The 144,179-nt window shown below is 45.1% G+C and overlaps 1 protein-coding gene and 1 long non-coding RNA gene across 2 annotated transcripts; both read right to left on the bottom strand.

The window, feature by feature from the left end:
• Positions 1-29,050: 29,050 nt before the first annotated feature.
• Positions 29,051-103,037, bottom strand: LOC147722994 (uncharacterized). The gene is made up of 3 exons (XM_086965393.1): positions 102,918-103,037; positions 87,476-87,597; positions 29,051-30,245 (listed from the first exon to the last, which is right to left on the bottom strand). The coding sequence occupies exons 2-3, from the start codon at positions 87,586-87,588 to the stop codon at positions 29,654-29,656; spliced, it is 705 nt and encodes a 234-aa protein (XP_086821519.1). The 5' UTR covers positions 87,589-87,597; positions 102,918-103,037; the 3' UTR covers positions 29,051-29,653.
• On the bottom strand, positions 66,590-79,644 carry LOC147722995 (uncharacterized). Its single transcript, XR_015310051.1, has 2 exons — positions 74,926-79,644; positions 66,590-69,231 (listed from the first exon to the last, which is right to left on the bottom strand). It is a non-coding gene; the product is annotated as an uncharacterized LOC147722995 (long non-coding RNA).
• Positions 103,038-144,179: the final 41,142 nt, after the last annotated feature.

Below are 144,179 nucleotides of genomic sequence, written 5' to 3'. Positions count from 1 at the left end.
GAGAGACAAGAGGAGGCCAAAACAAAGGAGGAAATGAAGGAAAGGGGGCAAGGTAGACCCCTTCTGACCCCCTAGGATTGATGAGGGGATATTATAGAGCCACGCTGGGCCCAAAAAAAAAAAAAAAAAAAAATTCCGTTTTTTTCGCCGTAGAGACGCGTCTTGGTACGCGAACCGGGCAGCTAACCGGGAAGCTAACCGGCAGTGTAACGGGAGTCTGATGAGTAGCTGATTGGCTGTCAACATTGTAAACAGTTCGGAGCGGCCGCCATCTTGTCTCTCGGTAGGATCGAGAGACAAGAGGAGGCCAAAACAAAGGGGGAAATGAAGGAAAGGGGCAAGGTAGACCCCTTCTGACCCCCTAGGATTGATGAGGGGATATTATAGAGCCACGCTGGGCCCAAAAAAAAAATTCCAATTTTTTCGCCGTAGAGACGCGTCTTGGTACGCGAACCGGGCAGCTAACCGGCAGTGTAACGGGAGTCTGAGGAGAAGCTGATTGGCTGTTATCATTGTAAACAGTCTGGAGCGGCCGCCATCTTGTCTCTCTGTGGGATCGAGAGACAAGAGGTGGAAAAAAGGTGTAAATGAATGAAAGGGGTAAGGCAGACCCCTCCTGAACCCCTAGGATTGATGAGGGGGCTATTAAAGTTCCCTGGGGGGTGAAAAAAAAAATGTGATTTTTCGCGGTAAAGGTGCTTCCTGGTACGTTAACCGGGCAGCTAACCGGCAGCGTAACGGGAGTCCGACATATTGTGTTTTTTGAACGTTTGTGATATGTGCACGTGTGGATTTTGTCTAATTAAGGTTAAAAAAATATATATATATCTTTAAGCGTGTTTTGGCGCGCTTACGTTTTGGGTTTGGTTTGCGCTGCAGAGACGATACGTCACGGTTATGCGATGCATCATGAGGCGTCTCACGGGCTACGTGATACGTCACTTAATAAAGAATATATTTTACAGCTATAGATATTAGCTTTTAAAAAACCAATGAAATTCACAGAAAAAACCATAGGTTATAGACCATATATAGTTAGGAATTTGCATTTACAAAACCTTGAAAATTCACTGAAAAAACCATAGGTTATAGACCATATATAGTTAGGGATTAGCATTTAAAAAACCTTATTTTATTTGCACAAAACCATTGAAATTCCATATATAGTTAGTTGCACTAACTATATATCGCGGACCCGCAATCCACTGCTAATGATGTCACATATTACATCATTCATGACATGGTCAGTGACATCACTGATGACATCACTGATGACATCTCAAATGACATCACTGATGACATCACTGATGACATCTCAAATGACATCACTGATGACATCACTGACATCTCATTTGACATTACTGATTACATCACTGATGATATCATTTATGTGATAATACATCTTCAGACTCTAATATAACCTTAGATACACTCAGTGTAAACAGGCACTCACAGACTCACAGACTGTCACACATCCATGGAGTTACTCACACACCTAGTCAGTCATGCAAAGAATCAATCAATCACACCTCCATTTCCTCAACTATACAGTTATACACACCTTACTTATTCAAACATATACTAACACATATTTACTCTCTTATACAATCCTTGATACAAGTTCACAATGATTCATACAGCCACTCTCACATTCACTGGCTCTTATGTTCAGTTATTTATATATGTCAACTCTCACATGGAGTGTGTTTTACATATGTACTTACTTTGACATGTAGAACTGAGATATCCATTCACTCACCAATATACTCATGCACACAGTCAACTGTCCATACAGCTGTTTCTACATGCACTTTTGAAGCCATACACCTAGGGAATCAACTGCTCACACATCTATGCACAGAGTTATACACCTCCCAGCCACCCACACACATACTCAGTCTCCCATACAAATACTTGGGCAACCATTCAATAACCCATATAGTTACTGATATAGCTACTGATTTAAACATGCAGCAGTTTACAGAAGAACATAAATAATGATTGCCAAATTAAGACACTTTAATCACTAACCCATGCACTCAGTGAGACACATTTAATCATACTCTCATACAGTCAGTCATGCACCTACTAAATCCTTCATCCAGACACTTATACATCCACTCATTCTTCAATATGTAAGACATATTTTAACTTTACAGAAACATACAGTCACTGGGTGTTGTCATCAGTGATGTCATCAGTGATGTCATTTGAGATGTCATCAGTGATGTCATCAGTGATGTCACTGACCATGTCATGAATGATGTAATATGTGACATCATTAGTAGTGGATTGCGGGTCCGCGATATATAGTTAGTGCAACTAACTATATATGGAATTTCAATGGTTTTGTGCAAATAAAATAAGGTTTTTTAAATGCTAATCCCTAACTATATATGGTCTATAACCTATGGTTTTTTCAGTGAATTTTCAAGGTTTTGTAAATGCAAATTCCTAACTATATATGGTCTATAACCTATGGTTTTTTCTGTGAATACATATATATATATATATATATATAAAAAAAAAAACTAAAAACTAATTCCACCCTAGTCCCTTTAAATACCCCAGCACCCTTAAACACTAACCCATCCTGACCCTAAAAATACCCCTGTACCCCAAAACCCAAAACAACCCCTGAACCCTAAAAATACACCTGTACCCCAAAACACAAAACAACCCCTGAACCCTAAAAATACACCTGTACCCCAAAACCCAAAACAACCCCTTAACCCCAAAAATACCCCTGTACCCCAAAACCCAAAACAATCCCTGAACCCTAAAAATACCCCTGTACCCCAAAACCCAAACCTACCCCTGAACCCTAAAAATACCCCTGTACCCCAAAACCCAAAACAACCCCTGAGCCCTAAAAATACCCCTGTACCCCAAAACCCAAAACAACCCCTGAACCCTAAAAATACCCCTGTACCCCAAAACCCAAAACAACCCCTGAACCCCCAAAAAAACTCCTGTACCCCAAAACCCAAAACAATCCCTGAACCCTAAAAATACCCCTGTACCCCAAAACCCAAAACAACCCCTGAACTCTAAAAATACCCCTGTACCCCAAAACCCAAACCTACCCGTGAACCCTAAAAATACCCCTGTACCCCAAAACCCAAAACAACCCCTGAACCCTAAAAATACCCTTGTACCCCAAAACCCAAAACAACCTCTGAACCCTAAACATACCCCTGTACCCCAAAACCCAAAACAACCGCTGAACTCTAAAAATACCCCTGTACCCCAAAACAACCCCTGAACCCTAAAAATACCCCTGTACCCCAAAACCCAAAACATCCCCTGAACCCTAAAAATACCCCTGTACCCCAAAACCCCAAACAACCTCTGAACCCTAAAAATACCCCTGTACCCCAAAACCCAAAACAACCCCTGAACCCTAAAAATACACCTATACCCCAACACCCAAAACAACCCCTGAACCCTAAAAATACCCCTGTACCCCAAAACCCAAAACAACCCCAGAACCCTAAAAATACCCCTGTACCCCAAAACCCAAAACATCCCCTGAACCCTAAAAATACCCCTGTACCCCAAAACGCAAACCTACCCCTGAACCCTAAAAATACCCCTGTACCCCAAAACGCAAACCTACCCCTGAACCCTAAAAATACCCCTGTACCCCAAAACGCAAACCTACCCCTGAGCCCTAAAAATACCCCTGTACCCCTTAACCCTTAAATACCCCTGCACCCCATAACCCAAACCCACCCTTAAAATACCCCTGAACCCAAAAAAACCCATATACTTACCTTACAACTTACCTTAAAACATATACTTTTACCAATCATGCTTTTACAAGGATTTTTGTCATAAAAGCATGCGAGATAAAAGCATATAATATATAAAGGCATGCGGTATGAAAAAATGCGGAGTAAAGGTACCTGCGAACTAATGGTATGAGGAGTGAAAGTATGCGGAGTAAAAAATGCGGAGTGATGGTATTTTACCCTGTTTGTGTCATCCAGGGTCGTCGGCAGATCTGCTCTGAACAGGTTGAAGAGGAGGGGGGCCAGCATACATCCCTGCTTCACGCCCCTAGTTGTCATAATTTTCCACAAGAGATGTGTGCCGGACCCCAGCTTCACCCGGACCCAGGTGCGGGAGTGTAGTTGGATAATAGCCCCTAACAAAGACTCTGGAATCTCCCACTTCCTTAGTTTTTCCCATAGGAATCAAATGCTGCTTTGAAATCGACAAAGCAGCAAAACACTGACCTGGATGCTAAAAAAGCTTTGTCTACAATGGTTGATACTGCTAACAAATTAGTCCTGGTCCCTGAATTAGCAGTAAACCCTGTTTGATTCATCGGCATCAGGTTGTGGTCCTTTACCCATAGCCTCAAGTCCTCCAAAAGTAGGCCTGCATAGTGCTTGGCCTCAATGTCCAAAAGGGTGATGAGTCTATAGTTTTTGGGTGAGGCACGTGATCCTGATTTGTGAATTGGGTGGATGATAGCACCCCGCCATGAGTCCGGGATTGTAGCTGTTCGTAAAGCGTAGTTGAAGAGGTTTGTTAGCGTTCCAGACCAAAAGGCAGTGTCCGATTTAAACAGGCTCTGTGGCAATCCGTTAGGGCCTGGCGCGCCGTCAGCTCTTGCTTTTGTTGTAGCTTTGGCAACCCCTTCTTGTCTCACCTCAAGGACCTCATAGGCGGGGTGTGTGCACTCAGTGGGTGTACTCCGCTTGGTGCCAAGATCCGTGTCAGTCTCAGTTGGGGTGCTGCTTACTGTGAGCCCTGGCTGTTCAGGAGACTTAAAGTGGTCCGTTAGAAATAAAACCCAGTCTGATTCCTGGATGTTTGCGGATCCAAACATCGATGTGCTACCATTTGAGCGATTGATTAGGGCCCAAAATTTTCTAGAGTTTCTGCTCTTACTCTCGCACACCAGCGTACACCAGAATTGGTTATCGTGTAATTGTTTGTCTTTTCTAATAGCCAGTTTAAATGATTTTTGAGCAGTTTGGTAGAGCATTAAACGCTCTTTGTTCCCTGGGAATTTTGCCAGTGCCCGCAAGGCGTTGTTTCTAAGTTTTTTTAATGAATTGGTCAGTGGTGAAATTGTAAACTGACGGGCCTGAATTGCCCTTTGGGGTTGTGGTTTTGCAGGGAAAAGATTGGTCAGATGGGAACAGAGCGTCGACCATGTTGCGGTCGGAGAAGCCTCTTGCTTGATTCCATCACTTATAATGTTCATGCTTACATGCAGAATATTCGGGCTGATGTCTTCGCTCCACTTGAGGCACGTTAGGTTTTCCATGTATATTCCCCGCAAAGTTGGAGGGGCAGATTTGTGATTGACTGGACTTGTATTGAAGGATATGACCTGGGGCCTAAGGTCGCTTTCAGTTCGTGGATAAATGCGGACGTTAGCTAGACATTGGAGCAAGGTGGCGTTGCAGATGGAATAATCCAAGTAGGATTGCTTGGTGCCATTAGTCCAGGTCCAGTTTGGGGGAGTGTCACCTACCGACCTACCGTTAATAACAAGGTATCCTACGTTATAGAATCTCATCGCACAGAGTTCACCCAGCCCACATTGAGCTTGGTTGGGCGGTTTGGTTTGAATCATGAACTCAGTGATAGGAAATAAAAAAATTCCCTTGGAATAAATTGGTAATAAAGTCCCCCGTAATGATACAGTCTGACTTGGGGTGTTCCGAGGCTAACTCGTTCATGATTTCAGTTAGACGTACCAAATGATCTTTTTTTGTACGTGTACTAGGATTAATGTTCACGTTTAAGATAAAAAGTGGGCGGTGTTGCCGCCATGAGATAATTTTTGCCCCAAGTAGCCAGTCTTCCTCAAGGGGTAGTCGTGAAATTGGACCTTTTATGGTGTCTGATATATAAATTGACAGCCCACCTTTGGAATGTCCAAAGCGGCTGTCCCTAAGTGCCGGTTTCCATAACTCAATGAAGCCAATAACTGGACATCCTTGTGTAGCCCAAGTTTCCTGCAGAGCTATTACTGAGTGGACACACAGGAAGTCAAGAGTATCAGGATTAGTAATTTTTTGATGCAGGCCGCTTATATTCCAGGAACACGTTTGAAAGGTGGGATCCGCTTGTGGCTTGGATACAGTTGTAGTTACAGCTACTGGAAGGTTCGGCTTGCCCGGGCGTTTGAAGTTATGTCCCTCGGACTCTGATTCAAGGGGTCATTCTTTGCTTCTCGTTGACAGGATGGTTGGGAGCCATCCCCATAATTGACATTTGTCTTTATTAGGGACCGCTTTTGGCAAAGTTTTGTGATCTTCTTCCGGTCCTGACGCGTTTTTTAGTATCGAATACGGTTTTGGGTCGTCTTTCCGTCTTACAGTTCCAGATTTTTGAGATGTCGTTGGCTGATTTAGTAATGCAGTTGGGTAGCCTGGCGTGGAGTATTGATACACTCGAATGCCCCATTCCCTTAGTCTGGCCTTGTGGTCCAAGAACACACCTGCCCAACTGGCCGACTTGAGGGTCACCAGGATTACCTCCGACCGTTGGGCACCTCTTGGTGGAAGGAATTCGATAGATTCTATATCGTCCGAAACTAAACCTGCGAACCCCGGAATGCCTTCTACTAGTTTTAGTATATTTGCCCAGTTGAGAATATCCTGGCGTCCCTTCGAAGTATATTCCGGTGCCAGTAAAATGTGAAGGGATGATGGTTCCTTATTGGTTTCCGTGTGTGTTGGGCTTGGAGCCATCTCTTTCAATTTGCGATTTAACGGACCAACCTCCAATTCCTGCTCCACTTGTGTCTGGCGCGTCTGGGCTTCACCCGAGCACTGACGATTTATGGAGAGGGTTGTTTTTTTCGTTGTAGATTGTTTTTTTGGGGATCAGTCCTGTTATTATAGTGCCCCCTCGAGAAGCGGTTAAAGCTGGCACTGCTTTTAGTTTTGCTTGGGACTCTTTTAGCCTCGATGCACTTAGTTCCTTAGCGTTCGTACTTGACTTAGCTGAGGCAGTGCTGGGCTCGTCTACTACTGTTGGCACTGCTGGCTCATTTACCTCTTGTAAACTCTCCACAGTTGGTTGAGTAATATTTGCAGGTATGTCCCCTTTTGGGTTGATCACATTGGGGTTCCTAAGGGAGAAGGTACGGCTACCTTACTCAAAGGCTGTTTGTTTGCTGCTGTTGCAAAGAGGGGATAATATTCCAGGTGAACTGCTGTTGTTTTTGCCCTTGCTTTGTTTCTGTGCTTACGCTGGCGTTTACGCTCTCTCTTGCTGAGGTGGAATTCTGGAGCCGGCAGCACTTCCCGGTTAGGTGAGGCCAGGATTACTAGGCTGGCCGTGGACCCCATTGCTGAGTGATCCATGCGGGTGATACACCCACTTGGACTCCCGGCATTTTCAGATGTTACTTTGGCTGGGTCCGGTTGTGACTGACCAGGTTTTGGCTGTTTGCTCTGCTGTTTTGGACAGGGAGCCGGACGCACGCTTGGTTTGGCGCTATTGTTTGCGATGGATCTGAAGTTGGCTGGGTCTTGGGTCGTCGCTGGCCGATTTTGTGGTTGCGAGCGGGAGATTGTGTGTGAGTTATCTCCTTTCAGTGTCTTTACTTCATTTATAACACTAATTAGGAAGTCTGGAAGCGAGGAGAGTGAGTCAATTATTGGGGAACAGCAACAAACTGACTTTACAAGCATTGTTGAGGCTTGCGCTCCGAGTATTAGATTATTCAATTTATCAAGTTTGTTGTCAATTCCTGAAGTGAACAGCGCTAGGGTATTTAAGAGATCAACCTGCACATCCAGTTTGTCCGAGTGGTAGTTTAGTGCGTTGACTGTCTGCTGGAATGTTTGGAGGAGTTGCGGCCAAACACTAGTTACTGTAGGCTCTTCTTGATTAGATTTGGTATTTAACATATCTTTGATGGGGTTTTGAGTGTTTGTAAAGAAAAATGACAGGTCCGCTAGAAGTTGATTATTTGCATCGGCTTTTTTAAGCAACTTTTGAGGCGATGCCATTACTGGTAATGAGAATGCGATATCCTTGGGACTTAGCAGAGTCTGTGGCTCCTTGGGTGTACTCATGGTTTGAGACAGGTGGGACAGTTGAGAGGTGTTATTACTCGGATGGGAGCTTTGCCCATGAATTTAAGCAAGAGTTGACTGACCGTGTGAGATCATTGTGACTGCCTTCGCTGCGTCAGAATCTTGTCGGGAAGGTGTAGTCAGTGAGCCCAATTTGTGGATTTGACCTGTGATGGAACTCGGGCTGTCCCATGGACTTGGTGGAGCTAACTGTGGCGGGCTTATTCCTGGCTTGTCCACTGCTGTTAGTGAAACCAGCTGTCCCAGTTGCTGGTCCAGTTGAGGGTCAGGGTGGTGGATTAGAGGGTACGGTTTGGGGCTAGCATCCTCCTGCCATGCCAGAGTGGAATCGTTAAATGCTGAGCCGAAGATGTATACTCCCGCGGGTTTGGCTATCTTTTTAGGTTCAATCGGCCACTGTTGTGGGGATGGAGGCTGGGAAAAGAGTGTGTTGGTGACCGGATTCCAAGACAAAGATCCGCATTTGGATGCCTCCTGGGGCTGGGACTGGAATTGGGACTGGGACTGTGGGGAGGTGTTGGTCTTTGTTGGAATTGTTTTGAGTAGTCCAACATGTTCGCTGGTTTTAAAGCGGTTGTCATGTCCGTGCCCATACTCTTGCCTTTTAGATTTTTTTGGCTAGGATTACTAAAGCTGTTAGGGGAGAATATTCCCACAGTCGATATTTCCTGGCTAGCCCGGGTGGGCTTATGGGTTCCCAGGTGAGGCTCCCCGCCGGGTGCTAGCTGTTTCGATTTCCTCCGTTTTGTTGCCACCACAGGTTTCCTTACTTTCCCGGATCTTATAGCGTTTGACTGGTGCTAGCCAATTAGCTGTGACTGGTGCTGCCGGATTAACAGCCGGGCTGACTGGAGTGTCTGAAAAACCTGTGGTAGCGCTGATGTAACACAGCGTTGACTAATTGGCTGAGGCTTGTACTGCTGGGTCGACTGAAGTAGCTGAGGTAGCGCTGGTGTAACACAACCGGAACTGTCGAAATTCTCTAAAAACATTTTAGTGGTCTGTGCTGTCTTGTGCCTCCGAGGCTCTGCTGGCTTAGGTGGAACTTAATATTCTGCCACTCCTGAGTCCTGGCTGAGTCCTGGCTGAACGGCTGATTGACTGATGCTGTGGTACTGGTTTATAACACTTCAGACAGTGGTTCTGCAAAACGTCACGGCTCTTCGTCACTTTGTCGCAGCGGTGCCGTCCTATAGTGGCACCCCCCCGCTCTTTTGTTAGCCGACCCCAGTCCATGCGGCAGCCTGAACCTCGCACCACCCAGACCCAGACCCAGACCCAGACTGTAAGCCTGACTGTGAATCAGAGTCGATGACCCACCGCTATAATGACTTGTGGGGGCGAGTAGGGGGGTAGAGCCGACTCAGCGACTCAGTCAACTCAATGACTCAGCCGCTGCCAGGTCTATGGCCCTAAGCAGGAGCAAGGCTTGCTGTCGCTAATGGACCCAAGGGTGGGAGGCGGGGGGAGCAGCCCCAGAGCTGGAAGAGCAGCCGTGGCACCCGTGCGGCCAACCGGCTGAGCGAGCGGGCGAGGCAGCACAGGAGGGCAAAGACACCGACTGGCACAAGGGGACCGCTGAGGGCACACACGGGGGGTACCAGGAGTGTAACCCAGGAGTCCGGGGATGCTAAGGAACCAGGTGGCAATACGTGGTTCGAGGAGAAGGGGGGAGGGCAGACAAGGAGGCATGGTCTTACCAGCAAGGTGCTTCCCGCTACCCCTGTGGCACTGGAGACACACCACACGCTGCACGCCTCTCCACACCCACACTCTTTCCGGGACTTACCCGGACACTCCTGCCAAGTTACCGGTGAGCCAACAGCTATCACGGAAACCCTCTCCCAGCTCCCGGCTGCAGGACTCAGACCAAGAGAGCTGCAGGGCTCCCAGAGGGTTAAAACCCGCTAGGACCCCCGGTCGCTCCACAGCTCCCACGATCCTGCTGCACGGCCTCCGCTAAGCACCTCCCACCTGCCTCAGCGCGCACACCCTCCGCCTGACGACACGTCCGGGTGAGTGACTGCTGTTCCGTTAGTGGGACGCGGCCAGTAAGTGTCTGTAGCAATAACAAGTTAAATCACGGCCGTGTGCAGTTGAACACGTATGAATCGTATATTGAGGCTATACTTTGCCATGAGCCATATTTTAAAAAAAAACAGAAAAAATGGTACTGAGACCTTACCCTACCTTTCTTCCTGCGGTTTCCTCCTCTTTTCAACTGTTGCAGGATTTAATTATCCCGTTTTTTTCCTGTTCTGGCTTCTGAGAAGGGGGTTGCTTGTCATTGTTTGGTTCAAATTAGTCCTCTTACAATCTATTTACAAATAACTGCTTCATTTCAGAAAGAGGATTCTTTGTTTCTTATCTTTGTGCTGAATTATAAGGTTCATAGGTTTACAATTTCCACTCTTAGCAGGTGAGTTAAAACAGTGATTGCTTTGTCTTATCAAAAGGCAGGCTTTTCTCTTCTCTCGCAGGTTCAAGAGCATCCAACAAGGGCAGCACCTTCCTCATGGGCAGCCTTTTGAGGGGCTTCGCTAAAGGAAATTGGAGCAGCAAGCAGCTACTTTGTCTGATTATCGTACTTTCATTTCCCATTAAAAACTGGGGATCAGTGAGGTTTTCTCCTCTTCCTTTCGTTCAGCTGTACTTTCAGCAATAGAATGACGTTTTGTTTGTTTCTTTTTGAATTTGCTGTTCAAAATAAACACTATGGGCCTCATTTATGAGGCTGTGCGTCACTGTTACGCCACCGGTGCGTCACTTCTTGTGACGCACCAGTGGCGTAAAAAATGCGACTTGTTGCACCGTATTTACAAAGTGACTCATCTAGGTAGATGCCTCACTTTGTAAACCCCTGCACCACATTATACCTGCACCAGGTATAATGTATGCAAGGGGGGGTGTATTAACGCAAGGAAGGGTCATAGAAGTGACGCAGTGAAATCTATGAGATTTCACTGCGCCACTTTTAGGACGCCATTGCGTCAAAATCTTGCGCCTGCCTCACAGCAGGCGTAAGACTGACACAGGCCCTTTCACATGGAGCTTGCCCCATATGAAAGGACGCATTGCTGGAGTTGCGTCACTTTTGTGACACCCTCCAGCAATGCGTCACTTTTGCGCTTACAGATACGTCAGAAATACTGACGTATCTGTAACTCCTTGCTACATGATGCGTCATACATTAAATATGACGCATCAGGAATGTCGCAAGGAGTGCGCACTGAGAAGTGACGCATCGCTGCTTTCACGCAGCGATGCGTCATTTCTCATAAATGAGGCCCATATGTGTTGCATTTTTTCCCGCCTCTTACAATTCTTTTCATTATGGCTTTGGTGTATGTTCATGATGTGAGGACTGAGGCGACAAAGACGGATGAGGCGGGTAATGACTCGGTTAGTAACTGCTAATCTTCATTACCTTGAGTAATAGACCTCATTGCTACAGCCCTACATTCCTTTCCTCCCTGAGTGTAGGGATAAACAATGTAGCTTGTTTTAAGCTACAGCAACTAGCCTCACTGAAGCATTCAAAGGTGTCCTTAGCCACGGTCTAGGTTCTGATGTTTGAGCAATATTTTAAGTCTTGTCAGGAGTGGTCTACATTATGTTTATGAGGATGGGTAGATGAAAGTGAAAATATGTGCAATGTTTTTGCATGTTCAGTTTGTCCGAGCTGCTTTAAATGCACTAGCAGGGGACGTTCTCAAGTGATTTTATGGATAAAGAATGGGTTACCGGGGAGAGATGGCCGCTTACATCTGGATGCGCTTCAACTGGTATTTGAGTGAAAATATGGGTGTAGATGACTTCACATGCAGTGCAGTGAGGGGGAGGGTTAAGTATGTTGATGGGGAGTGGGAATTTACTCCTTTGCCATTTGTGGGTGTATGGGGTTCTTTCTTCCTGATTAGTTCTTTCTAAAGATAGGGACAAATAGTACTGTGCTTGGTCCATGTGCTGTCGTGCTAAAGGGGATTTGAACAAATCATAATTTAGAAGGCTGGTACAAGTATAGATGCATTTATTTGGTAGTAACGGACTTGAGGTCCTATGTGATGTGTATTTGATTCCCTGCATTGAGAGAGCGTGTGGTGCTCCTGAACTCTGTGCGGGCTGCTGTAAAATCGTGAAAACTGCTCCCAGGACTGAGAACTAACTTCTCGTGGCACCCGCTCTGCGGGTGCCGCTCGTGGAAGAACTTTGTGGAGGGCAGTGACTAAGACCCTTCTCTGACCCTGCGGGACTGCGAGGACCAGCTGTGGCAAGTTGGAATCTGCACAGCCCGCTGGCTCTTCCTGCCCCCACCTCACAGCGCATTGAAAGGAGTGAGCAAATTTCCTCCCTGTGGATTCCCTGCATTGAGAGAGCGTGTGGTGCTCCTGAACTCTGTGCCGGCTGCTGTAAAATCGTGAAAACTGCTTCCAGGACTGAGAACTAACTTCTCGTGGCACCCGCTCCGCGGGTGCTGCTCGTGGAAGAACTTTGTGGAGGGCAGTGACTAAGACCCTTCTCTGACCCTGCAGGACTGCGAGGACCAGCAGGCTGTGCAGATTCCAACTTGCCACAGCTGGTCCTCTTCCCGCCCCCACCTCACAGCGCGTTGAAAGGAGTGAGCGGATTTCCTCCCTGTGGATTCCCTGCATTGAGAGAGCGTGTGGTGCTCCTGAACTCTGTGCCGGCTGCTGTAAAATCGTGAAAACTGCTTCCAGGACTGAGAACCAACTTCTCGTGGCACCCGCTCCGCGGGTGCTGCTCGTGGAAGAACTTTGTGGAGGGCAGTGACTAAGACCCTTCTCTGACCCTGCGGGACTGCGAGGACCAGCGGGCTGTGCAGATTCCAACTTGCCACAGCTGGTCCTCTGCCCGCCCCCACCTCACAGCGCGTTGAAAGGAGTGAGCGGATTTCCTCCCTGTGGATTCCCTGCATTGAGAGAGCGTGTGGTGCTCCTGAACTCTGTGCGGGCTGCTGTAAAATCGTGAACACTGCTTCCAGGACTGAGAACTAACTTCTCGTGGCACCCGCTCCGCGGGTGCTGCTCGTGGAAGAACTTTGTGGAGGGCAGTGACTAAGACCCTTCTCTGACCCTGCAGGACTGCGAGGACCAGCAGGCTGTGCAGATTCCAACTTGCCACAGCTGGTCCTCTTCCCGCCCCCACCTCACAGCGTGTTGAAAGGAGTGAGCGGATTTCCTCCCGGTGGATTCCCTGCATTGAGAGAGCGTGTGGTGCTCCTGAACTCTGTGCGGGCTGCTGTAAAATTGTGAAAACTGCTCCCAGGACTGAGAACTAACTTCTCGTGGCACCCGCTCCGCGGGTGCCGCTTGTGGAAGAACTTTGTGGAGGGCAGTGACTAAGACCCTTCTCTGACCCTGCAGGACTGCGAGGACCAGAGGATTCCAACTTGCCACAGCTGGTCCTCTTTCCGCCCCCACCTCACAGCACGTTGAAAGGAGTGAGCGGGTTTCCTCCCTGTGGATTCCCTGCATTGAGAGAGCGTGTGGTGCTCCTGAACTCTGTGCGGGCTGCTGTAAAATCGTGAAAACTGCTCCCAGGACTGAGAACTAACTTCTCGTGGCACCCGCTCCGCGGGTGCCGCTCGTGGAAGAACTTTGTGGAGGGCAGTGACTAAGACCCTTCTCTGACCCTGCAAGACTGCGAGGACCAGCGGGGGGTGCGAATTCCAACTTGCCACAGCTGGTCCTCTTCCCGCCCCCACTTCTCTGACCTATTTGAGACAACGGGTCGCGCGCACGCGGGACTCGCGACGGTCGCAGCCCGGGGTGAAGCCCGGGCAAAGGGCGGGTCCGCTGAGGTCCTCAGAGGCCGGGAGAGCCCGGTCCGGGCCCCCCCTTTTCCGTGTGTGTTGGCAAACCTCACCGGCGTGTGAAAGCAGATTAAAGTTCCCCAGGTGATACATGTATAGCAAGCATTATCCTGCAGCTCATTGTTATTTATAAACCTCAGGTAACGGTTATTGCAACCATTTCATAAATGTTTGTGTTAGTGCATTCAGTGTGTTAGGTGGGGGGGAAAAGACCTCTCCGGTCCAATCTAATCCTAATATGATGGGTGGTAGTGAAAAATAGGCAACCTTGGATAAATATTTCAAAAAGACCTCAGTGGGAATGGAGAGAAATATTACATTAGCTGAACGACGGGCTCAAAGACGTTGTTCAATCGAACTAATAAAGAACAAGCGGTCCTCATTGGGCCCTTTACAACAGGCCCTGTCTCCACTACCCTCTACTGATTGTGAAAATGTTGGTAATGAAGTCTCGCAAACTAATAGTAACGGTATCCCACTACTCCTACAAAACTCTCCCTCACCGATAGTTACAACCAACGACCTCCTTATAGATCTTTTGTTTTCCCCTGAACTTATGACACAAGCGGCTGGGGGTTCGTCAGTATCACCACCTCCGGAGGTTAACACTGCTAACAGTGATATACAAGTCCCGTCAAACCCCAGGGACAAAGGACTTCCCTCTAAAAAAAGAAGGAAAGGAGGAAATAGACCCCGAATCTATAAATCAAATCATATTGATTGTACTAAATCAAAGAGTCTTACTTCCCCTATACCAGTGCCGCTTGTCCTGCCCTCCGAACTACCCCTCCCAATACTCGATCAATTAGGCACCAACCTAATGGGAAACATCGAAAAACTAATCAGATCGTTCATATTACCCCTGGTAGAGAGATTACAAAAAATAGGCCAACAACTGGGGAATCTGGAACAAGCATTAATCGACATTAAGGGAGGAATGAGGACTCCTGATACTCTTCCTGTAGCATTGACTATGAAGGAGGCCCCGTCAAATGCTATTGACCTATCAGCTACTAAATCTGTAAAGACCCCTACATTGGAAGTTCAAAACCTAACGCTAAGCAAAGTATTACAAATAACAGAAAAAACAGCGCTAGCGCAGGTGTACAAAAGGGTAAGCAAAACTCTCAAATTAGTGCTGATAAATTCACTGCCCATGAAGCTCCTCTAAGGTCTACCATCCCTAAGAGGCCAAACGTAGAGCTGCCTCCGGAAGCACTACCATTAGTGGTGGTGCTTACCGGAGTCCCGCCCTTGGAGGAAGGTCTAGATGGCAAAAAGAACATCAATGAAAATTATAACCAATTAAAGAATAAGGTAATTTTTTGGCTAAGGAAAAATCGATCACTTCCTCCACATGTTAACGGCGAAATCTTACATGTGAGGCGTCTACCTTGGCTAGGTCCTAGCACAAAAAATATTATGGGGGACATTGTTATAATAAACTTTAGAGGTCCTAGGGCAGTTACTCACATTCTTGATTAGTCTTCCCCAAATGGTACAAACGAAATCACAGCCCGAGATCTTATTTTTTTTATCCTAAAAACCTGGTCTTTCCGACTAACACTAAACATTTGATTAAATTTCAGGCAGATGAAATAAGATCTATATTTGATGAGGTAATACCCCACAATAGACCATATTCTGATATATCTACAGAGCATTCCAGATTTCTATCGTATCAGCAGGCAGTTCCATCTAGGCCTTTTTATCCTCATCAGGCAAATTGTCATTGATCCATCCCTCAGCATTTTACTGACCCGGTTAGGACCCGTTGGGATCATTGTGCCCTGCCATGGACTGGTTCTCACACATGGGAAGGGAGATATAATCACCTTCCGTTCGTGAGACCCTTCATGATTCCCACCCAGAACCGCTATGACACCCTGTCAGGCCTAGATGATAACGAGTGACTACATATCACCCCAACTTTATTAAACAGTTACAATTCTCATTTTCAGGGTAAGCCGATTACGGCGGTAAAATGTAATCTGAAGGAGGCCTATCGTAATGTGTCTACTGTTAAAATGGACCCCTTAAACAAAGTTCTGGATAATTGTGCCACGACGCCCGAGCCCAGCGGTAAAGTCCGGGTCCCCCTCATGCCATCTCAAGGGCAGATTGCGGTGATGGTCCCTCCCTTTGAAGATCTTAGTGTTAACACCCTATGTAGAACTGATCCCCCATATAATATCAATGATTATGGTTCACATTTCGAAGGGCTACATATTTTACAACATAATGCCCCTTCGTTGCCTCAAAAGCCAGCTGAACTCCAGATTACAAAGCTGCAAATTTCTACAAAGGTCCCAAAGTCGAGCACCTTGACCCTTTCAATTCTATTCTGGAATGTCGCAGGTCTGCAAACTAAAATTGAGCAACCTAATTGGTTAGAAACAGTTCAAAATCATACTGTAGTATGCTGCCAGGAAACATGGTCTGAAACCGAAATACAACTACAGGGTTACATACTGTATTTCTCGAGTGCCTGTCCTTCTCCTTCAGGCAGACTGAAGGGCGGCCTATCAGTTTATGTAGCTAACACCCTTCCACTTAAGAAAATCACAGTAATAGCATCTGAAGAGAACTATCAAATAGTTAAATTGTCAGCGGATCGGGCCCCACGTACTTACTGATAAACTTTTATAATAATATGTTACCCCCAGAACTGGTGAAAACTGTTAATAAGATAAGTGCCACCGCAGAGCAACAGCGGGATTATAGTCTTTTTCACCCAATTAAGTTAATCTGGGGAGGTGATTATAATACTCCCTTATGCAGTGAACATTCCAACTCTAAATGTGGTATCATGGATGAGGAGGGGAGCCCTTTAACTCACTTTGCTCATTCAAATGCTGGGAATGCTTTAAATAAGAAACTCTTTACGTTAGGACTGGGTTTTGCCAATGAGTTGGTTGTACCACCTATCAATTTCTCACCTACTTTCCATGGGAGGGGATGCAGCACCATAATCGATTTCATTTTGACTTCCAACCACATGAGGGATGATCTGCAATCATTCTGTACAGGAGATGACGTGAGCAGCGATCATTTCCCAAACAGCGTGATTATCAGAACACCGTTTGGACCCTCCCCAATTGACAATTTGGGCCTGCTGAATCAAAAAGCCCTAAACCTGAATAAAAATAACAGGTACTCGGTAAAATGGGCAAAAGTTGATCCAGACATTATCACACAAAAAGTTATTGCTAAATCTCTCCCTATGCTAGAAGTATGTCTAAATCCCTTTTCCATCGCGGAGGAAACTTTGAATAATTTCATTGACATAACCAAAGTGATCAGTAAGGAGCTCCTCCGTAAACAAAAACAGAATGTCCAACCAGAAAAAGGATGGTTTAACTCAGACTGTCGCAATACCCTATCTGCCCTAAAATTAGCCCTACACAAAACAAAGAGGGATCAAATAGAAATTAGCAGGTTGAGAAAACTCTATAACAAGGCGAAAAAAGATTGTAAAAAAGAGATGAAAAAAGAGCTCTGGGAGAAGCTCCATGAGAGCTGTAATAGGAAAGACAGCTTACAGTTTTGGAAAGTGGTTAACTCACCCTTCCTGAACATAGCTAAAAATGGCCCTAGCGTGGAAGTAGCGATTTCCGCAGAGGGATGGGTTTCCCACTTTTCTCAGATTTTTGAGGGCGACAATCCACATTACTGTAAAAACCCTTATCTATCGCCCTACCCCATCGAACTTTCCTTTAGTCACGAGGAAGTAATTAAGGCTTTGTCTTCCTCAAAATATGGCAAAGCACCTGGGCCGGATGGTGTGCCACTGGACATCTATACGCACACCCAGGAGCTCTGGTCACCGGTACTAACCAGAGTAATCGAAGCAGCGTTAAAAGGAGGCCTTATAAAAACTTGGTCTACCTCCATCCTGCTCCCTATCTTTAAGAAGGGAGACCGAAATAATCCAGCATGCTACAGGCCCATTTCCCTTCTGGATTCCCTTGGTAAAGTGGCAGGTCGCTTGATCCTGGAGAGATTGCAGGTCTGGTCCAAAGACAATAACATCATGACAGACCTGCAATATGGTTTCCAGGAGGGTTTGGGTACGGTGGAGCAGACTCTGAATCTCTCCCTTCTAATTGGAAAATATGTCCAGGCAAAGAAAGGCAACCTTCACCTGGTATATGTGGATTTGACCGCAGCCTTTGACTGTGTATCACACTCTAGGCTGTGGTCAATCCTGGCGGAAATGGGAGTGGACTCCCGTATAATATCTTTCTTATGTGAGCTGTACTCAGGCGCCTCGGCAAGGGTAAGATTTGGGGTAAATGGGGAGCTTACACATCCGTTTGGAGTAACTAAGGGAGTCAGACAAGGGTGTGTCCTGGCTCCTTTTCTATTTAACCTATATACAAATGGCCTTGAGAAGGCCATGTTAGAAGGGAGTCAGGACCTTCCAACAATCGCCCGTCGTCCGATTCCTGCGTTACTCTATGCCGATGACGCAGTAGTTATGGCCCGAACCCCAGTCCAACTCCAGATCCAATTAAATTCATACTGCAAATTCATGGCTTCGTTGGACTTAAAGGTCAACATAAAGAAAACATTAGTCATGCACTTTGGGAAAAAGAGATCTAAGCATAAATCGATTTGTATTGATAATGCAAAGTTGGATTGTACCAAGACTTATTCCTATTTAGGTATACTTTTTGACAATACCTCCTCCTGGAAATCGGCCACTGAAAGTAGATATCTCCTATTCTTAAGAGCCTCCTCCGCATTGATTGCCTTCTCCCGTAAAATAGGTAAACCGCCCCCCAAAGAACTTCTGCAAATATACTACGCCAAATACCATAGCGCAGCTATATATGGCGCTGGGGTGTGGGGCTATGTACCTGTGGCCAATTTACAAAGGGTTGAGAACATCTTCATCCGCTATCTTCTGGCCATTCCCCAGTCCTCTCCAACCTATGCCTGTCACATGGAATTAGGCATGGATTACATCGCTGACCACATAAAAATCCAGCCACTACTATTGTGGCATCGCATTTGGACGACGGAGCAGTGCCACTTAACCCGTGCATTAATTGAAGACTGTCTGGTTTTAGATAATTGGTTGAACGTTCCATGGCTGCTATATGTACATAACTTCTTAAATGACCTGGGACTCTCTAAATATTTCAAAGACCCGGCAGTCTTAAATACTATTACTAGAAAGGCCCTACGATTGCTGTGCTTATCTCATCTGGGGGAAATCCGCTTGGATCAAGAATCCCACAAAGCCACAAACTGCCATATTTTAACCATCCAACGCTCTTTGGGCATCCAGCCGTATCTTACTTTCTATCTGACTACTTACGAGAAGTACCTGTTGACTCGGTTTAGACTTAACTTGTTTTTTTGTTTGGTCATATTTCCAGGGAGACAGGACTGGTCAATCCCCATCATCCAGTGTCCCTGTGACGGTACCTCTGAACAGTCAAATATACATGTACTACTGTTCTGTAAATATTATGATGTACCACACAAACGATGGATTATTCCTATCCTATCGTCCCTTGGTTTGAGAAGATGTCATCCTGCCTTTATGGCGTTACAATTCTTAGATACAGCATCAAATGCCAAATGTATAGCCATGTATTTAAAAACCTGTCTGAAAATCCGAGCCACTTATGGAGACTAACGGTAATTTTATAGAATAATTAGATCATTGTTGATCGACATGCTTGACTTTGTATTTTTAGCTGTTAGAACTATAGTACAGATGTAAGGCTTTATTATACGTGTGCTCACACACTTTGTTTAATACTATTTTTACTGTGTACTTATGATGTATATGAAATTGTATATATTGATTGCTGCTTTTATGATTTTATATTGTTCTAAAATCGAATAAAGCTTTCTACTACTACATGTGTATTTGAAACTATCTTACCTTTACTACTTTTATGATTATGCTTACAATTAATCAAGATTTAAAAAAAGGAAGTCGAGTTTGTGGAGGATAGTTTGTCATCACAAAGGAAATTCTTTGCATTGTGGCTGTGTTTGATTAAGGCTCGAGAGTTTGACAGTGCCGAGAAGTAGGCTGGCACTACAATTCCCATAATGCCCCAACCAGATCTCCTCTAATAGTATGTAGGCCTTAGATTACCTACAACTCTTTTTGATTCTTAAAGAAGAAGAAAAAAAAGTATGTTTCTCCTAAAGGAATCATACAATTCAAGTTTAGCCTAAAAAAAATCATGGCGATTGGTAAGGACAAAACGGAAACCTTGAGTAAGGATTGATAATTCTGAAGGACCATGTTCATACATAGACAAATTGACAATTGGAGGAGAGGCTGTTACTAAAAACCTGCTCCTGGTTTGCCTCTCTCCAGATTGATGGGGTCTCTGTTGAAAATATTGGCCCTGACCTCGCCCTATTCATCTCGATCTGCCCCGTTCTCAGCTTCTGACTAAAACAATAGGGGCTGGTTAAATCTGAAGCTAAGCAGATGCTACTGGGATTAGTTTCTTCATCGATATTTTTTTGCTTTTACTTCTTCTCACACAAGCCTACACATTGTATTTTGATCTTTTTCTAGTGTTTTATCCTTTACTTTTGATCTTTGGACTTTCACCTGCTTTGTCACGTACTCTTGGTCATTTGAGCACTATGGATTGTGTCCCCCTTTTATGAAGGTGTATTGTATATTTAAAGATTTAAATTGCTGACTGTGTCCTGTTTGTTTTACTTCCTTTCTTGTTGTTTTGTGTTCACATAAATTGGGTGTGACTGCATTTTGTGCCCTGATCAATATTACCGCTGGGCCGAAACATCGACTGTTATCCAATTGAGATGGACTGCCATAAGTTTACTAATTATCTATCTATTATAGATGTTTGAGTTCTTGAATTCAACTATTTGTTCAGTAGAATTGCTGAATCATAGGCAGTCATCTACTCTGTAAATATTTTATATCAATATCATATTATTGCTTTGCATTCTTTGTCTGTTGCGATTAAGGGCCATATGTATGAAGCAAATTCGCATACGCAAAGGCCAAAATTCGGAGAATTTCGGCCTTTGCGAATGCGAATTAGCAAAATGATATGTACTTAGTAAAATCTGGTGCATAATAAGGAATCGCAAAAATTGTGATTCTTTATTTTGCAATTGCATTTAAGGAATCGCAAATATTGCGATTCCTTAAATGCAATGTATGAAGCCAAAAAAAATCCCAAAATGCCCTTAAGGAATCGCAAATTACCACCAACTTCTAGTTGGTAAGTTGCGATTTCCTTGAAAAATGCACATTTGAGCATTTTTCAAAGTGCCATGTGACGCACATACATGCCCTTAGGGCATGTATGTGCCCCACATGTGCACCCATGCATATTTCAGGGGTGCAACAGGGTGTCCTTTAGACACCCCTGCACCCTTGAAATTATTCTCAATTTGCGATTAGCAAATTGCGAATCGCAAATTGAAAATAAATTCCCATTCCTTCCTATGGGCCAGGCGGCCCATAGCAATGAATGGGAAAGTATTCCTCAATTGCGAAATCGCAATTTGCGAATTCGCAATTAAGGAATATCACGAAATCGCAAAAAAATTGCGATTTTCTTGGTACATAACAATTAGCGATTCTGAAATAGCGATTTCTTAAAAATCGATATTACAGAATCGCTAATTGGTATCTTGATACATATGGCCCCATATCACATGTGGCAGATTTACTTTTGAGTTTGTGTTTGAAAAAATTGTGTGGCCAAAACATAGAATTGGTTGGGACAAATTAATAAGAATAGTAAGTGAGATTGTTGCTTGATGCATGTATTAGGCTTTTAGAATGTTTTATTTTCTATTGTTGATGTACATGTGTTATAATTCTATGAGGTAGCCTGACTCCATTGGGTCATTGCTTTCCTAAGTGAATCATAGTCAATTGCTAAAATGGTATTTTGAGCCATTGCTAGGTTTTCTGGAATGTATATGTCTTAGAATGTTCTTGGGGCCCTTCTACTTTCTACACTGCGTATTCTGCTGATTAGTCTTCTATGGTTAGGTATTGCTGGTAATTGTCCTATTAGTTCCACAGTATCTTGAGCTACACTATAATTTATTATAGTTCATGTTAGTGCAGGAGAACTAGCACAGACTGCCCTTAATTCGTGTGTGACATTTCTAATTTCAGTAATATTTGGAGGATGGTTGTGTTCTTTCAAAATTTTGACTATATTATTTATTTCTGTTGCTCTGTCATAAAATAGGGTATAGTACATTTATAATGCTTTCTTTCTGTGCTACTTTTTTTGTTTTTAAGTACAGACACATACTTATAAAGGGCTTTTCATTCAGGATTTTTCTTATGCAGCATTTCAGACTACTCATGATTTCTTTGATAGATCTAATTCCACTCTATATTAGTTTATTTTTAATTCTGGTCAGAAGACACTTGAATAAACAATGTGCATACCTCTGAATTTTTTTCAATTCACATAGGTCTTCTTTGCTCCCTTCACCACATCAATTTCACGTACAGTATTTAGTATACCTCTTCCTAACAAATAAAAAATCCTTGAGCTCCGCTTTCTCAGTGAGGCAGTTGTAGCACAAACGATTACTAGGTTCATAGTGCAAGGAGGTTACCCAATGATGAAGCATGCCAACCCTGGCGTGGGTGTGTTAAACCATCCTATGAAAGGCATACCCCATTACCATTATTTGTTTTTCCTTTCTGTTAGACCCAGGGTTCCAATTGTGTTGTGATTCTGTTTTGGGGATACAACCTGTGCTGGTCTTTTAACCCCCTTTCTTTCTGCTTTGCTTCTACCTGAATATTGCCTTCTCCACTAAACACCATTAGTGATCCCCCAACTCACTACTACAGATTGGTTCCTAAGGAGGGCTCCTTGCAGACATTAAGATTGAGCATTAGCTGAAAATCTGTGCCATCTGTTTGACTGTCTCAACCTGTATATTAGAGGCCAACTACTTTGGAAAGTGAGAAAGGAACTCTCCCTTATTTTCCGCTGCAAGCACATATTTGGGTACCAAAGGGGATGATGGACAGAGCGCTTGAGCAAATCAAATACTCACCCCAAGTCAACTGATCTGGGTTTAATCCATCATCATTCTTTAGCTCACCCCACCACCCCAGTTCAAACATGGCCATATGCAAATCAGTCTGGCCATGTGCCTCATGGGAACAGTCCAGCCCGAACTGCCAAGCCATCTCTACCCTGGACCAGAAAAAAGCATCCAGGGACCGGTTTAGGGTTCATACCCTCATCAGCCAGGCTATCTTTAATCCAGTGGCAGAGTGAGCAAGTGACTCTTGTCTAGGCATACCCTGCCAACTCAGGGCGAACAAAGCGATATCAAAGGGGATGATGGACGGAGCGCTTAAGCAAATCAAAGACTCAACCCCAGTCAACTGATCTGGGTTTACTCCATCATCATTCTTTAGTTCACTCTGCCACCCCAGTTCAGACATGGCCGCATGCAAATCAGTCTGACCCTGTGCCTCATGGGAACAGTCCAGCCCGAACTGCCAAGCCATGACTTCCCTGGACTGGAAACAAGCATCCTGGGACCGGTTTCGGGTTCATAACCATAATTAGCCCGGCTATCTTGAATCCAGTGGCAAAGTGAGCAAGGGACCCACGTCTGGGCATACCCTGCCAATTCAGGGAGAACAAAGTGATACCAAAGGGGATGATGGACTGAATATTGCCTTCCCCACTAGACACCATTAGTGATCCCCAGCTCACTACTACTGGTTGGTTCCTAAGGAGGGCTCCTTGCAGACATTAAGATTGAGCAGTAGCTGAAAATCTGTGTCATCTGTTTGACTGTCTCAATCTGCATATTAGAGGCCAACTACTTTGCACAGTGAGAAAGGAACCCTCCCTTATTTCCTGCTGCAAGAACACATTGGGTCAAGAGGTCATAGCCACTGGACAAGGGAAAAAGACAGTACATTGAAGGACATTCTCATCAAAGCCCCATGCCCACAGTCAGAAGGAGCCTCTTCGTTCTTGGGAGAGGACATTCCATCAGATCCCAAAGGGACAGATGCCCCAGTCACCCGCTCTTTCTGGAGGCTCTGTTCTCTTCCCCTTACAAGAAGATCCCCAGACCATTAAAAAGGATCCCTCTAATGATCTTGGCGAGGTGCACTGGGATATGGACAGCATGGGACACAGAGTCTTGTCACTTGAGGACCATGAATTGAGTTGTGATAAAGAAATTGAACAACTTCAGCAAGAGGTTCTCTGTATCCACACTCAACACTTTGACCGAGGCAAGCGCATGCAGAAAATTTGGAGAACAGGTCAAGGTCAATAACATCTGCCTTAAGCGGTCCCCTAGGGGCCTAGGGTTCTGGCATCATGCTGTTTGTTACTGAACGTTTTGCTCAATCTTGGTAGTCTCTCCAGAGTCTGTGATCAAACTGGATCAGACCCATAGAGTGGGCCAGGATACCTGCTTCGGCTCCTCAAGAGAACATTTTGACATGGGTGCATGAGTTAAAGAAATGCCACCTCCAGGTGGCATGAGATAAACATCCAATACAATTCTGTGGATCCAATCCAATGGTATACCAGAACCTTGCTGCCTCTACCCTACTGAAACACAGAGCCTTTTGCCCTGCAGCGGGGACAGAGTCTGGGTCACTCAGGAGTGACCAGGGCTCATTAGACTAATTCTCACTGATGTTGAGTGCTTCAGGTGCAAAGAAGGAGACATTGACTCTGCCGCCACGGGGACCAGGATTTGTTGAAGACAACCAAGAGCCAGATATCTGCTGTCCAAAGTAGGATGTCAAGTGCTGAGGGTTGGTGTCTGTCGGGAGCACCAACAAGCCTTGGCCTGGCAACCCACGAAGAAGGACAAAGAAGGTTACGGTCTGGCCCAGCAAGGACCAGAGGACTCACCACAGCAAGAGGAGTCAGGGCAGACCTGGAGCAACCAAGGGAGCCCAAGAAACTCAGGATTGTCCCTCAAGTGGACCAACAGGCTGAAGGCACATGAGTCATAAGGGGACCTCTAGCAGTTTCACAAAACCACAGCTAGTAGAACACAGAGTGCAAGGAGGCCAAAGTCCTTTGTTCGAAATGTGCACAAAGGTAGGCGTTATCAACAGCCCAATGAGCTTAGTCAGGGAATGCCAACAGGCATATGCAATTACAAAAGTGCAGAGTGCTCAGGGGTTCAGGTTATGCACTCCCCACAAGGGATACTGGCCTCAAACTCAGTGAGAAGGCAGCTTATCCTCAAGTAACTTAGGAACCCACCTCCTGTGTTGCTGGAGGCTTCAGAGTTCACAGGACCTCAGGATCAGCAGACCAGTCTGTTGCATTATGGTGCCTGCGGAGATACTTTAGTTGTCCTTGATGCTCCACAGGTTCTGCACAGAGCTTGTGTTATGCAGAGGTACAGACGATGCTTTGGACAAAGAGGAGTGACAAAGTCGGGCCCAGTCAAAGTCCAGGTAAGTCCAGAGTGTCCAGATGGTCGAAGCTCAGCAGTTTCTTGTTCAAAATCTTGTTCACACCGAATCTAGGGTCCTAGAGCCTGGTAAGCCCTTTTGTACTCATGGGTGAGGGTTGGACAGATTCAGGGGACCCTCCCAGGGGAGGTTCAGGACAGTGGGGAGGATACTCCCTTGTCCTTTGGCCAGTTTCACGCCAGAGCAGGAGTCAACGGCTCCCAGAACTGGTTTGAGGTAGACTATGCACAGGGATAGCAAATGTGCCCCTCGTGCAACCTTTTAGGCACTTTGGAAGGGCACCCACTCTGCTCCATTACACTAAATCCTGTCAGGGAATTGGTCACACCTCCCTGTGACAGGATGCCTAGTGTGCTGCCTTCCCTGCTCAAGCTTGGCTCAGTAGCAGGAGGGCAGAAATGTGTCTCTGGTCGAAAGCAATCAATTTGTGCTGTCCAAGTTAGAGAAGGTTGGTACCAGGAAGACCAGGGACCCCACGAAGCTTGCTTCTGAAGGGTTGAATCATACCTCCCGTGGAGGTATGATTCCAAGGTGTATGATATCAAACACGACATGGTTTGTTGAAGCCGTTTTCAAGAAAGAATTTTACACAGCATATAATGCACCTCTACCTATATGTCTGGCTGAGTAACTGACAACCCAGGAGAAGGGTTTCCAAAGGCTCATACAGGGGCACCCTCTCACGTAAAACCCAGCATCCTGCCTTCAGGAATCGTAAGGCCTGCTCTAGTGGTGACTTATAGGTTTTAAGTGTAGTGACCTATATATATATATAGTAAACCTATTTCTAAAGTAAGTGGTGCATGCACAATCTTACACAGGCTGCAATGGCAGACCTGTAGTTCCATTTTGGAAGGCCTCTCATGGATGGCATAATACATGCTTCAGCCCATGGGAGGCCTCTGGGGTAACTAAGCACCAAACAAAAAGTGGGGGCAACCATAAGCATATCCTACTCTCCTACAGTGCTATTTATCGCACCCAATAAAAAACATAACATATGGTATTGTTATTTATCATGTGCGAAAATAGCACCTGTACAAAAAAATTAGGGCCTTTGTCTGCTATAAAAATATTGGGGAAATATTGTGCTCAGAGGTTGGATTGGTGTAACATCGGGGGTACCAGTACTGCTAGTTAGTTTGGTGGTGTTTTGAGACATGTGACGAGACAATAAACATCAAATGAGCTTAGGTGGTGCTGGAACACTGCATCAATCGTACCATTTATCCTGCGATTAATATTTTCAGTTGATTGAGATGTAAAGAGGAGTGAACATCAATCAGATCAATTTACGGTGTAGCCCGTTTGGCCACACATTAAGAACAAGGAACCAGTAAGTAAAGTTAATGAGTTTTACTACAAATTTATGGCTAAACTAATGTACATAAATCTCAAGAATATATTGTGAAAATACGGGATTATCACTGACCATCCAAATTGTCGAACACAGTTTAGTCTTAATTGCATAAAACATACCAGAAATGCAATTTAGAAAAAGTGTAAGAGAATCTGATGATCCATGTAATAGTTTGGATTCTCCTGTCTATACATGAATAAACATAAACCCATCTAAACTAAAGAGAAATTCTAACTAATTTGAGGAAAGCAGGAAGGTGTCAACATGGCAGAGACTTCTGTAGAAGTTCTCCAATTCAAGGAATGCATAGCATAAAGCCACACAATGAAAATATAGCAGAGAGGTTGGTACCCCTCAGAGTCTAAAGGGAATCTAATCTCTTGGTGTACAGTGTGGGTTCTCATTAATCCACAGAATCTTCGAGAATTCCACGTCACCCACTCCAGTCACTTTCCATCTCCAAACAGTGGAAATTGGCATCATTACTCGATTTGCCCATTCTACGATTTGAACATCAGGATGTGCTTGGAGGTCTCTCTTCTCCTGATACAGCATATATAGGAAGGAGTCTTCTGTTAGTTCATTGGTGCCTCTTATTCTTGCCAAAAGTACTCCTCCTGAACATCACTATCTCTATCCCACAATATGCATTTCACTAGCTATGAGATCATGTAAACAAACCTGCAAAGGTAAAAAAATTGCAGCGCCAGCAAACTCTTCATGTTGAAGGTTAAACTTTAAAACGTAAATGCTTAAGGCCACTGGGTCAGCTAACACCGAAAAACAACCAATGTGTACTTTGAATAATTGATTATGGGCCACATGTATCAATATTGAAAATAGCAATTACCTAACCACTTTTCCTAATGTATGAAACTCCATAGGTTTCATTTAGCAATTCTAAGTGGGCCTCAAATCGACCTACCTCACAAATATTAAAGAGGTAGGTCACACTATGAAACCAATGGGGAATCGCTCAAATCACGGGAATGAAAGCCTGCTGGGGTCAGTAGACCATCATGTCTGTAACTGCATTTAAACAATGCAAGATTTTTTTTTAAATGCAGCCCATTTTTCTTAAAGGAAAACAGGGTTGCGTTTAAAAAAGAAAAATGAAAAGTTTTCTTTTAATTTTTTAGGAGCAGGCAGTGGTTTATGGGACCGCTTCCTGCTCTGACATTTTTTGGTGAACACCATTCACAAAGGGGAAGGGATCCCTTGAGGACCCCTTCCCATTTGCAAAGGATTACCATAAAATGCAAATGTTTTGCAACAGCATTTCGGGTTACAAAATATTCTTACATATCGCGCTATTCTGTATTAGGAAGGGACGCTCAAAACTCGTCCCTTCCTAACACCGAATCGCAAATCCTATTTGCGATTCAGTATAGGGTTACCGAATCACAACTAAGGTTTGGTATAGCTTTTTTCTGACTGCAAACGGTGCAAATCGGATCAATTGAGAGCAGAGAAAAGCCTTTTCCATAGGTGCACATATGATTACAGGATAACTGCAAAAAAATAATAGATGAGTACATGCAAAATGCAATTTCACTGAAAAAGCAGTATAACTCTAAAAGAGAATTTTAAGAGTGAAAGGAGCTATAAATCATAACAAATGAGAGCACAGCCTTGTATGAATCTCTAGTTTCTGCAGAGAATGCACAACAACAATATGTTCGGTACTTCACTTTTCATTGTTAAGTTTAAGACACACAGTAGCCTTTTTGAGCTAATGCATGTAAGTGTAGCTTTTCTGTGACATTTAGGGGTGGAGCTTAATAAGTGCATTTCCAGTGGCTTCAATCTAATCAACAGTAGCTACGTAACTGAAGAACAATACCATTCATTGGTTCAGGTTTCAGAAAAAGTCTTAGGGCCTCATTAGGATGCCGCCACCCTAGCGGTAAACGGAACCGTCCGCCTTAAGGGCGGGGGTCCCGGGGGAGCAAGTGCAGAGTCTCTGCACATAAAAAATAGATCTTTTTATGTGCACAGACTACAGACTACTAGAGATACTAGTCATAATCCCTTTGTGAATAGCAAACAGTGGTAAATCTACACAAATGTTTAAGTTTACTTTTGTGAATCCGGCCCTCATTTTAGACAGGAGGTCAAAGTTTGGACCTGAAGTCTAAGGTCCCAATTCACAAAAGAAAACTTAGGTCTAAGTTTACATTTGGTATTTGGGAGCAAGACTCTTTGCAGCATTTCTTGTTAAGAAACTCGTTCTACTTAATAGAAACATAAATAATGTGTGTGTGTAGGCACCTGGAAGTGACTGCTCATGATGTTAAAAACATAAATACACATTTCTGATATGCTAAATAACTTTTATTGGATTTGGAAAGCAAGTAAGAATGTTGGTCTCATACAGAGTCAGCAAGCATGGAAACTAGTTTTGCTAACACATTCATTATAGACTGAATCACTGCTAAAAACTGCATGCTGGTGGTGTACTTGAAAATCCGGCAGGAGCATATGAACTCTGATTTAGACATGAGCAAATTAAAATGAATCCTCATTGTTAATTCCTCCATGCACACCAACGTTTAGAAACTCAGGTAAAACAGTGAGAGATTTGCTCAAACTATTGATTATATGTTAAGTACTTCTTAGGCATGGGGAATACGGATGCTATGTGTTTGTATGCCTACTAATGTAGGGACACTTCCACCTCACATTCATGGTTTGCTGGATGCCCATGGTGATAATCTACCTCGTTATAAGAGACACATTGTAGACATACCACTGGCAAATGTATCACCAGTGGCAGAAATATCAGTGGAGGAGTTCCCACTTTTGATAGGAAAGGGATTTTCAACCAAACTAGAAATCAGGGACTCCCTATGTTAATGAAACTAGGAATAACTTCAAGCTGCAGAGAGAAGATAAGGCAGTACCAACCGCTCTCCTCAGGCTTGTGAGTAACCCCAAAGGCATTGGTCTTTACTCTCCTGCCCTTTTGCAAAACACTCAATACACTGCGGCTGGTTGCCACAGCGAAAGAAAGGCATCCGATTACTTATTTGCTTCCAGGCATTCCACACCTGGTCACGTGTGGGGCGACATTGATCTTTTGTATAAACGTACGTATAAGAGAAGGCTTTGTAATTGTTTTCTATGTTATCAAAGACATGTAAATACTGAACAAAGGCAAAAGGTCCCTCGGGTGTGAGACAATAATCCAGACAAGGCGAGAGCAGGCTGTGGAATAGGACACAGCTGTTGGGTTCTGCCTTCAGCAGGCGCTCAACAGGACTAGTTCCAGACTCGTCAGGCACCAGCAGCCGGTACTCAGCATGTATCCAGTCAGGCTTAATATAGACAGCTTTAGCAAAGACAATTCGATGGCCCTCATAAATATTTCCTTCCAATACTGCATCTCGCATGTCTTCTACTGAATCCTGGAGGAGCACGTTGGTCATCACGTTGTTGTCCAAGGTGTCGCATTCCGCTTTGGTCAATTTGATTGCGTAGGCGAACTGTTCACGAGTTATCCCCAAGCTGAAAATGCATAACAGACAGTGCTTAATTTGAGGAGGTGGTTGCTGGTGGGGTCCTAGGGCACTCATTTTTGGGGGAGGTGGTATCCACCAGCACTTATTTTTCCTTACCAGACATTCTCTGAATCAATAGAGGGAAAACACACAAATGGGATAGAAGAAGGAAGAGAAGACAGAAAAACCGTCAACAAAGAAGAAAGCAGGACCTTGCAAGAGTGAGATAAAGGGTCAGGGAGTGTCTGGCAATGGATTGAAGATGCATGAGGTAAATTCAAGACTACACAGACTTGGCAATGAGGCAGAGGCATTTACTAGCATTGACCCTGTCTTTTGAGCAGAGATTTGGACACTGGCACTCATTTTGTTACAAATCAAATATGAAAATAGAGATGGGTAAATATCTAGTCAAGATCATTGCTCATTGTGAATACAGAAGAATTGTTCAGATAAAAGAGAGTCTAATCACTAAGACAAAAATACACTTCAAGACCCCTAGTGATGAGAACAAAACTAACAAGACCAATTGCTTTGATTCTCCAAGCATGTTTTTCACAGTGTGCCCTAGTTCAGAGTAGTTACGTGGAAGGCAGATATTCATGATCATGATATTACACAAGTCAAAAAATGTGTTTTAATTTTCAAATTTCTCCATTCGCCTTTTTATTGGTTATGTCCCTTGTAGAAACAGGGGTGAACTTGGGTTTACATCGACGTGGCTACTGCTCAGTGTATCTGTTAGACCAGTTGCAAGTAATCTGACCTGATTTTATTAGGGTTTTATGAGTAAAAATACAGTATGCCGGCCAGCACTTGCTGCCAATGAGACACATCAAAGCAAGCAATATACCTGCCACAGCCCTCATAATTGTGTTACATAGTTCCGAGGTATTCAGGAGATTCAGGGTCAAGACTGTTTTGCATATGGCTGGGTTCAAACTGGAATGGAATGGTGAGCAAAAAATTATCTATTTAGGACCATATTTCTGTACTGGAATGAATGTTTGACATTGTTCAGCATTCTGGCCATTAATTGTTCTTTTTACAAAATATTAAGAACAGAACTCCCAACTTCCAATCCCAGAGCGGCAGAGCAACAATTAATGGCACAAACAGACAATATACAGTCTAGCTTTCGGGGACCGCCAGGTTGTATGTCGCAACCACAACAGTACACCTGGAGAATTAGGGTGATCAGCTCCTGCATATTCAATGCGCATCCGGCTAATATGGGGGGGGGGGAGAGCATGAACCTTCTAGACTGAATCTCCACTTAAGTGTATGAAAGCAATCCGGGGCACACTCACTGAGCCTGTCACACTTCGGGGAATCACAGCACAATGACTGTCTCGATGTGCCCCCCCCCAACCCACCAAAAAGAAAACGTTAGTGGCTGTTGGTAATGTCTGCTTTTGTTTTTTGCATTCATGGACATGGGGATGGACTCTGGCCAACACCGTATGTTCACTACCATGATGCTGATACATCCGCCTTCATGCCATGTCCACCAGCCCCTTTCATGTAGTCGGCGGACTGGGCTCTGATGACTTATAGCTGCAATGTTCCACCGAGTTCCAAGCATCTGCAGGCTCAGTGAAAAGATAGCTGGAGGGGTTCACCATAACCTTCAACTTGTAGGGAAACATCTGAGAATAGGTAAGATCAGCCGACTGCAGTTTCTTTTTCACTCCCAGGTATGAGGCTCTGCAGCCCTGGACAGCTAGGGTGTAATCCGCCACCCATGCAGGAGATGTGGGTCACCTGTAGTATTTCCTTTCAAAGAAGACATCCAGCAGAATAATTAAGTTGAAGGTTTATTCCATAAGAAAGAGCACATCCAAGTACTTCAGTGGCATAAGTTGTTTTCTTTTAAAGAATGCACGTCTTGTAACACCAATACAAACAGTAGGTGAATAATGCTCAGTTAAATCAGAAATTGCATTTTTGAAGATGTCAGTATCACCTTCTCTCTTCCGGTTTCTGCATCTGATTATAAACTCTCAAGCCTTCCGGACCTAAGCTATGTAAAAGCATACACATTTTGCGTTCAGGAGACAAGGATCCGATATTATCCTCCAAAGTGGCAAGGTAATTGAGAAAGTACTCTTTCCATTCAGACCATTTCATGACTGGTTCACCAGGTGATGTCAAAAACTCTTTATGTGTGCTAATGTTTATGTTGATACATGACGAAGATTTAGACGTGGAACTATTAGAAGGACTACTAGTAGAAGCAGGAGTAGTGTTGCTCATATTGCCAGTGAAGAAAAAAAATAAAAACAACTGAAGAAAGAACAACAGAAAAATGAAAATAAAATGGAATAAACTTACAATGCTGCTTCAAATTCTTAAGAACGCTGCAAAAACCATGAAATTGAAGAAGAAAAAAAAAAAAACTTGAAGAAGAACAAAGTACTGATGTGCTCGTATGTAGAAATTCAATTCAGCATTGAAATCGGATGAAAAATCCAAAACGGAAGTACGTGGGGTCACGCAGCTTGACCTTTGTTAATCCAATGAGAAACGTTTCTCCTTGCGTCTGCATCAAGCGTTAAGACACCGATGGTTGCTGATTATTATGGGTGTTGCTAGGATACGATACAATGATGAATGACGAATAACGATGCAAACGTATGACAATGCACGTTTATTTGCGTTGCAGGCACGAATGAGAAGCGTGAGCACCAGCTCTGCGCGCGTCAACAGCAACGGAATGAAACCAAAGATAAACAAATGTAAATTTGCGAGGAAGCGCGAGCGCCAAGTCTGCACGCGTCAACTTACAACAGCAACCAAATGAAATTGAAGGTAAACACAAGTCCACTGTAATGTCACGAAAGCGAGAAGAAAGATAAAAAATAATCTCTAAATGTACTCACGTATTAATCCACAAATCCAGAGATAGTTCAATGCTTTTTTTTTTAAATAAACGAATTTCAATTAAAAGAAAAATGTGTTGGCATCAATTGTAGTTCAAACCATAAAAATGTTCATGAAGAAGAAGAAAGCATGAATGGCAAGCGAAGAAATCCACTGAGGTCTGGTATCTGGCCTTGACCTGTTTTGTCATGGAGAGGGTGGAGTTGAGGATGACCCCTAGGTTGCGTGCATGGTCGGTGGGTGTAGGGGTCCTCCTAGTGCAGTCGGCCACCAGGAGTCGTCCCAGGCCGAGTTCAGCTTCAGTCGGATGTCTCTCATCCAGTCGGCGATGGCCTGCATTCCTTCGTGGAGGTTGGTTTTGGCGGTGTTGGGGTCTTTGGTGAGGGAGAGGATCATCTGGGTGTTGTCGGCGTAGGATATGATGTTGAGGTTGTGTTGTCATGCTACATGGGCGAGCGGTGCCATGTAGATGTTGAACAGCGTTGGTCTGAGGGATGAGCCATGGAGGACTCCGCAAATGATCTCGGTGGCTTAGGAGCGGAAGGGGGGAGGCGGATGCTCTGAGTTCTGCTGGAGAAGGAAGGAGGTGGTCCAGTCCAAGGCCTCCTCTTGGATTCTGACGTCGTGGAGGTGTGTACATAGTGTGTGTGGGCAGACTGTGTTGAAGACGGCTGACATATCAAGGAGGATGAGGGCCCCAGTTTCTCCATTGTCAAGCAGGGTCCTGATGTCGTCGGTGGTGGTGATGAGGGCAGTTTCGGTGCTGTGGTTGTTGAAGAACCCGGACTGGGATGGGTCCAGGATGTTGTTTTCTTCGAGGAAGCTGGTCAGCTATTTGTTGACTGCCTTTTCGATGACCTACGCCAGGAAGGGGAGCATGGAGATGGGTCGGAAGTCCTTGAGGTCCTTGGGGTTTGCCTTGGGTTTCTTGAGTAAGGCGTTGATCTCTTCGTGCTTTCAGCTCTTTGGGAAAGTGGCTGTCTCGAAGGAGATGTTGATAGTTTTCCGGAGGTGGGGTGTGATGGTGCTGCTGGCTTTGTTGAAGATGTGGTGTGGGCAGGGGTCTTCTGGGGATCCGGCATGGACCAAGTTCATGAACTTGATGGTGTCGTCGATGTTGATGTTGGTCCAGGCCAGCAAGCGGTTGGTGGTCGTGGAAGCGGGGGTCTCAGCTTTTGCTGGGGTGGTGACGGCGTTGAAGCTGTCATGGATGTCTGTGATCTTGCGATGGAAGAAGGTGGCCAACGAGTTGCACAGGTCTTGAGACAGTGGGATATTGTTGGTGTTGGAGCTGAAGTTGGAGAGTTCCTTCACAATGCTGAAGAGCTCTTTGCTGTTGTGTGCATTGTTGTCTAGGCGGTCTTTGAAGGAGGCCCTTTTGGCGGATCTGATGAGGTGGTGGTGTCTGCGGGTGGCGTTCTTGTGAGCTGTGTAGCTTTCCGGTGTTTGTTCGCGGGTCCAGTTCTTTTTGAGTTTTCAGCAGGTTTGCTTAGAGGTCTGGAGGTCTTCGGTGAACCAGCTGGCTCTCTTGCTGGTGTGGTTGTTGGGAGGTTTCTTGAGTGGGTCGAGGGTGTTGGCACAGTCGTCAATCCACTGTCTGAAGCTACGGGCTGCAGAGTCGGGTCGGTCGGGTCTGCGGGTGGGCTCTGGGCGAGGGCGGTGGTAAGCTGGTCCTTGGTGACCTTGCTCCAGTTGCGGTGAGGCATGTGTTGGGTGTGGTGGTGTGTGGAGGGTTTCTGGAAGGTGAAGTGGATGCAGCGGTGGTCGGTCCAGTGGAGTTCGGTGGTGTGGTTGAAGGAGACGTGGGTGCTTGCTGAGAAGATGGGGTCAAGTGTGTGGCCGGCAGAGTGGGTGGGTGTTGTGACAAGTTGTCTGAGTCAGAGGTTGGCGAGGTTGTCGATCAGGGTGGAGGAGTTGGAGTCGTTGTTTTTCTCGAGGTGGAAGTTCAGGTCCCTGAGGAGGATGTAGTCCGTGGAGGCGAGGGCATGTGTGCTGATGAAGTCAGAGATGGAGTCGCTGAACTACAGTTGGGGTCCAGGGAGTCTGTAGACGAGGGTGCCTCTGAGGGTGGTGTTGGGGTCGGTGTGGATGTGGAAGTGAAGGTGTTCGGCGGTGCTAAGGGTGCCGTCTTTGTTGGTTGAGACTTTGAGAGTGTTCTTGTGGACGATGGCAATTCTTCCTCCTACTCCGTTGGTGTGGTCCATGCGGGTGATCTTATAGCCTTCCGGATGGCTATGGCGATGTTGGGTGCCGAGGAGGGGTTCAGCCAGGTCTCTGTCAGGAAGGCGACTTCTGGGGCGTTGGTGTCAAGTAGGTCCCAGAGTTCGATGGCGAGTTTGCGGGTGGAGCGGGTGTTGAGCAGGATGCATCTGAGGAAGTTGGGTACTTCGGTGGGCGGGTTGGAGGGCCAAATGCTGGTGAACCTGCAGTTCCAGCAGGAGATGGGTCCTTGAGTGCGCTTCGGAGTGGCCAGGCCGCAGGTGTGTGATTGTCCGGCATTGAGTGTGTGGAAGGTGTTGGAGTCATAGCGGAGGCCGGCGGTATGGTGTTCGTGGGGGCCAGGGGTCCTGGCACTGGTTGCGGTCCAGGTGCTGACGGACGCAGACAGGCTTGCCTTGAGCACATCAGCGGTACGCCAGCGGCGCACCCGCTGCACGCATCCACTGCGTGCCAGCTGCTGTGCGGCCTCCATATGTGGGGCTGAGGGATGGAGGAGCAGCTGGGTAACAGGGGAAGGGTAACAGTGCTGGATATGGTCAGGGGCCTAGAAAATACAGAGGAGTAAGAAAGACAGTGGTTAATACAGCAGAACGGAATGCAGGCGAACGAAGTGGGGCACAACTAATGCAAGCAGCAGTGGTCTTAGGGCACACAGGGGCTCTGCGGGGAGTGACATGCCTGGTGACAGGGTCAAGGGTCACACTTTAACAGCCTTATAGTGTCAGGTGTGTGCCTCTGAAGTTCAAGCTCAGGCAGTAGGCACAGAAAAGAAAAGTTAAGTAACACGGCCCAAATGAGGATGAAGCAGATGCAGGAAAAACGGGCACAGAAATAAAACAAGTATCAGGCAGCTGAGGAATCACAATTAGCACAGTACAAGATCAAGGAAACCTTGGAGGCAGCAGCCTTGAACACAAAGGGCCGGGGGTTCCGCAGGCAGTGACGGCGAGCAGGAGCTGCGGGGAGAGTGCAGGCCTGTGACCGGAGTCAAGGTCTTACGAGCGCTCCCCCTCAGCGGTCACCTTGTGATTGATCTTTGAGAAAAGGACCAAAACAATTCATGATCATCTCAGAGATTTACATTTTTAGCTGGGCAATTCAGGGGCCATGATGCCTAGTATCTGATTCATTCCCACCAGGGTGATAAAATAATGCTTGATGGTCACGTAATAAATGATTATACTCCTGGTTGAATGCTTATTTATGGCTATTATGTAACGCAATGACTGAGTTAAAGACAGAAAGTATGGAAATCCTTCTACTTGGATAGTACATTCTACTGGTATAGGTTTTTTTAAATAGATGCTTACCGAAGGTGGTTTGAAGATGACTGGTAGTATATTAAGGGTTTCAGTTAGATTATGGCAGTCAGTCCACTGGTGCACCCGTGCAGTGGGGTGTGTACTCCTCTGACCTTGGACTGACTGCCACATTTAGGGATCTCCAACAGGAAAGCAGAGGTCTGTGCCATCAGTAGAGCCTCCCTTGTGTCACCTCCCCTGAAGGCACAGAAACTTTTCTGAATGTGTGCCATGTTTCTAGTGGTGGGTCAACAGCGTTTTGTTCTTCAGAAACAAACTCGGAAAGCAAGCGTTTGTTATTGAAAATCAAAACAGAAATATATTAAGCATCAGTGTTTTATCCTAGGTTTTGGGAGTCAATTATCTTGCTTCCTATTTGAGACAGCCATGCTTCCCATCACAGTTTCAAACATGAAAAATATATACTGAAACATCTGCCCCTAAAAAGGGTGAATGGTTCCAGGCACTTTGACTTATGACCCACTATTCAATTAAAGGCTACACAAGTCAACTGTGAAAGCATACCCGGAAAACTCTACCAGGAGCTGCTTCGCAGTCTCTATCTACTAACTTCTTACTGTCTGTCTAATAGCTTTTTTGACACACACAAAAATTGACAGGATGTCCTCACACACCTACCAGGTGTCATGCTTGGTCATTGGGCAACCCCACGCTCTACAAAAACGGGACTCCATTCTGGAGGCCCCTTGTCTAAGATCTGATGGATCTGGGATCCATAAAACAGGTTAAACACTAGTGTGGTAAACTGGTAGAAGTTTTACTTAGCGGAGCACCTGTTGGTATTAAAACTGGGCTTGGAGTGTAGGGGAACAAATGCCCCAAAACCACTAAAGTGTCGACTTGTTTCTGATCCTAAGAGTACACAGCTTTCATCAGGACATCCATGGGATCCTATTAAAGCATACACTATTTACATACACCTTTTGATCTAGAAAAAAACAATACATGCAACTTACATTGCTCCTAGGTCCTGTGGCCACCAGTAGGAAGATAGTGTAACAGGTATCTCCAGTAGACATAGACAGGCAAAATAAGACTTGAATGCCAAGTCCAACGTAAAGATAAAACTCAAGAAGCACATTTAGTGTCATTGCACACCACTCGTGCATTACACACACTGAAAATAAGGGTGTGGTATCACGCAGTGAAAAGTTTGAATATTATTCTAGCCCAAGCTAAAGGTCAGCTGAACCCCATGGAGAAAGGCCCAACAAATCCCTGCAATCACACTCTGAGTCGAAGTAGGGGATGGAAAACGTAGAGACAAGTGTAACATAATCCCCAGCTGAAAATTGATACCCAGTTAAACAGAGAGCCAGTTGTTAGCACTTCTATAGCCCCACTTACTACATCAAAGTGTGTTCCTCTCAGTTAGTCTAGTGTTCTGCCTCGCAACACAGAATTGCTCTCTTTCCATTGCCTATGAATACACTCATCATGGGCACATGAATTAACCTTTTTCAAACTGAAAACAACGTTGTCCCTCTGCGTGCCATGCGACAAGGTAATTATGTTCAACTCAGCATTAGCTGATATAATTCAGTATGTCATGCACAGAGTGCTGTCCAGAGTCAGATGAGCTTCATATGCCTACTCAGGGACAGGAAGCAGATGCCGCTGCTCATGGGAGGTGTAGTACTCTGTTGTGCTAGAGCACATATGATGATGCGGATATTTCTGTGAGCTGGGCCAGCGCTAGCCATGGGCAGCGTGGGCAGCTGCCCAGGGCCTTGCACTCAGCCCACCAGCATGGGGCCCTGCACCAGTTCAACACACCACCAGTCTTCTTGTACTTCTGCCGACGTAATTCAAAGAAAGAAAGGCATCTCTTTGCAATTGGGCCCATGTGAGGGTGGGGAGGGGGCCCCTTCCTGGGCCTCTTGGGGACTGTGTCTCAGTTGCAAAGAGACACATTTTGCAGGTTTGTCCTGTAGGCCTCCTGCTGGGCTGGCCATTCAGAGATGCTGCAGGACGCCCATTTTCAGCACTTAAGCGCCTCACAGGTTTAACTCTCAGCCCCCAAGCAATTCTCACACCTTCAACTCGAAATGGGCTGTAAAAGAGGTGCTTGGAGGTGGCTGAGAAGGGGAGCTGTGGCCCAGGAGAAGTCTGAACAAAGCAGCTTCTGGCACCCTGAATGCATCACCTATGTAAATTAGAGAGGACTCGCTCATTCCCTTTTGGCCCAGGGCCCCAAAATTCCTAGAACCGGCCATGTCTTGGCCGGTCCCTTGCTTCAGCTAATATAACTATGCTTCATGCATGGAGTGCTGCCCAAGGTCAGTTGAATTAAGTATGCCTCCTCCGAGACTGGAAGTAAAAGCTGGTACTCATATGTCCTGCATCTACCAAACTCTAAATGAGGTTACAATTCTCACAGATGTATGAAGGATTTCAGTGAGATGGGGATGTTGTAATTGTCTAATGTGACATCGTTCTTCTGGAGGACCATTGGTTGGCCAAGTTCTAGTTCTGAAAGAGTCTCAAAGGCTGCTGTGGAGATCTTTAATTTTACTGATGACACAGGAATATTGTGATTGGCTTTAGTAGCTTGTCTACTTTCACTGACTTTGCTAATAAAAAGTCTTCAGATATGTTACATAGATATTGGGTGGATAAGATCATGAAACAGGGAACTCGCAGATATGCTAACTTGTTTAATATATTAAATATTCTTTCCTGTTTGCTTGAGGTTGAGTTCATAGTTAATATAGGGAATATGCCTGTGATTTGCATTTTTGACATGGAGGTCCGTAGATCGTGTTTGGAAATGAATTTTTGAAGTGTGTAGTAGTTTCTGCACTATTCACTTCCTGGTTTTGCCTCTCCTTGGATTTGCAATGTCCTATAAAAATTAGATTGCCATTGTTCATGTCATGTTATGCTGTGGGTATTTGTAAAGCATGTTGTCACCCTGGAAGGTATTCTGGCACTATGCAAGTGCTGGGACCTAGTCTGCCTAGACCCTGGGTTTACTCGAATAGGCAAGTCTTCAGCCTCTTTCAGAAATGAAGAAGTGAGGAACAAGCTCTCATGGTATGAGGTAGGGTGTTCCATTCTTTAGGAGCCACCTATGAGAAGGCTCGACCTCCAGCTTAGTTCCTGTTTATGCATGGAATATGTGCTCGTAATAGTCCGGTGAAGTGGAGGTATCTGTGTGGTTAGTACAAGGTGATGTGACTGTTCAGGTAATGGGGCCAAGGTTGTGTAGTACCTTGAATGTATGTGTAAGGAGTTTGAAATTAGCTTGTTTTTGTATAGGAAGACAGTGGAGCTTCCTGAGGTATGGTGTGATGTGGGTTCTATATTGGAGGTTGTTAGGTATCAGGCTACTGTTGGGTTCTGGGTGGTTTGCAGCCTTCCAGCTAGTTGTTTGGGGACTCTGGAATAGAAGGAGTTTCCGTAGTCTAGTTTGTTGGTGATAAGTCTCTGAGGGACGTTCTTCCTGGTGCGATCAGGGAGCTACTTGAAGATCTTCTTTAACATCTTCGGGGTGTGGAAACAAGGTGCTGTGATGGCGTTGACTTGAGTCTTCATGTCCAGTTTGTTGTCTATGATGATACTGAGGTTCCTAGCATGAGAGCTGAGTGAGAATGTGGGTCCCAGTTTAGCCTGCCACCAGTTACAGTTGCAATGTAAGGTGCTGTTGCCAAAGATTACTACTTTTGTTTTGTTCAATGTTGAGCTTCAGACAGCGACTTTTGTCATGCATGTGGGAACTTGTTTCTTGTATTGGGAGTCTTTTTTGAGAGGGACAGTATCAGTTGCATGTTGTCGGCATAGACAAAGATGTTTGTGTTGTGAGCTTGGATGACGTTGCTTAGTGGGATCATGTAAACGTTGAAAAATGTGGGGCTGAAGAAAGTCTTGCAGGGCTCAACAGATCACATTGCAGGATTCTAAGGAGTACAGTGCCAGGCTGACAGCTTGTACTCTCTCAGTTAAGAAGGAGCAGATCCAGTGCAGGGTGGCTCTTTGGATGCCGATCTCCTGCAGGTGTCTAATGAGGATGTGAGATGGTCACAAAAGCTACTGGAAGATCCAAGAGGATGAGGTCCGCCTACTCTCCTCTGTCTAGGATAATGCAGATGTAATCTGTGGTGGCAATGCTGTGGTTGGGCCAGAAACTGGACTGAGTGGCATTGATCAACTGATGGTAATTGAGGTGGTCAGTAAGGCATTGGTTGATTAGGTTTGCCAAGATCTCCTTTGTGTTCTTTATTGAGTTGTTAAAGGATATACCTTACCAAGGCCTTGTTACCAATATGTGTAAAAGATAGTGACTAATGTAGAATGTAAGAGAAGTTGGGTAATTGCTTTTGAGGGCATTTATGTTCAATCTGGATGAGTTTCTATATATATTTTTATAGATGTTTTGGCATTCTGATTTTAGGATGTGTGTGTATCACAAAGCTGATCCTTATATGATTTGATCAGGTCAATGAGAGGAATATATAATTAGGGTTTAACACTATATTACTGAATATTAAGACATGTTTATTCGATGAAAAGAACCCAAAGATGTCACTGGAGGTTGATTTAATGTGGTTGGTAAAGAAATGCTACCTGGGTTTACTTATTCTTAAATTGCAGGTTTGTAGCTTTTTTTGTTATTAATCATAAACATATTTCTGACGCCATTCACATTCCGAGTTTCTCCATTTTAAGATTTGCAAGGTTTGTGAGAACCAGAGGGTTAGCTTTCCTCACTGTGTTGATTTTTTTCAGTTTTTAAGATGTTATATGCTATAGCTATGTGTTGTAATTCTTTTTTCTTTTGAGCATGCTCCATATCTGAAATAGCAGCCATGTTCAATTAGATCAGTTCAATTGAAGTATGGTTGTAAGAACTTGGGTAACTAGTTGAGGGCAGTTGAAACCCTACACAAGTAGGAACCACAATTCTTGTCAGGGTGACACACAAGCAAACTCCAAATTAACAAGTGTTCAACCCTCTGGTAGCTTGGCACAGGGCAGTCAGGCTTATCTTAGAGGCAATGAGTAAAACAATTGTGCAGCACTTCAAACAGGAAAGGGAAAACACAACACAAGATAAATCCTACACCAATTTAGAAAAATATAGTACATTTAAATCAATTAATCAAGGCCAAAATGTAAATTAAATTTGTGCAAAAAACACAAAGCGCCAACTGTGGCGATCTGGTTGCGCTAGACTGGGACAAAGTCACAATTTCTTGCCAAATGTGATGAAGCATAGGTCAGCTACATGGATCCAGTTGAGGCCACTGAACAAGAGTGATTTAAATCATGATTGCGAAGAGTTGCGGTTTGCCATGTCGAGCTTGATATGAGCAGCTGAGGTGATGTGAGATCTGGTTCAGAGATGTGTTGCGTGGAGTTGTGTGGCTGTGATACGAGGTCCCACATTGCCGTTGAGAAGGCCATCAATGAGGGACCTTATGATGTGAAGTTCCGCACACAGGATGGTTCCAAAGAAACTGTAGGCCTTACGATGCAGTGGCTTGACTTGTTGTCGAGGCTGCCATCGAAGAGAGGCTGCGATGTGAGGGCCTGTTTCAGGGATGTTTCGCGCAGTGGCAGTTCCAAGGGCTGCAGGCTGCAATGCACAGTGGAGGCAAAGCATTGGTTCCGCTCAGGGTTGTGCCATGGAGCAGAGGAGATGTGCAGTTCTGCAGGACCAGAGCTGGGCTGCTGAGCACCTTCAGGCCCACAAGGGTCCAGGACTGGGTTGGCACAACTTGGCATGGTTGGACTCACAGATGCTGAGTCAATCCTTGGCAGGGTTAGACACAAGCAAACCCCGGATTAACCATTGCCCAACCCCCTCATATCTTAACAGTGAGCACCCAGGCGGAACTTGGAGGCAATCTGTAAAGTATTTGTGGACCACTGCAAACAGTAAAACTGTGAAAACACTATACAAAAACAAGAACAAAACAACAAAAATCAAATTAGTAGAACTGGAATTCTAAATTTTTAGAGAATGAACAGTAAAATAGCACTTAAAGCACAAAGCACCAATTGCGGCTATCTGGTAACACTGTACCTGTCATAGTCAATAGTGCAGGCCAACCGAGTTACAGTCCCAGAACAGTCCTTCTGAAGTTTTACCTTCTCAAGTTTTGTGTCAAGAATCCCGTTTGAGTTGGAGAGGGCCACGAAGAGCAAGGAGAGTGTGATGAGCGGTTGTCGGCATGGCAAAAAGAGTAGGCCAGGCGTCGCAGACAGGTGGGATGGAGCTTTCCCTTGATGGCCCCCATGGGATTTTAATGCTGCTGTATGAAAAAAAGGCTGGCCGTGCTCCCACTGGATTTAGGTGCAAGCAGTGTGGTCTTGGTACGAACTGAATTGTTCATGGTCACAATTAGCCCAACAGCTTGATTTAAGCTTGGTGAGATACACCAAGGGTCCAGGACCTGAGGGGCACCACTTGGGGGTCAGGAATTCACTGCATTGGGGTCCAGGACCTGCCTTTTACGTCCCTGAGGCTCATATCAGGAGGCCAGTACACTAGCGCTTGGAGCCACTCTGTGGTCCTGGGTTGAAGACGAAGTTGCTGGGCCATTTCTTCTTCCCCAAGCAAGAGGGCAGCAGGCAGCAGATCTACACAGCAGGGAAGCTGTTCCTTTAGAGCAGCAATACAGCATAGAGACAGTCCTTGTAGCAGTACAGCCACAGGTCCTGGAGTGTTCTGAAGATTTGGTGTCAGAGGTCCAATATGAATACCCAGTTGTGCCTTTGAAGTTGTGAAAAAGCTTCTAGATGTTTCCCTTTGAAGTCCCCATGCATCCTGCCTTTCTGGTACTGGTTCCAGACTAACTACAGGGGATATGTTGCCCTTTGTGTGGAGGCAGAAAACAGTATATTCAAGTGCAAGTGGGTCTGTGCCAAGCTCCTCCATTCCATCCTACCAGTGATGGCCCATCCAGGCACGCCTATGCTCCCTATTGTGTGTGACTATCTAGAAAGAATACACAAAGGTCAACTGTCAGCTATACCCAATCATGTGACCCAGGTACAGGCTACAGGCATTAAATAGCACTAAATGCCAACTTTCTAAAAGTTAGGAAAGGTTATGGTTCTATTTTAGAACCACTTGGACAATACGTTGACTTTTTCATTAAAGATGTTGTCCCATTGACGGACTGTTACATCAGAAACAGCATAACAATGATCAATCTGGTTGAGCAGCATCCCTTTGACACAGATTCTGACATCCTCTGTACATTGGACGTCTAATCACCTTATACAAACATCCCCCAGATAGAGGGTCTACTAGTAATCGAACACGTACTCTATACCCCGCCCCGCCCCCATGCTGTTACACCATTTTCTTTTTACAACTGCTCGAACTTTCCCGCAGAAGAAAATTCCTGTTTGAAGACCAATAGTACCAACAAGTCAAAGGTACATCAATGGGGGCAGTTTTTGCTCCCAACCAGGCCATATTATATATGGACCATTTAGAAATGACAAGAATTCTTAATCCATGTAACCTTTTCCACACAGGTATTTCCCTGTCGAAACAGTACATTGACAATATATTCCTTATCTGGCATCACTCAGAAAACACCCTCACACATTTCTTACACTGGCTTAACAACAACTTTCAGGGCCTGAACTTTACTCTGTCACACAGCAGAAGTGAGATTCCCTTCCTTGACCTCAACATTCAATTCAGAAATGTAGAATTAGTTTCAAGTCTATTCCAAAAACCAACTGAGCACAATACCCTATTAAGGTATGAAAGCAACCACCTGCACGACTTATGAGACTCACTCTCCTACTCGCAATTCTTGCATATCAGGAGATATTGCACCCTCAAGTAAGATTACTTATGCGAAGCAACATTCGGTCCAACAAACTCACAGCACGGGGCTACCCACATAGGTTGAAAGATAACTCAATGGAAAGGGCATGGTATTGGCCTAGGGAATGTCTACACTACCCTAAGCCCAAACCTACTCAAAACTAACTTGTCTGTGTCACCACTTTTTCACCGGTGTCCCACACTATGGGGAAAAGCATTTTGAAGCTTTGGGGGGGTCCTTAATGCAGGCAGCCTACAACTTGAATGGCCTCCATTTGCATTCCGGAAAAAGTAAGAACGTAAAGGATCACTTGGTCCGAGCGGCATTTCCTGTCCACAAACCTGCTTGAACAATAAACGAACACTGAGGGCCCCTCACTGGTCATGCAAAATGTGGTAACTGCATTGTGTGTAAATTCACAATCGAATGTAAGGGATTCAGTTTTGGTAACATTAAGGCACAGTTTAAACACAGTTTAAACAATTTTCGAATTGCAACACTTGTAATGTTGTTTACGCTATCCTGTGTCCCTGTGACAAATCTACATTGGGCAGACCACCCAAAAGAGTGCGTATTGGATCTGCCAGCACTGCATCCATCTCCGCTGCCAAACACCCTTGTTGAACATTTTACGAGCGCCTGCCATATCAAGGACGACATAAGGTTGACTGGCACCTGTTGTAAAACCACCACCGAGTGGTACAGATATTGGACAGCTTCTCAACAAAGAGGAACTCAAGCGGATCCTCAGGACCAGGAGCATCCATACTGGACTCAACAGACTAGGAGATTGTACTACCCTGCTGTAGCTGCTCAACCCTCTGTAAACTCAATGATATGTTTCTGTATCCAAGTCCTTCTTACTTCTTCTGACATTCTTGATGTGATACGTGCCATTCCTTTTATATTTTCTGGCAATTATTCCTGATTTCATCTCTCCCACCTCCTTCCTACCTAGATTTGACCTGGTTTGTCATACTAGCTTCACTCACTGTAACTCTGCTCCGCTTTTTTTAGCATTACCATTATTGCTTCTTCCCCTATATCTGCATATTACTCTATATTCAAATCAAGCTCTGGGCTTGCCCCAGGGCACTCTATATCTAAGAATGTATCCCCTTATTGTTTTCACCATGTTCTAATATGTATATCTATTATGTAAATATGAATTATGCACACATCGGTATCGCACAATTTAAGCATCATTGACTGCAATACTGACTAACTGTTCCATGCGTAAGCACACCAACTACTTCTATTGTATATTATCATCAACTATTTAACTTGATAGGTCCACCAATCCTTAGCTCTACTATTCCTTCCTTATTTTTCCTCATCTACTTTAACTGCTTCACTTCTCTAATTTCTATATCCAGTAATGGGGCATAATTATTGTGTGGAATTGTGTCTACATAACATGTGCTGTTTGTATGCTATGCAAATTGTAAAACCCAATAAAATGTGTAAAAACAAATGGGGCACACATCTCCCTGCAATCTACTCCATTCCAAGATGGTTGCGGCTTTTGTTTCACTATATCACACAAGTTCACAGCAGTCATGTGACCAGTCACATGACCCATCCGTTCTGGTTTTTAATTACGGTGGGATCACCCATCTCCTGGTTTCCAGCTCCGACATGCCACAACGTGGACGCAGTCATCTATGCGCTTGTTTCTCCTGTTGGTAAGCCTCTTTCAGCATGTTTGCCCAGCATTTTCCCATCTTCATTTGGCTCGCTGCATATTCTATACTTGCTTGTTCTAGGTCTATCAAGACATCCAGTTAAGGTGTGCTCATTGGACACGCGTTCACGGTCTTGTAATAGTGTGGACAAGCTCCACTAAATTTTTGTTAGGTTCCCACCCCTCACAATGTTTATGCTGATTTTACTCCCATTATCTGGTCCCTCTGTATTAACGGGACTGAAACTGCCTACAGGCTCTTCACTGTGCTCCCTCTGTACATGAGTATCTCATTAGGACACGCTGTTGCGGTCCTTTCTATCGACTTGTCAGTCTCATCCTGATGTTAGGGTAAGCCTGGACCCCGGTATGCCTCTATTCACCATCTTGTTGCATCTTCCTTTCGGCTCATTAGACCTCATCTCCTCTTCACTCCACATCCTATCACTGGCCCTGGCATGACCATGGTATTCACCGTTTAGGACTCCTCAGCCTTAGTACCTCTCATGTTAAATATTAGTTTTAACTTCTCTCCTCTGATTGCATCTAGTTACATCGGACTGGATTGCATTCGCTCCAGTAGCCTCACCTGACCTTCACTTTTTCACTCCTCAGAGTTCCTTCAATCGGATTCACCTTGTCACCCACAGCACAGTATTTATCAAGTCACCTTTTTTACCCCCTCCTATACTGGTCAATCTATTCTCTTTTTTCCTTTTCCCCTTAATGTTTTGCAGGCAATTTTACTCAGGCGTAATACAATGTACTGATGATGATCCCACAATTGATCAAAAGTGATCGAAAAATCATCGACTCTCTGTACACTGTAAACACTATTGCACCTGTCGGTAATCATGTGTAACGTGTCTCCATACATTGATGCTTGTCTTATTTAATGTACGGTATACAAGCATTCATTCTGCCTGAGCCTTTGTTAATCTTTATGTTTTTTGTTTTATGTTAAGTTGGATGCACTTTATTTGGTGTAAACACTAAATATTAAATTGATTCTGCCCTGCTGGACAGCTTGAAATATTGTGCTGATTCTGAGTCTATATTCATCTTTCCTTGCTTCCATTATCCTTGTTGGGGACCAGTGTGCCTAAAACTAGATAATACCCAGGGTCCCCAACCAATCCAGTTGGGTTTCCTTGTTGTTTATAACAACTTTCTAAAAGTGGCATTTTCAGGATTGCAAATTAACATCTGACTTCACCATAAGTAAGAATTTTATTTTGTGATGTCAAAGACACCAAACAGGAACTGGTTACCTATTCCCAGTTGGGCATTACACTCATAAAATGTAATACGGTAATTCCAATTTTACCCTATGGGAGAGGTAGGCCTGGCAGTGCTGAAAAATCAATTTAAGAAGTTTGTTACAAATAGGACATGTAAAACTTAAACTCATGTGTCCTACTTATTAAAAGCAGTGCACCCTGCCCTCCGGGCTGTCAGGGGCTATCCTAGGGGTAACATATAGGTATCAAAAATAGGTTTATTTTGGCAGGTAAAAATTGAAGTTTAAAAAACTCGACATAAAGGCTGCATAACAGGCTTGAGAAAAGTTTAAAGGGGTAAGTAAGTGGGTGGCACAATCAGTGCTGCTGACCCACTAGTAATATTTAATTTATCGGCCCGAAGCAAGTGTGATGCCATTTTACTCGGGACCTATAAGTAAATTAAATATGCCAATTGGGATCAGCCAATCTAACATGTTTTAAGAAGAAAGCACAAGCACTTGAGCAGTGGTTAGCAGTGGTAAAGTGAACAGAGTCCTAAGGCAACCAAAAACGAATTCAGCAAAAAAGGAGGAGGAAAGGTAAAAAATATGGGGATGATCCTCCAGAAAGGGATAAGTCTAACAGGAGGATTGTAGGCAAAATGTTAGTGGAGAACTACTCCAAGGATGCCAGGTCTAACAATGATCAAGTTGTTTTTAATCAATAAATTACTGAATATTAATCAAGGATATACAAAACAAATGCTCGTATGTCTAAAGGAAATCACATCATAAGAAGTATCATCACCACCCTATGACACCACTGACATTATTTGTCATGTATGATGGGTTGCAATATTAAAAGCCTGCAAGAATGATGATGATAATGAGGTTTCCTATATTTCAAATAACTGGATTCATGCACAGGTTTTGGTCACACCCAGCAGATTAATCTTGAGTCATAGAACGGGAAAATATATAAACAATGTGAAAAGGCTTACAAAGGTTTACAAACAAGGAATTAACAGATTACTCATAATCCCTTCCTTATACCAGAAAAGGACCCATGAATGGATGAACAAGCAGTCATGACCTAAAATCCCCTGCTTAGTAATACACTCCCCTCTCCCCAACAAGCCGTATTCAGCAAACAGACAGGAAATACAAATTACTATAGTGTAGGTCTTTATTATATATGGGATAAATTACCCCTTAGGTATATTATGAGGATATTGCAGGTACCAAAATCCCCACACTTTTTTCCCCCAGAAGCTACTCTACTGGACATAGAAATACAACTGGATCACTAGTTGGTTTGGTTTGCAGTTGTATTTACAAAGATATGTAACTGTCATCACTGATTAATGAATTCATTCCTGACAAATAGGTTCACCTTGTTTCAGTTTGCATCTGACCAATAATTTAAACTCCAGCAGCATAAACAAATCCATCAAGTAAACAGTCTTAGTCACTGACCCAGACTCCAACACCAACACAATAGAAACTGACATACAACCAATATACCTAGCTGAAGAATTTGAGTAACCAGCCTGCTTTTCAAAGTGAACACAATTTCTGTAAGAACATCGAATAGGCACCAAGTTGCAGTCACCTCTCAACAAACCACAGCTCAATCCCAAAATCAATCTGCAGACATTTAAAATGCAGTAACTTAATTGATACACTTTTTGAGCTGGATTTACTATGACTGCTGGTGCAAGACTTGCTCATATATGGATGCAGATTACAGGATGAACAGCTTACATGTTTCAATTACAGGACCTCGAACAAATGATGTATTGCTATTTTCTATCACTACCGTCCTGATTCAGATGTGGGTATTTTGTGAACCTTCTGCCTTCCTTAGATGCATTAGCAATTTGGAAAGTTCCCTCTCTGGAACCAGACCCTTATTGCATGTTACTACTGGTCAGCATGGCAGGCAGAGAAAATACCACCAGAAAGTTGGTCAGGCATGCAAAATATTTTGCTTCTATCAGGAAGACGTGATCAGCTCAAGTTTATCTAGGATCAAAAAAGCTGCAGGTAATCTCAGTTTGATCTTAGTATGTTAAATGCATACATTCTGGGAGGTCTCAGCTCTCTCCTATTTTTTCACATAAAAGAGACCAATAATGATTCATTGGGTCCTTTCTGGTTCAACTGTACCAGCCAACTGTACTTAGACTTGCTTGGCTTAACCTTTGAGACAAGTATATGTTTCTAGCGTGAAAAAACACAAATAGCGGCTCCTATAGGCAGGAGAAGCCATATCTAACCTAGTCTGCCTGTTACATCACTAGTTTGTGAGCCCTTCATCTGGTCATTGTTCATTGAACAAGACAATCACATGGGTACCCGCTGCCAAGTCTGTCCTAAAAATAGGCATGGGAGAGGAGGGTCAAGGTATGGCCTGAGCAAGATGTTCGTGTTCTAGCCTCTCACCAGCAGTATGGTGGTGACCCCCCCAGATCAGTCATTTCAATCTGTGATGGAAATGCACTGGATGGAGAAGGGTAACAACAATGCTCATGAGGTCTAAATGGCTACAATATGTCTGGTGCTCGCATTACTTTATCCCATGGATCCTGTTCACACCACTGGAAGGAGAAGAACGTAGGCTACTTATCCTTTCCTGGTCTGGAATGGAATCCTCAGAGAATTTTCCAAGGCACCCGAAAATCAGAAGGTGTCAAACGTGGTAGAGTATTCTTGCTTTACTCAGAAGCTGAAGCTGGAAAAATAATTCCTGTGTATAAGGAACAAGTATGTCTGATTGATCAGAACATTGAGCAGGGCAAACTGTTCTCAATAGAACTGCCCTACTTGTCTGCTTCTTTGTCCATTTGTGTTTCCAGGAAGAGCCACTTGGAGAAGAGCCAACAGGGGCTGTTAAACATTGCTGTAAGTTGGCTTAAACTATGGTTACTGGGGGTCCCAAGGGGGGGCGTGCGAGCCTTCAGACAAGACAAAAAAAACAACAACAAAAAACGAATGGATGACACACATGCTTTAATGGGCTGTCCTATGTAAAAGAAATGTTGATTGATGGACGGAATGCTGGACAATGCAAACATTCACCCCAGTCACAAAGATGTGGGTGTAATCCATCATTCATTTGCTCACCACCCCAGTTTGGACCCAGCCATATGCAAATCAGTCTTCGCCCAGTTCCCTGTGTGAACAGTCCAGCCCAAACTACCAAGCCAGGTCCTCACTGCACGGGAAAATAGCATCCTGGGACCAGTTTCAGGGCATCACCCTTCATCAGCCAGGCTAGCTTGAATCCAGTGGTGTAGTGAGCATGGAACCGAAGTCTGGGCATACCCCTCCCACTTAGGGTGACATATGCAAAAGAAACAATTGATGGACGGAATGCTGGACAATGCAAACATTCACCTCCAGTCACAAAGATCCAGGTTTAATCCATCATTTTTTTGCTCACCTCACCACCCCAGATTGGAACCAGCCATATGCAAATCAGTCTTGACCCTGTTCCCTGTGTGAACAGTCCAGCCCAAACTACCAAGCCAGGTCCTCACTGCACAGGAAAATAGCATCCTGGGACCAGTTTCAGGGCATCACCCTTCATCAGCCAGGCTAGCTTGAATCCAGTGGTGTAGTGAGCACGGGACCCATGTCTGGGCATACCCTTCCCACTTAGGGCGACAAATGCAAAAAAAACAATTTAACGGAATGCTGGACAATACAAACATTCACCCCCGTCACAAAGATCTGGGTATAATCCATTATTTTTTTGCTCACAACACCACCCCAGTTTGGACCCAGCAACATTCAAATCAGATTTAACTTTGTTCCTTGTGGGAACAGTCCAACCTGAACTGCCAAGCCAGGTCCTCCCTGGACCAGAAAAAAGCATCCTGGGACCGGTTTCAGGGCATTACCCTTCATTAGCCAGGCTACCTTGAATCCAGTGGTGTAGTGAGCACAGGACCCCCCACCTGGGCATACCCTTCCCACTTACGGCGACATATGCAAAAGAAACAATTGATGGACGGAATGCAGGACAATGCAAACATTCACCCTCAGTCACAAAGATCTGGGTTTAATCCATCATTCTTTTGCTCACCACACCACCCCAGTTTGGAGCCAGCCACATGCAAATCAGTATTGACCCTGTTCCTTGGGGGAACAGTCCAGCAAGACCTGCCAGGTCCTCCCTGGACAGGAAAAAAACATCCTGGGATGGGTTTTAGGGCATCTCCCTGCATTAGCCATGCTAGCTTGAAACCAGTGTTGTGGTATAGTGAGCACGGGACCCACGTCTGGGCATATCCTTCCCACTTAGGGCGACAAATGCAAAAGAAACAATTGAACGGAATGCTGGACAATACAAACATTCACCCCGTCGCAAAGATCTGAGTTTAATCCATCATTCTTTTGCTCACCACATCACCACAGTTTGGACCCGGCCATATACTATTCAGTCTTGACCCTGTTCCTTGTGGGAACAGTCCAGCCCGAACTGGCAAGCCGGGTCCTCCCTGGACCGGAAAAAAGCATCCTGGGACTAGTTTTAGGGCATTACCCTTCATCAGCCAGGCTAGCTAGAATCCAGTGGTGTAGTGAGCATGGGACCCACGTGTGGGCATACCCTTCCCATTTAGGGCGACATATGCAAGAGAAACAATTGATGGACAGAATGATGGAAAAATAAAATGCATACATTCCACCCCAATTACAAATATCTGGGTTTAATCCATCATTCTTTTTCACACCAGTCACCACACCACCCCACTTTGGACCCAGCCATATGCAAATCAGTCTTGACCCTGTTCCTTATGTAAACAGTCCAGCCGAACTGCCAAGCCAGGTCTTCCCTGGACCGGAAAAAAGCCTCCTGGGGCTGGTTTCAGAGTATCACCCTTTATCAGCCAGGCTAGCTTGAATCCAGTGGTGTAGTGAGCGAATGACACACATCAGGGCATACCCTTCCCACTTAGGGCAACATATGCAAAAGAAACAATTGATGGACAGAATGCTGCACAATGCAAACATTCACCCACAGCCATAAAGATCTGGGTTTAATCAATAATTCTTTTGCTCACCACCCCAGTTTGGACCCAGCCATATGCAAATCAGTTTTGACCCTGTTCCTTGTGGGAACAGTCCAGCCCGAACTGCCAAGCCAGGTCCTCCCTGGACCGGAAAAGAATCATCCTGGGACCGATTTCAAGGCATCACCCTTCATTAGCCAGACTAGCTTGAATCCAGAGGTGTAGGAAGCACAGGACCTACACCTGGGCATACCCTTCCCACTTAGGGCGGCATATGCAAAATTAACAATTGATGGACGGAAAACTGGACAATGCAAACATTCACCCCCAGTCACAAAGGCCTGGGTTTAATCCATCATTCTTTTGCTCACCTCACCACCCCAGTTTGGACCCATCCATATGCAAATCAGTCTTGACCCTGTTCCTTGTGGAAACAGTCCAGCCGAACTGCCAAGCCAGGACTTCCCTGGACCGGAATAAAGCATCCTGGGACCAGTTTCAGGGCATCACACATCATCAGCTAGGCTAGCTTGAATCCAGTTGTGGTAGTTTAGAAAATCATTAAATTAAGCATTTTCAGAAGACATCCAGTTTTTCGACCTATATTGCCCATTTTACGGAATCCATTTTGTCTTTCTATCGGCCATTTTGTATGCCATGGGCTGTGTCCTACCTTCCTGTCAACTGCTCTTGAAATCTGCCTAGAGACAAGATATGTTCAGTCTCCTCTACTTTGCACATGCTCAGAAGAGCATACAGCTGTCCCTAGCATGTAACTGTCAGGATGTGTTTACTCCAACTAGCTAACTGGTAGCTCCTCCCACTTATCGACTGTGCATTCTCTGTATGACCTTGTATGTGCCTAAGAACAGCAGCTATTACTTGTACCGCCTTCATTTGAGCCCCTGTGTGGGTATAAAAGGACCCAGCTCCTTCTAGTCAGTGTGCTACCTCATACTATACCGAAGGGTGTTGTGTGATTGTAGTTCCACCTCAAGAGGTTTAATACATTCTGTCTTTTCTATTCCAGTTTCTGTGCCAACTTCTTACCATTGGTCTAAGGACTCTAAGCAGAGGAGGACGAATCCCTTGCACTAGTAGGCCTGGCTGGGGCTTGCTACCACACAGTCGTGTAGTGAACATGGGACCCACTTCTGGGCATACCCTTCCCACGTAGGGCAACATATGCAAAATAAACAATTGATGAATGGAATGCTGGACAATGCAAACATTTACACTCAGCCACAAAGATCTGGGTTTAATCTGTCATTCTTTTGCTCATCCCCCCAGTTTGGACCCAGCCATATGCAAATCAGTTTTGACCCTGTTCCTTGTGGGAACAGTCCAGCCCGAACTGCCAAGCCAGGTCCTCCCTGGACCTGAAAAAAGCATCCTTGGACGGGTTTTAGGGCATCACCCTGCATCAGCCATGCTAGCTTGAATCTAGTGGTGTAGTGAGCACGGGACCCACGTCTGGGCATACCCTTCCCACTTAGGGCGACAAATGCAAAAGAAACAATTGAACGGAATGCTGGACAATATAAACATTCACCCCCCGTCACAAAGATCTGGGTTTAATCCATCATGCCTTTGCTCACCACACCACCCCAGTTTGGACCCAGCCATATGCAAATCAGTCTTGTCGTGTTCTTTGTGGGAGCAGCCCAGCCCAAACTGCAAAGCCAGGTCCTCCCTGGACAGAAAAAAAGCATCCTGGGACTGGTTTCAGGGCATCACCCTTCATCAGCCAGGCTAGTCCAGTATAAACCAAGGGTAGGTGAGTAGGCTTTCTTGTAATTAATAAACTATGGCGACAGTGGGGTGTGCGTGAGCAAATGTAACCAAATACATTATATCCCTCACTAGATAAAAATGTCAAATGGACCCTTATCAGGACTTCCAGAGCTGCCTGGACGTTTGGTCATGCCATTAATTTTCTATTGCTCAAACATGATGGCCAGACCAGACTGTTAGGAGGACCCATATAGTCCCTGAAGGGCACTTGGGGCCCTCACTTAGGTGTGGAGTGATACCCCAGGGCAAATTAATTGAATATAAGTCTTGAGGGCCATGTCATTACATGTATTGGTATGCCTCCTGGAGCTCCATCCTAGATTGTGTCATAGCTTTTGGCCACCGATAGGACCATAGTCCTTAACAGGCTATAGGAGCCTTGTGCCTCTTGCAGGGACCTGTTACATGTGTCAGTCTGGAGACTAGAACCCTGGCCATTCAAAGAGACCTTTCAGAACTCTAAATGATGTCCTGTCAGAGCCTACTACCCAAAGGAGCCTGGAAGCCCCTATTATATTTCAAGACTATTTTCTTGAGTGCAGAGGTGTGCTTCAGGTTAGTAGTTGGAGTCCAGGCTAGAGTCTGTGCCAGGGACCCTACCATTGACACCTGGGCAGTGACTAAAACAAATATATGTGAGCTATGCCCTGAAAATACATCCAGGCCTCCAGGACTCTTATCTCAGTCACCTAAAATGCTTTTCCCCAAGTGGAGCCCTCACTTATTTTATTTATTTATAGTCTTATTGCGCGCATGAATCAGCCCCGAAGGGGTATCTCCGCGCGTGGCTTCTGTGAGTTGGACAAACTATAGATAAAGAGTAACAGAGGGAAGGCTAAATTAATCTAGTGCGAATAAGTGAGTTTTTAGTTTCTTCCTAAAGTTGAAGAGGTTGGGAGTTTGTCTTAGCTGAGGAGGGAGGGAATTCACCAGCAGGGGACCTTTAAGGGAGGGGGCACGGCCACCCTGTCTCGTTCTAGTTACTTTAGGTACGTATAGCAGCATGGTGTTGCTGGAGCGTAAAGTGCGTCCGGGAGAGTAGAGAAAGAAAATATCTTTCAGATATTTGGGACCAGACCCATAGATGCATTTATGCATAATGCAGCAGAGTTTAAAATTTACCCGCTGTTGCACAGGGAGCCAGTGAAGGAGGGAAAGGAGAGGACGGGAGGGGGTACGGGGAGGGGCATCACTGGTCCCCTGGAACTTGATTTCAGGCTTGGAGAGGACTCCCTAGAGGGGCAGTTGAAGTCCAATCTCACACACAGGCCTACACATTGAACTCCCAGATTCCAACTAAAAACCAGTCAGACCTGGTTCCCTAGGTGAAACCGTAGAGTCCTAATAAGGCTCAAGAGGTTTTCAGCAGATCCGCTGTGCCTTCAGCCATTCACAGAGGCTTTCTGGTGCTCTAATTTGGGTCCTTCCTACCATTTATTAGTAGGCCATGACTGTTCAGTAAGCCAGTCTGGTGCTGCCCCGGGTGGTGTCTAGACCCCACATATGCAGGAGCTGGGTGGTATGATGTGAACATGAGTGGAGCTTCTGGCCCCTAACTGCACTGGTTATGGAGCAATTCTACCTGGGTGTCTTCCCAGGCTTGCAAAACCATGCCTTCAGTAAGGAGAGTTGTGACCAATGACTTTGGGAACCTCCAACATGAACTTTGACCTGTGTCCACTCCTAGTAGGCCATTTCCTATTTTCAGTGTTTATTTTTTGTGGAATTCGGTTGTGTTTTCCCTGTTTTTTTCAAACCTGTTGAAATTAGTAATTATCAGAATTTATTCAGCTCCCTGACCCAGTGTTTTTAAAACATGTTGTTTTTTATAGTGATTCTTACCAAGCACATATTTTTTTTGTTTATTATTTCGAAAACCTTTATTCACAATATAGCATAAACAGGTTACATGCTAGCATCAAGACAAAGCACTACATACATGAGCACAATGGAATGCAGCGAGGTAGAACAACAGCACCGAATACCAAATGGTGATTACTGGGCAAAGAAAAGTTACATAGGCATAACTGGACAGAAATCCATGCTGGAAGGGAGATGTGCAGTCTATGATAAAAGGAGCTGGCCGAACTGAGGAGGAGTGGAGATGGGGAGGGGCCGGGGACCAACCTACACTGGTGGCCTCCGTGGGCGGGGTGCCGGCAGGGAGCGCGGGAGAGGCAGTTGGGCTGAGGGAGGTGTGAGCCACAAGATATGTGACTAGGGGGCCCGAAATACATGCGGGCGAGATCTAGCTGGCACAAGGTCCCAGAATTCAGACGATAGAGTCTGGCAGTGCGATGTATCTTCTAGCCAATGAGCGAGCTTCGGTGCAGGTTTGCGACCCCAGCACATGGAGAGCCTATGCCGCGTGAAGACAAGCAGCATGGCAATCAGGCCGCGGGAAGTGTCCGGACACAATATTTAACGAAGCCTAGGAGGCAAAGCAAGGGGTCAGGCTGGACTGGCAAAGAGGTAATCTCTGAAATGGCAGAACAGACCTTGCGCCAGTAGGTGGAGACCGCAGGGTATAACCAGGCAAGGTGAGAGAAGTCTGCTGCAGGAGCGGAACAGCGCAGGCATCTGTCACTAGGGATGAGGCCTTTCTTGTGTAGCTAAACGGATGTGTGATTAAGCCTGTGTAAATATTTAAAATGAATAAGGCGTAAGCGATAGTTTGGGGACAGACGCTTGACCTGGCTACAACAGTATAACCAGTGAGCTGAGGATATGTTGACCCTGAGATCTTCGCCCCATGCCATACGAGCCCGATCAGTATATATATGAATGGCAGCCAATGTAAGGGCATAGAGTTTTGTAAACATTTTCGAGGAGATGGAGATGAATAAAACGCGAATAAAACGCGAACGCCATTGGCCGATTGACGGCCACGCCCCCTGCCGAGAGACACGCCCCTCTGCATTACTAAAGCGCGCGCTGTTCACGAGCGTGGCGCTTAGAATAGCAGCATCTCCTGAGGCACAGCCGGGAGTAGGCCCCTCTGGTACATTTTAAAACTGCACGTTTATTTTGTCTCTGAATAATTTTAACATTACGAGCATTGCCTTTGCTCAGCGCTCAGCGCTCTGACAGCTGACGCGGGCGGGTGACTGGAGCACTAACGCGAACGCCATTGGCCGATTGAAGGCCACGCCCCCTGCCGAGAGACACGCCCCTCTGCATTACTAAAGCGCGCGCTGTTCACGAGCGTGGCGCTTAGAATAGCAGCATCTCCTGAGGCACAGCCGGGAGTAGGCCCCTCTGGTACATTTTAAAACTGCACGTTTATTTTGTCTCTGAATAATTTTAACATTACGAGCATTGCCTTTGCTCAGCGCTCAGCGCTCTGACAGCTGACGCGGGCGGGTGACTGGAGCACTAACCCGAACGCCATTGGCCGATTGAAGGCCACGCCCCCTGCCGAGAGACACGCCCCTCTGCATTACTAAAGCGCGCGCTGTTCACGAGCGTGGCGCTTAGAATAGCAGCATCTCCTGAGGCACAGCCGGGAGTAGGCCCCTCTGGTACATTTTAAAACTGCACGTTTATTTTGTCTCTGAATAATTTTAACATTACGAGCATTGCCTTTGCTCAGCGCTCGGCGCTCTGACAGCTGACGCGGGCGGGTGACTGGAGCACTAACGCGAACGCCATTGGCCGATTGAAGGCCACGCCCCCTGCCGAGAGACACGCCCCTCTGCATTACTAAAGCGCGCGCTGTTCACGAGCGTGGCGCTTAGAATAGCAGCATCTCCTGAGGCACAGCCGGGAGTAGGCCCCTCTGGTACATTTTAAAACTGCACGTTTATTTTGTCTCTGAATAATTTTAACATTACGAGCATTGCCTTTGCTCAGCGCTCAGCGCTCAGCGCTCTGACAGCTGACGCGGGCGGGTGACTGGAGCACTAACGCGAACGCCATTGGCCGATTGAAGGCCACGCCCCCTGCCGAGAGACACACCCCTCCATCTATTCCTCATATAAAAGATGTGTCCTTATAGGAAGCGCAGCGGACGCGACGAATGCGCGCCGAAGGCTCGCCAAAGGCGAGCCCGTCTGCGCCCGTCCGCGGCCGGCCGGGACCAGGGGCCACAACTCCTGTCTCCCAAATTATAGATAGACCAGGCAAACCTCCACTGGTATACTCGCGTGGTGAGCTGCTTATGCTAAATACTCCTCTAACAACTTCCCTTTGTGCCAAAGTTGGACCCTCCTACACCATGGGCCCCTTTAGCTGCCGTCATTGTCGATGGAAGTGTAACCACTTGGAGTCACCCTTATTGGAAGCCACACCTACACAGGACTACACATGTGTTTATGTCAATGCTAGGTCCCTCCCCAAACACTCCACTGAAATATGGGACATGTTACAGGATAGCAGACCCGATTTTGCCTTCATTTCGGAGACTTGGCTCGGCGAGCACAATACCCCGGATATTTCCGCAGCCCTACCTATTGGGTATAAAATCATCAATCTAAATTGACAAATTAAGAGAGGAGGCGGAGTAGCTATGATATTTAAAGACAGTTTCTCATGTTGCCAAGACAGAGTCACTCAACTTGGCAAACACGACGTGTTAACCATCTCCATCTCCATCAACACTCAGGTTATCCTCGGATGTGCAATCATCTATAATCCCCCAAACTGTACAGCTGACTTTAGCACTCAACTCCTCGAACACATCCTTCCATTCTGCCTTAATCATAAAAATATTATAGTCATTGGAGACTTCAATGTTCATTTTGATTTAGCTGATAATTTCCTAACTAAACAACTTGCCACAGATATGGAAATCCTACAACTATCACAGGTAATAGCTTGCCCCACACACAGAGCGGGGCACATATTAGATCTCATATTTACAAATATATTGAAGACCAACATCACGAATATAACTCCTTTGACATGGACGGACCACCATAGGATAGATTTTACTTTAAACCTACCTTTAAAAACGAACAGATCACTAGCCCAGTCGGCTAACTCCACTAAATGTTGGAGCAAATTCTCCTTGGAAAAGTTCAAGGAAGATTATTCCTTTTTTCCTAGTCCTGAAATGACATGCGAAGAAGAAATTTGCCTCCTACAAGAAAACATAGAGATAGCACTTGACCACTGTTCACGGACTCGCGTAACCAATCGATTAAAATCAAAAACCTCTGAGAAATGGTATGGCCCAGACCTAAAAATTGAAAAAAGAAAATGCACCTCTCTGGAGCACAAATGGAGAACTAGTAGAAACATCGAAGATAGAACATCTTACAAACATCAGTTGAAAATATACCATACTGCCATACGCAAAGCAAAGAAAGACTACCTTTCTCAAAAAATTTTAGAGAATAAAAATTCGTCCAAGGAGCTTTTTAAAATTGTAAAAGATCTTTGTAATCCTCCTAGCCTTACATCCAACTTGACACCATCACAAGAGAACTGCACAAAAATCAGTGACTTTTTTTGTAATAAAATTGACAAAATATATGCCTCTTTCACAAACAACGCCCTGGCCTCTGTGGAGTATCGGACCGACCCGACTTTGCAAACCAGTTGCTCTACCTTTGGCCCATTTTCAGAAGACGAGGTCACTAAAGCCATGTCAGAAATTAAATCTGGCTCACCATGGGATGTGTGCCCACACTTTATTTTTTCTCAACTGACTCCCATAATTGGCCCCGCAGTTACAAAAGTTCTTAACAAGTCTCTGGAGCAAGCTGTTTTTCCCGAAGTTTGGAAAAAATCAGCAGTAATTCCATTACTAAAAAAGGCGGGTGCGGATATAAATGACCCAACCAACTACCGCCCCATCTCACAGCTCCCCTTTCTATCGAAGGTTTTAGAAAGACTGGTAACAAAACAACTGTCAAGTTATTTAGAAACCAACAAACTCCTCGACACCTCCCAAACAGGTTTCAGATCTAATAACAGCACAGAAACAACGCTACTGGCCGTAATGGACGACATTCGTATGCAGGTTGATAAAGGCAAAACGGTTGCCCTGATACTTCTCGATTTATCAGCGGCATTCGATACCGTGTCCCATAAACTGTTAATTCACATACTTGCCGCAAAAGGAATTCAAGGTAAAGCCCTAAACTGGCTGGAGTCCTTTCTATCAAACAGATCCCAGTCTATTTGTTTAGGCAACTTTACCTCCACCCCCCGTAAGATTAAATATGGAGTCCCCCAAGGAGCCACATTGAGCCCAACATTGTTCAATGTATATGTCTCCTCTTTGGCGTCGATTGGCAAGAAATGGGGCATTAATATCTGCTCCTACGCTGATGATACTCAGCTGATGGTTACCCTAAATGGAGATAACGATGCCAAAAGCAGACTACACAACTGCCTGTCAGAGCTATCCAACTGGATGCAGGGCCACTATTTAAAACTGAACGCTGACAAATCAGAAATTCTACTCTTTGGTGGGGCCAAACAGCTCTGGGATAACACCTGGTGGCCAACTACTTTAGGTTCTCCACCAATCCCTACAGCATCTGCTAGAAATCTAGGAATTCAGATGGACACCACCTTATCAATGAAAAGCCATGTCTCCCTAATATGTGGCAAAGGATTTGCCATACTAAAAAGGTTGAAAAGAGTCTTCCCCTGGATCCCACTTGAATGTAGACAGATCCTAGTCCAGTCGTTACTAGTGAGCAGGCTGGATTATGGCAACTCACTATTTGTAGGTATGTCGGACTACTTATTTAAAAGACTACAGCTGGTCCAGAATGCCGCAGCAAAAGCTGTCTGCAATAAGAAAAAGTACGATTCAGCCACAAGTTGTCTGAGAGCCTTACACTGGCTGCCCATGAGACAAAGAGCCACGTTCAAAATGCTATGTATTGCCTATAAATCAATTCACAATACTGGCCCCTACATTTTACGAAATAGAATTAAGTTCTATGCCCCAGCGCGGAACTTACGTTCACAATCCTCAGCCAAAGCAGCCACCACTCGGATTAAGCTATCGGGAATGGGCGGAAGTGCTTTCTCTCACATTGCTGCGAAATGTTGGAATGAATTACCCATCAACCTCAGACTCACGGATTCCTACCCCACCTTCAAGAAAAAACTAAAAACCGCACTGTTCCCCACATCAGATTAAACAATTGGCTTTCTGTCTACTGCCTGGGTTTCACTGTTATTCTTTCCAGCGCCGTGATATCCTTGCAGGATGAATGTTGCGCTCTACAAATACCCCTAACAATAACAATAACAATAAAAGAGATCTAGGTCGGCCATTGAAGGAGGGGCTAGGGGGAACGCAGGGTGTAACTCCCTGCAAATTGCCCATAACTGGTAAAAAAGCATGGTGTCCATGGGACCAGAATCGTAAGCGAGAGGGTAGAACTTATTTCCAGGGTAGAGATCTGCTACTGTGAGCAGCCCCAAACGGGTGGCTTGTTTAGCCATTCCAGAGGGCTAAGGAGGAGGAAAAGCCGGGTGCCGTACAATTGGCATCTTGTTAGCGAAAGCAAGGGGCCACTGGAAACTCTGCGGAGGCCCTCCCAAGCCCAGGGCAGGGTTTCTCCTTGTCGATTTCAGTGCGTGGAAGTTTAGCCTGGGCAAACAAGGTGGTGGTGAGAGGCCACGGAGAAGCAAGATCAGTCTCGACTACAAAGTGTGGCTGAAAAGGAGTTGGGTTGAGCCAGAAATGCAGGAAGCTGGCCTGGGTCACAAAGCGTACAGTTTGAAGTTAGATCCCCGAGGCCACCACATGACATTGGAAGAGTTAGAGTGTCATTTGTGATCCTGGGCTGCGTGCCTGCCCAGATAAGAGAGATTATCAACGTAGTTAGACTTAGCTCTGTATTTATAGTTAGAACCTATTCTGTAGAAGAACCCTGCTTTTGTGGGGTCAATGGATTTAAAAACTCCACCACTCCCTCTATTGTTGCATGAATAACCATTGCTGGGTCCTTAAGAAAGGTAAACTTGCCGGTAGAATTCTGTGACCCAGTTTGTCCAGTGACCTCACATGGTCACTGGCTACCAGACAGCTTTCTCCCTTCCTTGGGAGTAGTGTGAAAAACTCCATGGCTAAAGAACAATAGCAGCCTGCTACAGGGCAAAGTTAGCCCAAAAAGCTTGCTTCAAATTCATAGCCACCTTTGGTGGGCAAATGGCACTCACACTCTTGAGGGGCTGCCCTTTGTTCAGGTAGACATTGAGATGAGACTTGTGCGAAACAGGTTTTCCCAGGTTTCCACATGCCTAGTGAGGACTACCAAGCTCCTAACATCCGAGTATGGGTTCTGACATTTTGAAATTGAGCAGAATAGTGCACTCTGGGATGGCACAATGGACTAGTGAAGAGAGGAAGATGCCTGTGGTTCCTGGCTTGACGAAATGTCACCTTAAAGTCCCAGACTAAAGGAGTGACTCCAATGGTCCATCAGCTGACCCCCTGCAACCTGCACCAGGGCTATCAAAGCTGAAATAGCCCAACTCTGCAAGTCAGTGGTCACCTCAGAAGAATCACAGCTAACTGCCGCTGGGGTCCCCAAGAGAGCAATCCTTGATGGCCAAAAATTGTACTCGAGTCTACCAGACATGAGAGTGTCATCTGAGTCCAGGTTGGCTGCCCAAGAGGGACACCAGCCTCCACTAAAGGATATCACTGGGAACGCGGTGGATGAAGACCAGTAGCCAAGCAGCAGCTGGCATTCCATAGTTGTGGAAGACTTTAAGTGGGAGGGGTTACTAGCCCTAAGAAAGTACCTTTGTTCTCTGCCATTCCAATGGAGTGTCTTCTGGGCAACGATCTTGAAACCTTTGCCTGGGAAGTGGAGGAGTGAGAGACTCAAGCAGCAATGCTGGCTATGTGTGAGTGGGTGTCTGTATGTCTCTCCAAGAGCACAAACCGCCTTACAGGAAAGTCAAGGTACTTTGGAGCCTAGAAAAATGACCTACGACACTTGTTCCAAGATAAATGGTAGTAAGTCTGACAGGGCCACTTCTCAAAGTCCACAGTACCAGAAGGAGCCTAACCCTCATGAGAGGACGTGGTGTCTGAGCAGGAGGTTGCTTTATTCGAGATTGGCCTGACCTGGCAGAGCTCAAAGTAGCAGGAGGGCTCTCCAGAGAGGACTTGAACCAGAAGCAAAAGAGTTGTCCTACTCTTGAAGGTCTCATACAGCTGGCTGTCAAACACAAGGAAGGTGATGTCACTGGAAGTCATATGGTGTATAGGGAGTAGAGAATCATGTACAGTGAGGCAAGGAACCCCAAGCAAGGGGCAACCTGGAGAGTTATGGTACTATAACAGTACAGAGAATTGCTCCTTAACATGGCACATGACATCCCCTTAGCTGGACATCTGGGGCAGAACAAGATCTGGAAAAGGCTGGTCAATCACTTCTACAAGCCTTAAATGTCAGACAAGTGAAGGGGATTGGTTGCTTTTGTGTCACCACTCACCCGTCAAGCCAGTGGCAAGGCACAAGTCAAGTCAAATGCCCCCCTTATGTAAACTGCCTATGGTAACCTTTGAGAGGGTAGAGATCGATATAGGTGGTCCTCTAGACCTCCCTATGGCCACTGGAAATGGATTAATCTAGTTGGTAGTGGACCATGTCAACAAATGCTGTGAAGATATTCCCATTAGGACAGTTACTGCTCCTTCAGTAACTAGAGCCTTAATTGGCATCTTCACCAGAACTGGGTTCACTAAGAAGGTCATTTCAGATAAGGACACACATTTCATGTCCACCTCTCTGAAATCAATGTGGGATGCGTGTGAGGTGACTTATAAGTTCACCCCCTACCATCCCAAGGAAATGGTCTGGTGGAAAGGGTCAACCAGACAAGCAAGAAATGATTATGATTTTGCCTGAGAAACTCCAAAGGAGATGGGGTATTCTCCTACCATGCATGCTGTTTGCATACTGGGAATTGTCTCAGAAAGGAGTATGTTTCATTCCATTTTAACTACTTTTTGGACACACTGGAAGAGGTCCTTTGAGATTGGTGATAGATGGTTCAGAGAGAATTCTCAAGTAACACAAAGAAGACCTTGCGGACAATGTGCTTGGCCTTTGCTCCAGGAAGGTTAAATACATGAGGAAAGCAAACAGAAACTTGGAGGCCAGCTATGAGCTTGTCAAGCAGTGGTATGACCAGAGGTCCTCCATTGTTGAGTACCAACCTGGACAACTGGTGTGGGTCATAGAGCCTGTGGCCCCCAGGGAGGTGCAGAGAAGGAATATCGATGTCTAAATATCGAGGGACATAAATATCCTCGCAAACATATTGTGGGGAAGAAATATCGACAATATCATGGACAACAATATTGACTGACTGGTAAGTAATATCGATTTCAAAAACATAGACGTCTTAAATATCGTTTACAAAAATATAGTTGACAAAAATATCGAATTATTAATAATGTTATGTATTTTAGTGTTTTTAATGAGAAGAGTTTGAATTTTATTATATGTTTTAAAATTATACTAGTTATTAATGTAGTTTAAGTTTAATTGTATGTTTTTATTTCTGTAGCGGGTTGTGGGTTTATAGGGGAATAGGGTGGGAAGCAACTTAATTATATACCATTTATTGAATAATTCATGTGTTAATTGATTAATAATAATATTTTAATAATTAGTTGTTATTTAATTTCAATTAATCTATATATTCAATATTAATTATGTGAATTGTTTAATTACTTTTAGGTGTGTGTTGTGGTGTTTATATGTTTATATGTGTAAATGGTGTGAATCGTGGTAATTAATTTTTTATTGATTCATTATTAAATATCTTTACATTAATTTCCATTAATTAATTAGTAATTATTAATTGAAATTGTGTAATTAATTTTAGGTGTGTGTTGCAGTGTTTTTTATGTGTAAATGGTGTGAAAGGTGGTAAGTAATTATTTTTTTATTGATTAATTAACAAATATTTATAAATTAATTTCCATCAATTATTAGTAAATATTAATTTTAATTGAGTAATTAATTGTAGGTGTGTGTTGTGGATATTATCGTGTTAGTGAATGTGTAAATAATGATTTTTTATTATCTTTGTAAATAATAATATATTTAAATGTATATATTAATTATGTTATTATTGGAAATTAAATTTAATAAAAAAAATTGTGATTTCATTTTTTTGTTGTTGTGGGATCCAGCACTTTCCCTACTGTTGCACTCACTGGTGTGGGAATAGTAATTTCTACCCCTCCACTATCCAGCTCTTTCCCTACTGTTGCACTCACTGGAGTGGGTATAGTAATTTTTACTCCTCCGCTTTCCAGCGCTTTCCCTACTGTTGCACTCACTGGAGTGGGAATAGTAATTTATACCCTTCTGCTATTCAACGCTTTCCCTACTGTTGCACTCACTGGAGTGGGAATAGTAATTTTTACCCCTAAGCTGTCCAGCACTTTCCCTACTGTTGCACTCACTGGAGTGGAAATAGTAATTTTTACCCCTACGCTATCCAACGCTTTCCCTACTGTTGAACTCACTGGAGTGGGAATTGTAATTTTTACCCCAACGCTATCCAACGATTTCCTCACTGGAGTTGGAATAGTAATTGTTACCCCCACGCTATCCAGCGCTTTCCCTACTGTTGCGCTCACTAGTGGGAATAGTAATTTTTACTCCTCTGCTATCCAGCGCTTTCCCTACTGTTGCACTCACTGGAGTGGGAATTGTAATTTTGACCACTCTGCTATCCAACGCTTTCCCTACAGATACCTCTCTGGAGTGGGAATAGTAATTTTTACCCCCACACAATCCAGCGCTTTCCCTACTGTTCCAGTCTCTGGAGTGGGAATAGTCATTTTTACCCATAAGCTATCCAACATTTCCCTATTGTTGCACTCACTGGTGTGGGAATAGTAATTTTTACCACTACACTATCCAGCACTTTCCCTACTGTTGCACTCACTGGAGTGGGAATAGTCATTTTTACCCCTACGCTATCCAATGCTTTCCCTACTTTTGCACTAACTGGAGTGGGAATAGTAATTTTTACCCCCTTCACTATCCAATGTTTTTACTGCTATTATGTTTATTTTGTTATTAAATGTATGTTTTATTCTTTTGTAATAGTTTAATGTGTTAATTAAATATAGAATATTTTATTTAATTTTAATATAATTTAAAAAGTTTATGAATTAAATAAAGATAATAGTTAATACAATGTATTTAATTAAATATTTGTATATGTACAAATTGTTTGTGTTTATATTTATTAAATTAAGTTTATTAGTTTTAATTAGTTAAAATATATATTTAATTTAATTTATTTTGCTAATAATATTAATATTATTTAATTAATTGTATTTAAGTTATGTAATTTTTTTAAGTCAATATTTTTTACTTCAATATTGTTTACATCATTAATATTGTACTTAACTGTTTCTATATAGGAAGTCTATATTTTTTTTATCAATATTTTCACATCAATATTTTTTCATCAATATTTTTACTGTCGATATTTTACTATGGAACCCCCAGGGGCCTCCAGGTCAAGCTGACTGTGCCTTACCCTATCTTAGAGAAAAAGGGTGAAGTTACTTTTTGGTAGATTTGGGTATTTCCAAATACCCCATTAGGGCGATACATGTGAATAGGCTCATGGTCCATCATGACAGAGCAGACATCTCTATTCTCATAGTAGCTGATGGAGGGGAAGAGGAGGAGAGTGAACCTCTTCCTGACCTACTATCCACCAATGTTAAAGAGGCTCAGTGGAGGGAGTAGTTTTCTCCTCCTCTTTGACAGAACAGCAGCAAATAAACTGTTACAAACTACTCAGTCACTTTGCAGATCTCTTTTCGTTAACTCCAGCTTTGACAACATGGTGTACCAATGATGTGGACACCAGTGACAGATTGCCTGTCCAAAGCAAGATACACCGATTGTCAGACCAGGTCAACGCTAGCATCAAAGCTAAGGTTGAAATGATGCTAGAGTTGGGGGTGATTGAATGGTCTAGTAGTCCATGGGCTAGTTCAGTAGTCCTAGTGCCTAAGTCAAGTTCCAAGGGAGGACAAGCAGAAAAGAGATACTGAGTGGATTACAGATGTCTAAATGCAGACAACAAGACTGATGCTTACCTTATTTCTAGAGCAGATGAGCTCATTGATAAGTTGGGGGTTGCAAAATATCTGATCACCTTTGAACTGACTTTAGGTTATTGACAGATAACCCTCACTCCAGGAGCCAAGGAGAAGTCTGTATTTTCAACTATTGAAGGGCAGTTTCAGTTCAAACCAAATATCATTTGGGTTGAAGAATACACCTGCCACTTTCCAGAGGTTAGTAAACGGAGTACTCTTAGGTTTGGAAGACTTTAGTGCAGCATATCTGCATGGCATTACTGTATTTTGTTCTAAGTGGAAGGATCGTCTTGTCCGCCTCAGAGAAGTGCTTCACGCCCTTCAACAAGTAGGGATGACTATCAAGGCACGTAAGGGCCAGATAGGGCAAGGGTCTCTAGTGTTCTTGGGCCACCAAGTGGGTCATGTGCAACCTCTCAAGCCCAAAATTCAGACAAATCTCTCCTGGGAAAGGCTTAAGTCGCAAGACCCATCAATGGATATGGTATCGTAGTGCCATCTTAGACAGAATTAACCTACACAAACTGGTATCAGATGTCAGAAAAAGTGAAAGAATGTTGTCGTTCCTGAGTCCCCTGTCAAGTCAGTGGAAAGGCAAAAGGCAAGCCAGAGGTTCCCCTCCTGGAAGGGACTTCCTTTGAGAGGGTAGAGATCAATATTGCTGGTCCCCTAGACCAACCTACTGCCTCTGGCAATAGGTTTCTCCTGGTGGTAGTGGGCCATGCCACCAGACACCCTGAAGCTATTTCCCTTTAGTACAGTTTCTGCTTCTGCAGTAGCTCGAGCCCTACCTGGCATCTTCACCAGCGTTGGGTTATCTAAAGAGGTCATTTCAGGTAAGGGCACAGATTCCATGTCTGCCTATCTGAAAGCAATGTTGGATCAGTGTTGGGAGACTTATAAGTTCACCACCCCTTTCATCACCAAAGAAATGGTCTTGTAGAAAGGTCCAACAAGAGCAAGAAAGGCATGTTATGGGTTTGACAGGTAAACTAAAAAGGAAAAGGGATGTTCTTCTACCTGCTAATCAGACCTCAGTGACAATGTTCTAACCTATCACAAAGTATATGTTGAATTGGCTAACCCAACATGGCAGACACTGACTTATAAGACCTTAGTATATGGTATTTAGAGTATGTAAGGTTGAGTGTCGGTCCAGGGCTGCAGCACTAATTGTGTCACCCTGTGTGTGACAAAGTATAAAATGGCTCCCAGCCTGCAACTGCAGACTGGAAGGGCAGAGTTAACCCTGCTACTACTTTGCCATTAAAATCAATGGCAAAGCCCCTACTTCCCATAAACAGATGTGTAAATCTCCCCTAAGGAAGGTCAATGGAGCCTGAATGCAGGGAGCTGAATAGTATTAAGTATTATTAAGTAAGACATGTATTTTATATATATGTCCTGACAACAACACTTCCAAATAGTTATTTTGCAGTGGGAGAGTTAGTAGCCCTATTGGCTAACACAGGGTTACCACTTGACCATTAAGTCCAGCTAACAAGCTAACATCTGAAGAGAACTACTGAGATGGGTACTGTAAGTTAACAAATTATCTTTGCATTAAACCTACCTTGATGCCCAAGTCAAATTTTACCTCACTTTCATAGTAATGCAACTTTTAGAAAGGTGACACTTTGTGACCCAGTTTCTCCACTGGCCTCACACTGTCACTATACACCAGACTGCTTTCTGCCCTCCTTGGCTGTATTGTGAATGTCTACCAGGTTCATTAACAATAGTAGCCTGCTACAGGATGAGGTGTAAAATCCCCATTCGCAGGAAGCAACTTTGTTCAGGTAGACAGTCTGGCAGCAGGGACAGAGAGGGCAGACCACTGCACAAACAGGTTTTGCCCTGGGCATGTAGCCATTAGGTATCCACACCTCTAGAGTAGGCTACCAAACTCCTAACATTCAAGGAAGAGTTCAGACAACTTGAGAGTGGCCAGTATAGTGCACTCTGGGTTTGCTAGATGCCACACATGGCTAGAAATTGGTAAAGAAGAGGAGTTTGGTCCTGGGGTGTAGGGGAAGCTGGACCAATGAAATGTGAACAATCAAGAATTTGCTAACCCCCACGTGAATACTTGTGTTAAATTTTTAGAAAAACACAAACAAAGAAATTATCTTCTGCTTGTGCAGGTATTTTATTTACACCTTTTCGAATGTTATCAAGTTTCTTTATATATTTTCATGGATGAGAAAGATACGTATAAACCACATTTATACATATATACAACTATTATACAACAAACATATATACAAATATAGACAGTTTTTGTACAATCTTCTTTTTCAAAAGCTGCGATTTCACAAATAATGACTCTTTGCGAAATATTTCTCACTTATAATTACCACAAAATGAAAATAGAAGCAAGAAAAGGCAACCAAATTATTATAAGAAAGGTCAATATCAACTTTGGAAAAAAATCAAAGCGATTAACAATAAATTCTTGTTCCCTTTCTTTTAGTGCCTGCCGACGCTTTTCGAATCTGGAGTTAAATTACAGATTCTCATCAGGGCTCTTTCATTGGGGGTAATCTAAATAGAGAATGCAAAAGAAGATCACTCAGTAACTAAATCTGAATAAGAGTAACTTGTTCTCCCCTTATAGAGATTAGATGTCACAAAGCCTGTTACCTTAAGCTGTGGGCAACGCGGTCCCGCGGGTCCAATACATGTAACGAAGCTAATGACTTCCTGGGTCCTTTTAGTGTGACTGTGGACCTACTGTACGGAATGAGGGATATTTTACTATTTTCATCAAGGAAAAACCAAAGGACAGCCTGTTTCACAGACAGAAAAGCAAAAAATCCATACCTATAATGGTGTAGTCAGCGTGGGGGGGTTTCTTTAGTTTTGTTATTGTCCTCCGCACACACACGGGGATTCCAAAATTCTGCAAGGTACAAAGAATAGTGCTCTTAAAAGCCCATTCTTTTTCTTTTAGCTTTCTACTGGGTGACATTCGCAACGAAGCAGGACGTACCTGTACTGTTTGCTTTTACTGCAGGGAACGTGTTCTGATCCTCTCCGATCTGGCACGCCTCTGTTGTTTAAATTCCGCCGCGCGGGACCGTGATTCAGCGTCCTCCGCGGTGTTGGAGACAGCGTTTCAAATCGCTCTGTACACCTACATTGGAATTATTACGGTTTTAGTGGGAGCTAAACTAAGGATTCGCAAAAAGTCGGTCTCCCCCACCCACACTCACCTTCCTCTCACTGTGGCTTCCTCTCGCAGCAAACCTTCCACCATTACTGAGGCCATGGTTGGCTCTTCCACTATATCAAGCCGCCGCTAAGCATTATGGTACCTGTAGTTTACCAATCGTTGTGGAGAGTCCAAGTGCCTTACAGCCTCGAAATCTCTGACAACGAATTCAAGCCTGTTTGTGCGCTATTAAATTTTAAAATCAAATAAGCCTCCTTTCTGAGCAACACTTGTTCTATGTTAATGCTGGGTTTCATTTGATTCATGCTAAACAGGACGGTCCACTGGAATTCATTATCCGCATGATTACTCTCAATGAAGTGTTGCACAAGAGGTGCAGTCTGAACTTTATTTTTGAGACGTGATCGATGTTGTGTCATGCGTGCATTAACTTGTTGGGTCGTCTTTCCTATATACACTTTTGGACACGGACAAACAATGGCGTACACAACATTTTTGGTCCTGCAGTTCGAAAAGCCAGTGTGTGGCCAAATAATATTTGCGTGTTGGAAGGTTTTGCCCTCAATGGTGGAATCACATGCCACGCAATTACCACATCTGTGGTGGCCTTCAATGGGCTTTAGACCCCTTTGTGATAACAAATCACTTTTGGGTTTGGTTAGCCTTATATCTGCACGGACAATCTGTTGTCCTATACTTTGATTTTTCTTATATGCAAAAATAGGGCGTGGGAAGGGTACTTCAAGTTCTTCAAGAAGATGCCAATGTTTGAGCACCATTTGTCTTATGTTATGTGTTTCTGCACAAAAGGTGGTGACGCACACCAAATTCTCCAGGTCCCGTTTTACTTTAGTTTCAAAGAGGCACTCTCCAGGGGTATAACGTGCTCTTTTGTATGAGTGTTTTAGTAACTTACTGGGGTATCCCCTTTGGCCCATTTCCTCACCAAAGTTCTGTCCATGTTGGTCGAACTGCTTTATTTCAGAGCAATTTCTTCTAATTCGAAGAAGTTGTCCATATGGGACATTCGCCCTTAGATTTCTTGGATGCAAACTCCTGTAGTGGAGGATGGCATTCTTGTCGGTTGCTTTCTTATGTAAGGAGGAACTCAATCTACCGTCCATATTTGATATTTCAACATCCAAAAATGTCATTTTCAAATTGCTTGAATCCACAGAGAACTTAATGTCCTTATGTCTAGCATTGAGCCAGTTGTGGAAGTCGATCAACTCGGTGTGGCTCCCCTGCCACAGGAGCCACACGTCGTCGATATATCTGTACCAGTGAATTATATGATGTTGAAAGGGATTGTTTTCTTCCACATATTTTTTCTCGTACTCGGCCATAAACAGTACGGCCATCTCAGGTGCATAAGGGCACCCCATCGCGGTGCCCTTAATTTGCATGAAAAAATCGTCATTAAAACGAAAGTAGTTCCTTTTCAATGTGACTTCCGCTAGTTTAAGGATGAAGGACGTGGGGACTCTATGGGGTCTTTCTCTAGAGTCCAGGTAGAGTTCTTTCACTTCTAACGCCTCGTCCTGTGGGATCTGCGTATAAAGTGAAGTGACGTCCATGGTCACCATGAGTTAGGTGGTTTGATCAAACAGGGTTCCCTCAACTTTTGTCAAAAAATCTGTTGAGTCTCTTAAATACGCTTTCACTTTGGCCACAAATGGCTTGAGGAAAAAATCAACGTATTTAGATAAGGGCTCAAGACAAGATTCACACCCTGAGACTATTGGGCGTCCCGGGGGATTGGCTAAGTCTTTGTGTATTTTGGGCAAAAAATATGCCACTGGAGTTCTTGGGAACTTTTTCATTAGAAACTCTCCCTCTTTGGGGCCTAAAAACCCACTTTCCTTTCCCATTTGGACAATGTTCAAAATTGAAGCCTGAATTTGTTGTAACGGGTCTTCTTTCAACTTTCTGTACCATTCTAGATTATTGACTTGAGAAAGCCCTTCTGCCAGATATTTTTCTCTGGGCCAAATCACAACAGCACCACCTTTGTCGGCCTGTTTTATTACTACTGAAGAATCTTCTTTAAGAGTCTTCAGTGCGGCCTGTTGTCCTTTAGTGATGTTACGTTGTACAAACTTTTTCTTATTTTCCAGTTTGTTTATAGATGACAACATGATTTGCTCGAAGGCATATATCTGTTTGGGGATGTTGTGACTGGGAACAAATGAAGATTTGTTCCTTAGTCCTGTAGTTTCAGTGGTGGTATTGGATGGTTGATTGGCAAAGAATGCTTTGAGTCTAATCTTGCGGCAGAATTCTATTGTTTCCAGTTTGATTTTGGTAAAGTCTGTCTGCCTAGAAGGAACAAATTTAAGACCCAAATTGAGGACCGATTCTTCATCTTTTGATAATGCTCTAGTGGAAAGGTTAACTATAGTGGAAGAGCCTCCTACGACTTGTAGAAGTTTCGCCGCGTTCTCATCTCCCATGGTGTTTTGAATCGAACTTTTGACTGTTGGCCTTCCTCTAAAAAAGGAGTTTGTTTTTTATTCCCTCTTGTGTCTGAACCTGAGGATTCAGAAGATGAGGTTTCTGAAAAAGTTTTAAACCTGTTTCGTGACCTCCCTTGGAAATTAGAAAGTGCTCCGCGAGAATCCGTTTGAGAATAGTAATCGTCTTTTAAAAAGGGATAAGCCCTCTCTAGCGTGAAAGATTTAGAATCCCGTTCGTACTGGGCAGTTTTGCTGTTGATGGTATTATCTTTGAAGGTCTGGATTTCTTTATCTAGCTTCTCTAAGAGAGCCTTTGAGTCTGGAATCAACTGGCTGTCCCTGATCGCTTGCGTTAGATCCTCAATTTCCTGTAATTCCTTAGCACATAGTCTCTGAGCGGTTTCAATAGTATGGACCATCAGGTCCCTGCTGCACTTTGTGTTGATGCAGCTGAAACCTTTTTTATAATCTGTATCTTCAGTGAAAATCACTGGGACATTCTTAACCTGAAGCCCCCATGGGATGGTCCCATCCCTTAGGTGCTTCAGAAGGAAATGCCCGTGAAGTTCAGTGCGAATGTGCTTTTTCCGAAGTCTAGTCAGTTTATCTGTTTCGTTCTGCTGTTGAGCTGAAGAACCCGGCATTAACATAGAACAAGTGTTGCTCAGAAAGGAGGCTTATTTGATTTTAAAATTTAATAGCGCACAAACTGGCTTGAATTCGTTGTCAGAGATTTCGAGGCTGTAAGGCACTTGGACTCTCCACAACGATTGGTAAACTACAGGTACCATAATGCTTAGCAGCGGCTTGATATAGTGGAAGAGCCAACCATGGCCTCAGTAATGGTGGAAGGTTTGCTGCGAGAGGAAGCCACAGTGAGAGGAAGGTGAGTGTGGGTGGGGGAGACCGACTTTTTGCGAATCCTTAATTTAGCTCCCACTAAAACCGTAATAATTCCAATGTAGGTGTACAGCGCGATTTGAAACTCTGTCTCCAACACCGCGGAGGATGCTGAATCACGGTCCCGCGCGGCGGAATTTAAACAACAGAGGCGTGCCAGATCGGAGAGGATCAGAACACGTTCCCTGCAGTAAAAGCAAACAGTACAGGTACGTCCTGCTTCGTTGCGAATGTCACCCAGTAGAAAGCTAAAAGAAAAAGAATGGGCTTTTAAGAGCACTATTCTTTGTACCTTGCAGAATTTTGGAATCCCCGTGTGTGTGCGGAGGACAATAACAAAACTAAAGAAACCCCCCCACGCTGACTACACCATTATAGGTATGGATTTTTTGCTTTTCTGTCTGTGAAACAGGCTGTCCTTTGGTTTTTCCTTGATGAAAATAGTAAAATATCCCTCATTCCGTACAGTAGGTCCACAGTCACACTAAAAGGACCCAGGAAGTCATTAGCTTCGTTACATGTATTGGACCCGCGGGACCGCGTTGCCCACAGCTTAAGGTAACAGGCTTTGTGACATCTAATCTCTATAAGGGGAGAACAAGTTACTCTTATTCAGATTTAGTTACTGAATGATCTTCTTTTGCATTCTCTATTTAGATTACCCCCAATGAAAGAGCCCTGATGAGAATCTGTAATTTAACTCCAGATTCGAAACGCGTCGGCAGGCACTAAAAGAAAGTGAACTAGAATTTATTGTTAATCGCTTTGATTTTTTCCAAAGTTGATATTGACCTTTCTTATAATAATTTGGTTGCCTTTTCTTGCTTCTATTTTCATTTTGTGGTAATTATAAGTGAGAAATATTTCGCAAAGAGTCATTATTTGTGAAATCGCAGCATTTGAAAAAGAAGATTGTACAAAAACTGTCTATATTTGTATATATGTTTGTTGTATAATAGTTGTATATATGTATAAATGTGGTTTATAAGTATCTTTCTCATCCATGAAAATATATAAAGAAACTTGATAAAATTCAAAAAGGTGTAAATAAAATACCTGCACAAGCAGAAGATAATTTCTTTGTTTGTGTTTTTCTAAAAATTTCACACAAGTATTCACGTGGGGGTTAGCAAATTCTTTATTGTTCACACATAGCTAGAAAGACATCACAGAATGGGAAGAGACCTGATACCTCTATGGCTAGTGAACGCATTATCTTCCCAGTGCAATTTCTGGGCACCCTGAACCTCACATCATATCAGAACTGGAAAAAGGACTGAAGAAGGACTGACCCTCCTGCCCCCTGGACTCATCAAAGAGAGGCTGCTAGACTGCACCTGCCATACTTTGAGCTAGTGCAGAGAGGACTGTGGCTCCTGGCTTGAGCTCCCAAACCCCGACCAAAGGAGTGACTCCAAGGTTCAGTCGGTTTGCCCCTTGGAACCAGCACCAGGGCCATCAAAGCTGAGGTAGCCCAACTCAGGAATTCAGTAGCCACTCCAGAAGAGTCACTGCTGTCTGCTGCTTTGCACCACAAAAGATTGATCCTCATTTGTCAAAGGTTGCACCAGAGTCTATCAGACCACGGGGTGTTATGTGAGTCAAGATTGGTCACCTAAGAGGGATGCAAGCCTCCACCCAAGGATATCACAGTGGACGGAGGCTTGTAGCAGAGCAGCAGTTGGCCTTCCACTAACTGTAAGAGGACTTCAAAAGACTCCAAACTGAGGCCAAAGTCAGCCCACCTGACCTTCAGACAGGTAAATACCCACAAAGACATCCCAATCGACTGCACAACACCCTGAACATCATTGAGCATCTTCCATCTCTTGCATCTGTAGCATTTAGACCTCTCCAAAGAAGATTATGGCGGTTGTGCTGTAAAGTTTGGAACTGTACTTAAAAACACTTTGTTGGCCAGGTAACTGTACAAATACTCCTTATTTGCCTCCCTGACTTTCCCCCAGTCAGATTTGGGTGCCCAAGCCGGGTCTCAGTAGTCAAACACAACTCAAACAAACTTTTCAAAGGTTTATACATTTTACAGTTACCAATGCTTGTTTGCAGTTAAACTGAGATCTAAGTTTTATTCAAAAATTAAACTGAGATTTAAGTTTTCTTTAAAAATCTGGGTATATCGGGAACCCTACCATGGACATTGCTAAAAGTCATAAAAATATAATCTATTTTTAGCAATTGGAGTCAGATTTTTATTGTGTTGTGTGAATTTCTTATTTCGTTGTTTCGTACTATCAAACGCTTTACACTAGCTCCTTTGTTTTAGCCTTGCTGCTCGAACACGCTACCTAGCTACCCAGGGCTGAGCTGAAGGTTTTATAAATGAGCCTGACTGGACCGAAAACAGATTTTGTTAGTGTATTACATGGTGAGGTTGTGCCACCATACTATAAAATACATCCAAATCCTTCCAATGGTGTCTAGCAGTGGGATCTAGAACTTGTGTTCAGCTGTACCAGATAAATAATAAGTTAGCAACCACTGAAATGATCTGCTGAGTTGCCACTGAGAAGACATTTTAAAACGTTCTGTATATCCAAGGCACCTTTTTCAGAAGTTCTCAGTAAGTCGACAACAAGTATTCACAAATAGTGGTAAAACGTTTAGGAAAGTCTGCAAAGATGGAAATCATGGACACCGACTTGGCCAACTGGCCCCCACTGAGGATAAATGGATTAAGGATGTTGTGCAGGATAGAAAAATTCAACCAGGGATCACTGCCAAGAATGAAGCCTGGGATAGCCCCTCCGAATCTGGGGGAAGCAAAAAGAGCCAAGGCACCAACTAGCAGAAGAAATCACCCCTGACAGTGGGGATGAAAAAGATGGCAGCGATCTCATTGACACAGAGGAGGGCCTCTACAGTTCAATCAAGGCATGACTACACATCTGCAATTCAAAAGAGCTCTATCTCAGTAAGGAGACCCAAGGTCCTAGAAGCTCAGCTCAGCCTATTAAAGATCTTGGGGAGGAAGCTGGCTCTAAAGAAAGAAAATGTGTCCTAGAGGAGATGAGGATTAGGATGGGACTTAAAATGCAAGGACATGGCGGCAGCAACAAGCAAACAGGGTGAATCCTGGGGGTGCCTATAATCCCAAAGGTATTATTCCTTAGTATGTAGAGAGTGATGGCATATATAAATGGCTGTAAACTCACTAAAAGTACATCTCAAAATAATGAGAAAAGGAAGGAAAATCCCAGGATGTGGTGTAGTGAAGAAAATGGGCACTAAAAATGCCCTGTACAAAAGGATGAGACCTCTTTTAGGACAAATACCCTCACTTACCAGAAAATGACATGGTTCATCATAGCGTTTCCTCCTCACACCAGGGCTGCAAGGTGACTGATGTGGGCTACAAACTTTTCTGGGCTTGAAAAGGAGCTGAGGTGTTTTAAGGAAAGGAGCAAAGGTAGGGGTGGTGATGGGAAGAGTGCAAAGAAGGGAAGTTAAAACTGTATACAGGAGGCCAAATATATTTTATTCTGCAGACTCCTCGGACAGGATTAAAAAGAGAGAATACCACGGGTTATCAGTAAATATACCCCTGCAGTAGGTCCAGATGATAAGTCACTCTGCATAAAAATGTATATAAATATGTAAGTGTAAGTAAATACATTGTCCACCACGTTTTGTTAACCTGTACGAATTAGTGAAGGCATGGAAATTTCAAAAGACTGAGTCCATCGTCTCATATGAAAACATAATCAAAAAAATAAAATACAAAGATGCCATAAATCATGTGTTGGAGTGTCCTATTGGTTACGTAGATCATGGTCTCCAAATCAAAAGGAAAACATTTTTTTGACAGCAATGAATTAAAAGTGTTACCTAGGTGACCTTACCTAATCGGTGATGTATAATTCCTTTCTCCAGCCTTGTAGGTGACCCCACGGTTTACACAGCTGGATAAAATCAATGGGACAGGAAAAGCGAACAAAAAAAACCCTCATCAATAACCCCAATAAATCTGTCATGTTATGATTGTAAAATAAAGAAGAAACATATGAGGTTGTGTGCTATAAAGGAGTGGAAGAAATAACCTTGTGTTACTATACGATGCAGCAGGCACTGCATGTGTGTATTCAGAAATGGCATGTTGATTGAAAATAGCGCGTGTTCCCAGGACTTGTCAGAAAGGCAAAAAAGTGTGTGACCCTACTTGAAAGATATACTGAAAAGAAAAGGCACACGCTAAAGAATCTTGGGAAAGGTGCGTCCCAAAATTGCAATTCTGGCCGCAAAAGCAGCCAGATCCGTCACAGGTCCTATGAGGACAGGGCGTCTATCACTTTGTGGGGCGTTCAGCCAAGCACAGCAAGAACGCAATGTCTGGAAAGACCATGCACCTACCTGCATGGAGGTCTGTGTATTTCGGCATGCTGGAGTTTGGGTGAGAGAGAAAGAGGACAGTCTGGACTACATAAATTGAAAAAGACACGCCTGAATTAACTCATGGGGACTCGTCTCTAAGGACCATGGGAAGTGTAGGTCCCTGGTCCAAGAGTATGCACAATAGATATCTCAGGCTGGGTGTCTGCGTTATCAGAGGGGAGGGAGGAGATAAACCGCATTGAAAGAAATGTCATGGAGAAAGGAAACAGGCCGGAAAGGCCGAACTGTTCAAACATGAAGCGAGGAGATGTGTATGAAAGTACAGAACGAGTGTGGTTAAGAAATGGAATGGACTTATTTTTATTCTGATGATGTGGGATGTCAGACTAGCCTTTACAGATAGTGAACATGTGGGAGCTGCCCTGATGTTAACTGGACTGTGTATGGTCTTGAGGATGATCAAAATATGTTGTGTTTAGGATGTACGCGGGGCTGATGAGGGGAAAACCCTGATATTACTACACCTGGTCGGTGTATTGTCTTAATGAAGGGGGTACATATCTAACACCCCAGCCTTGTCTAGAAGATATCGTCATTCATGCCCTGTCTATCCCAGTGGAGCCTAAAACTCCATCTTTGTTCTCTGTGAAACAGGACTTATTCCTGAGTCTCCTTTGTCTGGAGATTGTTGTCATCCTATGTGTGGCCTGTGTCTAAATATTATCTAGTGAGTTCAGTGTTATTTTTCTTGCACAGTATCAAACTCTGATGTTCCACTATTTCTGTCTCACCTTGTGTGTAGTCATACCCACATATATCAAATTGCTAGGGCAGCATAGTATATGGATGACTCCCTTTGTGTTACTGTTAATTAGAATGCGTAACTCCCGGGGTGGTCAGGCCCAAGTCTATCTGTGACAAAGGTATGGCATACGGACAGACAGAGCACGACCCACAGGGATAGTGTCCTTTGGCAGGCACCGTTTATCATAGAGTGTTCTGGTGAGCCTCCCTCAGTGTATGGTGATGTGCTTTAAGGCGTGTATGTATCAAGATGTCCCTGATAATAATGCTGCATTAAAGGGCCAAAAGGGGTCTGGTTAACTAGTTCTCACATGTTGAGAAAGGACCAGTTCCGATTTATTGATCTCTTAACAATGTCAGTCAAGTGACTGTACTTGCTGACGCAGATCATGTGGTCCATGGGGTTCTTAGTATATCTTTCAAGAAGTGCTTCTCTGTGGATCTTCATGGCCCTTTTTGTTGCTTTTTGTATGCATTTGGTAGGGTAAGATCAGTCTATAGATGGGCACTAAGTGTATTGGCATGCTCTCTGTACATTGTGACTTTGGTGCAGTTTCTGTGTATCCTGAGGAATTGTCCCACCGGAAGATTGTTTCTTAAGGCATGTTGGTGGAAACTGGTGTAGCTTAGTAAGGAGTTGTGAGCCATTGGTTGTCTATATAGATCTGAGCATATGTAGGTCAAAATAGGGAAAGAAGGTCCTGTTGAATTCACACATGAATGTCAAATGGGGATTCCTTGAGTTAAGCCAAACAGCGAAGGTCTCTGGTAAGTTGTCCGAGCCTACCCTTGTCACCTTTATGTCATTTATATATCGCCTCCAGATTTTGAGATTGGCAGAATAAGGTTGTCTGGTGGGTAAATATGTTTGAGCTCGAAACTGTACTTGTAGAGTTTAGCCATACTTGGGGCAAAGGTACTTCCCATTGAAGTCCCTGTGAGCTGCAAGTGAAGTTGTTCTTGAAACTGGAAGAAATTCTCTTTCCTAGTGATAGTGGCACAATCCATCACAAAGGAAGTTGAAGTAAAGTCGGCCTGCCTTCTATGGTCCAAGAGATCTCTGACCATTTGTAAAGACTCATCTTGTGGGATGTTGGTATGGAGGGATTCCACATCAGAAGATGCCAAAAGGTGTTTCTCCGGGTCAAAGACAATTTCAGTAAGTACATTCAGTATGTGTTTGGTATTTTGCAGGTAGGATGACGTTTCTGCTACGATAGGGCGTAAAACAGTCCACAATTTGGGAAAGTGGTTCAAGCAATAACACAGTAACAGAGACAAAGGTTCTTCCAGGTGGGGGTCTGGTAGGTTTGTGTATTGTTGGTAAAATGAAAAAGTACAGCTTCTAAGGCTGTTTTCATACCATGAACTCTGATTCACCCTTGGTGATCCATCCCTTATCTTTCCCTTTCTCAACCATTGTCTTTATGGTCTAGGGGTGGGGTCCATCTGTTAGCATTGGTAGTATCTTCGATCATTGAGTTGTCAATGGCACTCATCTTGATAGCTCTGTTGGTCCATGATGACTGTGGCTCCTCTTTTTTCAGCCGGTTTCATGACTATCTCACTGTTTGATCCTAGTTGCAATTCGGCTTTCGATAGATTGAAGAATGGCAATTTGGCAGAGGGTCTCAGATTCGTTTTTCACAGCCTTCTGAAAAGTCACCACTTCTGGTCGAACTAAGTGTAGGGGTGGGTTAAAGGTAGATTTGCTTCACAGGCCTGTTTTGGTTTCTCTTACAAAATCATTAGCTTCTGTATTGTCTAAAAAAAGAAGGCCAGTTGAATTTTTCTGAAGAACTGGGATAGTTCAATCTGTGTGATGAAATCATCACCAAATTGGGTGGGGACAAAGCCCAGTCCCTTGGCAAGGACATCTTGTTCTAATGGGGTAGAACCTTGAGACTAAGATTGACGACTAAATTGGAATGGTGCATGTTGATGGGGAGAAATCTCTTGTCATGCTCGGTGTCAGGCATTGTTCGATTGCCAGGTCCCAGTACACTCTCTGGGCATCTTGTTGGTTCCCGAGTGTCGATCTGCTTCCACTTCTTCTCCATCCCCTTCAGCCCGGCCCTGTTCTAAAAAGGGGGGGTCATTCGGGATTCCATATGGGGTTGTAAGGAAGGATTGTATAGTTATCCACAAGGCTGGGGTGGCCACCTAAGTCCTGGTGGGTGGGTTGCTGTGGAGGTTTGGGGGCTTACCTGTAAAAGTTATTCTGACATCCCACATCATTAGAATAAAAATGAGTCCATTCCATTTCTGAACCACACCTGTTCCTTAATTTTGTACACATCTCCTCTGTCCAGTTGATGCCACCGTCCTTTGATTTTTTCCCTCCATGGATTCAACTACTCCCTTTCATGTTTGAACATGTCAGCCTTGCTGGCCCATTTCCCTTCTTCCCGACATTTCTTTCAATGAAGTTTATCTCCTCCCACCCCTCTGATAATCCAGACACCCAGCCTGAGGTTTCTATTGTGCATACTCCTGGACTGGGACCTACACTTCCCATGGTCCTTAGAGACGCATCCCCATGAGCTACGTTGGCGTGTCTTTTTCAATTTATGCGTCACAGGTCTTCTCTCTCTCTCTCACCAGACTCACGCATGCCAAAGCACATGGACCGCTTTGCAGGTAGGATGGGAAGTGCTGTTTTTTAAAGACCTCGCATTCTTCCTCTGCTTGGCCGAACGGCCTGCATAGCGTTAGACACCCGGTCCTCATAGGACCTGTGACAGATCTGGCTGCTTTCGAGGGCAAAGTTGCATTTTCAGGACGCACCTTTTCCAAGATTCGTTAGCGTCTGCCTCTTTCTTTCAGTATATCTTTCCTGTAGGATCACCCACGTTTTTCCATTCTGGCAAGTCCTAGGAATGCGCGCCATTTTCATTTAACATGCCATTTCTGATTACACACATGCCTTGTCTGCCACATAGTGTAGTAACACAAGGTTATTTCTTCCACTCCTTTTATAGCACACAACCGCATATGTTTCTTGTTTATTTTACAATCACGGCATGCCCGATTTACTGAGGTTATTGATAAGTGTTTTTTCTGTTTGATTTTCCTGTCCCATTGATTTCCTCTAGCTGTGTAAACACTGGGGTCACCTACAAGGCTGGAGAGAGATATTATACATCTCCCATTAGGTAAGACCTCCTAGTTAACACTTTTAATTCATGCTGTCAAAAAACCCGAATCATTTGATTTGGAGCTCTTGTACTTTTTAACGAATAAGACACTTCGACACATGATTTATGGCCTTTTTGTGTTTTGTTTTCTTGATTATGTTTTTCATACTCTTGCAATTTCAGAGCCATCACTCATTTGTACAGATACTGAAACTTGGTGGCAAGTATATTTACTTACACTCATATATATGGATTTGTATGCAGAGTGACTTATCATCTGGTCCTGAAGAATGCCCCTGATCCCCTGTTGGGGTCACTAAAAGGCAGAAACCGGTTGACCTACCTGCTGATAACCCCTAGTCCTTTCTCTTTTTAATCCTGCCCCAGGATTCCTCAGAATAAAAGTTATTTGGCCTCCTGTATGCAGTTTTAAACTTCCTCCTTTGCACTCTACCCCTCACCACCCCTACCTTTGGTCCCTTACTTAAAACACCTCATCTCCTCTTTAAGATCAGAAGAGTTGCAGCCTACATAAGTGACCTTGCGGCCCTAGTGTATGGAGGGAACCCTATGATGTAGCATGTCACCTTCGGGTGAGTAAGGGTTCTTGTCCGAAAAGAGTCTCCTCCCTTTGAGCAGGCCATTCTCTGTGCATGTTACCTTCACTACACCACATCCTGGGATTGTCCTTCCTCCTCCTGTTTTCTTGTCATTTTGAGAAGTCCTTTTAGTGAGTTTATATTCAGACAGGGAGTAGTAAGGTCTCCTCTACAGAGTCTCTCTCCTAAATTCCCATTGTAAATTACTAGATAAAGGGCTGGCATTCTATGTGAAATCCCTATTAATGAGAACAGAGGATACCCAATATTGTGGGTCCTGATTGTGGGAATTGATGCCAACAGTAGTGAGAGATAGACTGCTGATACTGGAGTATGATGTGGCAGAGTCATATGCCCACATAAAGGAGGCACTCATTGCACTATTTTGTCTAACCCCAGAGGAGTACAGAGAGACGTTTCAGGAACACACACAAGGGGTCAACTCAGACATGGGTTAACTTTGTAATGCCTCTATGAAGTCACTGGAACGCTGGATAACAGGTAACCAGGTGTACACCTATGAGGGTCTTTAAAATTTGGTGGTTATGGAAGACATATTGTACATCAGATAAGTCACAGCAACATCTGTTGTATTCAAAGCTATCTACTACTAGAGAGCTGGAGAAGATAGCTAATGAATGGGTGCACTATGGTGCTCAAAGAATCCCAAAGTGATGAACAAATGGAAGGAGGACAGATCCCCTCTTTAAGGGAAAGAAGGGGCCAAGAATAAAAGTCAGAGAATTCCAAAGAATCACCAAATCATGACTAAAGGCCAAATGCCACACCACATTCAAAGCAAAGTGGATACCTGGGAAAGAGCTTTGACAATGTGAAGGCTGGGGTGTACTATAACTGTCAACAGCCAGGGCACAAGAGAAGGGATCCTGCATGCACCAAGAAGTCACCAACTCATGACCATCCCAAAGGCATTTCAATGTAGGGATGGAGATGGAAGTGTCTCTGAGAATTGCAAGGGGTACACAGAAGCTACTTTAGTCTCCATGGGTGAGGGGGAAGTTGAACACCTGGCCCACTGACCTGCCAGCATGATAAAGTACAGGCAGTGACCTTGAATACATGGGACTGAAGTCCAGGCCTTGAAGGATACAGGTGTCAGCATTAACGTGGTAATGATTAAGCTAGTTTCCCTAAGTCAGAACTACCTGATAAAGTGCACCAGATAGTCAACACTGACAATTTTACACTGTAACTTCCCATAACTGTGAAAGACTTTGAGTAGGGAGGGGTTATAGCCCTAAGAAAGAAGCTGTGTCCCAGGCCATCCCAGTGGAGTGTATGCTGGGCAACAATCTTGAAACATTTGCCTAGGCTGAGGTGGAGAAAAGTTCTCATGCTGCAATGCTGGGCCTCCCTGAGTGGGTGAGTATCTCCACTAGAGCACAAAAGGCCTTAAAAGAAAGTCAAGGGAATTTAGAGCCTGGAGAAATGTCCCAATGATCTAGTTCTAAGTAGAATGGAAGGTAGGCTGGCAAGGTCACTCCGAAAGTCCACAGACCCAGAAGGAGCCTAACCCTCAAGGGAATGGCCTCGGATCCAAGCAGGAGTTTCATTCTGTACGAAATTTTCCTGACTTGGCAGAACTCCAAGGATTGGATTGGCCCCATTAAGGACTTCAGCTAGGAGCAAAAGCCTTGTCCCACCCTTGAAGGCCTAAGACAGCTGGCTGTCAAACAGGATGGGATTGATGTCACTGGAACCCATGAAGTGTACGGGGAGGAGGGAATCCTGTACAATGAGGCATGAGAGCCCAGACCATGGGCAACAAGAGAAGTGGTGGTCCCCCAACAGTTTAGTGAATTTCTCCCTAACCTACCCCATGACATTCCTTTAGCTAGATATTCTGGGAAAGGCTGGTCAATCAATTCTACTGTCCTCAGACACCAGAAAAAGTGAAAGAGGTTTGGTCGCTTCTAACCATGCTAATGCAGATAGCATTTCCAGGTGTGGTGAAAAGTCCCACTCTTGAGAGCCTGAGACAGCTGTTTGTCAAATAGGAGGGGGTGATGACACTCTAACCCACAAGGTTTTACTGGAAGGAGGGAATTCTGTACCGTGAGGCAAGGGACCCCACACCATGGGCAACCATTAGAGTGTTGGTCCCCCGACAGTAAAGAGAATTCCTCCTTATCCTGGCCGACGACATCCCTTTAGCTGGACATCTGCTAAAAGCTGGTCAATCGTTTCTAATCGTCTCAGATGTTAGAACAAGTGAAAGAGTTTTGTCGCTCCTGTGTCCCCTGTCAAGACAGTGGCAAGGCACCTGACAAGCCAAAGGCTTCCCTCATCCCACTGCCTGTGATTGGGACTCCATTTGATAGGGTAGAGATTGATATTATTGACCCCTAGACCCCCTTATTGCCTCTGACAATATGATGAGCTTGGTGGTAGCAGGCCATGACATCAGAAACTTTGAGGGCAGTTCCTGCTCCTTCAGTACCTACAGCCCTACGAGGCATCTTGACCTGAGTTGGGCCCTAATCCAGTCATTTTACAAATTCCATGTTTGCCTATTTGAAAGCAACGTAGTATGAGTGTCGGGTTACTTATTATTTCACCCCCCACCATCCCAATGAATATTGTTCTGTAGAAAGGTTCAACACAACCATGAAATGCATAATATGGGTTTACATTATAAACTTAGAAGGAGATGAGATGTTCTCTTACCTGGAATGCCTGTTGTTTGCTTACAGGGAGGCCCCTCATGGAGGAGTGGGCCTCAATCCATTTGAACTACTCTTTGCAACCCTGCAAGAGGTTCTTTGGGATTGGTGAGAGAAGGTTATGAGAGACTTATTAAGGAACCCAACTCCTTATCTTATCCACAGATCCATCACTAAGTACATGGCATGCAATCACCCCAAACAAATCTCCCCCCATTATGAAGCTCATCCACTCAGGGGCCTTGTTGGACCCTTTTCCCCACCATGCATACTGCAGAGAACTCCTATCCATCAGCCCCATGGTCACACCCTTTCAGAACACCTGCTCCATGTCAGCCACCTTACCAGAAGATGGGAAACATGCAACAGCCATTCTCATGCTGAAAACCCCTCTGCAGATCCCTCAAAATGTAAAAGTAAATTGATACTTGTATAGCGCACTACTCACCCGCAAGGGTCTCAAGTCGCTTGTACGAATACCACTGTGGAACCCATCCTGGCTTTCCCTGTGAGGCGTCCACTCCTGGGTACCCCCAAGGTGGAGGCCAGGCATCCTTAGCATTGTGGGGGCCGTTGTGGAGATTAAGCAAGCTATTGCCCAGAGTTGCAGAGTGGGACTCATGATTGGAATAGGCAACGAGGCGAAAATTATCAGGTCCGTGGAATTTTGAGCCCAAGACCCGCCGAGGCGGGGAATTGAACCCTGGTCCTGAGCTAGACCTCTGCATCAGGGTCTGCCGCTCTAATCATTGAGTCACACTTCTCCACATCACTTGCCAACTACAGACAAATCTCTCTGTTTTCATACCCAGCCAAGGTATTGGAGAATATTATCAACAGACACTCACTGAATACCTCAGCTACCAGCACTCTACAATGTTTGACAAGGTCTACCACCACAGCGCCTGCTGGAATCCAAGACCTTGCTCCCTGCTGGTTCTGCTCCGTCTTGATTAACAGGATCCAGTCTGTCAGCCTGTCATCTTTCACCTTAGACCCTCAAGACCTCATCTGCAAAGTCCCTTGATGATCCTTTATTAGCACAACCATCATCAATGCTTACATAATGCCCCTGGCAGACATCATCACTTAGCACGGCACCAACATCCTTTCCTGCGCTGATGACATGCAATGTATTCTCACACTTACAGACAAGACACCCAGCACCTGGAAAACGTTTATTACATGCATTCCCCACGAGGATACTGTCTCAGCAAACTGCAAGATGACCAGTATTTCCATACCAAAATGATTGGATCCGAAAATAACAGACCTAGTTTTAGAGGGTGCAGATCTGCACCTGGAACACCCCAAGGTGCAAATTGGGGCTGCCACAAGATAAGAGACAGACTGGTATTGGCGTATCCACTCTATTACCAAGGGGGACACAATTAGTGCTCTCCCAAGAAACTCACCAGCCTCCCCACCTATCCAAAGATTCTTTCCGCCAGCCCATATATGACCTGCTTGTTTAAGCCCGTCAGTTATTTAACACACAAAAAGTAATGGGATGAATGCTGCAATGAGTCAGAACACTAGCATTCACTCAGGTAGCAATCCAACCCTTTGCTCTTTTGCCCACCATGCCACCTTGGTTTTGACAGAGCCATATGCAAATAAGTCTCCATCCTGCTCCAATAGAAAGCGCCCAACCCAAACTGCCAGGCCAGGTGTACTCTAAACTGGAACACAAGTAACCAAAGACTGGTTTCTCCTTGATCTGGGCTCATCAGTTGGGTGTAACCTAGTTTTAGTGGCACAGTGAGCATGGTACCCACATCTTGGCATATCCTCATCCAAACAGAGTGTTACATCAAACACACAAAAGGTGATGGGAGGGATGTATACAATTAATCTAACCACTGGCAATATTTGCCAATCAGATATTAGCACTTGCTCAATGTTGGTGCTAAATATCTGTATTATGGTCTCCAGACTGTGGAGAAACCCAACTGAAAGGGTACAGTAAATCAGGATCTAGTAGGTTATGCCGCAAACCTGGGGCATTATCTTGTAATCTCAATGAACTCACATGAAGAATCAACCCAAATGGTTAATGCTGGCAGTGGGAGTTCCCCACAGAGCTAATGGGGAACTCAAAATGAGGCAAGATAGTTGTTAACATACCTTCTCATGTATGCAAAAGATGTTCGCAATCTTCCTGGATCAAGGCACGTCACTATTGTAGCACAGAAGCAAAGAAGGAGACCAGCTTCCAAGACAGTCCGGCTGAAATACATTTTGGGAATCTGCAAAATAATATCAGACTCATATTAGGAGAGACAGAGTGAAGGCAGAGTTTCATATGCATTGTTAAACAATAACATTCAAAGCCAAAACTGATTGTCAGGATAGGGTGTGTCATTTCATTTGGAATATTTCGTAATGACAGTGTACTGTCATTTTTAGTTTCTGCAAAATTTTGATTTGATGTTCATTGTCATAATACAGTTATTCCACATTGATGTAAGAAGTGACAGCTGTGGATGGATAGAGATGTAAGAAAACTGACTGTTTAGCAAGGGCTATAACTACTCTGAGTTACCAAGAGCTTATGTTCTTATAGCCTTCTCGATCCCAGAGATCGAGAAGGCTATAAGAGCCTATTACGAGAGTACAAAAATAGAGTCATTAAGGAAAAACAGGACTATTTTTCCAACCTAACCTGTTCCTTAACATCCTCTAAAGAGCTCTTTAAAATAGTGGATTCACTGTGCTCTCTCCAGGTACCTGACCCTGTAGTTGCTTCCCAGGAGCTATGTAATGATATATCAGACTTCTTTTACAAAAAGATAGATGATATTTACATTGCTCTAAAGTCGCAGAGGAACTCTCTTAGTTCTGAGGATTTCTCTCGAATTAAACGACTGGAAGTGTGGAATAAAGATTCCCCTCAGTCCCTTGAACAATTCCCTGCTCTCTCTTTGGAGGATCTTAACAGCCTGTTGGATAAAACAAAATCGTCTTCCCCACTTGATCCAGTTCCTCTGAAACAACTTAAGAACTGCAGAGAGATCATTCTTCCTCCGATGCTGGAAGTAATGAATGGAGCCTTGGAACAGGGCATTTTTCCGTCACTTTGGAAGAAAGCCATTGTAAAGCCGCTGCTGAAAAAGACCACCTTAGACCCTGGAGTACTGAAGAATTTTAGACCCATCTCTCTGCTGCCTGCCCCTGCTAAGATGTTGGAGACCCATTTGAACCTCCACCTTTGAAACTTCCTTGAGTCCTCTGGTTTCTTGGACGGGTCCCAACATGGCTTTAGAAAGCTGCATAGCACGGAGTCTGCCTTGACGAAAGTCATGGATAACATCCGCAGAAAAGTGGATTTGGGTCAAACCACCGTGCTGGTGCTGCTAGATCTTTCAGCAGCATTCGACACCCTGTCTCCCCTTACTTTAACATCTAGGTTAAGGGAGGCAGGGGTAGAAGGACCGGCACTCAGTCTCCTGAGCTCCTTTTTACATCAACGAGAGCAACGTGTCATGCTTGGTGAGTACCTCTCCCCTGTTAAGTCCTTGCAATGTGGGGTGCCACAGGGGTCGGCATTGAGTCCGACCCTGTTTAACATCTACGTGGCCCCCCTTGCAAGACTAGTAAGATCTCAGGGGATGGAGGTAGTGTCGTATGCCGACGACACGCAGATTATGGTATCCCTGACCCACTCTGTGAACGAAACAGCATCGAACTTTAGGGCCTGCATGCAACTTGTTGCAGAGTGGATGATCTCCAACTCCCTAAAGTTGAACGGGGATAAGACAGAGGTCCTGGTCTTTGGCAAAGACCAGGGCATGTGGTCAGGTGATTGGTGGCCTCCCTCTTTAGGTAGCTGCCCTATACCTACACAATCTGCCAGGAACCTTGGCGTCATCTTTGACACCCAGCTCTCCATGGAGCTTCAGGTCAACAGAACGGTGGCCACCTGTTGGGGCGTCATCAGGACCCTGAAAAGGATCGTTCACTATCTGTCCCCACAGGCACGGAAACAGGTGGTGATCGCCCTTGTCGGCTCAAGGCTTGATTACTGCAACTCACTGTACGCCGGGGCCAACAAGGGCCTGCTTCAGCGTCTGCAGGTTATACAAAACGCGGCAGCGCGGTTTGCTCTCGCTCTGCCTTGGTTGGCTTCTATGACCTTGGCGAGGAAGAACCTCCATTGGCTCCCCATTCCCTCAAGGATTACGTTTAAACTCCTCTGCCTAACATACAAGGCTCTATCTGCAGGCTCGGCTGATGCCCTTGGATCGCTACTCATTAGATACGTTCCGAGCAGATGTCTATGTTCCAGTGAGCTTAATCAACTGGTAACTCCCAGAGCCAAGAAGGCTAGATGGGGGAGCAAAGCTTTTTCTATACTGGCACCTCAGATGTGGAATTCACTCCCCCTGGAAATCAAGCTTCTGCCTTCCCTTGACCTCTTTAGGAAGTCACTGAAAACTTGGCTTTTTATTAATGCATACCATTAGGCTCTGTTTCTGTCTGCTAACAGCCTGTTATTTGATTTAGGCGCCTTGACGCCCACTGGGCATAGCTGCGCATTATAAATGATATTTCATTCATTCATTCATTATTCACAAACAAAGGTTGTGCAATTTGGGTCAGTAACTGATCAATAGTTTTCAGCTCCAATTGCTTCATGTCATTGATACATTTGACTGCAATTCCCAAATATAAGAGGTATTGCCTCTTTCACGACCCTCGTATTTGTGATTCTTAATGCATCCAACAGAAAATCTTCTCAAATTCATATATGTGCGCTATGCATTGCAAAAAGTTGATTTGAGATGGCAAACCCTGTATTTCTGCACATTTCAGGTTTTGCTTCTACTCCTTTGTGCATGAAGCCCCAAAGTTGGCCGGTTTAGTAGTTCTAGGGGTACTTTAACAATGTCTGAGCCCTGTAAAAGCCACACATAATTCTATGTATTTTCAGTACTTTTTGCATAGGATAATGAGGACAGTTGATCCCAAGCTTTTTATCCCCTGCAAACTGGTTAATCAACATGTGATTTCAGCAGGTGGATCAAACATATAGATTTTTGTTTACCGGAAATGGAAGCTCTGGCCTGTATTTTTCAAAAAGATCTTTGTTGTGTGATCATTACCCTCATGATTTATCTCATTGAAGCTGTTACTTGTGACCTGAGCATCTCAGACTCACATAGTAGGTGCCTTAACCGCAACATCTATTTACCATGATTTGAACTTGTTTCTTGGTGTTATACAAATGGGTAATTAGCAGGTGTCTAAAAACACTGAGCTGTTTTACTGTGACAGGAATGTGTGACTTTAAGTTAGGCAAGGGCCTCAGCAGGAATCAAATTAATTCTATATCTGTTCCAGTAGCACAAGGAACAAGAACCATACTTCTGTGTGGTTCCTACCAAAATCTTTATTCTTTATCGTTCAGAGACACTAGCCTGTTGAGCATTGGAAAGAATTTGTTATAAGGTAGTACCTCTAAAAGGCCAATTCGGCTAGGGCTTTGGAATTTAGTTTGCTATGATCATTTTAAAGACTTTCAAAGGATGAACGCTTGACTGAGATATGCAACACACATCATGCAGATGATCAAGGGTTGAAGTTACTTTAACCTGATTAACAAGGCCAGATCCATAAAAAGAATATAGGGCCAGATTCACAAGAGGCCTCAGCACTCGTGACAGTTGTGGTTGGGGGTCCTCACTCGCTGCAGGACCTCCGCATTTGGAAGCTGCAACTCAGAGGTCCGCCATGAGTAAACTGATACCAAATTTAGGTTACTTTTTGTCTGCATGTACCAGTTGGTGCAGGGCCGGATTAGGCCCTGGCAAAGTGATTGGCCTGCAAACTCGGGGGGGTTGGAGGTGCTGCAGAGCTCTTTGCCGGAGCCGGTTTTTGGCCGGTTTTTGGCCGATTTTGGTACAGGGCCGATTATGCTGCGAAAAACGGCCCTGTAACAAAAATAGCCCCCATGGGCCCAAAATCGGCCCCCACCCGTGTCGCGCATGGGGGGGTGGGCTGCCCGGTGCCCACTATGGCAAGTCCGGCCCCTAGTTGATGGCTGAAGTGGGAAGGGTAACGGAGCCGTGACCCATATATTCAGACATGCTAACTTGTTCTCCGGCCACCTTCTTCTCCATGTACTTCCCCACTAGTGTGTGTATTTGTGTGTGTGTAAGATGGTTAAATAATGTGCATTTTTGCAACTTTTAGAAGTCTTTGGCATAGTGGGCTGCCCGGTGCCCACTATGGCCAGTCCGGCCCCTAGTTGATGGCTGAAGTGGGAAGGGTAACGGAGCCGTGACCCATATATTCAGACATGCTAACTTGTTCTCCGGCCACCTTCTTCTCCATGTGCTTCCCCACTAGTGTGTGTATTTGTGTGTGTGTAAGATGGTAAAATAATGTTCATTTTTGCAACTTTTAGAAGTCTTTGGCATTGATTATTGTTAACTAAGAATATTTGTGTTTGGGACATCCTAAAGTTCATTCTTTACATACTTTTCACATTTCCATGTTGCTTTGCTGATATTATTTTTTCCTTGGATTGTGTACATTCTTGTTCCCACTTTCCTGGTGGTGTGTAGGCCCATGGATTGGTCCAAGTATATTTTAAGTATATATTTGTGGAATGTTTTATCTGCAGTAGTGTGTATCTTTGCTCCTGGAAGGTATAGGAAGGGACTCTACTGCAGGTAGCCAGTGTGATTCTCATCGGTGATCACTGTGTGTCTGTCCACTAAGCCACCTCCGTTCCCGCCATGGGGTTGTCCACCATTTTGTAAAACCACTGTATGCCTCAAAAACAGTCTGCTTGTCCAGTTCTCTAACTTTTCTGCCTTGCCAAGTAATTTGCATGTCCACCATTTTGTAAGACTAGAGTATGTGGGTTAGTGGGTGTGTTTGTGTGTGAGTGCCTTACATCTTTGTTTTTTTGCAATTTTATGTCACTTTTCGTAGCCTTCTGCTGGGAGCAGTGTATTGTGGCTCTTTGGGTCTGTAGAGTACAAAAGTCTTTGCTAATTTTGCCTTTTTTCATATATATTTTCTGCTATTTTCTGCTATTATATTGATCTTGTGGGTTGGTTGAAGTATTCTGTAGGACATGGTTATTAATATTTGTAATTGATGTATTCACTTTTTACCAGGGTCTCACTGGCTCTCAACCATGGCCCATGTGCCCTGAAGTTATATTATGTATGGTAGATTTAGCTTTTCTCTGTGTGTTGTCTAAGTAGGGCCCTGTCTAACAAACAAATTGGTTCATGGGAATAGCATTGTTATGATGATGACAAGTATTGCATTGACTAGCACAGCCAAGTCAGACTGTCTTCCTTCTTATTTATTATTCCTTGCAGGTGGAAGAGATCAAGACTCAGATGAAGAGACCTCTATGAATTAGCTGATAGCTGAGACTGTTGCTAAGTGCTACAGCTTATACTGCTAAGCAATAAGAAGGGAAGAAGTTAGCACCTGTAGTGAGACCCTTTTGAACCCGCTTTAGGCTCCAGAATCGCTGGATGCAGGTGAACAGAGACGCTGCCTCCTGCGCCCCAACCCTGCGAGGTGTTACTACAGACCCCACAAGAGCAGAAACGTGCACCGGACAAGCCTACAGCTGACCCCCACAGACCAGCGAAGGAAACTGCACCAGGGAAAGCCCATGGAACCAAGCTGCAGTTCCTCCCTTCATCACTAGAGGGCCGAGCCGGAGCCGGGAATCATTACTAAGGTAAGTCTGTGTCCCGGTTTTCGATCGAGGCAGCAGCTAGCGGCAGACGCCATAGAGCTAAGGAGTCCCTTTTTCAAACACAGGGCAGGAAGCCTTTATTTTACTTTCACTGCAAAAACTACCTGCGCAACTTGGTGGGAACCTTCACAAACCCTCCAAGTGCAGTGCAGCGAAGGAAAAGGTGCCAACAGAGAGATACAGCATTTTCCCTTTTTTCCGCCATTTCTTTGCTGAGACCATTGTCACTGTGGTCTCTGTGAGAAGTTAGCCTGGCATATGATGTCCACTAGTTCTAGTGGTCACATTGCACCAGTCTAATCGACCCTTATTGATGGTGGCTGTAAAGTCACCCTTATAGAAAGCTATCCTAGTGGTAGCATGGACCAGCAGTCATCAGGCTAAGACTTCAGAGAGCGCATTAAGCACGTTTTTTTACCAATTATAATCCATTGAGTACAAAATGAAAGCACACCACACAAGGTATATATCAAATATATATGTATTTATTCTAAACACAACCCCGCTGCACTCTTTATGAGGTAAAAGTACAATACAAGGAACTTAATTAGCATACGATAAGTTGCACAGTATACATTTTGCCCTAGGGGCCTCAAAAACCATATACTAAAATAGTGGTATAAAAACCACGTCTGAGATAGAAAACAGACCTAGGGCCTGTGGAATTGCTGGGGCTTCTAGGAACAACCAAGGGTTAGGAAGTAGGAGGCCCACGGGAGACGCGTGCAGTGTCTAAACACAGCCGCGGGTTACCATTGACTTTCTATGAGAAACAAACAAGTTACAAATTTACAATTTAAAAATACTTCTGAATGGACTACGATGGAACCCTTTTAGAGTTAGACTATAGGAGGGCCAATATCCTTGAGACTTCCAGAGTACTCGTGTTACCTCACCCACGGAAGCCGGGCGCATAGTTGTCTTTTGGTGTCGGGTTTCGTCGTCGATATCAATGGAGTGCTGCAAAGAAGTGCTGCAGGCGACCAGAGGAAAGGTATCTGGGTGGATCCAAGGGTGGATCAAATATCTGAAGAACCTGAAAGCAGAAAGGACAGAGTCTGGGGCACTTGCCAGTGACAGGATGGCGATGGAAAGCTGCCAGCCAATGTCAGGTGATTTCAGGTGAAAAGGTGAAGTTTGTCTCTTCAGCCATGAGGTCCAGGAGGCGTTGACGACAACCAGGAGCTGGATTCGAGCTGTCCCACAAAGGATCTAGTTGACTGCATTGTCGGAATCTGGATTGGACCCAAAAAGCCTTGGCAAACGGAACCCATGCAAGATGTTGAGATTTGCTTTGTTGCAGACCAGCTAGGTCTGTGGCACTTCTCCTTTGTAGGGAAGCCGGAACAAGCCTGGAGCAAGCAGGAAAGCAAATTAGATTCAAAAGTAAGTCTTCTGGGGGCTCACTAGTCAACGGACTAGGAACCGGGAAGATGCATCGAGCTGAAATTAGGGGTGGGTGGATTTTGGGTAATCGCGCTACGCAAATCTCCACGAAACGGTAATAAATCTCAGCGAACATGCAGAAATTCCGTGAACACACAGATTTGCTTGTTTGCGATGCTTTTTTCCTGTTCGCAATCACTGTTTGCGTACTCGGGGGGAAATATCTTGCGAACACACATTTTGAGATTGCGAACAAGCAAAACATTTGGCGAAGCCGTGGAATGCAGAATTTTGGGCAATTTCGCGTTCTCCACAGAATGCAAAATTACCCAAATTCCGCAAATTCCGCTAGCGGAACGGAATTTACCACCCAGGCCTAGCTGAAATGCAAAAGCGGGGCCCACTGGACACTCGTGGAGTGTGGGCTCTGAGCTTTGGTGTAAATGGTGCTCGGGCTGGGGCTTCAAGCACCCAAATGCAAAACTTTGAGATACCTCGGGAAGTGAGTGCAGCCTGCAAAATGCAGGATGTCCAGGAGTTTCGGTCCCATGTCTCTCGTGTCCGCCATGGGTCTCAGCTTTGCTGTGAGCGAAGGTCGGGGTCAGAGATGTCTGGAAGTCTGTCTCCTGTGTCACAGATTCTTCAGGATCCGGCGCGAGCCTCAAAAATACAGACGAGCAAGGTTGCTGTTGGTGCCTGTTTGAACAGGGTGGTCAATCCTTGACCACCCTGTTTGAACAGGGTGGTCACTCCTTGACCACAAGGGAGATGTCTTCCATCTTCCAGTCAAAATGGAATGTCGAAGGTCCAGGATATATGTTTCAGAGTTTCGTCCAGGGTAATCTAAAGTCCTAGGGACTGGGATCCTATACTTATACTAAGTTTAGGGGCTGGACTACCTTTAAGGTCCCCCTATGGGTGGACCTGGGAAGTGGGGTGGTTACACCCCTTTCCCTTTGTCCAGTTTCGCGCCAGAGCTGGGGCATAGTGCCCCAGCAACCGGGTTGAACTGGGAAATGCATGGAGCACCTAGTGTGCCCCTGGCAGTGTCTGGAAAGCATTTACTGAATGCAGCCCTCCCTGCCCCAATACACAAAAGCCTGTCTGGGGAGGTGCCAGCACCTCCCTGGACAGGAAACCTATTGTCCAGGCCTCCCCTGCCGGAGTTTCATCCAGCAGCAGGAGGGCAGACTTGTGTCTGTGGCATCAGCATCCATTTTGTGATGCTGAGGCTCTGTTTAACTTCAACCGGGTTTACCAGTAACTACATGTCTTCTCCCTCTAGAAGGGTGGAATGCTACCCCCGCTGCCAGGACTGGTGGGGGGGGGGGTAGTATTCCAAAGTTTTGGCACCTTACACAACATGTTTTGATACAGCCAAACCAAAGTTAGCATTAACCGCGAGGATTATAATGCACTTAAGAGTATGTGGTATGGCTATATCATAGAACAGCTATAAGGAGATGGTTCCAAAAGCTGTAAAGGGGCTAAGCTCATGCTAGGACATCCTCTCACATAAAACCAAGCACTCTACCTCTAGGATTGTCGAGGGCTGCCTTAGGAGTGGCTTATAGGTGTATATGTGTCTATATAGGTATATAGATATAGGTATACTATATCTAAGTAAAGGGTGATTACACCACCTTACCCAGGCTGTAAGAACACACCTTTGGTGTCAGTTTGGAAGGCAAACCAGGGGTGGCACAATACATGCTGCAGCCCCAGGTAGGCCTAGGGTGCACCTATGCCCTGGGTACCTAGAGTACACTATACAGAGGCTCACAAGGGTGACCCAGTAACCAATCTGGTATGTACCTAAAGTACATGGTATCAATTCAGAGAGAGAACAGCTAGGCTGTGGGCCTAATCAGCCAGACTAAAGTAAAAAAAACGGGAATCACAGCAAAAAGTGTGGGTAACCGTAGGAAGCAGACCCTACTCTCCTACAGTCTCCGCCCCCACATAACTTTTACAAACTCTCCTTGACGGAGCTTTGGTTCATTCCTGACTTAAAAATGAGCGGCAGGGAAGGGGTCACCTCATCCTCCAAAAGTGCTTTTATTGAACAGTAAAAAGGGATCTTGTGTGGGTGCATTTTGAGCTCAGCCATAGAGGGCTTGTTTTCAGAGCTAAAATTTACGCATACATAGACGCAACACTGAGATGGTTGCGCTGCTTGCATACGAGGTAACTGACTACATGCGAGGTAAACTGTCCTCGCATGTGCAAATGCAGCCGGTTGTTTATAATTGCATCGCGCTTTCACTTTAAGTAAAAGCGCAATGCAAAAATAAAATTTGCCAAAATAAAATTTGCCAAAGCCAAATGATAATAAAAAAGTGCTTAGCAGCTAATTAGGAGACACTGTCTCCCACCGCCAGTAAACGATGCAATCCCGGAGGGCGGGGCCAAAAGAGGACAGGGTGGCAACCAGGAGGGACTTAATAGCCTCAGTTGCAATTAGAAGTCTCCGTTTAGCATAAGCTATGATGCTAAATGATGCACACCAATAGAAATTAGGGGCGGAGCTGAGACACTCCTTCGGAATCTGTATTGATTCAAAGAAACTCTCGAATGCCGAGAGCAGCATATGCGCACTGCTATCGCCAACCAAGACCCAAAAATAGGACAGTGAGCACGAAAAACGCCAGTCTTGAGTAGGGCAAGTAAAGAAACAGGCAAACAGGAGAAAGCTGAAATCTGGAGTGCTTTACTCCTCAAAATGGACACTCAGTGCTTTGCTTCATATGCAATTGTGTGCTATTTTTAGCGTGAAATGGGTCCTCCTGCCCATTTTGGACGTCAGGTGCCAGAACAGTATTTTGCTTATTAGTACATAATTTCATGTCAGTTTTGGAATTTGACATAATTTCCGCAAACTTTCTAGTGCCTAAAAGCCTAATGCGCCCAACTGGGACTTCCAGTCGGGCTTTACCAGGACAAAGTCAATGTTTGAGGCTGACCACGATGGAGCTCTGGTCCGATACACTAAGCGGGAGGCCTCGGTCAAAATTGTATTCACTTAGTTGGAAACTTTTCTGGAGGATTTTCTCTCGACGTCAGGTGGGCCTTTCCAGCAGACCGGGTTTGGAGTTGACAATGGGACAGTGCGATGCCTCATTCAGCTCCTGGAAGATTCATCGACGGCGAAGGACTAATGATGCTTTCAACTGTACAAACCTGTATTTCTGGCTGTTTAGATGACGCCAGCCTGATCCTCGCCATCAAGTCGGTCACCTTATGGAGCTTTTTACTAAAATGATCCCAAACTTCACCAAGCTTCCAGATCTTCTTCCAAAAGGTCCACTTGAGGGTACAAAGTTTCCACAGCATCAATCCAAGGGTCTACTATCTCTGAGATGGTCCTTGGGATATTGAGAGCACAATTCCCACAATGCAGTGGCCAAATCCTAAAAAAGTTCACTTGATGCACTCCCGGATGTCGACTTCTTGCTGGAGATGAGGCATGTGGGATCTGTTTATCTGGAAGCTTTTAGGAAGACCACTCCTTAATCCTTCTTGAAGCAAGCCAAAGTCCTTAGGTCTGTAGTCCCAGACTGTGCAGTGGGTGCCGTCCTTCAGAATGCAGACCTTTGGGGTGCAGATCAGGTGTCCAGCAGGGCAATCCTTCAATGTGTAATTTCAGGCAACAGATATGAGTTGATTGGCAACTCTTCCATATTAATGGTGTGTTTCTGTCCCTCAAGCAGTGGGGCATCCTTGACTAATGGGATGAAGGATGACACCCAGGTGTATGAACACTTCCTCCAAAGTGTGTCATAATATTGTCCCAGTAAGCACTATTCTCTCAAAACCCAATGTGAAAAAACTCTTTCTATGATGTTTAGACCAGGCTAAGCCAACCCACTGGTGTGGCTAAGATTCCCTAGTATTTCCCTTCTGCCCCTCTCTCTAAACTAATTACAGGGGCTCCTGTGTGACTGAGTTTTCAGGATGTGGGTGTGAGCCTGTTCTGTCCCAAAGTGTCACTCTCCCTTTAACAACCGGCTAGGCCATCCCACCCTCATCCTCCTTCTGCTTCTGCAGCTCCAGTTCTCTTCCCACAGGAAATTCATTGTCTCTCTAGCAGGCTATTTTAGACCTCATTGAGACAGCTTGGTTCAGCCTGACAGAGGCAGAGGTTGGCCATTCAGGAGAGGGCAGCTAAAAGGCTGGATTTCGGCTGACAGAAAGGAATGTTATATAAGTTTCTGTCTGTTACAGTTATTATACATTTACCAGTTGTAAGTTGTTGGATTTGCATATAGCTGGGTCTGAACTGAGGTGGCGAAGGGATCTAAAGAAAGTTGATGGATCAATTCCAGATCTGTGACTGGGGGAGAGTGTCTGAAACGTTTCAGCACTCTGTCCATCATCTCCTTGTGTTTGCTTTGTTTGCCCTAAGTTAGCAGTGTATGCCCAAACGTGGGTCCCTTGCTCACTTTGCCACTGGATTGATGCTAGTCTGGCTGAAGAGGCTGGCTGATGAGGAGTGGTACCCGGAAACCGGTATCAGGATACTTGTTTTCGGTTCAGGGAAGACCTGGCTCGACAGATCAGGCTGGACTATTCCCCTGAGTCACAGGGTCAAGTCTAATTTGCATATAGCTGCGTCTGAACTGAGGTGGCGAAGTGAGCTAAAGAGCGATGATCGATTCAACCCAGATCTGTGACTGGGGGTGAGTGTCTGAAAAGCTTCAGCCCGCCGTCCATCATCTCCTTGTGTTTGCTTTGTTCACCCTAAGTTGGCAGGGTATACCCAGACGTGGGTCCCTTGCTCACTTTGCCACTGAATTCAAGGTAGCCTGGCTGATGAGGGGTGTTATCCTCAACCGGTCTCAGGATACTTGTTTCCAGTTCAGGGAAGACATGGCTTGGGAGTTTGGGTTAGACTGTTCCGTTGAGGCACAGGGTCAAGACTGAGTTGCATATAGCTGGTTCTGAACTGAGGTGGCGAAGTGAGCTAAAGAACAATGATGGATTCAACCTAGATCTGTGACTGGGGGTGTGTGCCTGAAAAGTTTCAGCTCTCTGTCCATCATCTTCTTGTGTTTAAGTTGTTGGATTTATCATAACTATCATGTTAAGTCAGTGAATGATATGTTCAGTTCCTTCCTAGCAATATTTATACTTTCATAAAACACTCCAATGTTAGCTTATGGAGCTTATTATCTACAATGGGGGAGTCATTTGGCAGTTTTTCCCTATCCAGGGCTTATAAAACATACTTTATAATGTCCCTGCTTATATTTACATGGTACCCTACCCCTGGGACAGCGGAGGGGGTCCTTAGGGGTGACATATGTGAAAATAAGGTAGATTACTACTCTGGAGGATCTTTAATTCAAAAGTAGAATTTTCATATCATTTAATATTAAAGACTGTCTGCAAAGCAGGGCTGCCTTTAAAATGACAGCAGGCAACACAGCTGTGCAAACATTAGTAGAGGAACTCTACTGGGCCTCAAACCCTGCTCGCCCCATTATATACTAGGGACTTATAGGTAGTTTGAATCCCCCTTACCAATTGTATACTAAAGACTTACAGGAGTCTGTCATTGCTAACTGAAATTATACCTAAATATCATATACCATTAAAGCAGACCACTGGCCCTGGGTCTAGTAAGCAGAGCCCAGGTTACAGTGACAGTCAGAGTCAGTTACCATAGAACCAAGTAAAACAAGCATTTGCAATGCAGTAGGACTCGCATTTACGCAAGACCTATTGCATTGCAAGTGGGCAAGCGAGAAGGTATGGACTGCGGAATGGGGAGGCACAGGCAGAATATTGTGCTCACAGTATAATTAAAACATACTGTGTAACACTCTAAGTAAAGGGGACAGTAGCTATGGAAGGATACAAATGACGACATGCTCGTCATAAGGAAGGACTAACAAGGCTAAAACCAATCGGAAGGCAGCATTTAGGAACTAAGCCAATGAAAAATATAGGCGGAGAGTGGGCGGAGCTTTCACAAAGCTTCCACTCCATACTGAATACTGCATGCCTTGTAAAGAGAGCAGCGCATGCGCGCTGCCGCTATAGGCTCAACCTAAAAACAGGGGTGATTTGGGCCGAAAGGATGACTTACTAGCATACGGAAAATAGCAAAGTTTGCTTAAATGTATCTCATACCAGGACTGCCCTGTGGTTAATTTCACTTTCCATTGATGGTGGCCCTACTACTTTGAAAGTCCACAGCTACTTCTCTCAGGTTGTCCAACATTTTCCATCAGGTACAAAAGGCCCAAAGTGTATTTTCTAATAAAACCTTGACCTAAACTAATGCAGTTTTTAATAGTGGAATAAAGGTCACAATGAATGCATCTAGCAATGAGTTGTGTGTTTCAATCTGAATTTTTGTGTATAATTTTAAAAGTCTCCAGGTATATTGTATGCAGGGTGGGCATTCCGACGTAGGAGAGCCTTGTAAATGTGACGCAGTGAAATCTACAAGATTTCACGGAGTCACTTTTACGACGCCACTGCATCAAAAAATTACTCCTGCTTGGTGCAGGCATAAGGAGTAACACAGCACGTTAGGAATAGGCATTCCTTACCATTGATGGAGTTGCTTGATGCTTGCGACACAACTTGAGCAATGCGCTGCCTTTACCACAGAAGATGCGTCATTCTTCTTTCCATCCATGTGCCACGGTGAGCCGCATTGTAAATGTGGCGTATCCATGAGGGTGCAGGGATTTTTCCATGACGCTAAATAATTGGGCAGCTCTATTAATATGCAAAGATGCACCAGTTATTTTGAATCTGCCCCTTTGAGTTTAGAGTGTAGCATTGCTTAATATATTTCACAATGTATAATGTGCTATTACATCATTCACATACCATATTGTGAACTTTGTGTACGGTTTCCTGCTCTTCAATCAGTTTAAAATTGCACTGCATCTGGGGTATCCCTGAATGCTCCATATTTGATTTAGTGAATGGTAAACATTGTAGGACTTCCGGCTTTTTAGCTGACAATCAGCGCACTTCATATATTAGGATAACCTGACAGTTTTTCAGCAGATGTGTAAGAAAAGGCCCTTTTCTGCGGTTCTGACCTAGAGCACAGCATCAGGGCATGGAACAACCAGCATAGACATACCCTAAAGCCATAGGCTATATGGTATGACATTTTCGATTGATAAGTGGCCTTCAAAGAGTCATTTGTTTGTTTAGGTACTAATGGGGCTTATTTACAAGCCCCTTGCGCCAACCTTACGTCACTTTTCCCATGTTAAAAATGACGCAAAAGTGGTGCAAGAGGCTTGTAAATCTGCCCCAATGTCGTTATTTTACTTATATGCGTGGTATGGGTCACGTGACAAATACATTTTGACTGACTGAGGGGACGTGCTCTAAAGTGAAAAGCCGCCCAAACTGCTGCTTTTTTTTTTTTTTTTATTATTTCTGTAATTTTTTATTGTATATAAAAAAATATATATTTACATGGAGCATACATGAGTGAAAGAAGAAAGGAAGGAAAAAGGAAAAAGAAGGCGCCGGGGGGGGGGGGGGGGGGGTATAGCAATATTGTCCTGCAATAGTTCGATCTTTGCAATGGTACATGGGGTCGGATAGTTCGAATAGTCCAAAAAAGAAGAAGTCCGTTTTCCGAGTCTTAATCCACCCGGCAGCACCAGCCATCGCCAAGAGTTTCGTTCTCGGTAGGTGCCGCCTATGAACCACTCAAAACTAGTGATGTGCGAAATTCTGAAGCTTTGTACGAACAATCTTTGAGAAATTCGGAGGAAAGCTCGGAATACTTCAGTTTATGCTTTTGTAAAAACACAGAATGACGAGTTTCTGATGCTTTCCTCATTTAATGTAATGTAAAGAAATCTAGGCAATTAATTTTTGACAGGGAATTTCCTTTGCAGAAATTGGAAAATTCTGACAGAAGAGAAATGAAATTATAATACGCTGAAGTTGACTCAAGGACGCTATCAATGCAAAAAATGAGAACAACAGAGAGCCGGACACTTACATCCAAGATGAAAACATATTACAAATAACTATTTTGTTCTTTTAACTCTTGTGAAACGGCACATGGTTTACTTGCCCATAATGAAGTCAAAAACGGATTTCTCATAGAATTTGCAACAGCTGAATAAAAAGTTCTATTTCTCACTACTTGAATGAATAAATAGTTTATTAGTCAATAAAAACCATAAGCACGGCTCAAATCATACAGTACAAAACATGTTAGAGGTCTAAAACTTAAAATGCAAAAGGTGCAACCATTGAACACCTTATTGGTATTTCTCACTACTTTAAAAAACGGTGTGTTATTGATCCTCAACCGAGTTTAAGCAAGTGTAAAAACGATGATCATGAGCCCTACGACAGTTACATACGTGTGTACAAAGTGTTCAATGTTGCTGTGCACCAAAACCCCATTTTACACACTGTGACAGCATGTCAATGAAACCTTATCATGTCACTTACCTAAGAATCCGCCGTGGGGTAGATGCTTTGAACAGTTGTCCTGATATGACGCTGCCCAGAGTACAAACGCAACTGCCAAACACTCCTTTTTATACTTTCACCCATGTTTTGCAACTATTAAGAGGCTGATGTCATTTTGCCACAAACTTTGATTGCAATGTTCCTGGTTTGATAAGGAAGGGTGTGTTCACATCTCTGTTTCTTGGGAACTTCTATATAACGACTTGCTACATTTTTCTTTCACAATCAATATTTTCTCATTCTGTTTCTGAGAAGCGTACCCTTAGAAACAACACCCATGGTTCCAGGACATGAGTCATCTTGTCAAATTTAGACAGTTGGCCAGAGCAGTTCCGCAGCATGAAATTAGACTAATTTTCATCCCTTTTCACCTAATCAAACCTTAGGTTTTAGCCTATTCACAGTCCCTGGGTGATAGGGATAAGGAAATAGTGGGACACTTATGGGGTCCATTAGGATGACGGGCGGACTTAGTCCGCCTGCCATCCCATCGTGTGAAGGGACCACCCGCCGTAAGGCCTGGGTCCCGTGGGGGTATTAGTTCTGTCTTGTCGCAGTTTAGATGTACGCAACAGTTTAACATACAGTGGGCCACTTTGTCCAAGCGGGTTACCAGTTGTTGAATTCCTAAATCAGGGCCATTTGACAGGGACAAAGACACTAAGATGTACACAAACACTAGCCCCACAGGCAAACGGAGACTGAAACACCAGAAACATTGGAAGACAAGGAACATTAAGTTGACACAAATCCTAAAGATCCAAAGACATGGAGAGACATGAGCACACAGGAGACACTGGCACTGAGTAGGAAGGAGCATTTTGGGGCACAGGTAGCGCCACAAGTGAGTAGTCCTAAACATTGGTAGTAAGGGGTACATGAAGAGGTACAGGACCTGAATAAGATTTCTGCTGTATTACATGTACCATTGGATTAAATGCCCTTATAATACAGTGCACAAGCTATCCATCATGTTAGTCATCAAGTAACCCACCTGCTAAACACTAAATTAGGTCAAAATCTTTTGTTTGTTGAGGTAGACAAATTGAAGAAACAAGGACAATGGGGGACACAGTGACACTAGAGAGACACAATGATTGGGGATGCAAACTCTCTTAGGCGACAGTAACTGGGAAGGCATGGACACATGGCTGGACAAATCGTTTATTCCACTGGGCATTTCCTTGGTGGGTTGAGGGCCCTTAGAGGCTGGTTGTGAAAGCTTAGAGCTGCTCTGGGTGTCTCTTTCACTTCCCCAGCTTCCACAAGTTAACTGCAGCGTCTACTTGGAGGGTTCTGAAGAGAGGGAGGAGGAGGAAGGTAGAGAGAAAATATTCATAGAGGGAGAAGATGGAAAGGAGAGAATACGAGTGGGAATGGAGGATGGAAAGAGATAACATGAAGAGACAAAGAGAGTAAGGTTAAGCTTGAGCATTTTTGTCAGGGCTCTTTTTTGTTCACCCTGTACAGCCCTGCATAGACACTGGCAGACAAATGTCTTGTTAAATTGGTGAGCAGCAGACTTTATGAGACAAATGCACTAGGAAAGACACAAATATGGGCAAATATGGTAATACGATGTATGGAAGACATAGACAATAAGGAAGAAAGGCCACAGAAGGACACAGACATTAGGGGATATGAGAAGATACAGAAATTGGGAGACAGCAAGATGGAGATGCCCAATGATCCAAAAGAAAATATAGGGCGACTACACTGGGGATACTGGAGATGACACTGGGGAGACAGAAAGACAATAGAGCCTCGGGAAGATGCCGAGGGAGTACACAAACTGAGAGAGATTTACATCCCCAGAACAATAACTGGTATATTCTTAAATTTCAGATTGCCATTTTTTAGAGGACTCTAATTTGGGCCTCAACTGACAGCTTGACAACATTAGTAAAAATGTAATAATTTAAGCAACATAAAGGCTCTTTCATATTTAGTGAGAATATGTATGTCATAGCCATCATCTTTCTAGTCCCTCTCGCCAAAAAACAGCCATTGCCTTTATGTCATTCCCGGTCATCATGCAACCCTGGTATTGCCCCACATCTGTGCAGCTTTGATGTGTTACAGAGACACCTCTTATACGGCTATCAATGCCACAATATGCCATTGCCAGGAGATGTGTGACTTCACACATTTGAAAGCTACTCATTTCTGTCTCTTGGAATACACCCATGTCACATCACCATCAGAAACGAAAAGGCAGAAGCTTCTGAAAGTTCTAGGCCTACGTCTTCACAGATACACAGATAAACACATCTCCTTATTGGATGAGTCAGGCAGACAGGCTCAACAAACGAGAAGGACACATGTGTACCCTGCCTTTACAACTATGGCATGGACACTACATGTGGAAGACAGGCAACAAATCAGTGATCCTTTAACTTGATTCACATCCAATGCCAGAACAAATCATCCACTAAACTGATTTTCTAGGATCACAGCAGCATCCTAATTACTGTTGTAAGACAAAATGGAAAAAATCATGAGTCACTTCAGGTATTCTCAGAATCATTAGCCGGAAAGGAGGAATGTTGGCACCACCTAGAACTAACCACCCATGCTTAAATCTACCTGGTGCAATAAAATCAATGTTACCCTTACTTCTACAACAAATTCTACTACCTCCTCAACGTTTTGTTCAGCTCCTACCAGTTGCTATCTCTACATCTACCTTTTCCTTTACCCTGTTTCTAAACTTAACTCTGCCTCTACATCTATGACAAACTCTACCTAAACACCAAGTAGTAAACCAACAGAAGAACTCCCTCTTGACCTATAATACTTTTATCATGGGAAATATCTCTCTTGAGAGATATGTCCCATGATAAAAGTATTATAGGTCAAGAGGGAGTTCTTCTGTTGGTTTGGTATTTCTTTCCCCTCTACTCCCTGACCTGAAATTATCTTGAGGGGGTCCCTACTCTATTCTATTTAAACACCAAGTAGTGAGATTACCTTTTCACTTACACTTGTGTACAGCAACCTCTCAACCTTCTTCTATGCTGCTCAATTACTCTACCTGTACTACTTCTTCTTCAACCACCTCTCCTTATACTCATTAATGTTGCAGCAAGTGCCTGCATCTGAAGATATATATGTTACAGAGATGTCTTAATCTGCCTTTACTTCTACAGCTTCCTCTGCTCTTATGTCAATCTCTACACCTCCTCTTCCAGTAAATTAACACTATACATATTTACCTCCTGGTGAGGAATCTCCACCTATGTCTACATGCATTTCTACTTCCACAGGAAACTTTCCATCTATATCTACTTTAAACCAAATCTCTGCTTACACATCCACTTGAACTTAACATGCTCAACTGACCCTTACTTTACTCCAGTAGGTGGGGTAATCAAAGTTGTACCCTTATGCCCGCATCATCTACAGCTCTGTAAAGAAGCTTTCTATTCAAAAAGAAAAGGACTGCAATCAAGAATCTGAGCAAGGAGTTTATGAAGGGGAAATATCAAACCCAAACACATATAATTAAGTTAATCACCTGCATCACTGCAAATTACAAATGCAATGATACATGTAGAACAATATTAGAATATTGAACTATCAATGTATTTTAAATGCAATCAACAAATTTAAAGCCAGACTAAGAGTTTAGTTGATGGAGCGTTGTTGCTCCATCATGGTGGGACTGATCCACATGTAAGGCCTCCAGCGGTCAGCCATCCGCCATGGTGGAAAATGGACCGTTGGCTGTCCTTTTGACCTTTGTTGTAGATTCCCCCATCCTCTGTAGATGACCAGCCCTCTGTCAATGTTGGTGTGGTGGTCATTCGTCTACCATATTTAGAGTTGCCTGCCATCACAGTGAGATAGAGGGGCCCTCGCAACAGAGTAAAGCAAGGGCGGAATGGTTTTTTGACTGCAGATGTTTTTTTCAACATTGACAGACATCAACTCACTACTGTGAAGTGGATCAGTTTATTAGGGCTGAGGCCCAGCTGCCTGGAGCACAGGCCCAAACAACAACCATGATCCAAAAAAGGGAAATGTGGAGCAGAATTGTGGCTAAGATGAATGGTATATTCTATACCAGGCATTAAGAGGAAAACCTGTAGACAGTGAAATGATCTGCGGGAAGTCTGTTCCCTCACTTCTAGGACACAACATGATGCCCAGGCAACCAGTGGTGAGTTTCCTAGACCCCTTAACATCCTGCCTTGGGAGGGTGGGGAGCAATACATACCCCACTCTGATGGCATTTTGGCAATTTCAGGTGAAGAGGACACTGGTAATTTAAAACACAATTTCACCCTCAGTAATAAGTTCACCCTCTCATCACTGAAGCACCCCTTTTTCCTAACACAACTATCTACTCTAATACCAACCTATTCACACAAGTATGCTACCTGAGATCTGTTAATGCTCATAACATTTCCTATCTAATGATAGTAGAACATTTACATGTTCTGTGACACCATTGTCTTAATCACAACTTACATTAGTGACCCTTTCAAACAGGTGCAACATCACGATTTGACCACTACTCACCCCATGTAACCGTAAGATTTATAACATTACTTGTTCTACCTATCATCATCTCATAGCACATCCTTACTGTTGTGACTGCCCTGGTTGTGTCAACATAAAGAGTTATATGGGTTAGTATGGTATGGTTTACGTGTAACAAATGTATCTTAGATGGCCCATTTTACCCCTCTGAAAGGGTTTGCCACTGCAAAAAAACTAGCTGATGTTCTTGTTTAGGCCATGGTTCAACTTCATGAAATTGCGTTTGTCCTCGTAGGGCCCATGGGTCATGTCTATTCTGCACTCAGTGAGCAGTCAAAATATCGAAATTTTAATATCGACCGACCCTAATATCAAGTTTTTAATACCGTAGGGACAGAATATCAAAGTCAAGAATATCATTGACCAGAATATCGACTGCAAGGTAAGTAATATCGATTTATTTAATATTGAAGTAATATTGAAGTAAATAATATCATTAGCAAAAATATTGTTGTAAATATTATAGATTTGTTTTGTGTTATGTACGTGTTATGTACGTGTTATGCCACGAGTCCAAAGGGCAAGACTGGGCGGTCGGACTTTTTCAGCTAACACAGCTCGACTGTGGAATACCCTACCACCTGATTTGCAAAGGGCCCCGTCAGAACTGCGGTTTAGGAAACAGCTCAAGTTTTGGTTATTTTCACTGGATCATTAACTTTGCTCGCTTACCGAGCAGTCTGGCTTTGTTTTGCTCTCACAGCGCCGGGACACCTCCTAGTTGAGGTAGCTGTTCGTGCCATAGAAAAAACAGTATTATTATTATTATTTAGTATGTATACATCTATATATATAGTCTTTATTTGGTTTTTAAAATACATAAAAAACCATAAAAGCTTTTCACAGTTATGTAAAACATTTCACATTAAAAATGAAGGAACATACAGCAGTACATTAATATATGATATCCGAATCTAACAGTGGGGGTCACTAGCCAGTGCTACTAATTGTACATACAACTTCGTTTGCAGATTTTAATCTTGGTTACGCGGCGATCTAGGGCCGTTATCATAGATTTAGCCTATGTTTCCACACAGATTTCAGAAATTTCACTACAAGTTTGCAGATCCAATCAGACTCTAAGAACTGTAAACGCAGCATGGCTGGACGGCATCTTCTAAAACCCAATAACTTCAACAAGGGTAAAAGCCAGCGCTTACGATAATCATCGTAGAACTTACAGAACAAAACCGAGTGGATAGTAGACTGTTCTGAAGTATCATCACAAGGGCATAAGGGGAGAGTATGGTCCCAGCAATTTTGAGCCGGGAAAGCCACCAGACGGTGGAAAATATTAAATCGAAATCTGAGCAGAAGAAAATGCTCAAACTGCGACAAATCATACAATAGGTAGGCCTGAATTGAAAAAGTTGTCTGGATCGCCAAAGAATGTTGAACAGAGGTTTTACTTCCTACTTTGGCGATTCGCAGCTCCTCTAAGTGGCTTAAAGCCCTCAGTTTCAATTCCTTTTTGGATATCTCGCAGATTAACTCTGGTGTTACATAACAGTCCCCTAAACCCAAATCATTCAGAAAATTATTTACATATCTGAGCCAGCTAATTTTAGATGCACGATCCAGTGCCATACAATCAGCGAGGAATTGTTTAGTAAATGAGTTCTTACAGGACGTCCAGATTCTGTGCCAAGCAAAATTAGTTGAATCTTTGCCAGATCCTCTAAATGTGGAATCGCCAGTTCGGTATGACAAGCAAACGTTGAGATGCATTTAGGTGCCACTAATAGGAATCTTAAAAAAGTATTCTCCGCCACTTGCAGGGGACCTACGTTTGCATGCCCCCATACTCCGGCCCCGTACAGGGCAATTGCCTGGCACTTAGCTCTGTAAATCTGCAGAAGTTCTAGTGGTGACCTTTTGCCCAGCTTCTGTGAAAAAGCTATAAGCGCCGCAATTGCTCGCAATAAATGTAATCTCCGAGCCTCTACTGCGGGTTTCCAATTTAACTTGTCATCTATTACAATACCTAGATAAGGGTATTAGCCCGTACTTTCGATTTTTTCTGTGGCTAGGGAGATTTGTTTGCACCCTTTCCCTCTGCCAGCTACCATCACATATGTTTTTTTAACATTTATTCTTAAATCTAGGCTCCCCATAAAAGTGGCATACCTATCCAGGGCCTGCTGCGGTTCTCGTGGAGTACGTGCCAGTATTACCGAGTCATCCGCGTAGAGGAGAGCGGGGACCGGACGTTTTCCTATTTGTGGGAGATCCTGAGCCCCCTCAGCATTGCCTCCTCCAACCCATTGGTATAGAGTGAAAAGAGGAAGGGGGCCAGGACACACCCCTGCCGAACACCCCGCTCTACCCCAAATAACGCGGATTACTCCCCTTTCACTCCAAATCGTACCCTCGCAGAAGCATTAGAGTACAACTCCCTCAGATAATCAATCAAAGGAACATCAATGCCCATGGATATGAGAACTGTCCACAGTTTTGAGTGGGACACACAATCAAAAGCAGCAGACAGGTCAACATACACCATGTACAACCTGCCCTGCTTCACTGTGGCATATTTACCTAAGAGCATTGATAGGTTCAGGGCTTGCTAAGACGTCCCAAATCCCTCCCTGAACCCAAACTGAAGGTCCGAAAGGATCCCTCCATCGTCAGCCCACTGCTGTAAGCGCTCAAGGATCACTCTCCCCACCACCTTGCCTAGCGAGTCCAGACGATAGCAGGATGGGTCTTGCCTATCTCCTTTTTAAAAAATTGGGACCATGATGGATTTGTATTGGGACCATGATGGTTTTGTATTTAGTTTGTATTTTATATGTATATTTTACATTTTTTAAATGTTTTTTCATTATTTTTACATATATGCACTAAATGTTTAAAAACTAGTAATTTAATTATACATTATTTTTTGCATTTTAGTATTTGAGCGGGTTGTGGGTTCATAGGGGGATAGGGTGGGAAGTAATTTATTTATAATTAATTAATTAATATGTTTTTCTTTATTGTTATTGATTGTTCATTTATTGTAAATTAATTATTAATTGGTAATTTGTTTTTAATAATTGGTTAATTTAAAATTATATTAATTATAATTAATGTATATACATTTTTAGTTATTGTTATTGTTAATTAATGTATTGTATATTAATTATTTGGTCATTCTTTTTATTAATTTATTAATTGATAATTAAATGAATTATGTTATTTTTTAATGTGTAGAGGGTTGTGGGTGTATAGGTGTATAGGGTGAGCAGTAATTTAAATATAATTAATCAATTAATATGTTTTTATTTATCGTTATTGATTAATAATGTATTAATTAATTATTAATTTGTAATTACCTTTTATTAGTTGGTTATTTTTAAATTATATTAATTATAATTAATGTATAATTACTTTTTGTTTTTTGTCATTGTTAATTAAATGATTGTTAAATAATAATTAATTGGTATTTAAATGTTATTATTTGATTAATTGATAACTAAATTTAAAATAGAAAGAGGGGTTAGACAGGGGTGCGTATTGGCTCCAACTTTATTCTCACTATACATTAACAGGGTTACAAATTATTTTGAGAAATATCCAACCGACGCTCCAATCATTAACAGTAGGAAAATACCCCTGTTAATGTTTGCCGACAACACCCTGTTGCTGTCTAAAACCCAAAAGGGTCTCCAGGTGGCCATAAATCGGTCTGAGACTTTCTGCATAGATTCCGGCTAGCTAAAAAAAGTTCATGGTTCTCCATAATCAAAAATCAGTAATAGGGAAGGCTACTATGAATAATGTTCCACTTGAACAGGCCAATGTATTCACATACTTGGGCATTACACTAAGCTCCAAACTAAAATGGACCCCACATGTGGACATGCTGTTACTTAGACATGCACAATTGGCAGGGGCATTGCTAAAGGAATCTAGACAATCGTATTCTAAGCCCATAGCCCCCTTTTTGAAAATTTATAATGCCAAAATTTCAGCATCAGTCCTATACCGGGCAGAATTATGGGGCTGCAGCAATATCTCCGCTCTCTCGACCTCCCAGAATAAATTTATGCGGTCAATAACGGGTTTACCACAATCTACTCCTCTTATACCACTATATTACGATCTGGGCTGTCAATTCCTGGAAGATATAGCCCGTTTCAGACCTGTGGCATATTGGAGGAGGCTTTGGGTCACAGAGGAACTAGCAGACTATGCCCATGCTCTTTTGGAGGTCAGGGATACATTTGGAGCAGGTAAAATCCTTTGGCTTGAGCAGGTTAAGTTGGTCCTGAGTGATATTGGACTTAACCAGCTGTGGCTTAAGCCAACTAGTTCCCTATTTCCTTCGCATAAAGAACTTAAGGGATTGTACTGGAACATGGTGATGGTCAAAAGATTCTCGTCTTTGACGAGTAATTCACTGTCTAAGGTTTTTTTAGAGACCAAACATGTTCCAGTGTATGACAGATATTGGAATCTCATTACAGTCCCAAGTGATAGGAAATGGTACCATCAATATCGGACAGTTACCCTTTCAATAAAATCTTTTACTAGCAAATGGGATACCGGAACAACCAAGGATTGCCCGTTTTGTCCTGAGCAAGTGAAATCTATGGCCCATGTGCTTTTTATATGCCCAATATACAAGAACCGGAGACATAAATGGATTAGGCCGACATGCCATATGTTGGGTATTACATCTGGTACAGAAGCTCTTAGGATCTTAAGAACTGATGGGAATGATTTTTGTATATTTGCAATGTCTAATACTCTACATTGTATGTGGTTCCTACGAGCACAGGGGTTGACTGCATGATGTACATTGAGACAGGATCATTCTCATCTGTTTTAACGTATCTAGTTTTTTTTAAAAGTGGGTGCAGGGACGATATTTTTTAACTATTTATAGTATTTATGAACATGGCAACTTTGGAACAACTAAGGGACCTCTGAATTCTGTAACTTGTGGATAATGAAACTGATTTTTAATGTTTGGATTATTGTTTTAAATGTATATATGTCTTTTATGAATTTGAATTCGAATAAAGACTAATTTGACTGACTGACTGATAACTAAATTCATTGTGTTATTTTTTATGTTTACCGCATTGTGTGTTTATAGGGAAATAGGGTAGGAAGTAATTTAATGTTATTTAAGTAAATATTGATTTAATTTAGTAAGTATTTAATAATATTTTGTGTGTTAAATAATTATTAATATGTTATTTATTTTATAAAAATATTTAATTGATAAGTATGTTAATTTAACTCCTACGCTATCCAACACTTTCCCCACTGTTGCACTCACTGGAGTGGGTATAGTAATTTTAACCCCTACACTATCCAACGCTTTCCCTAATCTTGCAATATGTGGCGTAAGTTAACATTAGAGGAAACAGATTTTGAGGCGGAAGCCGGGAGAAACGCTCGCTATTTTTAAATATTCAATAAATTGTATTGCTGTGTTTTAACCTGTTGATCACTTGTCCCTGGGCACTCCCCCCTACAAAACCTACCTGACATCCCCGCGCAGCGGATCTAAACGCTGCCGTGGGTTGGGAAATATTCTGTCGCATCTCACTACAAAGCCCACTGACCACGCCCACTGCTGTGAGAACACGCCCACCCCTCTCCCTTTAAATAATGTGCCTCCCCCGGACGCGCAGCGGACGCGTGCAGCGGGCGCGCCGCCAGCGCGCCAAAGGCGCGCCAAAGGCAAGCCCGTCTGCACTCGTCCGCGGCCGGCAGGGGACAGGGGCCGCCACCCTGGTCTCCCTCCTAGGACTCAATACAGCTCTGCCGCCCTCCTCAAACTAAAACCCCACGCTGAAGCTTGCTGCCATAACTGCCACCACCCCCTGGACCTTCCCACCTCCTGCCAACACTGTGATACTAGGCTCAACTCCGCCCGGTACAAACCGGAACAGCAAAGCTACACCCTACTTCTCCTAAATTGCAGATCCCTGCCCAAACATAGCGCAGAAATCTTCCTGTTAATAGACGAGCGGACTCCTGACACCGTCTTACTAACCGAGACCTGGTTAACCCCAGAATGCGATCCAGACGTGATACAAGCACTACCCCCTGGTTACCAGATCGCTCGCAGGGACCGCACATGGGGAAAGGGAGGAGGTCTTGCAATTATCCATAAATCCCTATATCAGTGCAACTGTACTCCAGACTCTATCCCAGATTGCGAAAGCATGTCTTTCTGCCTTAAACTCACCCCCAACGACAGTCTAACAGGGATACTCATGTATCGTCCCCCAGGCCCACTGAACAACTTCCCTGCTGACGAGAGGTAACAACCTCGAAACACGTGTCCAGGGATGGCCAACGCGATTTGGATTTTTTGCTCAAGACCCTGGCAGAGGCGTACCCGCTGATGCTAACTACATGGACCACGATGCTTTGGGGCAACACGCTGATAGGACAAGCAGTGTGCGACCAATTGGACATTAACTTATATTCAAGCTCCTTGGAGCTGGTGGGGCTGACGAGCCGGGTTACGCACCTGCGTGCCACGAGTGGTACCGGACCTGAGGATATTTTTTGGCAGCCTATGCAGCACCCCTTCATACATGCCTATTCCCTGCTGACGAGAGGTAACAACCTCGAAACACGTGTCCAGGGATGGCCAACGCGATTTGGATTTTTTGCTCAAGACCCTGGCAGAGGCGTACCCGCTGATGCTAACTACATGGACCACGATGCTTTGGGGCAACACGCTGATAGGACAAGCAGTGTGCGACCAATTGGACATTAACTTATATTCAAGCTCCTTGGAGCTGGTGGGGCTGACGAGCCGGGTTACGCACCTGCGTGCCACGAGTGGTACCGGACCTGAGGATATTTTTTGGCAGCCTATGCAGCACCCCTTAATACATGCCTATTCCCTGCTGACGAGAGGTAACAACCTCGAAACACGTGTCCAGGGATGGCCAACGCGATTTGGATTTTTTGCTCAAGACCCTGGCAGAGGCGTACCCGCTGATGCTAACTACATGGACCACGATGCTTTGGGGCAACACGCTGATAGGACAATCAGTGTGCGACCAATTGGACATTAACTTATATTCAAGCTCCTTGGAGCTGGTGGGGCTGACGAGCCGGGTTACGCACCTGCGTGGCACAAGTGGTACCAGACCTGAGGATATTTTTTGGCAGCCTATGCAGCACCCCTTCATACATGCCTATTCCCTGCTGACGAGAGGTAACAACCTCGAAACACGTGTCCGGGGATGGCCAACGCGATTTGGATTTTTTGCTCAAGACCCTGGCAGAGGCGTACCCGCTGATGCTAACTACATGGACCACGATGCTTTGGGGCAACACGCTGATAGGACAAGCAGTGTGCGACCAATTGGACATTAACTTATATTCAAGCTCCTTGGAGCTGGTGGGGCTGACGAGCCGGGTTACGCACCTGCGTGCCACGAGTGGTACCGGACCTGAGGATATTTTTTGGCAGCCTATGCAGCACCCCTTAATACATGCCTATTCCCTGCTGACGAGAGGTAACAACCTCGAAACATGTGTCCAGGGATGGCCAACGCGATTTGGATTTTTTGCTCAAGACCCTGGCAGAGGAGTACCCGCTGATGCTAACTACATGGACCACGATGCTTTGGGGCAACACGCTGATAGGACAAGCAGTGTGCGACCAATTGGACATTAACTTATATTCAAGCTCCTTGGAGCTGGTGGGGCTGACGAGCCGGGTTACGCACCTGCGTGCCACGAGTGGTACCGGACCTGAGGATATTTTTTGGCAGCCTATGCAGCACCCCTTCATACATGCCTATTCCCTGCTGACGAGAGGTAACAACCTCGAAACACGTGTCCAGGGATGGCCAACGCAATTTGGATTTTTTGCTCAAGACCCTGGCAGAGGCGTACCCGCTGATGCTAACTACATGGACCACGATGCTTTGGGGCAACACGCTGATAGGACAAGCAGTGTGCGACCAATTGGACATTAACTTATATTCAAGCTCCTTGGAGCTGGTGGGGCTGACGAGCCGGGTTACTCACCTGCGTGCCACGAGTGGTACCAGACCTGAGGATATTTTTTGGCAGCCTATGCAGCACCCCTTCATACATGCCTATTCCCTGCTGACGAGAGGTAACAACCTCGAAACACGTGTCCAGGGATGGCCAACGCGATTTGGATTTTTTGCTCAAGACCCTGGCAGAGGCGTACCCGCTGATGCTAACTACATGGACCACGATGCTTTGGGGCGACACGCTGATAGGACAAGCAGTGTGCGACCAATTGGACATTAACTTATATTCAAGCTCCTTGGAGCTGGCTGGGCTGATGAGCCGGGTTACGCACCTGCGTGCCACGAGTGGTACCGGACCTGAGGATATTTTTTGGCAGCCTATGCAGCACCCCTTCATACATGCCTATTCCCTGCTGACGAGAGGTAACAACCTCGAAACACGTGTCCAGGGATGGCCAACGCGATTTGGATTTTTTGCTCAAGACCCTGGCAGAGGCGTACCCGCTGATGCTAACTACATGGACCACGATGCTTTGGGGCAACACGCTGATAGGACAAGAAGTGTGTGACCAATTGGACATTAACTTATATTCAAGCTCCTTGGAGCTGGTGGGGCTGACGAGCCGGGTTACGCACCTGAGGATATTTTTTGGCAGCCTATGCAGCACCCCTTCATACATGCCTATTCCCTGCTGACGAGAGGTAACAACCTCGAAACACGTGTCCAGGGATGGCCAACGCGATTTGGATTTTTTGCTCAAGACCCTGGCAGAGGCGTACCCGCTGATGCTAACTACATGGACCACGATGCTTTGGGGCAACACGCTGATAGGACAAGCAGTGTGCGACCAATTGGACATTAACTTATATTCAAGCTCCTTGGAGCTGGTGGGGCTGACGAGCCGGGTTACGCACCTGCGTGCCACGAGTGGTACCGGACCTGAGGATATTTTTTGGCAGCCTATGCAGCACCCCTTAATACATGCCTATTCCCTGCTGACGAGAGGTAACAACCTCGAAACACGTGTCCAGGGATGGCCAACGCGATTTGGATTTTTTGCTCAAGACCCTGGCAGAGGCGTACCCGCTGATGCTAACTACATGGACCACGATGCTTTGGGGCAACACGCTGATAGGACAAGCAGTGTGCGACCAATTGGACATTAACTTATATTCAAGCTCCTTGGAGCTGGTGGGGCTGACGAGCCGGGTTACGCACCTGCGTGCCACGAGTGGTACCGGACCTGAGGATATTTTTTGGCAGCCTATGCAGCACCCCTTCATACATGCCTATTCCCTGCTGACGAGAGGTAACAACCTCGAAACACGTGTCCAGGGATGGCCAACGCGATTTGGATTTTTTGCTCAAGACCCTGGCAGAGGCGTACCCGCTGATGCTAACTACATGGACCACAATGCTTTGGGGCAACACGCTGATAGGACAAGCAGTGAGCGACCAATTGGACATTAACTTATATTCAAGCTCCTTGGAGCTGGTGGGGCTGACGAGCCGGGTTACGCACCTGCGTGCCACGAGTGGTACCGGACCTGAGGATATTTTTTGGCAGCCTATGCAGCACCCCTTCATACATGCCTATTCCCTGCTGACGAGAGGTAACAACCTCGAAACACGTGTCCAGGGATGGCCAACGCGATTTGGATTTTTTGCTCAAGACCCTGGCAGAGGCGTACCCGCTGATGCTAACTACATGGACCACGATGCTTTGGGGCAACACGCTGATAGGACAAGCAGTGTGCGACCAATTGGACATTAACTTATATTCAAGCTCCTTGGAGCTGGTGGGGCTGACGAGCCGGGTTACACACCTGCGTGCCACGAGTGGTACCGGACCTGAGGATATTTTTTGGCAGCCTATGCAGCACCCCTTCATACATGCCTATTCCCTGCTGACGAGAGGTAACAACCTCGAAACACGTGTCCAGGGATGGTCAACGCGATTTGGATTTTTTGCTCAGGACCCTGGCAGAGGCGTACCCGCTGATGCTAACTACATGGACCACGATGCTTTGGGGCAACACGCTGATAGGACAAGCAGTGTGCGACCAATTGGACATTAACTTATACTCAAGCTCCTTAGAGCTGGTGGGGCTGACGAGCCGGGTTACGCACCTGCGTGCCACGAGTGGTACCGGACCTGAGGATATTTTTTAGCAGCCTATGCAGCACCCCTTCATACATGCCTATTCCCTGCTGACGAGAGGTAACAACCTCGAAACACGTGTCCAGGGATGGCCAACGCGATTTGGATTTTTTGCTCAAGACCCTGGCAGAGGCGTACCCGCTGATGCTAACTACATGGACCACAATGCTTTGGGGCAACACGCTGATAGGACAAGCAGTGTGCGACCAATTGGACATTAACTTATATTCAAGCTCCTTGAAGCTGGTGGGGCTGACGAGCCGGGTTACGCACCTGCGTGCCACGAGTGGTACCGGACCTGAGGATATTTTTTGGCAGCCTATGCAGCACCCCTTCATACATGCCTATTCCCTGCTGACGAGAGGTAACAACCTCGAAACACGTGTCCAGGGATGGCCAACGCGATTTGGATTTTTTGCTCAAGAACCTGGCAGAGGTGTACCCGCTGATGCTAACTACATGGACCACGATGCTTTGGGGCAACACGCTGATAGGACAAGCAGTGTGCGACCAATTGGACATTAACTTCCACTCCTCACTACCCTTGCAAGCGGACGAATCTGCCATGTCGTCCTCCAACTTCACGGTACGGGGCGATTTTAATATTCACTTTGACAACTGTACTGACAGCACCACTAATGAGCTAGTCTCTAGCCTGGCCGCTATCCAACTGGAGCAACTAATCCGGTCCCCCACTCACGACAAAGGTCACTTGCTTGACCCTGCCTTTAGCAACTGCCCCAACCTCTCGGTTGGCACCATCACACACCTCCCCTGGACTGATCACTTTCTTATCCCCCTCACTTGGTCCACCCACAAAGTCACTCCCCATACCCCCACCCCACGAAAAAGGAGAAACTGGTCAAAGCTCCCTTTAGAGCAGTGGTCGAACTTACTGGCCGCCTCAAAGACCTCGCTCTCCCAGAACCCCATACTCGACAGTCGGAAATTCAACAAATATGCGGACGACACTCATCTTGTAGTCTCCTTGGCACAGAAGAACAGCGGGCACCCACAAGTCAACCTGGCTGCCTGTATGGAAGATGTCAGGAGATGGATGACGGCATCCTCATTAAAACTTAACGGTGACAAATTTGAGATCATGCTTCTCGGTCCTCCCTCTCTCACCACCATCGACCAGCTATGGCCCTCCAGCTTAGGCCCACTTCCAACTCCAAAGGAGGACAGCAAAAGTCTAGGAGTCTGGCTTGACAAATCTCTCACCCTCAACACCCAGGCAACTAAAACCTCAGCAATCTGCTTCAGGATCATTCGGATGCTAAGAGAAATTCTACCGATCCTGCCCTTTGAAGCCAAGCAAGTTGTCATTCAGGGCCTCATCCAGTCCCGAGTTGACTTTAACAACGCCCTCTACCTGGGGGTCCCTGAATACGTGGTGCAAAAACTTCAGCAGACCCAGAAATGCGCAGCACGTACCCTACTCCAGATTCCTCGCAGAGAATCGGCCAAAGCAGGGATCCGGTCACTCCAATGGCTCCCTGTTAGGAAAAGAATAAAATTCAAGGCCCTGTGCATATCCCATCAAGCCTTCCTTAGAGCCGGCCTGAGATCAACCATTCACTTCTCATCCCCTACTGCCCCGGCAAACGACTCGATCAACAAACGCATTTCTTGCCGCAGTTCCCCGAATCAATAGGTTCAGAGCAGGAGGCAGGTCCTTTACGTTCAATGCCACCAAACTCTGGAACTCCCTTCCCCTTCCCTTAAGATCCAACCCCATCCTCTTGTCCTTCCGTAAAGATCTAAAAACATTCCTTTTCAGAAACTAATTGACCCCACTCCCCTCAGAGTACTACGTCCTCTATTCAGCGCTTGGACGCCCTCGGGCAGCAGCCGCGCTGTACAAATCCCCTTTCATTTCATTTCATTCATCATTCGTAAGTAGATATATTAATTTATATGTAGATGTTGAAAAAATTGTAATATTATATGTATTAGTTATTTTTTGTAATATGTTTTAATATTTATATCTATATTTTTTAAATAATATGTATTATATACGGATTTTTACATTATAATTAAAACATTTAAAAAAACGATATTTTTAACATCAATATTTTTGACAACTATATTTTTTTACCCAGTATTTTTATTACTTACCTTTATGTAGATAGGACTTCGAAATTTTTGTCTTCGATATTTCTGTGTCGATAATATTGTAGATATTACAGCGATTATTCTACCTACGAAGTCCATCAAAACCTAAACGTGGGGAGAGTACCCTGAAAGGGATAGACTCTCCTGAGCCGGATTGGGACCAAAAATAGGCCCGGGCACGAAAAAAATAGTGGCTAACATTTGTGGATCACGACCTTTTGCAAAGGATTGTTTGGTAGTACTGGAGCTAATTTTGGAGGAATTTTGTGGTACATGAATCAATGGACAGCTTGTGGGGTCAGTAACATTGGCCAAGTCTGGAAACACCGTTATTCTGCTGCAGCTCATTCATAGTTCTCCTGCTTTTCATCTTCAGGTCTATGAATCTCCTTCAACCTTCCCCACCCTGCCAGTAGTAGGCCCTAAAGCTTCTGCCTATTCATGGGAATTCTCACTGTCATTGGCCAATATGTCCTCAGAGAATCGTGTTTACTTGTTGGTCTGGCTTCTATTTACTTTCAAGGAACTGTGTGCTCTTGCTTATCCTAAGACAGGGAGGCTCATAATCAGTGGGTCCTAAACTACCCTTTCTCCCTCACAGCCCTTAAGTTCTTTTCCACTCTAAGGTCCCCAGAGGCGCATAAACAGACTAATATCCCTGAGTCCCCAGCTCTCACTGAGATCTCTAGAGGCCACTGTACAATTGGAATCCTACTCACCATCTGGTATGGTATTCCCCCGCCATAGCCATGCACACACCCTGAAAAGTGAAGTCTATCTTTACAATGAGAACTCCCTAAGGCTCCTGTTTAATGTAAGCTCCCCTGATGCTCTGCACACACTAGGGCCCTGAGATTCCCACTCATCACCAGAGCGCCACATCCTCTGCTCGTTCCTAAGCCTCACCAGCTCCTTCTCAATTTTAGGGTTCCAGTAATAGCCCTGTTCAATTGAATTCTCCGAGACTACAGCTTACTCTCAAGCCTAGATTGCTGTTGCTTCACTCTCAGTTCCCTGAAGCCCCTGCTAACCTTCTGCTGGTCCAAAAATCACTGCTTACCTGTTTATTCTACATTGTCTTCAGGTTTACATTTTCCCACTTTTAAGGTCATTGAATGAGGTTAACTTCTGATCGTTTACAAATGCAGCAATGCTACAAGAACTCACCCTTTCCTCTCACAGGCAGCTATATGAGTCGCTAGCTCCCTCTTGCCTGACTGCCGACAGAAGGATGGTTTTCAAAACAAAGACCCAATTAAGTGGAGCAATGACATTGGCTGATGCTTTGAGAGCCATCTTCCCACCCGAATCATCTTTCCCTCTATTACAAAATCTGAAGCAAATCTCAGGGCACAAGGAGTATGCTGCATGACCAACAATACATACAAGCAGCCATACTTTACTTCAGACTGCAAGACTTCCCCCATCAGTAACACTGGTAACCCAGTACAATTAAAACGAACTATTGAAATAGTCCGCAAAATCACTGAGTAAAAGTGCTTAGGTGCAAATTACAGGTCAGTGGACTGGACTCCAGCCGGGCCAATTCAGCCTGTCATCATCTGAAGACAGTTAAGTGGGTACTAATGCACTTGATAATGAAAACATCCATTATTTTAAACCCAAGAGAGATTTCAGTTCCTGGTTGAATATATAAAAATTCACTAGTTGGCTCAACTGTTACAGGCCAGCAACTATAGCCACAGCAACACAGAAAAAATGGTGAGGTTTCAGCTGCTTTCACCACTGCTGTCTAGTAAGGAGGGATTCATGTAAATGTTCTCAGTGATCTTTCTCCATATGCCACTTAAATTATCCTCTCAATTATCCATTTAAGTTGTATGCAACACACCACACCGTGGGCTGTGAGTGTGTGTTTTCCTGGGTTTTTAACCTGAAAGAAAAGCTAAACTGGTGAATCGAGGGAGAGTCTGCTACTCTTTGTGATTAAAGAGGGAAAGGGAAGAGTGCATGTGATTAAAGTGAGGAAGAAAGAAAAGAAGGAAGTTAAACTCTTTGCTATTAGCTATGACCCTGTGTCCTCCAGCTGCTCTTCCCCCCAACCCGCCCTCTGAATATGTCTCAATAATTGTAAAATTATACTTGACTTTGTAGTTTGCCATCCCAGCACACTTCATGCAAGGCTGGGTGTTATCTAGCTTTAAACCCAGTAATTACACTAGGGTCTTCTCTAGGATAGCAGTAGTTGCACCTTCAAAATAATAAGTACCCCCTGGAAGCCTTTTTTCTGCAGCCTCTGAGTATTGTGCATGTGAGCTCCTCACCCACTTTTGGCACCATTACCAAGTTACAAAAGACTTTTAATGGCAAAACCATCTGTAGCTAGAAGAGCAAGCAAACCAGGAGAGGGGGCATAAAGGGCCATACAAAATACATCCCGGATCCAGAATTCCTGGGCTAAATGCAATGCAAGTCATCCTGATGTGCTGAAAACCGACTTTTACATGCTAGAGATTAATTGCAACAGTTCCCGCCTCCCAAAGTGGGAGCCACCCGCAGCTTCTGGCAGCAGGAAGACCGAGACCTTCTCAGGGAAGATCTCTCTGTGGATGATGGTGTTAGATTTTCCATTTCCAGTCCGTTTCTGTACCAAGCCATGTACCTTGCATTCGTTTTCTCTCCAAACCATGTCCATACCTTGTGCTTACAATTGCTCATTTACACTGTTTGTTGATATGTGAATTTTCCTTTTTCATTCCAATTCTGTACAAAGGCATGTTTTTCGTGCACCATGACCGGTCTTAGCTTCGTGTCTATTCATTGTAATTTTTCAAATATGCTTCACCTTGCACTTCTTGACCTTGTCACCGCTTACTTACCATTTATGGGCCCAACAAAAACTTCCACTATATGTTTTTTTTTCCTTTTTCCTCCTTCTACAAGTATCTTGCATTACTGTTCGGAGCTGCACCTACCTATTTGTACCTTCATCACCTCACAGCACTCATGTATGTCCAGTTTTTGTTCCTCATTTTGTCTTCTCCTAGATACCCTGTGATACACCAGTTCGCTAGCCTTGGTGATTATTCACAAAATGCATACTTTTAGCACCATAGGGTTTCCACGACCACTTCAGAATCATCACCCCCACGATCATGCTCTCTGTTATTGTTTTCACCAATAAGTCATTCATTTTGTTTTACTTTTTTTTCCCTCCTTCCTTTTATGTACTTTAGCCCTGATGAGTTACACCTCCTTCACGGTGTGACGAAACACGTGTCGGCTGGCTACTTCCTGACTGTACTGTACTGTCCACTGTATGACTTATAAAAACTTTATTTACACGAATCTTGACATTCCACGCTCTTTTTTCAAGCAATCACTCTTTATGAGTAGAAATTTCAGTCCTCATACTCGGACTATCTACCATACGTGCGTGTGCACAGGATCTGTTAACAAACCAATGCAATTCACAATTTCAGTAGGAGGGATATCTTGAGGGGGTAGCTTTTCTTTATTTTGACCGAAATAATTCTTCTAATTTCTGTTAAAAAAACAACTGTCCCTGAAAGGTTAATGCTGACCTTGAGGTGCCAGGTACCTCAGGTTACAAGAGTGGGGAGTTGGTCTGTGGTACAGTAAAGTGAGAGGAATATATTGCTAAAAAGAAGGAAGCCTTCTCTCCAAGGTACATGCTACCTGAAAGAAATCCAAATGTGTGCAGTTGATTAATCTGCAAATCTAAAGAATGCTTGTGAGCCCGTGTAGGCTTTCATTGATATAGTCATTTGAGCACCCTGGTAGCAAAGATGTATTCTCTGTAAGAGCAGTGGAGGTGTTTCAGCACCTGAGCTCAGGAGTCTTTTAATGGAAACTTGTAAAATATTTTGCATTAGCTGCAGTCTAAATGAGTCCTAGTATATCACTATAGATTCTCAAAGTACTTGTTTTAACTTAAAACACATCTCTTTGTGCATTTTGCAGTAGCCTATATTATGTTTTACATAATGCAGTTTTAAAATAATTATTTATTCACGGTGCTTTCCGTACCCACCTGGACCTCGAAGCACTACGGAAGCATGTAACTATTCTCCAGTGCTTCAACCAGGATTTGTATCTGCGACCCTCTTGATACACACAGACATCTACAGTGTTTACTTCACTAACTGAGCTTTCCTACACGAACAGAGTGCAATTCCACAGATTAGTTTAACTTGCATTTATTTCCAATTTAAGTTGTGTGCGTAATATTTTATATGCATTTCCTTGTAGGTGAGAGCCAACAGAATAGTTCACAAGAAATGTTTTCCTTTTAGCCAAGTATCTGCCTTCTACCTACACACACTGGCCCATCCCTTTGTATTCAAGGACACAGTTACATGTTTTTTTATAGACTTGATTCTTAATGCCGTTTTACTTTCCCCACCTGACCTGGAATGAGAGGTAGCTATCGGGCAGTACTAAGTTTGCACTGGGCGGTGAAAGGAGGACCCCTTCAAGTCCTCTCATCCTACACACTCCTCTTATTCCCTTGGCAGAGGAATGAGTCATCTTATGCTCACAGAATCTCACCTGGTGTGCAGTTACGGCTCCTCCGCTAAGGCAGAGGAGTGTCGCCTGAAGCGGTACAAAAGGGGGTGGTGATGGACGGAGCATCTGAACTAATCAAACACTCACACCCAGTCAAAAGATCTGGGTTTCATCCATCACCGTTCTTTAGCCCACTCTGCCACCCCAGTTCAGACATGGCTATATGCAAATCAGTCTGACCCTGTGCCTCATGGGAACAGTCCAGCCCGAACTGCCAAGCCATTCCTTCCCTGGACCAGAAACAAGCTTCCGAGAACCGGTTTCTGACATTCCAGCCGTCTTCAGCCCGGCTTGCTTGAATCCAGTGGCAAAGTGAGCAAGGGACTCACGTCTGAGCATACCCTGCCACACTTATGGCGGCCAAAAGCGGTAGAAAAGGGGGGGGGGGGTGATTGACGGAGCATCTGAACAAATCAAACACTCACACCCAGTCAAAAGATCTGGGTTTGATCCATCACCGTTCTTTAGCCCACTCTGCCACCCCAGTTCAGACATGGCTATATGTAAATCAGTGTGACCCTGTGCCTCATGGGAACAGTCCAGCCCGAACTGTCAAGCCATGCCTACCCTGGACCGGAAACAAGCTTCTGAGGACCGGTTTCTGGCATTCCAGCCGTGTTCAGCCCGGCTTGCTTGAATCCAGTGGCAAAGTGCGCAAGGGACTCATGTCTGAGCATACCCTGCCACACTTATGGCGGCCTAAAGCGGTACAAAAGGGGGTGGTAATGGACGGAGCATCTGAACCAATCAAACACTCACACCCAGTCAAAATATCTGGGTTTGATCCATCACCGTTCTTTAGCCCACTCTGCCACCCCAGTTCAGACATGCTATATGCAAATCAGTCTGACCCTGTGCCTCATGGGAACAGTCCAGCCCGAACTGCCAAGCCATGCCTTGCCTGGACCGGAAACAAGCTTCCGAGGACCGGTTTCTGGCATTCCAGCTGTCTTCAGCCCGGCTTGCTTGAATCCAGTGGCAAAGTGAGCAAGGGACTTACGTCTGAGCAAACCCTGCCACACTTATGGCGGCCAAAAGCGGTACAAAAGGGGGTGGTGATGGACGGAGCATCTGAACCAATCAAACACTCACACCCAGTCAAAATATCTGGGTTTGATCCATCACCGTTCTTTAGCCCACTCTACCACCCCAGTTCAGACATGGCTATATGCAAATCAGTCTGACCCTGTGCCTCATGGGAACAGTCCAGCCCGAACTGCCAAGCCATGCCTTGCCTGGACCGGAAACAAGCTTCCGAGGACCGGTTTCTGGCATTCCAGCTGTCTTCAGCCCAGCTTGCTTGAATCCAGTGGCAAAGTGAGCAAGGGACTCACGTCTGAGCATACCCTGCCACACTTATGGCGGCCAAAAGCGGTACAAAAGGGGGTGGTGATGGACGGAGCATCTGAACCAATCAAACACTCACACCCAGTCAAAAGATCTGGGTTTGATCCATCACCATTCTTTAGCCCACTCTGCCACCCCAGTTCAGACATGGCTATATGCAAATCAGTCTGAACCTGTGCCTCATGGGAACAGTCCAGCCCGAACTGCCAAGTTATGCCTTCCCTGGACCGGAAACAAGCTTCTGAGGACCGGTTTCTGGCATTCCAGCCGTGTTCAGCCCCGGCTTGCTTGAATCCAGTGGCAAAGTGCGCAAGGGACTCACGTCTGAGCATACCCTGCCACACTTATGGCGGCCAAAAGCGGTACAAAAGGGGGTGGTGATGGACGGAGCATCTGAACCAATCAAACACTCACACCCAGTCAAAAGATCTGGGTTTGATCCATCACCGTTCTTTAGCCCACTCTGCCACCCCAGTTCAGACATGGCTATATGCAAATCAGTCTGAGCCTGTGCCTCATGGGAACAGTCCAGCCCGAACTGCCAAGCCATGCCTTCCCTGGACCGGAAACAAGCTTCCGAGGACCGGTTTCTGGCATTCCAGCTGTCTTCAGCCCGGCTTGCTTGAATCTAGTTGCAGAGTGTCACCACTCTACGGAAAATAAAAATAAAATGATATTAACAAGGAACTATCATTATTTTATTTTTCTTTGTGTCTCCGGGTGGGGCGGGGCTGGCCTGCTGCAGAGGGAGCAAGAGTGGTTTGCTGTCATTCCCTACATGCGAGTGATGCTTTGACCGCCCCCCTAGGCCGGCCAAACAGTCATGCATAATTGGCATGTTCTCCATTGGGCTGTGTTGCACAGACCCATGGAGAACATGCCCAGCCTCCCCAAGCACTGCCAGAGTGGCCAAACTGGCCACTCGGACCAATCACAACACTGCTTCTGCAGAGTCGGGATGGGCTGGCAGAGTCTGGAATCCTGGGTGCTTCCTGTGCAGACTGCAGGCAGCAGCCGGTAAGAAGACAAGAAGATGGCAGAGAGGCATGGGGAAGTTGAGGTACATTTGTTTTTTCATTTTATTTTCATCTTTTCATCCCTCCACCGCACCACCCCTGTTCAGAGGCGGATGCCACTGCTGGCGGAGACTCTCTGTAGTGCCCTGAGGCTGGAATGTAGGTGGCATGTCACCTGCTGTGTGCTGAGTATGCATGCTGGGGGCAAGGGTGCTGATGCAGCCTTTGGACTTCAGCATAAGCCCACCAATTCAGTTTTAATAATAAAAATTATGTGTTAAAACTGGACCAGGGGCATAAAAAAGTGGCTCTCAACTTGTCCTCCAGCACCGGCCCATCAACAGCTGCCCAAGAGCCCACTTTGACAATCTGACCTTGATACTGTTGAGACTGCCCAGGGTGTCCCAACACAAAGGGTCATAAAGTTTAGTGTTGTGTGGTTTACATTAAATTAATAGAGCCCAGAAAGAGTTTGAGTTGCTTACATTGTTTGAAGAGAGGTTTGAATGGAGAATACAAGTCACAAGCATTTTTGCATGCTACCCCCTCCGGACATTGGTGGCAAGCAGGGATCGGGGTGGCGGATGTGGGTAAGGGGGTAAAAATATATATTTTTAAATGTACCTGATTACTCACCTCTCTTCTGCCATCGCTCCATCATCTCTCCAGCTGGAACAGGGAAGCAGAAAGCACCCAGATCCCAGGCTCCCCTGAGCCAAGCACAATCCAGCTAAGGAGCGTTGTGTTTGGTCTGAGTGCTTTGGATCAATGTACAGCCAGGGAATGGGGGGGCTGGGCATGTTCTCCATGCAGGCTGTAATGCAGCCTGCATGGAGAACAGGAAAAGAGTGCATGACTGTTTTGGGCCGCCCGAGAGGGCCGGCCAAACATCCATGGGCAGGTTGGGAGTCCAAACCATTCTTCTCCTGCACTGTAAGCAGAGCAGCCGTGATCGCCCCCATGCTCCACAGCAGGGAAATATAAAATGATAATAACAACATGTTAATATCAGTCATTCAGTCAAAATCACTTTAATCGGTTATTCAAAAACATAAAAGCATGTTAAAATACCCATCACATAGAAATAAGTATAGGCGAAATTTGCGAATTTGCGATCTGCAAAATCGCTCGAAAGTGAATTCGCGATCCGCAGAATTTGCGATTTTTTTTGCGTGTTCGCGGGGTTTTTTGCTTATTTGCAGAACACTTGCAGCGTACCGACCGCGAGGTTGCCCATGCGGTCGTACATGGGCGTAGCCATCTTGTGCGCATTGGGTATTTCCGTTTCTGGGCGCTATTGGCAATGTCCCGTTGTGTGCGGCGCGCTATTACAAGTTTGCGCGTGTTTTTGCGTGCTCGTGGGGGAAGTATCGCGCACACTTACCCATACGGTCCTCAATGGGCGCAGCCATCTTGTTTTTCATTCATTGCTATGGTCCTGTGCATGCTTTTTGAATCTGCTTGAATCTTTGCCATCCTTTCTTTTTTTTGCTCATTATCTATCTCTCTATTTATCTAGATCTATATTTTGTGTTTTTTTCAACTTTTTGTTACTTTATAACTCCTTTTTTCGTTTAGCTCTCTCTTTAATTTTTTTTTCTTTCTTCCCCCTATTCTTTTCTTCTTTCGGCCAGGACCATGGCAAAGGGAGCCGGCAAATCAAAGGGGAAGAGTCCCGCACCCTGTAGCCGGCTCCCTTGAGGGGAGTTGATGTAGTGGTCAGGGAGGTTTTCACCGCAGTGGAGGGGCCCGCCCTGGTATTTTTTGTTCTGCACCACCTCCCTAAGAACGTGGCAGCAGGGGGTAGGCCCGGTCAAGGGTATGGCCTCCGGGAGCGTCACCAGCGGTGGGATAAGGTGTGACGGGCCATGCGGAGGGAGTCGGGGGTCCTGCGCACCTACAACTAAGTGACGCACTGGTGAGCTGACGTCCTTGACCGGGAGCAGGACCTGCTCCACCTGCTAGGTGTGGAGATCCCTGGCCTTGGTGAGTAGCTATTTAATAACTACTTCGTATTATTCTGCTCTGTGTTATATTGCTAATATATGTTTTTCCCAAAGAGCAATAATGCTGCCTATTCAATTACATTGCAGGTAAAATAGTGTTTAAATAGCTTCTGTGATTGCAGGTGCTCGCCTCGTCATTGGCGTTGCTACTATACTTACTTGTTTGCAACTTTGTGCTCATTTGGCCTGAGAATATGTATAAATGTAGTACTTTACAGAACTGCGTAATGCTAGAGAGACTAGAGACTCAAGACTAGTCCTTCCTTTGTACTCCTGCTGCCACTAAGAAGAAGAGATAGTGATGGATTTATAGGTTGAGTATACTATGACTTGTTATTAGTAGTAGTAGTAGGACATTTATCAGTGCTCTGACTGCAATCATGATGACGGACTGTGTCTGTCACGTCACGTGCTGATGAATGCTGGCAGTCGTAGTAGAACCTTTTTGTTGTTGGTTTAGTTGGTGATTTACATAACTTTCCAAGTAGACGGCCTGTGAATCCAGCAATTCTGTACTAGTAGTATCCTCCTAGTTGACCAGATCAGGTAGGTTAATACATGTAGGGCAATTGTTGCTAATATGTAGTGCAATTGTTGCTAATTTGTTTCCCCAAGATAATTTTAGATTGTGGTCAAAGAAATCAAATATTTAAAAAAAAAATCATCCATGTTGTGTTTCTTTATTTCATGATCAACAACACCTCCCAGGGGCAAGGCGACTAGCAGCACCATTGAGACTCCGGTGGAAGAAGGTGGACAGTCACAGCAGTCCCTTGCAGGCTCTTCTGCTGGACTCAGTAAGTTGTTCTATTGTTATATTAATACTTATACTTCCCTAACTTTTACAGCTCCTATTCATTACAAACTGTTTCCTAATTCTATTTTTTACAAAATAGTCTTTGATCTTCTTCTAATCTAGACTACTTTCTACATTCTTATCCTGCCTCTACCATCACTCTCTGTGCTACTACTATTTACGATTATGAGTCGGTCTGTGTAGGAAGCTAAGCTTGCCCAGTCGGCAAACGGTGTTAAACCAAACTCTGACCCAGAACAGAAGTTGAACCCCCAATTCCCTGACCGACTATGTAGTGTGTCTGACCAATGATTTTACGACCCAGAACAACAGAAGAAGACTACCGCCGAGTCCCGGCCTATCAGAGTCACTGAAACATGACTTCCAAATGCAGTAGTTCAAACCCTTCCGCTCACTCACTCGTGAACAAAAACCACACAGTGTTTGTTAGTTTTAAAGTTTTATTTTCAATTAAGAAATGAAAAAGAAATTATTTATTTTTAATAGCGTAGTATTCGGAGCGAGCACTGCTGATAGATGACGTTAAAGTTTAAACAACATTCCCATGAATCAAATTACTTTAATGTAATAGTTAACAGACACATGAAATTATTAGAAAAACTGTGCGGCAGCCACAACCTACTTTAAAGTACTTAAAGTACTGCTGGTGATGACTTACTAGTAGTTGGGGAATCGTCCTGTTGGGAGAAGGGCAATGTAATCTTCTTTCTGTAATTAGAAAAATGGTGAAAATGGTGCACGTTAAGCAAGCATTCATCAGTTGTCCTAAGAAGTGTAGCATTTAATGAAATAAGCATATAAAAAGTTAACACCCTCCCCTAAACCGTTTCTATTTTCAATCCCAGTAATAAAAAATGTGTTATCGAACATTTCCTTCCATTACGAGACGAAATAGGGGGTTGTGTATGGCATTGGAAAATATGACATGTTTTTTCTAGACGTCACAACATCTGATGCGGCACAGCTGACCACCAGTGCCGGGGCCAGGACTGCGGAGGGCTCCACTCTAGGGGCGGATGCGGCGGCATCACCAGGAGGAGATGGGGGAAGGCTCCGCGGCGGCAGATGGTGGTAAGTTATTATACTCCTGGCTTATTGACATTTTTAAGTAGGCTCGCAAAGGAGTGTATGATGTTCTGTACAGTACACTAGTACAAGTACACTGTACTGTTAAGAACAGTTACTAATTTAGAACTACTTTTTTGGCTATCACGGAGAAGACAGTCAACCTTGACTTGTAATAGCATTAGCCGCGGTACTTCTCGGGTAAGCAATGGCCCCCTCTATTTGACTTCATATCAGATGTACTTTAGGGATGTGAAGAACGAAAAGTGAAAGAAGGGTGAAACGAAGGACGAGCGAGCCTTAACATTTATGACTGTAAAGAATTGTGTTTTTGAATGTAAGTCAATAGAAGAAGACGGTGGTTTCCAAAATATAATGGAAAGGGTGTTAGTTGGTTGTTGAGAAAAAGAAAACTTGGGACATTGGAGACATTAAGAAGAATGATAGATGTACTTTGGAAGCCTGGATGTTATCTTCTTTTTCCTCATCGATAGCAGAGGTGTATGATGTAGTAGATCAGACGCTGAGTGGATAAAGATTGTTACTTTGAACAGCATGTCTGTGCCAGAATAGCAAAGCTGAGGAAATCCAAATACTAGAATTTGTGATTGATCACAAATACTCCCTGCCTTGACTAACAGAACAGTACTTTACTTTGCAAGCGCAGCATCTATTGTGTATGGATTCTATAGTTGACAACATTATATCAAGTCAAGTCCCTTCCTCCGCCAATTATGGGTTCCACACTCACTCCCTATGTAATAATTTTATTTCAGCTGTGTCATGGGTGGACTATTGCTGTAGTTCACTCAATCTATCAAAACAAAGCACCTAAAGGCATCCATCATATAACCAAAGATCATGTGATCGGCAGGATAATGATATATGATCAGAATTGAATAATCTCCATTCTTCTTTTGTTGTAGTAAAGGCCCGGGGGGGGGGGGCAGTGCGAAAGATATCATTACATTGAGCAGTAGCCCTTGATGTAACCGAGTATGGCCAGTCGCAGAGCCACCCCTATAGAAAAGTAAGAGCTTCCTATCCCCACCTGCATGTTTTGCTTAAAGTACTGCAAGTCTGCGTCATCATGGCTGAGTGAGCTGCCATGCGGCTACCACAAGTTCACGTACCACTAATTTATTTTGCAAAACAAGAGAAAAAAACAGAAGACTTAGTACTCTCTGACTATGTATGTAATGTATTAGTGAGTCCATCAATAGCCCTGCAAGTGGAATTCCTGAAACTCCCAGTAATGTCACAGGCCTACAAAGACGGCAGAAAGATACATGGCAAAATGTTATACTGTGTTTGCTACTTGCTGGTATTACTGAGAGTCAACTTTCAGTAAAATTATTTTGTCTTTATGTTAAAGACTATTGGCTACAGTTTTTTCTTTCTTTCTTCATACAGATGCTACTCCAACAAAGCTCACCGGAAAGGAGACAGCTGTCCTTGCCAGGGCCCGTAAGCTGGAGGCTATTTGTGCCGAGTATCGGCAGCTGTGGGCTTGGGAGCAGGAGGAGGAAACAGCAACCACCACATCCTCCTCCAGTGCCCTTCGTGTCCACCAGCCAGAAGCTTCCAGCCAAACGGAGCCGTGGCCCAACAGCCTCCCGCCGCCGCACAGCCATAACACGATCAGCTGCCCCCCCCAGATTCTGGATGGTACGTCAGCGCCGCCTCCGTAGGAGAGTGGAGTACCTGGAGCGGATGGCCGAAAAACATCAACGCCAGTTCCGGGACCTCCGCAAAGAGCTGCGGGACGTGCAGCAACAGCTGTCCACAATACGCCACCGGAGGAAGTGACTGTCCCTTGCCCCTTTCTTAAAGACTGTTGGGGGTGGGAATTGGGTATTTGGGAAAGGGCACTTTTGGACTTTTGGACATTGGTTGGGGTTAGGTAGGGGGGTGAGTTGGATTAATTTATTTTATTTTTGTACTACATGAATATATTTCTTAATAATTATTTTTCATACTAAAACATAGTATACGCGTTCATATTATTTTGTGTGGGGGTTGGCGGTGGTTACTGGACGTTTGGTTTCTTCCAACTTACCAGCATGAATGAAACATCTAGTCCTGAAATGTACCAAAGTGCCAGTAACCGAGTTAGTGAATTCAGTAGCCCTGCTAGTACTCTACTAGTAGTACTCGCAGTCTCTGCTTTCCTCCCAGTCCTAGCCCATTATTCTACCTCTCCAAAATGCTTATCTTACCTGTGATTCGTGTTTGAGAATAGGGGTAGCCACAGGGCTGCCTGCATGGCAAATGGTTGGTTGTTGACATGAATCCTCGACGGATGAAATATCATTGTTGTGCTGGTAGTAGTACTGGTACACTTTGACAGTAGCAGCATACGGAAAAAAAGGAAATTAAACATTGAGTGGCCTGAGCGTAGCATTAGAAACAGTACAATAGATAGTACGCTACAGAACAGTGCCATAAATTGTAGCCGAAGCAGTTCTAAAGTATTCTAAATATAACTTTACTAGCTTCGTGGACTATGGCTACTATAAGAAATATTATATGAAGGCAAAGGATACTTAAACATAACATTTAACCATTTGATTTGTTATGTGTACGAGCATGATGTTTGCTGCTCAATTCACGATGTCGCACATGAAATTCCACTTTCCAACATGTTTCTGGTGCTGCTTAGACCTTATCCTCCCCTGCAATTGAGTGGAATTTCTTGTTGTCATAGTCATACCTCAATGAAAAACCACACAGCCCGGGGGAAGAGAGTTAGGGTTTTTGAAGATTGGATGGGAATAGGGTTTTTTGGGAAAAGTTTTGTGGAGAGAAGAAAAAAAACACTGCATGGACAAACAACAAATGAAGAGAAACAAATTTTTGGATTCAAAGGTATCCATGAATCTTTTACGGGACATAAAGGTAGTGCACTAATGCATAAAAATAGCAAAGAAATGTATGAAATAGCTGGAGAGATGACTTTGGAGCAGAGAACAAAGAAACGCACCTCGTCACATTCGTAGAAGTTCAAGTTTTTTACAACAGTAACATTTAAAAGATAAGGAGAAGTTAAGTGAGAATACTGTAACTTTATGTTGTAGTTGTCCTGTTGAATTGCATGCATCCTGCCATTCCTCGTATTCGCGATATACTCCTCCATTCCATCTTACGCTCCGTCGATGAATATTGGTGACCAGACACACTGTCCACTGGCTGCCTGATGAGTAATTGCGGATTGCGTCTGAATTCAGCGTTTGTTCCATGCCACATAGTAAAAGCCGTCCTGTAATTTTTGATGGGAAAAAACAGTGAACCACTTAAAAAAATATAAGGTACGCTGTGTAGTGCAAAAATAACACTTTCAGTTTCAGAGTCAACAGTATTACAAAACATAGAAGCATCATTTCGAAAGTGCGTACTCAGAGTTTCTTTTCAGGAATAAATAAGTGTGGGTGAAATTTGCAGATCTTTCCCCTCAAGCTAGGTGTAAAGTGTAAACTGCGATTTTAGAACCCTAACCCTAACCCTAGGCCCTAACCCCCCTTTTTTACCATGGATTTAGTCCAAACCAATTGATTCTGATATTAGACCTTCCCAGCAATGCTCCAAGACCTGGCAACCCACCCGCAAAAAAGCAGAACCCCCCAAACAGGCAAAAAGTAAAAGTTCAAAATCTCATACTTAGAATATTTTCGGCCTAATTCCCAAATCACTCCATGCGCGCTCTGCAGCTAGGCCCTAACTCTCCTTTGCCACCATGGATTTTCTTCAAACCACTTGCAATCAAAACTATCCATACCCAGCGTTGCTCCAAGACCCCCCAACCCCCTCAAACACCAGGAACCCCCCAAGCAGGCCCCCCAAAAACACAAAAGTGAGCGAAAACTCTGAAAAGGGAAAAATGTTTTCACCATGGATTTTCTCCAAAACACTTTTATCCGGTATTAGACCTTCCCAGCAATGCCCCCAGACCCGTCAACCAAGGCGAAAACAAGTTTAACACCCCCAAACAGCCAAAAAGCAAAAATGCAAAAACTGGGACTTAGACAAATTTAGGCCTCATTCCCAAATCACTCCATGCGCGCTCTGCAGCCTGGCCCTAACTCCCCTTTGCCACCATGGATTTTCTTCAAACCACTTGCAATCAAAACTTTCTGTACCCAGCGTTGCTCCAAGACCCCCCAACCCCCCCAAACACCAGGAACCCCCCCCAAACAGCCCTCCGAAAACAAGGAAGTGAGCAAAAATGGAAAAACCTTTACACCATGGATTTGGTCCAAAACACTTGATTCCAATATTAGACCTTCCCAGCTATGCCCCCAGACCCCAGCAGCCACCCGCAAAAAAGCAGAACACCCCCAAACAGGCAAAAAGCACAAATTGGCCTACCTTCAATTCAGTCCAAATGCACTCTGCAGCTAGGCCCTAACTCCTCTTTCCCACCATGGATTTTTTTCAAATCACTTGCAATCAAAATTATGCTATCCCAGCAGTGCTCCCAGACGCCCAGACCCCCAGACCCTCCCCACACAAATCTAGAACACCCCCAAACAGCTCGCCAAAAACACGCAATACTGCTAGGCCTCAGTTTAAATTGTGCCAAAATGCTGTCTGCAACTAGGCCCAAACCCCCCTTTTCCACCATGGATTTTCTTCAAACCACTCGCAATCAAAATTAGACTATCCAAAAACATGCAATACTGGTATATTCAAAACATGGCAAATTGCGCTGTTCACAAAACATTGCTGTTTTCAGCACTTCCACTACTTCGATCCTCCTGACAATTACCTGGACAGTCACTTTTTCCAGCGATTCACAAGAATCTCAGCAAGGCAGAACAAAACCGAACCACTGCGCTCTTTGAAGAAGAAGAAGAAGAAGAATAAGAAGGTCTACGACTAGTTTTCACCCAAACACACATGCCCGCAAAACACCAAAAAAGGCCAACATTCTGCCAATTCTGGACCAAGGAAAGCCAAACCCCCCTAAAACCTTGCCAACATCATTATGAACGAGCCTGCGTCAGCCCCCGAGGCCTAGACTCAGCGTGAACCATACCAACTTAAACCCAAAAACCCTGGTAAATCGCACTGAACCCTAAACCCTAGATATGCTTTGTCTGTCTGTGTCAAAGAGCCTAGGTTTGCTACATCAGGAGGATGCTTGACTGAGTGGTTCCTGCCTTGACCGTCTGCATGGCCCTGCCGCAAGCATGGGCCAAAAATCCGTTCCGCTCAAGAATTTGCGATTTTTCTGTAACTTCGGGAGATTTGCGAAATACAGAAAAACAGCAAATTTTTAAAACATAATGGATGTTTGGACCAAGCTCGAGGCAGTGCCATGCTGACGGTCAAGGCAAGCACCACTGAGTGAAGCAACCTGATGTAGCATACCTAGGCTCTTTGTCAGACAGACAAAGCATATCTAATTGTATGCAGCAAGCCACATAGCCCCAATTTTACATGAACTGCTGTCTGGAGTGGATTCTGCCTGGCATAACAACAACAGTACACTGCCTCGCCCTCAACCACTACATACCACAAATAGACAGACATGTAGTTCTGCTGTAGTAGTTGTTGTAGACTGGCTTACCTGTTTGCCACTCAAAAATTGGCCATAGTAAACTGATGCTGATGATCCATCCATCCCAGTGAGTGACTGTAAAGAAAAAAGATACATTATTTAATCAATCATCATGGTATATTGGAAAGTGAGTCCGCTTGTAGGACATTCTGCATATTGTGAAATGCAACATAGTGGCCCCTGAATTTGAAGTACAATTTGAATTAAACAAGGTAAAAATAACAGAGTAGTTGACATGAGTTACAATTACTGTGTAAAAGATTTAATAATAACTAAGACAAGACATATGATTCATCATTTCATGCACAAAAAACAAACAGCAATTGGTTTCATCAGAGCCAGACTGCCATTGCTGTCCACTGCATGCCATCTTCTCAATTATTCATTACCTGTTCTACTTTTTGTCCGCATCTTCTTTGGAAAGTGAGGGCCCACAGGGCAGCCTCTCCTGTCAATATCAGAAGTAAATCTGTCAGCAATCAGCAAGCATGTAGTCAGTCAGTAATTTCAGTCCCACATGAGGGGACTCGTCGTAATCTATCCATCTGCATTGAGGGAAATGAATAGGGGGAGTCTGGAGGAGGAGGATAGAGGAGCATGATTGAGTTGTGAACTTGTGAACCTCAGGAATGCAGACTGCGGCACCTTCAAATCAATATGGAATATAAGATGAAGACAGTGCTGCTCATGGACTTGTTGTGATTAGGTGATTAGAGTTTTGTTGTGGTAAAAGTTGCAAAACAAAGAAAGACACACAGGAATAAAAGTGAATAGGGACGAAAAAAAGGAAGTCATTTTCAGGGCTCGGTGTCAGGGAAGTAGAGCTCGTCCTCAAACTCCATGAATTGAGACGTGAGTAGGTCAGGTAACAGAGAAGAACTTCCGTCACCTAAGTCGCTGTCCTCTTATTCCTGCGAGCATTCACGTACTTTGTAATCTGGTGGTATGAAGTGCGGATTCATCTTGATCAGTGTTAACCGCTCCACATTTTTGGCCGAGAGGCGGGTCCTTTTTGAAGTTACAATGGCACCAACAGCATTGAAAACACTTTCAGAAGACACGCTTGCGAGTGGGCAAGAAAAATAATTGAGAGTCAGGTTGGTGATCAGTGGCCAAAAAGGCATTTCCTGTACCAATACAGCAATGGGTTCTTATTAACAAAGACCTCTGTTGGGTCATCCAGATAGGCCTGCACCATCGACTCAAGGTTCTCAACAGTTGCTTTACTTTGCGTACCATCTGTGGTCTTTGCAGCACTGGAACGAGCAAACCCTTGATGAGTTAGCCAATCCGCTTTCGACAATATTATGGCTGGGCCTGGTGCAGGTGAGGATGATGATACGGTTGCTGCTGGTGTCGTTAACGGCTGTGAGGGAAAGTGACTCCCTTCGCCCACAGATTCAGAAGTTGAACTTGACGCCTGATGGCCTGCTGATTCAGTTGGACTTCTGCCGGCTCCTTGAATTTTCTGCTAATCTTTTTCAAACCGAGTGGCTGACACAGCTAGCCAATGTTTGTACTTTGAAACATCTGCTTCATCAAAAGGAATGAATGCTTTGCTGGCCACTGCCTTTTTGTACTGTGGATCCAGAATAGTGGCACAAATGTAATGTTGTTCTGTATGTATGTTTTTAAGCCTTTCATTGTCAACTAGGCGACTTAATAAACTCTCCGCCAAATGATATGCGTCTTGCTTTTCACCATCATCTCTGAATGTTGAAGACACCGCCTTCAGTTGGTGCTCTAGCATGACAAACAATAAGATAGCTTGGCCCAAAGAACAGTCCTCCCTGCTGACTTCATGTGAAAGACCTCAAGAGGATGAAGCATGTCTGTCAGGCTTTTAACTAGCTTCCATTCCTCCAACTCAAGCCTCATGTCTTTCATAGTAGAACCCAGTTGAAAGACAAACTCATTGATTACCATGCACTGCTCAGACAGACGCTCAAGCATGTAAAAGGTTGAGTTCCAACGTGTTGCCACCTCCTGGATGAATCCTTTGACTCTCAGTCTACGTTCATGTTGAATGTCCCTCAGCTGCTTCCGGGCCGTAAAAGAATGGCTGAAATGAGTGCAGATTCTTCAGCAGGTGGTCAGTAACTTCCTGACTGTGTTTTCATTTTTCAAGAAATCTTGCACCACAATGTTAATACTGTGCGCCAAACACGGCACTCTGAAGTACTCACCATCCTGCATGGCCTTAACTATATTACTGCCATTATCCGTGGAAACATAACCAATTATGCGATTTCTTGGATGCAACCATTCAGAGACCTTACTGTTAAACTGCTTCAAAATGTTTTTTGCAGTATGAGATTTCCCCATGGCAAACATGGCTAATGTTACATGTTTATGAGTAGCTTGAAAAAGTGTGTCCGGGTCAACACCTGCCCTTGACTTGTCTCTAACCCCTGCAAAAGAGACCAAGTGTGCAGTGATGCACATGTAATCAAGGGCTTGGCAACTGGTCCACATGTCTGTTGTCAAGTGGATAGTGTGAACAGCACTCTTCTGCAAAGCTGCCCCAATCACCTCCAGCACATCTTGATGTACTACTGGAACCGCAACTCTGGCAAAATAGGACCGGCTAGGAACCTTCCATTTAGGGTAGACTGTTGCCACTAATTCTAGAAACCCCACCCCTTCCACGAAAGAAAAAGGGAGAAGGTCTAGCGCTAGCATTTTAGCCAGCTTTGCGTTATACAGACGTACCGTTGGGTAGTTGCGTTCAAATGGCGCCTCCAACCACACCGTTCAGCGAATGGTGGGCTGGATCATTTTACGTGATGATGATGATGATGACGTCTTCAAACCAGTTAGGCCCAGTGATGTAGTTTTTAGCATTGGTGTCCCTCCCAGACTCTTAGTGTGCCTCATAGGGGTAGAGGGTGTGGGCAATATCACTGCAGTGCTGCTGCCAGCGGTACTGGGTGTACCAGAAAAAATGTCTGTGGCTTCTTCACTTCCCCCCTGCACGATCAGCCTCTCGTCATCATCAGTTGCAATATCAAGGGATACATTTGTATTTGTTTTCCTTTTGCCTTCCTCGATCTTCCTTATGTGTGCTTCCCAAATGATAGTGTGGTGTATCTTGAGATGACCTCTCTGGCCTCTGGTACCATAGTGGGTACCAAGCTTACCCCGACTAACTAATGTTTTACAAATCGAACAAACAACCATATTTTCCGCACTTTGGCTAACTGGAAATTTCTGCTGGTGGTGGAGGTGCTACTTGGACTTTCAAAGCCGGATGAAGTGGAGGATGGGGGTGGCTGAATTTGTTTCTGTTGTTCACTTACAGCGCCACTACTTGAGGTCGAGCTGGATGGAGGTCCCTGCCGGCGCTTCTGACAAAAAAATATGGAAGCTGTAGGTCATGTTGGTGTTGTAGTTGAATGCGTTGGTGGTGGTACCAGTGCCACGCCGCCCACATCCCGGCGCTCAGCAGCCATTCGGGATAGGGTCAAAATGTCTGTCTGCTGCATGCCCGCTGGGGCTGGAGTGATGACTGTGATGACGGGGATGACCACTGCGCCTTTCAGTAGGCCGGGTCACCCCCCTTGTTCCTGCCGCTACCTGCTCCTGCCGATCCTGCTGTGACTCCCGCCCGCCTGCTCCTGCCGCCGCTGCCCTCCCTGCACCCGAGTGACCCAGCCACAGCTGAGCTGCCCGGCTGCCAATTTTTTTCCTGCCTCTGACCCCCTGCGGCCCCACCCACCACCAGCCCATTGGCCGCCCCGCTCCCGCCAACCCAGCTGACCCGCCCTCCCGTCCCCCTGCTTAAGGGGATCGCCGGGTGTGCTCAGGAGTGACCACTGCGCCTTTCAGTAGGCCGGGTCACCCCCCTTGTTCCTGCCGCTACCTGCTCCTGCCGATCCTGCTGGGACTCCCGCCCGCCTGCTCCTGCCGCCGCTGCCCTCCCTGCACCCGAGCGACATAGCCACAGCTGAGCCGCCCGGCCGCCAGTTTTTTTCCCGCCGCTGACCCCCTGCGGCCCCGCCCACCACCAGCCCATTGGCCGCCCCGCTCCCGCCAACCCAGCTGACCCGCCCTCCCGTCCCCCTACTTATGACGCCCCCAGAGCGACCGCGCAGAGGACGCACGCAGCGGGAGCGCCGACTGAGCGCCGAAGGTGTGCCAAAGGTAAGCCCGTCTGTGCCCGTCCGCGCCTGGACCACGCCCAGTGTCAGGACCCCTGGCTCCCGCAGACACCAGCCCACCCGCCGGACCTGCGACGCCGCTGAACTCTACGCACTCAACGCCGGTCGAATCCCGGGCTGCTATCGAGCCACCCCGAGACGCACCCACAGACCCTTCTGCTGCCACTCCTGCAAGTTCACCCGCATGCGGACCTACACTACACCAGCACCGACCAAGCCGAGCACCAGCAGCAACCACCTCAAGTGCATCCTGCTCAATACCCGCTCCATCCACAGACACGCCCTCGAGCTCTGGAACCTGCTCGACACCACAGCCCCAGACGTCGCCTTCATCACGGAAACCTGGATGAACGCCTCCTCAGCGCCCGACATCGCCATCGCCATCCCTTACGGCTACAAGATCATCCAGAGGGACCGCGTCAACCAGACAGGAGGAGGCATCGCCATCATCCACAGGAACACCATCCGCATCACGACCAACACCGACGACACCTTCGCACCCGCAGAACACCTGCACTTCCAGATCCACATCAACCCCAAGACCACCCTCAGAGGCACCCTCATCTACAGAACCCCGGGACCACGCACACAATTCAGCGAAGACATCGCCGACTTCATCAGCCTGCACGCCCTCCTCTCCGCTGACTACATCCTGCCCGGGGACCTCAACTTCCACCTGGAGAACAACAACGACCGCAACACCACCACCCTGCTGGACAACCTCGCAAACCTCGGTCTTAAGCAGCTGGTGACCACCCCCACCCACTACACCGGAAACACACTCGACCCCGTGTTCTCATCCAGCAAGGACATCACCTTCAGCCACGCCGCCGGACTCCACTGGACGGACCACAGCTGCGTCCACTTTAGCTTCAGAAGGACCACGATCCACCACCACCAGCAACAGGTTGCACGCGGAAGCTGGAACAAGATCACAGCCGACCAGCTCACGACTTCCCTGAGCATGAACCCTCCCACCAGAGCAACAAACCCAAGCCAGGCAGCCACCAACCTCGCGAAGTGGATCAGCAACTGCGCAGATGACCTCGCCCCTCTGAAGACCCCGCCTAGCAGACCCGGCAGCAAGAAAGCCCCATGGTTCACCGATGAACTTAAGAGCTCCAAGAAGAACTGCCGAGCACTCGAGAAAGCCTGGCGCAGAGACCCAACACTGAACAACATGACTGCCCTCAAGCTCGCCACCCGAAAACACCACCAACTGATCCACGCCACCAAGAAAACTGCATTCAAGGAACGACTGGACAACAACGCACACAACAGTAAGGAACTCTTCAACATCATTAAAGAGCTCTCCAACCCCAACGCCGTAAACAACGACATCACCCCTTCGCAAGACCTCTACAACTCCCTCGCCTCCTACTTCCACAACAAGATCGCGGACATACACAACAGCTTCAGCACTCAACCGAAGCACGCCACAACTGAACCACCGCCCCCACCACCACCCTCCGCGCCTGGACCCCGATCAGCACCGAAGACACCATCCGCACGATGAACTCCATCCACTCCGGATCTCCGACAGATCCCTGCCCTCACCATGTCTTCAACAAGGCTGACGCTGTCATCGCACCCCACCTGCGGGACATCATCAACACCTCCTTTGACACCGCTACCTTCCCCGAGAGCTGGAAGCACGCCGAACACAGCGCTCTACTAAAGAAGCCATCAGCCGACCCCACCGACCTCAAGAACTACCGCCCCATCTCGCTGCTCCCGTTTCCTGCAAAAGTTATCGAGAAGACCATCAACAAGCAGCTGGCCGCCTTCCTTGAGACGAACGGATCCCTCGACCTCTCGCAGTCTGGCTTCCGAGCCAACCATAGCGCCGAAACCGCCCTGATCGCAGCCACCGATGACATCCGAGCCCTGCTCAACAACGGAGAAACAGCGGCCATCATCCTCCTAGACCTCTCCGCGGCCTTCGACACTGTCTGCCACCAAACCCTAGTGCGGCGCCTCAGCAACCTCGGAATCCAAGAGAAGGCACTGGAATGGATCATCTCGTTCCTCGCCGGAAGGACACAGAGAGTCCGCCTCCCCCCGTTCAGATCAGAAGCCACTGAAGTCATCTGCGGCGTTCCTCAAGGCTCCTCGCTCAGCCCAACTCAACGTCTACATGAGCCCCCTCGCAGCCATCGCACACCAACACAACCTCAACATCATCTCCTACGCCGACGACACCCAGCTGATCCTCTCCCTCACCAACGACCCCGCCACCGCCTGAGCCAACCTACACGTAGGGATGACAGACGTAGCCGAGTGGATGATGAACAGCCCCCTGAAACTGAACTCGGACAAGACGGAAGTCCTCATCCTGGGATCTTCACCCTCCGCCTGGGACGACTCCTGGTGCCACCCCCCCCCCCCCCCCCCCCCCCTTGGCAGTGCACCCAAACCAACAGACCACGCACGCAACCTGGGCTTCATCCTGGACTCCTCCCTCTCCATGACCAGACAAGTCAACGCCGTCTCCTCGTCGTGCTTCAACATCCTGCGCATGCTACGTAAGATTCTCCGGTGGATCCCCACCGAGACCAGGAAGACGGTCACCCAGGCCCTCGTCACCAGCCGTCTGGACTACGGCAACTCCCTCTATGCCCGAACCACTGCCAAACTCCAGAAGAGACTCCAGCGGATTCAGAACGCCTCAGCACGACTCATCCTGGACATCCCCCATCGCAGCCACATCTCCGGACACCTGAGAGATCTGCACTGGCTCCCGGTCAACAAGAGAATCACCTTCCGTCTCCTCACCCACGCACACAAAGCCCTACACAACCAAGGCCCAGGATATCTCAACAGCTGCCTCAACTTCTACGCTCCCACACACCAGCTTCGATCAACCGGCCACGCCCTCGCCGCTGTCCCCTGCATCCGAAGAGCCACCCCAGGAGGAAGGTCCTTCTCCTACCTGGCCGCCAAGACTTGGAACTCCCTCCCGACCCACCCCCGCCCTACCCAGGACCTCCTTGCCTTCAGAAAGCAGCTCAAGACCTGGCTGTTTGAGCAGTAGCGGACCCCCCCTCCCCTAGCGCCTTGAGACCCTATGGGTGAGTAGTGCGCTATATAAATGCTTTGATTGATTGATTGATTGATTGATTGTCAGACTGTTCATCAGCAGCAGAAGTCACCACTTCTTGTTCGTCGTCATCACCCATAAGTTGAAGTCTTGCAGGAGCCTTCCTTTTAGGCTTAGCTACCTTTGTCGGCTCATGGCGTGACTCACTCTCAGACTGCATTGCTGGGTTCCAATCATGATCAAGGTCATCAGAAAGAAGGGGGCTTGAAGAACAACTTGTAGTAGTAGTAGTAGCCCTCCTTGACCTTTTTCTTGCTGGGGATCTGGAAGACAATGAATCATCATCAGGATAAGTGGCTTCCTCAGATGATACCTCCTCTTGAATATCAATTTCCTGATGTGCCCCTACTTCTGGAGGAACAAGCGTTGTAGGCAGTTGTGCCGCTCCATGAACCTCTAGTTGCACCTCTCCATGCACCTGTCCACGTACCTCTCCTTGCGCCTCTACTTGTGCCTCTCCTTGCGGCTCTACTTGCGCCTCTCCTTACGCCTCTCCTTGCGCCTCTCCTTGCCCATGTACTTGCGCTTGTACTAGTTGCACCTGTGGTTGTCGTTGGGGCTGTGGTTGTTGAACACTCATCAGCTGAGTTACACCCGGTGTTGATTGGATGGTACTTTCTTGTGATGAGCCAAGATCACTGGTCGATGGTGATTGAACAACCAAAGTGGCTGCCGCAGCAGCACTCATGGTGGTCTTGGACCTAACTTGGCGTGGTGGCACTGAGCCCAATGAAGCGGAGGTGCTGCTTCCAGCTTGGTCCCCGGCGGACACAGCTGCTGCTGCAGGCGTAGGTTTTTTTCCCCAAAAAAGGTGTTGGTCGGCG

This window comes from Lissotriton vulgaris, chromosome 4_1, assembly GCF_964263255.1.
Source record: "Lissotriton vulgaris chromosome 4_1, aLisVul1.2, whole genome shotgun sequence".
In the NCBI taxonomy this organism is placed as follows: Eukaryota; Metazoa; Chordata; class Amphibia; order Caudata; family Salamandridae; genus Lissotriton; species Lissotriton vulgaris.
The sequence above is the reverse complement of the archived record's forward strand: the minus strand, read 5'-3'. Positions and strand labels throughout refer to the sequence as shown.

Coding starts and splice junctions, on each gene's coding strand:
- LOC147722994 (XM_086965393.1), bottom strand. CDS start 87,588: ATGTATTTCAGCCGGACTGTCTTGGAAGCTGGTCTCCTTCTTTGCTTC. Junction 30,246..87,475: donor TCTTTTGCATACATGAGAAG/GTATGTTAACAA, acceptor ATGCATTTTCAG/CTTGGGGATAACTCGTGAAC.